The sequence below is a fragment of the Coregonus lavaretus genome (assembly GCF_964263955.1).
Source record: "Coregonus lavaretus genome assembly, chromosome: 17".
In the NCBI taxonomy this organism is placed as follows: domain Eukaryota; kingdom Metazoa; phylum Chordata; class Actinopteri; order Salmoniformes; family Salmonidae; genus Coregonus; species Coregonus lavaretus.
The window spans coordinates 33904663-34048841 of NC_140004.1; the positions used below are offsets into that span (position 1 = coordinate 33904663).

At 42.6% G+C, this 144179-nt stretch overlaps 7 protein-coding genes and 2 pseudogenes across 13 annotated transcripts; 4 read left to right on the forward strand and 5 right to left on the reverse strand.

Moving 5' to 3' along the window:
* The first annotated feature begins 368 nt into the window (after positions 1 to 368).
* LOC311144377 (serine protease HTR4-like) lies at positions 369 to 2629 on the forward strand (annotated as a pseudogene). Its single transcript has 4 exons — positions 369 to 458; positions 1132 to 1295; positions 2227 to 2316; positions 2470 to 2629. The product of its transcript is annotated as a serine protease HTR4-like (transcript).
* Positions 2630 to 6777: 4148 nt separating this feature from the next.
* LOC311144488 (TM2 domain-containing protein 2-like) lies at positions 6778 to 11914 on the reverse strand. Its single transcript, XM_084180514.1, has 4 exons — positions 11004 to 11914; positions 10699 to 10786; positions 10393 to 10508; positions 6778 to 8241 (listed from the first exon to the last, which is right to left on the reverse strand). The coding sequence occupies exons 1-4, from the start codon at positions 11267 to 11269 to the stop codon at positions 8028 to 8030; spliced, it is 684 nt and encodes a 227-aa protein (XP_084036640.1). The 5' UTR covers positions 11270 to 11914; the 3' UTR covers positions 6778 to 8027.
* Positions 11915 to 13425: 1511 nt separating this feature from the next.
* Positions 13426 to 16453, reverse strand: LOC311144505 (T-box transcription factor TBX3-like; the record flags this gene model as incomplete). The annotated part of the gene is made up of 7 exons (XM_084180531.1): positions 13426 to 13731; positions 13893 to 14503; positions 14624 to 14739; positions 14827 to 14903; positions 15379 to 15525; positions 15712 to 15979; positions 16104 to 16453. The coding sequence occupies 7 exons, from the start codon at positions 16451 to 16453 to the stop codon at positions 13426 to 13428; spliced, it is 1875 nt and encodes a 624-aa protein (XP_084036657.1).
* A 29734-nt stretch (positions 16454 to 46187) lies between these two features.
* LOC311144973 (VIP36-like protein) lies at positions 46188 to 51785 on the forward strand. Of its 2 annotated transcripts, XM_084181171.1 has the most exons (9): positions 46193 to 46410; positions 47646 to 47764; positions 48091 to 48208; positions 48419 to 48501; positions 48741 to 48764; positions 49223 to 49384; positions 49480 to 49594; positions 50046 to 50165; positions 50393 to 51785. In XM_084181171.1, the coding sequence occupies exons 1-9, from the start codon at positions 46206 to 46208 to the stop codon at positions 50533 to 50535; spliced, it is 1089 nt and encodes a 362-aa protein (XP_084037297.1). In that variant the 5' UTR covers positions 46193 to 46205; the 3' UTR covers positions 50536 to 51785. The 2 variants fall into 2 exon arrangements, with proteins under 2 accessions (XP_084037298.1, XP_084037297.1); XM_084181172.1 differs by lacking the exon at positions 48741 to 48764 and having other exon boundaries at positions 46188 to 46410.
* Positions 51786 to 54613: 2828 nt separating this feature from the next.
* LOC311144378 (leukocyte surface antigen CD53-like) lies at positions 54614 to 65007 on the forward strand (annotated as a pseudogene). The gene is made up of 9 exons: positions 54614 to 54621; positions 54931 to 55021; positions 55312 to 55500; positions 55612 to 55686; positions 55804 to 55834; positions 59476 to 59550; positions 59710 to 59813; positions 60385 to 60468; positions 65002 to 65007. The product of its transcript is annotated as a leukocyte surface antigen CD53-like (transcript).
* Positions 61471 to 67831, forward strand: LOC311144627 (leukocyte surface antigen CD53-like). Of its 2 annotated transcripts, none has more exons than XM_084180674.1 (8): positions 61471 to 61584; positions 65002 to 65085; positions 65305 to 65493; positions 65838 to 65912; positions 66303 to 66416; positions 66659 to 66748; positions 67016 to 67099; positions 67444 to 67831. In XM_084180674.1, exons 2-8 carry the CDS (start codon positions 65023 to 65025, stop codon positions 67510 to 67512), a joined length of 684 nt encoding a protein of 227 aa, XP_084036800.1. In that variant the 5' UTR covers positions 61471 to 61584; positions 65002 to 65022; the 3' UTR covers positions 67513 to 67831. The 2 variants fall into 2 exon arrangements, with proteins under 2 accessions (XP_084036800.1, XP_084036799.1); XM_084180673.1 differs by lacking the exon at positions 61471 to 61584 and adding an exon at positions 64656 to 64811.
* A 3519-nt stretch (positions 67832 to 71350) lies between these two features.
* Positions 71351 to 96308, reverse strand: LOC311144625 (serine/threonine-protein kinase A-Raf-like). 2 transcript variants are annotated; one of them, XM_084180669.1, is made up of 16 exons: positions 96251 to 96308; positions 95037 to 95248; positions 94545 to 94648; positions 94163 to 94265; positions 93790 to 93944; positions 85770 to 85874; positions 84822 to 84966; positions 84592 to 84622; positions 84353 to 84480; positions 83928 to 84130; positions 83500 to 83676; positions 83162 to 83208; positions 81063 to 81181; positions 75592 to 75723; positions 75181 to 75315; positions 71351 to 74994 (listed from the first exon to the last, which is right to left on the reverse strand). In XM_084180669.1, exons 2-16 carry the CDS (start codon positions 95145 to 95147, stop codon positions 74854 to 74856), a joined length of 1836 nt encoding a protein of 611 aa, XP_084036795.1. In that variant the 5' UTR covers positions 95148 to 95248; positions 96251 to 96308; the 3' UTR covers positions 71351 to 74853. The 2 variants fall into 2 exon arrangements, with proteins under 2 accessions (XP_084036795.1, XP_084036796.1); XM_084180670.1 differs by lacking the exon at positions 85770 to 85874.
* Positions 96309 to 96688: 380 nt separating this feature from the next.
* Positions 96689 to 100033, reverse strand: imp4 (IMP U3 small nucleolar ribonucleoprotein 4). Its single transcript, XM_084180283.1, has 9 exons — positions 99951 to 100033; positions 99476 to 99584; positions 99225 to 99308; positions 98964 to 99073; positions 98577 to 98709; positions 98103 to 98257; positions 97902 to 97996; positions 97711 to 97784; positions 96689 to 97490 (listed from the first exon to the last, which is right to left on the reverse strand). Exons 1-9 carry the CDS (start codon positions 99951 to 99953, stop codon positions 97378 to 97380), a joined length of 876 nt encoding a protein of 291 aa, XP_084036409.1. The 5' UTR covers positions 99954 to 100033; the 3' UTR covers positions 96689 to 97377.
* A 23864-nt stretch (positions 100034 to 123897) lies between these two features.
* LOC311144765 (rab-like protein 6) lies at positions 123898 to 137126 on the reverse strand. Of its 2 annotated transcripts, XM_084180868.1 has the most exons (17): positions 136990 to 137126; positions 135814 to 136326; positions 135567 to 135701; positions 134964 to 135011; positions 134681 to 134710; positions 132273 to 132325; positions 132021 to 132109; positions 131453 to 131593; positions 131123 to 131228; positions 130804 to 130907; positions 130140 to 130543; positions 129185 to 129332; positions 128178 to 128396; positions 127670 to 128000; positions 127081 to 127282; positions 126731 to 126789; positions 123898 to 126386 (listed from the first exon to the last, which is right to left on the reverse strand). In XM_084180868.1, the coding sequence occupies exons 2-17, from the start codon at positions 135941 to 135943 to the stop codon at positions 126183 to 126185; spliced, it is 2403 nt and encodes an 800-aa protein (XP_084036994.1). In that variant the 5' UTR covers positions 135944 to 136326; positions 136990 to 137126; the 3' UTR covers positions 123898 to 126182. The 2 variants fall into 2 exon arrangements, with proteins under 2 accessions (XP_084036994.1, XP_084036995.1); XM_084180869.1 differs by lacking the exon at positions 134681 to 134710.
* Positions 137127 to 144179: the final 7053 nt, after the last annotated feature.

A 144179-nucleotide genomic window follows, 5' to 3' on the forward strand; every position in this document is an offset into this window, starting at 1 on the left:
AAAATAAATAGTGGGGGTACACTGGACTGGTAAAACGTGAGTCTATCACAATTAATACAACATGCCCAAAAAGTTATAGGCTATTACACCATTATTTAACATTACTGCATGTCAGCCGCATGAAACATTTGTGAATTGACTGGAAACCGAGTGGTATACGCTCCAAATTGCTTTGAGGAGAACACTTAAATTTTTTCAAGGCAGAGATGAGTGGCTGAGACGCTCGCGGACCGGTAAGAAATGAAATCTACTTTAACCCCTGGTGGAACATCATATCAACTGGGACAATGTAATCCTGACAAGTTTATTTCTTGGTCTGACAAGAGAAAATCAAAACTATTATTACTAAGCCCTTGCAGAGAAACCACATGATCAAAATCACATCACTTCATTGGTGTGACGTCATAGAGGGTGTCAGAGCAAGCTTCAAACAGGAAGCTTACCCTGTGAAGGACAAGGTAAGATCAGTGACATAGCTTTTTTTCTGTATTGATGTTAAGGTTATAGAACTGTGATAAATAATGTATTGTGCCAAATTGTGATGTAAATGTGCATACTATGTGCTGGTGCATCAACAAAAAAAAGTTGCCAATATTATGTTTACATTTTGTAATCCAGTCATTTTTTTAGGTGTCCTGCTTTACCAACCATAGCTAGCTAAAGTAGGACTGCATGGAGTAACTGAAGTGGGACAATCTTGTAGGCTTTTCCAATAGAGGAAAGAGATCCCGTTTACATTGGGGACCCCCTGTACTTAGGTTAGGCAGGGCTCTGGTTCTTGTAGTACTATATCCTGTTAGTTGTTTTGTTGTAGTAGTGTTATTAGTACTGTTATTAGTACTGTTATTAGTACTGTTTGAGTGAATTCAGAAAACATGGGACACCTTTTGCATTTCCGTCTTCTGTAACCTCTTCAGACATCTGTCCAACATATTAGCCCAACACATGATACATTTTTGAAATCCTCAGATGTTTCCTAGTAACACAAAACTTACATTAATTGTCATTGGTGAACACGCCATCTGTGTTTTGTATCATGACAGCAAGAGATGATGACACACATGGTTGTTGTGTCTTTAGACAGCAACATGATTGGTGTCTTTATCACTCAGGTTGCCATTTTTAAACCAGGAGGTCCCTGTGTCGAGTGGTGCAGAGTTCATCGTGTCAGAGGAGAGCTGGATAGTCACCAACGCCCAAGTCCTCTCCTAAAAGCAGATAATCAAAGTGGAGCTGAAGAGCTGTGTCCAATAAGATGCCTCCATCAAGGATGTGGAATCAAAATTGAGTCGGATGTGAGTCTTCCTCATCCCTAAAATGAGGCTGTTCCAACGGTCATCTCTCTCATCCCACAGATCCTCATGCTAAATTCTGCTTGGTATTTTCCACTGGCCTGCTGGCTTGAAATCAGTGACTAACATCGAAAAGGCAGAGAGTGAATTAATCCTGCAGAGAGTCTAGCAGATATTCTATAGGGGGGAAGTCAGCGAGTGAGGGCCTTTCGCCCGACTAAAATTAGATTCCACTCCTTGACATGATCAATTTGTCGTCAGGTTTTCCTGTAGGGGCTATTGGTTCTGGTCTAATAAATTCAAAGCTTCAGCCTTTTTTAACTTCTAGTATTCACAAATGTTGCTGTAACTAAAACATTTGTCACCGCGATGACAGCCGCTTGTTTAAACAGCTCCTCTGTGTGGCATTATGAGCTCCCAGGCCAAAACACTGTCAACTAAAACCCATTCCAGGCCAAAACATGCAGGGAAGACAACCATTTTGACTCAGCCCATCACTCTGCACACTATACTATGGAAGACTATAAACTTTAGTGTAGACTACAAATGGATTTGTGATGGTAGATGTTAAGCCTTTATAGGGAGTAGCAGAACCCAAAGGTTGCCTGCAAAGTGAGGCTGTGATGGAACAAGGCTTTACACCCTAGAAGGGCTGGCAATGGCAATAAACTGTAAGCGTCAGATTCCAGCAATGAAAATACTTCAACCCATGACAAGAGAAGGTAGGCAGACACCGGATTAGTCTGGTGTGAAGGTTAAAGTGAGAGTGCCTTGTTGGCCTTACTGATGATTCAGTGCTGAAGGGACTGTCTTCTGTTGATAGGGCCAATGTATTAACAGAGCGGTTGAAAAGCCTTTCCCATTGTGTGAATCTTGGTCAGGAAAACATTAATTCTAGAAGTTATATGATCTCTATGTTTATCTTGTTCTGTAGAATACACTGCCAGTGCTTCTGCTGGGCCACTCGTCTGACCTGCGGCCGGGGGAGTTTGTGGTGGCCGTGGGCAGTCCCTTCTCCCTGCAGGTAAAGGGAGAGAACATGCTTAACTCTTATCCTCTTGCGTAAACAAATGAAATAATGATTGGAACCCCAAATAGACCACAACAAACATGAAAAAGGCTAGCACTTGATATAAATTGCAATTGAAGCTTTGTTTAAATGTTCTTCTTCCTGCAGAACACGGTCACCACAGGCAACAGCACAGCCCGTAGGAACGGCCTGGAGCTGGGACTCAAAGACTTACATGGAGTACATCCAGACGGACGCCATCATCAACATAGGTCGTAGTCTGCGACTCAAATGGCGCCCTATTCCATGTATATTGCACTACTTTTGACCAGAGCCCTATGGGCCTTGTTGAAAAGTAGTGCACTATATAGGAAATAGGGTGCCATTTAGGATGTACAGGTGAAACATGGCTGGCAAGCAGCAGTATTTGTAGCATTATATTACTGCATGTGCATCTCTTTACATATCATTACATATTGTACACTCTTAGAAAGAAAGCTGCTATCTAGAACCTAAAAAGGTTATTCGGCTGTCCCCATAGGAGAACGCTTTGAAGAACCCTTTTGGTTCCAGGTAGAAAAAAGGGTGCTCCTAAAAGGGTACTCCTAAGGGGACAGCCGGAGAGCCCTTTTGGAACCTTTTTTTCTAAGAGTGTATGTCTCCATCATCTCTTCTTGTCTCTGTTCTGAATTTAACATTGCAGTGCAATACAATGGCCGTTAACTTTTGTTTACTGCTCTGTTCTTTTACACTTTGGCAACTCAGGGGGACCACTTGTTAGGGGATTTACTGCTTGAGATTGTATTTGAGAGGAATGTTATATGTAATCAGCATATTTGTAATGCTGTCCTCTGACACGATGGTTATCAAGGCTATTATACTAGACTCTGGTCCAGATCTCTGCTACACTCAAGCCAGCAGCCACCCACAGGCAGGTTTCTGATTACTTCCTCTTCCTGGCTACACCCCACATGGCGCAGGTTAGCGTTTTCCATCCTGGAGGCAGCTCTGCAGAGTGGTCACTAGCTGGCACAGCTACAAAGGCATAACATCTGATTGAACCACACTGCTAACCCTAATGACTAACCCTAACCTTAAATTAAGCTTAGAAAGAATTCATGAATTTTTACAATAAAGCCAATTTTGACTTTGCAGCTGTCCTATCTAGCGGAAATCGCTCACAATAAAGGTTAACCTGCCACTATATAGGGAATAGAATGCCATTTGCGATGCACCCCCTCTTACCCCATGCAGAAAGGCCAGCCCGGAGCTCACATCTGTCTCAATGGCTGTGTGCTTTGTTGTTGTTGTTGTTGGTAATAGCATTAAGTAGCCCCCACAGCTATGGAACACAAACCTGCATGCAGCAGCCATCTCAAACTAAGGCTAATAGATTATGTTCCAGTGGTCCAATAATAAGCCAGCCTGGCTAACACTACAAAACTATAGAGAATGGTACTGATTTAACTATGATCTGTAGGATTTGAAGCCACCAACTTCTCTCTCTCTCTCTCTCTCTCTCTCTCTCTCTATTGCTCTCATTCTCTCTCATTCTCTCTCTCGCTCTCATTCTCTCTGTCTCTCTCTGTCTCGAAAATGGCACAGCATGTACAGCTTAGTCTAAAGGTCAATGCTTGTTCCTCCAGGGCATGAGATGAGGAGTCAGAGAATGGTTTTGAGGTTGAGTTTTGTATAATAGAGAGGAGGGTGAGTGCTAGCCTGGGTGCCAGTCTGTTTGTGCTATCATGCCAACTTCTTGATGACAGCAATTCATGGAGTTGGCAAGAGCACAAACAGGTCTGGGACCAGGCTAGGTGTGTGTAGTGTGTTCATTGTTGTCTCCATTGTATGTTCCACATACAGTGCTGGCATGATTAACCATGATGTTATAATCAGCATCAACAGGCAGCACATCCAGACCACAGAGGAGGTGAGTTATCCTGTTCAGTCAGCCAGTCCACTGTCCATGGTGGTGTGGTGAGCTAATGAAGACGTCATCCTAACGGTCGTCCCTGAGAAAATTTACTGAGTGGCTGCAGGACCAGTTCTAGGATGATATTACTGGGTGTTTCTAAGCTAATATCCTGCAATCTTAATTTAACATTGACTCAAGCATTACCATTTCAAAGGGCAACATTAACATTTTGGTGGGCAATGCCCTACCCTGCAACCCTCTAGAGCCAGCCTTGAGTGGCTGTCCCTCTACACTCACTGTATGTTGCTGGTGAATGCAAATAAATGTTTTTCATGCCATACATGCACATACAGTGCATTCTGAAAGTATTCAGACCCCTTCACTTTTTCCACATTGTGTTACGTTACAGCCTTATTCTAAAATGGATTAAATATTTTTTTCCCCTCATCAATCTACACACAATACCCCATAATGACAAAGAGAAAACTGGTTTTTGAAATTTTAGCTAATTTATTAAAAATTAAAAACAGAAATACCTTATTTACATAAGTATTCAGACCCTTTGCTCAAAGTTGAGCTCAGGTGCATCCTGTTTCCATTGATCATCCTTGAGATGTTTCTACAACTTGATTGGAGTTCACCTAATGTAAATTCATTTGATTGGACATGATTTGGAAAGGCACACACCTGTCTATATAAGGTCCCACAGTTGACATTGCATGTCGGAGCAAAAACCAAGTCATGAGGTCGAAGGAATTGTGCGCAGAGCTCCAAAACAGGATTGTGTCGAGGCACAGATCTGGGGAAGGGTACCAAAAAATGTCTGCAGCGTTGAAGGTCCCCAAGAACACAGAGGCCTCCATCATTCTTAAATGGAAGAAGTTTGGAACCACCGAGACTCTTCCTAGAGCTGGAAGCCCGGCCAAACTGAGCAATCGGGGGAGAAGGGCCTTGGTCAGGGAGGTGACCAAGAACTGATGGTCACTCTGACAGAGCTCCAGAGATCCTCTGTGGAGATGGGATAACCTTCCAGAAGGACAACTATCTCTGCAGCAGTCCACCAATCAGGCCTTTATGGTAGAGTGGCAAGACGGAAGTCACTCCTCAGTAAAAGGCACATGACAGCCCACTTAGAGTTTGCCAAAAGGCACCTAAAGACTCTCAGGCCATGAGAAACAAGATTATCTGGTCTGATGAAACCAAGATTCAACTCTTTGGCCTGAATGCCAAGCGTCACGTCTGGAGGAAACCTGGCACCATCCCTATGGTAAAGCATGCTTGTGGCAGCATCATGTTGTGGGGATGTTTTTCAGCGGCAGGGCTGGGAGACTTGTCAGGATCGAGGGAAAGATGAATGGAGCAAAGTATACAGAGATCCTTGATGAAAACCTGCTCCAGAGCGCTCAGGACCTCAGACTGGGGTGAAGGTTCACCTTCCAACAGGACAACAACCCTAAGCACACAGCCAAGACAACACAGGAGTGGCTTTGGGACAAGTCTTAGAATGTCCTTGAGTGGCCCAGCCAGAGCCCAGACTAGAACCCGATCTAACATCTCTGGAGAGACCTGAAAATAGCTGTGCAGCGATGCTCCCCATCAAACCTGACAGAGCTTGAGAGGATCTGCAGAGAAGAATGGGAGAAACTGGTGTGCCAAGCTTGTAGCGTCATACCCAAGAAGACTCAAGGCTGTAATCGCTGCCAAAGGTGCTTCAACAAAGTACTGTGTAAAGGGTCTGAATACTTATGTAAATGTGATATTTCTGTGATATTTTGCTTTGTCATTATGGGGTATTGTGTATACATTGATGAGGGGAAAAAACAATTTATTCCATTTTAGAATAAGGCTGTAAGGTAACAAAATGTGGAAAAGTCAAGGGGTCTGAATACTTTCCGAATGCTCTGTTGTTAGAGCTGATGTACTGCCCTAAAGATACATGTAGTTACATATAATGGGAGTCCCTTAGTTGTGGCTAAGTTGGTAGAGCATGGCGCTTGCAACGCCAGGGATGTGGGTTCAATTCCCATGGGGAACCAGAATGAAGAAGTACTAAAATGTATGCACTCACTACTGTAAATCGCTCTGGATAAGAACATCTGCTAAATGACGTTAAAAAAAAACATCAACTGTGCTGCACCTATTTTTCTGACAACACTATTGAATTCAATGTGTTTAGAGGAGACATTCAGCTCTACAGTTTGTATAGACAGTTCTAGAGGCAAGTATCAATTGTTTTTTATTCATAATATGTACAATAACATAGTTACCTCTGGAAGTGGTGAATATGACATTTGTTGACACTTAAAATAAAATCTTTATAGTGCTTCGCTTTGAAACCTTTGTTTTCTTTTCTTCTGTGTACTGGCATTTTTAATAGTAGCAGTATCTTGTCTCCTCTGTGCTTTGAATGAGTGCAAGTCATCAAGTGTATAGAAAAAAAGCAATCAATCTGAAAAACATTTAAGCATGCACAGAAAAAAGGAACCATCTCAGTTTCCACTTTGCAAGTCAGACGCAACAAATCAGATTCAGCACAGGATTCAAGTAGAAATAGACTTAACCAACCTTGACCAAAACATTTTAATGAACCACAAACACTTGATGTGCAGGGATGGCACACACACAGGGAGACAGTTGGCGTTCCTTCTCACATATGCACCTAGGAAGATGCAAAATTATGTAAAATGACAGGTTGAGAAAAACTGCAAGACACATACCATAAAATTAATCCATAGACTTTTGTCTATATTTACAGAAGGCTGCCATTTCACAAATTGTTCCTATATTGAAAGAACATAGGGAAAATAAAGTCAAACATTTCAATGCATAACAAAATAATAAACAATCACAGAATTGAGGGTACATACAGCATTACTCAGGCTTAATGTATTTTAACCATATTAACCAGTTTAATCAAATTGTTTTCATTTGGGACACTAAATCAGAACTACATTTGGAGTAAGCTATGTGAGCAGTATCTGTAGGTAGTACAGGTACACAAATGTTTTGAGACTCCTCTCATCAGATGGTCAGACATGGTAACGCCTCAGATGTTGTGCAGTTTGTGCACGCATAAATCGCATAATGAAACTTAGAACCTAGATTTAAGCTTTCATACAGACAACATAGCAACCCATTTCCTTTGCTTCAACAGTTCAGTAATTTAACCTTTACACCTAAATCAAACCTACAGCAGCCACATGCCAACCACTCAACCATGCCCCTGGTCCACACCACACATCTTTCACGAATACTCCTCTTGTTATCCCATGATAAGAGACGAAAGACTGATGAAAGACTAAAGCTGGATTTAAATTGCGGAAACAGCAAAAACGCAATTCATTAAGGTGTGAAAAATTGCCATCTGTGGCGTGCGCAAGCATAAAGTGATACCACCTCGGGTGACATGATTCTCTAGGAGAATTGGAGATAAAGGCATCTGACACGTGGTCAGACTACTCTGAACTGTAATTCACATATAAGCGTTGATCCTTAGTCGTCCCGCATGTCTGCAATGTAAACACACCTTAAAGGGATACTTTGGGCTTTTGGCAACAAGTATGAAGGAAGTCAGAGGTAGTTTCTCGAGCCAATGCTAACATGGTAGTAGATAACCATAGACTTACAGTCATTGTGCTAACGCTATTTAGCATTGGCTAGCAAAACTACATCTGACTTCCTTCATACTGGACACAGAGACATAAAAATGGTATCCACGAGTTCATCTGACTCCGGGGAAGTAGATAAAGGGTCTCATTGCCAAAATCCCAAAGTATGCCTTTAAAAGGTCTTCAACCCATGCTCTCTGGTCTCAGTAGAAGGTACACCAGTTGCTGTTGTCACTGGGCATGAGGCCTCCGGTGATGAGGAGGATGAGGTCCACGAACCACCAGATGCCCAGGCCTCCTAGGGTCAGCAGCTTGCCCACGGCTGTGCCTGTGTGCCCCAGGCAGAACCTGTCCACTCCAAAGCAACCCAGGAAGAATGAGTACAGCAGGGTGGTGATGAAATAGTGGCCAGTGTATCTGAAATCACAACAAGGTGTCAATAACCGGAAGTGAAGACCAGGGGAGCCCATTAAAATGATTTTGACTAGATGGAATACAGCTTATGTCAGAATTGACCAAAATTGACTTTTCGTACCAGGTTAGAAAAATTACGCAGCAGGTTAGGATAATTAATGTAGTGGGTTAGGATAATTTGGTTAAGGTTAGGAAATGGGTTAGGGTTAGCTAAAATGCCCCCAAAAAACAACTTTTGATGTCAATTTGACATAAGCGGTATCCCATCTAGCCATGAGCCATTAAAAGTATTGCAACATGTTGTAAAGGTGTTCTATAGGTTTGTAAATACTGCTCTCTAGTGGTGAATCCATGTTAGCTTCCAAAACAATTTCCATTTTCAGGACAGGTAAGTACACTGCTCAAAAAAATAAAGGGAACACTTAAACAACACAATGTAACTCCAAGTCAATCACACTTCTGTGAAATCAAACTGTCCACTTAGGAAGCAACACTGATTGACAATACATTTCACATGCTGTTGTGTAAATGGAATAGACAACAGGTGGAAATTATAGGCAATTAGCAAGACACCCCCAATAAAGAAGTGGTTCTGCAAGTGGTGACCACAGACCACTTCTCAGTTCCTATGCTTCCTGGCTGATGTTTTGGTCACTTTTGAATGCTGGCGGTGCTTTCACTCTAGTGGTAGCATGAGACGGAGTCTACAACCCACACAAGTGGCTCAGGTAATGCAGCTCATCCAGGATGGCACATCAATGCGAGCTGTGGCAAGAAGGTTTGCTGTGTCTGTCAGCGTAGTGTCCAGAGCATGGAGGCGCTACCAGGAGACAGGCCAGTACATCAGGAGACGTGGAGGAGGCCGTAGGAGGGCAACAACCCAGCAGCAGGACCGCTACCTCCGCCATTGTGCAAGGACAAGCAGGAGGAGCACTGCCAGAGCCCTGCAAAATGACCTCCAGCAGGCCACAAATGTGCATGTGTCTGCTCAAACGGTCAGAAACAGACGCCATGAGGGTGGTATGAGGGCCCGACGTCCACAGGTGGGGGTTGTGCTTACAGCCCAACACCGTGCAGGACGTTTGGCATTTGCCAGAGAACACCAAGATTGGCAAATTCGCCACTGGCGCCCTGTGCTCTTCACAGATGAAAGCAGGTTCACACTGAGCACATGTGACAGACGTGACACAGTCTGGAGACGCCGTGGAGAACGTTCTGCTGCCTGCAACATCCTCCAGCATGACCGGTTTGGCGGTGGGTCAGTCATGGTGTGGGGTGGCATTTCTTTGGGGGGCCGCACAGCCCTCCATGTGCTCGCCAGAGGTAGCCTGACTGCCATTAGGTACCGAGATGAGATCCTCAGACCCCTTGTGAGACCATATGCTGGTGTGGTTGGCCCTGGGTTCCTCCTAATGCAAGACAATGCTAGACCTCATGTGGCTGGAGTGTGTCAGCAGTTCCTGCAAGAGGAAGGCATTGATGCTATGGACTGGCCCGCCCGTTCCCCAGACCTGAATCCAATTGAGCACATCTGGGACATCATGTCTCGCTCCATCCACCAACGCCACGTTGCACCACAGACTGTCCAGGAGTTGGCGGATGCTTTAGTCCAGGTCTAGGAGGAGATCCCTCAGGAGACCATCCGCCACCTCATCAGGAGCATGCCCAGGCGTTGTAGGGAGGTCATACAGGCACGTGGAGGCCACACACACTACTGAGCCTCATTTTGACTTGTTTTAAGGACATTACATCAAAGTTGGATCAGCCTGTAGTGTGGTTTTCCACTTTAATTTTGAGGGTGACTCCAAATCCAGACCTCCATGGGTTGATACATTTGATTTCCATTGATCATTTTTGTGTGATTTTGTTGTCAGCACATTCAACTATGTAAAGAAAAAGTATTTAATAAGATTATTTCATTCATTCAGATCTAGGATGTGTTGTTTAAGTGTTCCCTTTATTTTTTTGAGCAGTGTATATAGTATTGACCTCCAAGCAGGTATTTCAAATCTGTTGAACGCTAGTGAAGTCAGGCAGGGAGTCTATCTGTACCGTAAACTGGGAATGACTATTATCATCATGTAACAACAATCAATGACACATGAGCTTGTCAGAAACTGCAGAGTCAAGTACAGTAGCTAGATTCTCCCTTACTTGATGCATGGCTCGTTCCCTCTCAGGAACTCCCTGGGTCCAGCACACTCTATGTCATCCAGTGCCGTGCAGATGACTGGTGTGTGATTCACGTCTTTGTGTACCTGCCCTCCAAACTAAATAAAGGTGTTGATTTAGTTGAATGACATGAGATGACACAATAAAGTCTACACATGAAATACCAAGAATCTGACCTGAATGTTCAACTATGCCAGTTAATATATCTGTTTATGACTAGTCATCATACTATCATCATATAAGGCCACAGAGGGGGGTGGGGGGCCTATCCACTATGGTTTGACATACCTTCCAACAACCATGTCCCATCTCCAGAATGGCAGTGGAGTTCTGTGCATGGTCCACTGGATCTTGACAGTGGATGAACTCCTCGGGTCTTCACATGCACAGAAAAAGGGTAAAATGACGTGTTTATTCTGTGTATTTTATGTAGCACATGTGAAGAACTGTATATGGGCGTTTAGAAAACAGGCAGGGTGAAGTCCCTCTGAAAATGTAAAGCAAGAGGTGACACACATTAACTTTGAGAGGGCAGTCTCTGAAAGCAAATTGATGTGGCACTGTTGTTATTGAAACACAAATAAAATACTTACAGATAACTGCAGAGGACAACCGGTGACGGAGGCCTGTATTCATATAGTTCAGTATAATTCATGCGTTCAACTGGTATTATGTGATACGTCGTCACGTTATCTTGTGGCTGCTCACTGACACTGAATGTAGCTGTTGTTGCCCTCTGTCCGGGTGAGTCTGATGAATTCTGGGAGTGTATTCCTTCCAAACATTGCAAAAGCAACACTGACAGTAGCAGGAGAACTTGCCCGCACATCAGAATGTAGTTAAGTGAAATCCTTGCCATCTTCTCAACTTTGGTTGAACTGCGGCTATGTTATAGCTAGCTAGCGTACTAGATTGTTGGCTACATTGGATTGGAGAAACCGTCCGTTAGAAAGCAATGACTAGCTTGCTGGCTAGCTAACAAGCTAACAGAACTAAGATAATACCTGATTGCAATCTAGCAGTTTCCTGTCGAATATGTTGGCTAATACAGATTCAATGTATTAATGTTTCACATCATACCGATAAATCCGTAGCGTATTTCAAAGATGAGAACAATGAAAGGTCTCGTTGTTTTGTTATTTCATCCAGCTGGGGAGAAACGGGATGTGACCGGAATCCTCTTATTTTTCTACTTTTTTTACGGCAGTGAACTCAGCCACTAACTCAACTCAATGCCAATGCTGCCACCTACTGTGGTGGAGTGAGACATGCATGACCGTGTGTGCTCCAAAATGCTAGTAGCCTACCTTTGTACCTTTAAAATCTTTACTCAAGTAAGACATTTCAAATTAGACAAATAAACATTTTCAAGTGTATATGCCTATATCAGAACAACCTCTACACACTTAAAATGAGGGTTCATCAAGAGTTATTTGGGAAGGGTGGTGGTTCTATGAGGAACCATACTTTGAGCCCTTCAATGGTTATTCGCAGGTCATAAAAGGGTTATTTCCTCATTTAGAGATAATTTAAATGTAGGGACGGTGGCTCATTATAATATTTTGGGGCGTGGTTTGGGCACAGCTCTTTTTGTGGAACCATCAGTGAGAGTGTCATTCCAGTTTATCTAATCCGTTGTGTTACGCTAGTTGACGTTATATGTGACTTTGGCCAGTGTTTTGTGAAAGACTCATTCATGGCTTTGTGTCAATTGAGGATGGTTGACTAAATCAGTAGGACCGAGTTTGGGAAACCCTGCTTTTTAGCGCCATACAGGTTCCATTTAGAACCTTACGAGCATGGTTCTTTATAGAACCTTCAATAAAAGGTTCCATATATCACCAAAAAGGGTTTCGCTACGGTTACAACCCAAATAGCCCTTATTTGGCACTATATAGAACCATTTGTTTAAGAGATAAAGCAAAGATATATCGAACAATATAATTTATAATCTAATGAAGAACAATAACTTAAAATTTACATCTCTTTGTAACAATAATGTATTTATAGGTATTCAAATGAAAGTAGCCTACATGTGATAAACAAAATAAATAATCTTGCAAAGTAGGTATAATTTCCAAGTGTTCAAAACGTACACATCAGGGATGTAGCGAATTAATGTAGAACTTTTTTCGTTTTGAATAATATGAAACTTTTAAAACATAAAATGCATAGACATCCTAGACCATTAAAACCATTAAACAGAATACTTTTATTTCGTTTAACATTATTTTGTGGAGTTCCTAAAACGCATTAAAGTGCAGTTATTCAAATGAACAAACATGCAAAGAGATATAGGCCTATGTCTGTTAAACCAATAATGGGTTGTAATAAGTTATAGGTATACAAGATTCTCCCCAAAAATATTGTGACAATTGTTTTGGATCTACAACTGCCTACAAAAAAAATGTAATGGTTATTTTGACAATATTGTCTTCATAACATTTTTAAACTGAAAATTATATTGGTAATTGACACACCATTTACTTTTCAATGTTTAACAAGTCAGCAAAAACATTCCTCCATAAAAATGTAAATGAATAGAAAACTAATTTCTCAAATTTCTCTAAGACTTCTAAGCCGAAATAAATAATATTTACATTTGAAACTATACACGTTCTTTAGTTAGAAAATAAAGGGGTTCAAAACTGTTTCTATAGGAGTAATTGGCTGAGTGAAAACATTGGGGATTTATAGCAAATAAACTTCAGTGCCATCAACAAACACATTACAGTAACAACACACAAGCGCAACCATATTCCACAGACGTAAACAATGTTATACATTCTGCATTAGAATACTTTTTTTAATGCCTTTTGGTTTGATATCAAACACTTCATTCTTCATTCATTATGCAACAAAGAAAAAATCTCATAATTTTAATCCGTTTGTTAGATTTATGCCCTAGGAAGATAAGTCTCTGTCTAGGAGTCTATACCACTGACCAACTGTTGCATACATTGAAGCTGATCCATGCCATCCTTGCTGGATACGCGTTTTGCCGGTGGCGCACAATTAACCCAGTGGCAAAGAATCACTGTTGACCTCTGACGTAGGCCTACAGTCCAATCTGGCAGCAATCGGACTATTTCCAATACTGTGACAATTCACGTCTCTATCAGTCATAAGATGAAAAGATGTCGGTGGTGTCAAACAGTTGTCTGGTACGCTATTGGGAATGTAGTAGGGTCTGAACCGAGTACGAGGGCGCACTGGGTGGCGATGTACTGGGGTCGATGCTGTGGTGGAGAGAGCAGCCGCTGCTGCCAAATAGGAGTAGGGGTAGGGGAAAATACCACCAATTGGAGAAACTGTGAGGCCCTGCATGGGAAATAAAGAAAGAGTGGTTAGGGCTAGCAAAGTTGACAGTTATTTTCATAATAAGGACTTACATTAGCCTACTTAATTTACGTGCGTCATGGGCACAGATATAAAGGCAGCCTATTGAGTATTGTTGCTGAATTAATAAATGACGGGCATACCTGTGACGCCATAGCATGCTGCTGAAAGTTCACGGGTAATCCTGACGTTCCTGACACTCTTTGTAAAGAAGATGCCGGAATACCAGCCGTGCCCATGGCGCACACTCCGCCAGATGACACAGCTGCCAGCATGTGACCCATGGCTGTCGCTGCTGCTACACTGGAGGAAGTTTCACCCTGCACTTTGACTTGGGCAGCAGGGTGTAGGAGACGGTGTGCGACACCCAAGGGGTTGATGATATATCTTGTTAAATCCGGTGGATAAGAATAGCAGTGAGAAAAACTACTGCATCTTAGGCCTGTGATGTGAGCTCTTTGGTCCGTTTCCACGGTTAGAGGCTGGAAGTGCTCCGTTGCCCTCGGCTCCTCTGCTCTAAAGCCACGCGTCCCACCGCCAGTTATGGCATTTATATGGTCCTGTTTTGGATCCTCTGAGTCTGTTTCGGTCCTGAATGAGTCCGCTAAAGCCCTGTCCGTTTTGCCGTGCGCTGTGGTAACATTTGGCTCAGGTTTCAGTTCCTCCGTGGCGGTTGAGATTTTTCGCAAGTCTTGTCCAACATAATGCCCATCCTTGCTTGCTTGACTGCTTTCGTTGGCACTTTCGCAGACATCTAACATGATTATTAAAATACAATGTTGTTTGTAAAATGAGAACAAGTTGAGGCTAAACAATTCTTATAGTAAGAATTAAGGCTACATTTTTTGCCTATTCATTTCGTTATCATACAAACCGGTTGATTTAGAGTTTCCTGCGCTTTTCAGTGGATCCAAAGAGTCACCCGAGATTTCATTGCCTTCTTCCATTCGCGTCTCATTGAATGTTTGTGTATTAATCCCCAGTTGTTTCCTACTCAAAAAATAACATAGTTCAGTATTGAGTTTCTAAAAGTATTTATTATATTCATTAACGTTTGTCGTTTTTTTTTTGTCTCACCTTTTTTCTCTTCTCCCATTCCCAGTGTCACGGAATCCTTTGGCGAAAGGATTGTTATCAATTTTCAGTTGTGTAATCTGAAAATATAGAAATCACTGTAATGACTGTAATGTTTCTAAACATTAGACCAGTAACTTATCACATTGTAACACTAATAATCAGACTCTCTTAGGCTAATTACAGGGATAGCTCAGGAATATAGGATCCTTTAAAAGTTTCAAACAAAATCTTTCTTGCCAAGAAGTTTGTAAATGTTTTATAAGCAGTTAATTAACGTTGTTCAAATATTGCACATTTAGAACAAAATATTTGAAGACATAAAAATCTACATTTCATTGCTTGCCAAATATTGAGCCTTGGGTAACTAATATGCTATAGAGTAGGCTATTTAGCTATAAGTCAGTAATTCATTTAGGCCACAACATAAACTCTTTACAAATTCTTTATGGGTAATTTATGTCATGCGTATAATTCCCATTTTCCATAGGTCTACCAATACGAAAAATACAATGTTATTCTGAAACTTGCTTTATAAAATTATTAAGGGCCTACCTTATCGTTTTGATACGCAGTTACCGCGATGAATTCTGTCTCAGAAAAGACATAGGTCCTGAACGTGCTATATGGTAGTTGGATGATATCGTTGGCCCTCACAACGTGAAACCTAGGCTGGTATTTGTGCATTGAGTTAAGAATCGTCTGCAATTGGAGACAAAATACATTTTAAAGAATACATTAGGCCTAGTCATCAACTGGAACTTTACGCATTTCAATAAAAAATAGTATATTTCAGTTATATTGTAACTAATGTAACAATACATTAGATGAGTCAAACTACACTGTAAATACTACATTATTAACACAAAACGAATATTTGGAACGTACAAACCCATGCTTGTCCGAGATGTTGTTTGTCAATTTTAGTTTGTGAAAATTGACCACTTTTGACATCCATTGCTCGCCAGAAGCGGGACTGTCTGGGTGTATGTACATCCTCTTTGGCATTTCAGGATCTGCCTTTCCTGCCACCGTCCAATTTGAGTTGTAAAACTTGTATCTGCACTCGTCGGCCGCCACAATATCCATCAGAAAAATATATTTTGCCATTTTGTTCAAGCCAGTACATCTGGCTTTGAATGGTGGAAACATGCGCCTGGAGTAAAAGGAACACACAACGATTTGAAATCATCCTACAGTCCTATAAAATATAAAATATAAAATAAAAATGAAAAACGTTATAGGCTACATGATTATGGATGATATGTCATAATATTTACCTTCCTGATTTTGTTATGACCATTTCAGTGCCGAATTTGTGGAATTGTGTCCAAAGGTCCCTCGCCTCCAAGTTAACTTTTGGATCATCCTCGGTGGCATCCTTGGTCTCCAGCGTTTTAGGAGGCCTGAGTTTGGCAGACTGGGTGGCAGCATGGTGTTCCAGCGAGGATATGCGGAGGATCGTTTCGGCATTGCCCAGATCCAGCATTGGGTGCCTTTGCGCAACAGGCAAGGGAAGAGACCCGTGGGAAGTTAGTGCAATGACAGGGGAAAACGGAGGTTGTCGGGCCAGCATTGCGTCGAGGGTGAAATCCGAAGCTGTGTTTGGTAAAAACGGTTGGAATGCCATACCCCTCTGTACAACTGAATCTCACATTCAAAAGTTCATCCTCTTTATTTCAAAATATAGGACAACCGATATATCTAGTCTGTGACATTTTTCTTAAGTTTATTTCAAGCTGGTATTTCATTGCCATTTAATCGTAATGAAATGTAAAAGTTACTATTATCAGAAGAAAAAAGTAGCCTAGGTCTAGCCCTATAGCCAACTATTTCGATTTTCAGTGTGCCGATTTTATTTGTCACGTGTTTAAATTAAATCCGGAGAAATGTTACCGGTTGATTGCGTTCCATAATTGACCATCTCCATCTTTCATTGAAGAAATTATCTTCTATTCTTATTCAGGAGTTCTATTACCAGGAGAAAAAAAAACTGTGATAGAGGCGATATTCCATCAAAGACCCGCGTGCGCCTGGCTCACGGTCTTCCTTCTGAACTGTGCGAATATGTTGCACTGTCCGAGCCAGAGTTGATTGGCTCTTTAACACTTTGAACCAGTTGTATATTCCATTATGGGTGTGGTTTCACGGGTCAGGTGGAGAGAGGAGTTCACTAAGCAGTATTGTAACATGGGGTGTTGGGTCGATATGCGATTCAGTCTCTGCAACTTCACTGGTGATCAAAAGACAACAACTTTGCAAGAGTCATATAGTCGGATGGAGCGTTCGTGAGCAATCAATGATTTAGTGCGCATAATTGCAGCAAGGAGCTGTTCACGTGCGTGTGGTGCTGAAAACCACATCTCAACAATAATTTGACTGAGTAGGCTTATTGTCTGATCCACATTGCCTTGCTGAGATGAAAAACAACATAGGCTACACCTAAGAAAGTCAGGGAGTCTAGTGGTTAAGAGCGTTGGTTAGGGCGGCAGGTAGCTTAGTGGTTAAGAGCGTTGTGCCAGTAACCGAAAGGTCGCTGGTTCTAATCCCCGAGCCGACTAGGTGAAAAATCTGTCGATGTGCCCTTGAGCAAGGCACTTAACCCTAATTGCTCATGTAAGTCGCTCTGGATAAGATCGTCTCGTAAATGTGTTGGGCCAATAACTCCACGAAACATCTGTCCTTGAGCAAGGCACTTAACCCTAATTTATCCTGTAAGTCGCTTTGGATAAGTGCGTCTGCTAAATGACCCCCCCCCCAAAAAAAATAAAAAATAAAGGTACATGTGGTATGCAAACATAGTAGACAGTAGCATACAGTATGTTTCCCATCACAATCAAGTACAAATGTATCCTAAATCAGTGTGGTTATCCAGATTATCAGCTAAAAGGCTGGAGAATGTCTGATTATTAAAAGTGTATAGGTATTTAGGCAAATTCATTAACTATAAACATGACTTTAGTTTTGAATGATTAGAATCATAAAGATATTTCATTATGAAAGTTTAGGGTATATTTGACAACTATTATCCACTATAGGTTTAATTTTAAAGAATTAATTCCACAGGATTGGCAATTGATCAAAATGCCCCTGGCTACAATTCAAATCCAGTCTCATCATCAAGTAGCCTATGTTTATTTATCTCTCAAATCAGACAGATCATTTTAACAAATATGTCTGGTTCCCAGACAACTCTTATTTCAAAGTCAATCACTCTGTATACCTCGTCCTCTGCTGTCACTATCTGAAGTGTTTCAATAGACCATCTTAAGTCCATATACCATACTCACATTTTTCATTTTATAGACCAAGACCACCTTTACATGCTGCACCATTAAGGACATACCAGTGACCATTCTAAATGATGGCATGCCTATTAAAACACATTCACTTGTGCTTCAGTCTTCCCACACCATTCCTGTGCTCCATGGTTTCCTGGGCCCACACTGTGACAGCCTTGTGACATGAGAACCATACTGCATGGGGACAGTCTGCAGCCAGGGGCCTCTGTCTGCACAGCTAGAAGGTCTGCCAGTGATTGTCCAGGCTGGATTAGTCTCTGGATTTAGTTACATAGCTTTTTATTGCTCAATGGTCCATGGCAGGCTAGGAACGTACTAGTGAAACCCTTCACTGAGTGAGAGTGGCAGGTTCGCGACAAAAAGTATCAGACAGGCGTTAAACCTTCTGTGTCATTGGTTTGTTTTCGCCAAGGCTGGCGATGTCAATTTCCATTCTGTGATTGTTCAGAACCGGATCTGTGTGAATTGATACAAGGCGTCATGCTTATGCTACTACGTTATAGATTGCTTTTATCTTTAAAATTCAATTAAGGCAGCCACTGTATACAGCACAATGCTGTAGAGCTGACCCAGTGAACAAAACCAAGGGATCACTATGACAACCTAACAGATTTATGACCCTTCTGATACCAAGGGGCTTGCTGTGAGTTCAGGAGATACCTCAACATGTGACCTATGATAAAATCCTGAGCTAGGTATGCGTCTAATTCTGGGGTTACACTAGATATGTAGCAGTGGGCGGAACTGATGAAGACCCAATCTTTTTCTGGCAGGAGAGGAAGGGGAACACCCTGCCTGTCCATCAGCCAACTTCAAAGGCCCAGTGAGTAATCTGACACAGGCCGGAGAATGAGAGCAAACAAGACGCATGGCTGTTATTTGTGGGCTTGGCCACAAGCTGCGTGTGAACCCTGTCACAGGGGATAAACCACAGATTTCTATTGGGTCACTGCCCAGCGACATCCTCTCCCTGCAAAACGTCTATATTATGCCCCTGTTAGGACATGAAGGACATAAGGGGTCCAGACTCTGGGACAACACTTACTGAGGGGGGCTTGGGGAAGCACTTGCCCAGCAGTAGATTTTAGCCTTGTTGTTGTCACCCAACGCTACTATCATCAACACAGACTGCACTGGTATCACCCTATAGTGGAAACATTGGGCACATGCTGTACAGTCTCAGGGAGTAAGCAAAACGGAGACACCCCCACCCCTGGGTCAAACCGTGCCAACCAGCTTTTCGTAGTCAGTGCCCAATTAATCTCTCGTGGACAGATCTACGTAAACATAACTGGTACTGTAGAATCTGTCGGGAAGGAATGGGATGCGTGGGATTTACACTTGACTCATTTAGCAGATGCTCTTATCTAGAATGACTTACAGTTGGGATAATGAGCAGCAATAGTTCCTGTGTTTGGGTTTTTCGTCACTGGTTATTTGGACAAATCATGATTTCGCAGGGGACATTCGGCCCGTAACTTGCAAAGAGAGAGGGTGGAGCTCCTCGTTCTGGTTCCACTACTAGTTCTAGCATCTCTTCATCTCTTATTAGGTGACACACCACAGCACACTCAAAGTCTGAACAAATAGTACCACAGACTACACTGGCATTGAAGGTCTGTGGATACATCATTACATTCTGTGCAATGCAAATCAATAATCTTGCCAAATTATTTTATTAACTTATTGTTCAGGTAGGAATACATTTCCTTGGCAAATATTAAAGGTCCAATGCAACCGTTTTTATCAAATAATTTCTGGGTAACAATTAAGTACATTCATGTGATTGTTTTAAATTAAAATGGTAAAAAAATAAACAAAAATAGCTCCTTAGCAAAGAGCAATTTCTCAAGTAAAAATGTTGATAGGACTGTCAGAGAGTTGTCTGAGTGTGGAGGGGAAAACTGAAAACTAGCTGTTATTGGCAGAGAGGTTTGGAAATTTCTTTCTTATTGGTCTATTAACCATTTTACCACCTGGTGATGTCACCATGTAGGCCAAAACTCCACCCCACCAAAACAGGCTGAAATTTCAGGCTGTCTTTTTTAACAGCTCTTACACTAAAAGGTAATTACTTATCATCATTTTCACAATTTCACAGTATTATTCCAACCTCATAGTGTGGAAATATACACTCAGAGGTCAGTTTATTAGGTACGCCACCCGTTCACAAAAATGGCTAAAGACAGTGAGTCACGTGGCCGTGGCTTGCTATATAAAGCAGGCAAACAGGCATCGAGGCATTCAGTTACTGTTCTATTTAACATTAGAATGGGCAAAACGAGTGACCTAAGGAATGACCTAAGCGACTTTGAGCGTGGTATGATCGTTGGTGCCAGGCGCGCCGGATCCAGTATCTCAGAAACGGCCGCCCTCCTGGGCTTTTCATGCACGACAGTGTCTAGGGTTTACCGAGAATGGTGCAACAAACAAAAAACATCCAATCAGTGGCAGTCCTGTGGGTGAAAATGCTTGTTGATGAGAGGTCAAAGGTGAATGGAAAGAATCGTGCAAGCTAACAGGAGGGCCACAAACAGGCAAATAACAGTGCAGTACAACAGTGGTGTGCAGAATGACATCTCAGAACGCACAATTCATCTGTCCTTTTCACGGATGGGCTATTGCAGCAGACGACCACACCGGGTTCCACTCCTATCAGCTAAAAACAAGAAGAAGCGGCTCCAGTTGGCACACGATCACCAACACTGGACAATTGAGGAGTGGATAAACATTGCCTGGTCCGACGAATCCCAGTTCCTGCTGCGTCATGCTTATGGCGAGTCAGGATTTGGCGTAAGCAGCATGAATCCATGGCCCCATCCTGCCTGGTGTCAACGTTACAGGCTGGTGGTGGTGGTGTAATGGTGTGGGGAATATTTTCCTGGCACACGTTAGGTCCCTTAAAAGCAATTGAACAATGTTTCCATGCCCCAAAGAATTCAGGCTGTTCTGGAGTCAAAGGGGGGTCCGACCTGGTACTAGATGGTACTAGTACCTAATAAACTGGCCACTGAGTGTATATAAAACACAGGAAAATCACGTTTTCAACTGCACTGGGCCTTTAACTATTTGTAATTATAAACAACTCTGATCAATGTCTTCTGTAGCACTAATATAGCCATGTCCTCTAGCCTAGCCATGGAATCACAGGTCACAGCCAGGGCCAGGGTTATTGGAAGCTCTCCAAACTCCTGTGGCCATCCTGTCTCCCTAACACCTCTGATGTTTGGACAGTTGAACGTTGATGAATGGTCTAACGGTAGCAGGTCAGTGTGACTGAACATATTTGGACTGGAGGTACGAGGAATGTAGTTGAACAGAGGAGAAGAGGTGCTAAAGGAGTTACGTACCAAATGGCACCCTATTCCCTATGGGCCCTGGTCATAAGTAGTGCATTATGTAGGGAATAGGGTGCCATTTGGGATGACGCCCTGGAGTACATAGGTATCAAACGCACAGCAGCCGAGTGGCGAGGAAGACTGTATGGAGACCAATGTGAAGGGAGTGGTTATATAAAGGTCTGGGGATCAGACCTTTCTTATTTTGTACATTATTTATGGCCTTACGAGTCAGATAATCTCATGGGAAGATTCTGCGTGTAGACCGGGAGAATCTGCCAGGACTTTTCGTCACTGGTTATTTAGATGTATCAGGTTTGGGTCGAAGGCGGTGCTTAAACTGTTTTGCTTCGAGTGCTCTCGGAAAGAGGGTGGGGGGCGGGGGGGGTGCTTTGGCTGAGACTATCTGGCCTGGGACGCACAAATATCATACCCCCCCCAAAAATGCTAATCTCCCCTGTTATTGTAATGGTGAGAGGTTAGCATGTCTTGGGGGTATGATATTTGTGCACTTTTAACTTTCTCACTCATCATTCAGGAATATCCGTAATCATGGTAGCATCCACATTAATGTAGAAGTGTTTAGAAACATATTTTATTCTTATTTACAATAAGAGTGACTCCAAAATGACAAAACATTATTTACTATAAATTTGTATTGGGCACAAATTAATCTGAAACACAACCAAAGCAAACAGCAAATGCATCCAACAAGTTTGTAGAGTCACAAGCTTGATGTAATCATTGCGTGCTAGGAGCATGGGACCGAATACTACATTTTTGACTACTGTAACCGGTGTGAAATGGCTAGCTAGTTAGCGGTGCGCGCTAGTAGCATTTCAATCGGTGACGTCACTCGCTCTGAGACCTTGAAGTAGTTGTTTCCCTTGCTCTGCAAGGGCCGCGGCTTTTGTGGAGCGACGGGTAACGGTGCTTCGAGGGTGACTGTTGTCGATGTGTGCAGAGGGTCCCAGGTTCAAGCCCAGGTAGGGGCGAGGAGAGGGACGGAAGCAAGACTGTACACTACTTTAATACACATACGTGAATCTGTCCCAATACTTTTGTATCACGTTTCAGGAGAAGACCCAGATGCAGACAGTGTCGAAGTAACAAAAGGTATCGAGTCCAAAAGGTACAGAACGGCAGGCAGCCTCAGGGTCAGGGCAGGCAGAGGTCAATAATCCAGGGTGGTGTGACAAGGTACAGAACGGCAGGCAGGCGGTGTTTCCAATCACAAAGACAGGTGAAAACAGATCAGGGTGTGACAGTACCCCACCCCTCTAAGGGTGCCACATGGCGTCCTACCTGGGCGCATACCTGGTTGACCGGGGTGCCAGCGTTGAAACTCAGCGATGAGGCCTGGGTCCAGGATGTCCCTATCGGGGACCCAGCACCCCTCCTCTGGGCCATAACCCTCCCAGTCAACCAGGTACTGGAATCCCCTGCCACGAGGTCGAACCTTCAGGAGACGCCTCACCATGTACGCTGGTTGGCCTTGAATGAGATGGGGGAGAGCCTGCTCTGCCACGGGTCTTTCGCCCTTTGAGTGTTGAGCAAGAGGTCGGCATACCCTCGGCCCCGATGTTTGTCCGCCGCTGTCGTCGTACCTGTAGGAGAGCCCGGTCTGCTTTTCTCAAGACCACCTCCAGGTACCGACGACAAGCGGACCGCCACAAGGGGAAAACCGCTGGTAGGCTTGACGACACAAAACGAACTGGCAACAGACAAACAGAGAACACAGGTATAAATACACTGGGGATAATGGGGAAGATGGGCGACACATGGAGGGGGGTGGAGACAATCACAAAGACAGGTGAAACAGATCAGGGTATGACACTTTTGTTCCCCTAAAATGGGGGGACTATGTACAAAAAGTGCTGTAATTTCTAAACGGTTCACCCGATATGGATGAAAATACCCTCAAATTAAAGATGACAGTCTGTACGTTAACCTCATATTTATTGTATTATTTCAAATCCAAAGTGCTGGAGTACAGAGCCAAAACAACAACAAAATTGTCATTGTCCCAATACTTTTGGAGCTCACTGTATGTAGCTACGGCCCTGAACATACCACTACCACTATTATCTGTTTTCGATAGAATCAACATCAAAAGCTAAAAAGCTATTATCACTAAAACATTATTAAATAAAGTGAAACATGATGTTTCATCAAAGAATTATAAAGGGAACTTTTAGCATCGCTGCCTGTCACCATTCCCTGTGGACGACTGCCACAGAAAGACTGGGGTGGTGTCCCAAATGGTACCCTATTCCCTATGTAGTGCACTACTTTTGACTAGGGCCCATAGGGTTCTGGTCAAAAGTAGTGCACTCTATAGGGAATAGGGTGCCATTTGGGACACAGCCTGGGATGTCAGACTAAAGCATAGGCAGCTGTCACTCAGCATGATTCATGTGACCTCAGGGTGAATGGAGAGAGGAGCAGAGTGGCGGCTACAGGAGCACAGCTCTCTCACACTGATGTCTGCACTATGACTACGCCCCCCAGAGACCACAAGGTCTGGCCCACTTTATGCATCCCAAATCGCACCCTATTCTGACTGTCGATGTTCACTGTTTCTCTAGGATCAATAGGTGACATAAACATCAAGACAAACCTCTATAGGGCATGAGTCCTGCTTCTGGTTATTGATAGGGCTTGACCATTTGGTTATTTGTTCATGTTTATTCGTTTGAGGATGTAGTTTGAAATTCAGAGCTGATATAGGATCCTGCTGGTTCCCCTGATACACTGGGGGAAATAGTTTTATACATGAAATGAATATATCATAGTTCTGAGACTCAATGAGCCTCCTATTAGACTCCTATTAGACAGAACAAAAATATAAACGCAACATGCAACAATGTCAACGATTTTACTGAGTTACAGTCCATATAAGGAAATTATTAATTGAAATTAATAAATTAAGCTATGGATTTCACATGACTGGGCAGGGGCGCAGCCCTGGGTGGGCCTGGGAGGGCATAGGCCCACCCACTGGGAGCCAGGCCCAGCCAATCAGAATGAGTTTTTCTCCACAAAATCGCTTTATTACAGACAGAAATACTCCTTAGTTTCATCAGCTGTCCGGGTGGCTGGTCTCAGACAATCGCGCAGGTGAAGAAGCCGGATGTGGAGGTCCTGGGCTGGCGTGGTTACACGTGGTCTGCGGTTGTGTGGCCGGTTGGAGGCGGCTTATGGTAGAGAAATGAACATAAAATTCTCTGGCAACAGTTCTGGTGGACATTCCTGCAGTCAGCATGCCAATTGCACGCTCCCTCAAAATTTGAGACATGTGTTGTGTGACAAAACTGCACATTTTAGAGTGGACTTTTATTGTCCCCAGTGTCCCCACCTGTGTAATGATCATGCTGTTTAATCAGCTTCTTGATATGTCACACCTGTCAGGTGGATGGATTATCTTGGCAAATGAGAAATGCTCACTAACAGGGATGTAAACAAATTTGTGCGTAATATTTTAGAGAAATTAGTTTTTTGTGTGAGTGGAACATTTCTGGGATCTTTTATTTCACCTCATGAAACATGGGACCACCACTTTACATGTTGCATTTATATTTTTGTTCAGTATAATTAGACTATCCTGACCCATCTTGGGGCATCTGAGTTTCTGTCATACTGTCCTGCCTTCTGAGATGGATAGCTGTCCTCCTGGGATTAGGTATATTGTAAAAGTAACACACACAACAGCACATTAAAAGTACTGTATTGACATTTCTGTGCAGCAAATGGAGCTACTCTTCAAGATTAGCAAAGGACTGCCAGACTCAGTAAACTGTGATTAGAAGTCCTGCAGTTTCAGCACCCTTATAGAATTGAACATCAATCCAGATAATGAATGTAGAGAAAGGTCAATTAAGAAGAATAAAATAAAGAACAGGCTACATTATCCATCTATCTTCCTTTGCACTGTATCCCTTTGGACACGTCTCTCAGGCCTATTGTAACGGATGGCGCTGCCACAGGTCTGTATCTTAGAGATTGAATGGCGGTATCTGCTGTGATAAATGATGCTGGTGACAGAGTGGTGCTTTCACAGCGCACATAAGGCTGAAACATCTGAAGGAAACACTTTCATCTATTTAAGACTCCAACTCTCTCTCAACTTACAGCATTAGCAAAGTTTTTAACATTTTGAAGTACCTTCATCAAATCATAGATAATTCATAAGGGGGAAAACATCAAACTAAGTCGATATGGTGTTGTGTTTAGCTGGAGCTGTTACCATGAAGAGTATGGTGTTGTCCTGTCCTGTCTGGGAGAGTAAAGGAAAGGCTCCTCCATTCACCAGGTTACTCAATTCAGCAAACCCACAGAGAGGTATTGACATGTTGAATGCACCAAGCTGTCTGTTTGAACTACTGGCACCCTATGGGAGGCGCACAGTACTAGATAGAGCCATGACTACATGAGTTACTACAAGTAACTCATGCAAGCAGTAAAATTAGATTTAAAAAACTGATAAAAATACACCTTATGGAACAGCAGGGACTGTGAAGCAACACAAACATAGGCACAGACACATGCATACAAACACACAATAACATACGCACTATACACACATACGTACACATGGATTTTGTGTTGTAGATATGCGGTAGTAGGGTAGGGTAGGGGCCTGAGGGCACACACTTAATATGTTGTGAAATCTGTTGTGAATATATTTTAATGTTTAAAAAAATTTCTAACTGCCTAAATTTGCTGGACCCCAGGAAGAGTAGCTGCTGCCTTGACAGCAGCTAATGGGGGATCCATAATAAATACAAATACACACACACACACACACACACACACACACACATGCAGCACATACACATACAGAGGTTTTCCGGTTGAACAATGTAGTAAGAAGACACACACACACAAACATACAAACGCACGCACGAACACACACACACACACATCCTACACTTCCCTAGAGGAGGTCGCTTGAAGGCAAATTCATCAATACGCAGATGAAGAGACTATTTCACAGGTACAGCTCCCTTTAACTGCAAGCCCTCAATCTGTCAGCCACCTCTCAATAAGCTAATAGTTCTAATGTGTGCAAATTTATTTCTATGGTCCTGCTACCTCCTCCTTCCTCTACCCTTTTTCATTCACTTTCCTCTTCCACTCAGCTTTAAAGGGATTTATAGTCTTGTTGTTATTGATAAGCTGAAATTGATTTTGCCCAATAATTAAACCTTTGGTTTGTGTAAAGTTTGTGGTCCAAGTGTATTTGCTGAATAGTGATTTTCATTCACAAGCCTTGGCGCATACATTTGAGATGTGAAAGGTGGCTATAAAGATATACAGTACAGCCTTTGAGTTCAGTAGACAGGGCTACTCTCAGCACAAGAGGCTCATAATTTGTCTAAAGAACTCAAGCTTAGACCTTAATTAACACTGCTTTGGTGATCAGCCCAAGTGTCTTAAAAGTACTGCACCCTGGCAGCCATTATATCCCGAGTAAATTCTGTTGTGCTATTAAGCAAAAATAAGATGTTGTTGGATAGTGAACTCCCAGTAAATGGAAACCACTTTATATACTTAGGGAATAACAGGGGAACGAGCAGCTGTGGCAAGATGTAAGTGGTGCTGTTGACAACCCCAGATGATTTATCCCAAAACACAGCTGGTAATTTGCTACCTTACTCTTTAGCTCAAAAGGACAACTGTACAATGAGGCTTAGTGTCACGGATTCTGCCGAGGCTGCCCCTCCTCCTTGCTCGGGCAGGCTTCGGCGTTCGTCGTCACCGGAATACTAGCTACTGCCGATCTATGTTCTATGTTTCTATGTTCTACCTGTTGTTGTCTGATTGTCACACACCTGTTTCCCATCATGTAATTACTCCTTCCCTATTTAACCCGATGGCTCCCATTGTGTTTTGTGCGTGTTTATTTTTCGTTTCGTGTGTCGTTTGGTGAGCGGGTTTGTTCCTCCCTGTGTGGAGGTATTTTGTATTGGTTCTGTGTCCTGCACCTGACTTCGATCCACCGCATTAAACTGACACTCGTGACAGAAACACGCACCAGTATGGAGTCAGCAAGTACAGCCAGTCAGTCCGGATCAATGGAGGAACGCGTTCAGCGACAGGAGAGCATGATCCAGGCTCTCGGCACCACTATGGAGAGAGTGGTAAATGCTATGGACCGATGGGAGAGAGGTGGCTTTCCTACACCTCCTCCAACCACCCATACCACTGTCCACCCCTTCGCCACCTGGGTCCAGTGGGATTCGGCTCTCGCTCCCGAGGGCATATGACGGTACACCAGCCGGGTGTCAGGGTTTTCTTCTCCAGGTAGAGCTCTACCTGGCAACCATTCACCCGGCGCCCTCGGGATACGAGAGCCTGTCCGCCCTCATCTCCTGTATGTCGGGGAAGGCGCTCGAGTGGGCCAACGCCGAGTGGGGAGGAATTTACACTACGAGGATTTCACCCGCCGCTTCTGGGCAGTATTCGATCATCCACCGGAGGGGAGAGCGGCGGGCGAGCGTCTGTTCCACCTAAGACAGGAGAGGAGGAGCGCCCAGGATTTTGCGCTGGAGTTCAGGACTCTGGCAGCCAGCGCAGGATGGAATGAGAGGGCCCTGATCGACCACTATCGATGCAGCCTAAGGGAGGACGTTCCTCGGGAACTGGCCTGCAGGGATACCAACCTCAACCTGGACCAACTGGTGGCGATATCCATCAGGCTGGATAACCTGTTGGAAACCCGCAGACGTTCTGATCAGGGCCCGTCCATTCCATCCCCCAGCACCTCCGACCCTACCCCCATGGAGCTCGGAGGTGCTACCCTTAGGAAGACCAGGAGAGGGGCCGTCCCCTGTACCAACTGTGGCCGCAGAGGACACACTGCTGGTCGGTGCTGGGGAGGGTCCCCAGGGAGTCGACGCAGTAGGCAGAGCACTGGTCGACCATCTCAGGTGAGTAAGCACCCGACTCACCCAGAGCTCCCTGTTGGTCAGCTGTGTATTGAGGTTGTTTTCCCAGAGTTTTCTCCTCATTCCCAGCATAAGGCGCTAGTAGATTCAGGCGCAGCTGGGAATTTTATTGATCGTCAGTATTCACTTAGTTTAGGGATTCCCACTGTTCGTGTTGATGTGCCCTTCCCTGTACATGCATTAGATAGTCACTCGTTAGGGTCAGGCCTAATCAGGGAGGTCACCGCACCACTCTTAATGAGGACGCAGGGGGGTCATGAGGAGAGGATTAGTCTCTATCTAATTGATTCTCCTGCGTATCCTGTGGTGTTGGGACTTCCCTGGTTAACCACTCATGACCCCACTATTTCATGGCAACATAGGGCTCTCAAGGGATGGTCCAGTCAGTGCTCTGGGAGGTGTGTAGGGGTTTCCTTAGGGGCTACTACGGTGGAGAGTCCAAACCAGGTCTCCACAATGCACATTCCTTCCGAGTATGCCGATTTGGCTCTCGCCTTCAGTAAAAAGAGGGTGTCTAAATTCCAGGTGGGCGCTGCACTTCCCCAGAGTCATGTGTACCCTCTGTCACAGGAGGAGAAGGCGGCTATGGAAACATATGTCTCCGAATCTCTGAGACAGGGATACATTCGGCCTTCCACTTCACCTGTTTACTCAAGTTTCTTTTTCGTGAAGAAGGATGGTGGGTTACGCCCGTGCATTGATTACCGTGGTCTTAATCAGATCACCGTCAAGTACAGCTATCCATTACCTCTGATAGCTTGTATGACGGAGTCATTGCACGGGGCGTGCTTCTTCACGAAATTTGATCTCAGGAGCGCATACAACCTGGTGCGTATCCGGGAGGGAGATGAGTGGAAGACGGCATTCAGTACTACCTCAGGACACTATGAGTACCTTGTCATGCCATACGGGTTGATGAATGCTCCATCAGTCTTCCAATCCTTTGTCGATGAGATTTTCAGGGATCTGCACGGATAGGGTGTAGTGGTGTATATTGATGACATTCTCATATACTCCGCTACATGGGCGAGCATGTGTCCCTGGTGCGTAAAGTGCTTGGACGACTGTTGAAGCATGACCTGTATGCCAAGGCGGAGAAATGCCTGTTCTTCCAGGAGTCCATCTCCTTCCTAGGGTACCACATGTCCGCGTCTGGGGTGAGGATGGAGAGTGACCGCATTTCGGCCGTGCGTAATTGGTCGACTCCAACCACGGTGAAGGAGGTGCAGTGATTTTTGGTTTGCCAATTACTACCGGAGGTTTATCCGGGGCTTTGGTCAGGTAGCGGCTCCCATTACCTCATTGCTGAAGGGGGGACTGGTGCGTCTGCGGTGGTCAGTTGAGGCAGACAGGGCGTTCAGTCATCTGAAGAACCTGTTTACCTCGGCTCCAGTGCTGGCCCATCCGGATCCCTCCTTGGCTTTCACGGTTGAGGTGGACGCGTCGGAGGCTTGGATAAGTGCTGTACTTTCCCAGCGCTCGGGCACACCACCCAAGCTCCGCCCCTGTGCGTTATTTTCGAAGAAGCTCAGCCCGGCGGAGCGCAACTATGATGTGGGGGACCGGGAGCTGTTGGCTGTGGTCCAAGCACTGAAGGCGTGGAGACATTGGCTTGAGGGGGCTAAACACCCTTTTCTCATTTTGACTGACCACCGCAATCTGGAGTACATCCGGGCGGCGAGGAGATTAAACCCCCGCCAGGCAAGATGGTCCATGTTTCTCGCCCGTTTTGTTTTCACCCTTTCTTACAGGCCAGGTTCCCAGAATGCTAAGGCAGATGCTCTGTCCCGACTGTATGACACGGAGGAGAGTTGCGTGGAGCCCACTCCCATACTTCCGGCGTCGTGTCTGGTGGTGTGGGAGGTGGACGCAGACATCGAGCGGGCGTTGCGTAACGAACCCACTCCTCCCCAGTGTCCAGAGGGTCATGTGTCCGTCCTGCTGGAGGTCTGCGATCATTTGATCTATTGGGCTCACACATCACCCTCCTCTGGTCATCCTGGCATCGGTCGGACAGTGCATTGTCTTAGTGGGAAGTACTGGTGGCCCACCTTAGCTAAGGACGTGAGGGTTTATGTTTCCTCCTGCTCGGTGTGCGCCCAGTGTAAGGCTCCTAGACACCTGCCCAGAGGGAAATTGCAACCCCTACCCATTCCACAACGACCGTGGTCCCACCTATTGGTGGATTTCGTGACTGATCTTCCCCCCTCACAAGGGAACATCACGATCCTGATCGTTGTGGATCGGTTTTCTAAGTCCTGCTGCCTCATACCTCTGCCCGTTCTCCCTACGGCCCTAGAGAATGCTGAGGCCCTATTTACACACCTCTTCCGGCACTATTGGGTACCTGAGGATATAGTGTCTGATCGGGGTTCCCAGTTCACCTCGAGTCTGGAGGGCGTTCATGGAACGTCTGGGAGTCTCGGTCAGCCTTACCTCAGGGTTTCACCCCGAAAGTAACGGGCAGGTGGAGAGAGTCAACCAGGAGGTGGGTAGGTTTCTGAGGTCGTGTTGCCAGGACCGGCGGGGGGAGTGGTCGGCGTTCCTCCCCAGGGCAGAGATAGCCCAAAACTCACTCCGCCACTCCTCCACTAACCTTACTCCATTCCAGTGTGTATTAGGTTATCAGCCGGTTCTGGCACCTTGGCATCAGAGCCAGATCGAGGCACCTGCGGTGGATGAACGGTTTCGGCGCCACCGCAGTGAGGCTCTGGTGTATGCACCGGGGGACCGGGTCTGGCTCTCGACCCGAAACCTGCCCCTTCGCCTGCCCTGCCGGAAGCTGGGTCGGCGTTTTGTTGGGCCATTCAAACTCCTGAGGAGATTGAACGAGGTATGTTATAGGTTACAGCTTCCTCCTGAGTGTCGTATTAACCCCTCGTTCCATGTGTCTCTCCTCAGGCCGGTGGTAGCTGGTCCACTCCAGGAGTCTGAGATACGGGAGGTTCCTCCACCCCCACCGGACATCGAGGGGGCACCGGCGTACTCGGTCTGTTCCATCTTAGATTCGAGGCGTCGGGTGAGAGGCCTGCAGTATCTCGTGGAGTGGGAGGGGTACGGTCCGGAGGAACAGTGCTGGGGACATCCTCGATCCCTCCATGTTGAGGGATTTCCACCGCAGTCATCCGACTCGCCCCTCACCGCGTCCTCCTGGCCGTCCCCGAGGCCGGTGTCGACGCATGGCAGGAGCTGCACGTCGTGGGGGGGGGGGGGTACTGTCACGGATTCTGCCAAGACTGCCCCTCCTCCTTGCTCGGGCAGGCTTCGGCGTTCGTCGTCACCGGAATACTAGCTACTGCCGATCTATGTTCTACCTGTTGTTGTCTGATTGTCACACACCTGTTTCCCATCATGTAATTACTCCTTCCCTATTTAACCCGGTGGCTCCCATTGTGTTTTGTGCGTGTTTGTTTTTCGTTTCGTGTGTCGTTTGATGAGCGGGTTTGTTCCTCCCTGTGTGGAGGTATTTTGTATTGGTTTCTTTACTTATTCAGTAAAGTACGTTTTCATTTAGTTCTGTGTCCTGCGCCTGACTTCGATCCACCGCATTACACTGACACTTAGTCGGTTTATTGATGACCCTCTTCCTTCCTTTGTGGGGGGGAAGTGGATTAAAATGTTATTCGTTAAAGGAGATTCATTTTTTTTATATACAGTACCAGTCAAAGGTTTGGACACACCTACTCATTCAAGGGTTTTTCTTTATTTTTACTATTTTCTACATTGTTGAATGATGTGGCAAATTTCGTCCTCATACTAATCAAAGAACCAAAGTATTTCAGAGTTTTTGTTGAATAATAGTGAAGACATCAAAACTATGAAATAACACATATGGAATCATGTCGTAACCAAAAAAGTGTTAAACAAATCTAAATATATTTGAGTTTCTTCAAAGTAGCCACCCTTTGCCTTGATGACAGCTTTGCACACTCTTGGCATTCTCTCAACCAGCTTCATGAGGTAGTCATCTGGAATGCATTTCAATTAACAGGTGTGCCTTAAGTTAATTTGTGGAATTTCTTTCCTTCCTAATGCATTTGAGCCAATCAGTTGTGTTGTGACAAGGTAGGGGTGGTATACAGAAGATAGCCCTATTTAGTAAAATACCAAGTCCATATTATGGCAAGAACAGCTCAAATAAGCAAAGAGAAACGACAGTCCATCATTACTTTAAGACATGAAGGTCAGTCAATCTGGAACATTTCAAGAACTTTGAACGTTTCTTCAAGTGCAGTCGCAAAAACCATCAAGCGCTACGATGAAACTGGCTCTCATGAGGACCGCCACAGGAAAGGAAGTCCCAGAGTTACCTCTGCTGCAGAGGATAAATCCATTAGAGTTACCAGCCTCAGAAATTGCAGCCCAAATAAATGCTTCACAGAGATCAAGTAACAGACACATCTCAACATCTGTTCAGATGAGCTGCATGAATCAGGCCTTCATGGTTGAATTTCTGCAAAGAAACCACTAATAAAGGACACCAATAAGAAGAGGAGACTTGCTTGGGCCAAGAAACACGAGCAATGGACATTAGACCAGTGGAAATCTGTCCTTTGGTCTGATGAGTCCAAATTTGAGATTTTTGGTTCCAACCACTGTGTCTTTGTGAGACGCGGAGTAGGTAAACAGATTATCTCTGCATGTGTGGTTCCCACCGTGAAGCATGGAGGAGGAGGTGTGATGGTGTGGGGGTGCTTTGCTGGTGACAGTCTGTGATCTATTTAGAATTCAAGGCACACTTAACCAGCATGGCTACCTCAGCATTCTGCAGCGATACGCCATCCCATCTGGTTTGCGCATAGTGGGACTATCACTTATTTTTCAACAGGACAATGACCCAAAACACACCTCCAGGCTGTGTACGGGCTATTTGACCAAGAAGGAGAGTGATGGAGTGCTGCATCAGATGACCTGGCCTCCACAATCACCCAACCTCAACACAATTGAGATGGTTTGGGATGAGTTGGACCGCAGAGTGAAGGAAAAGCAGCCAACAAGTGCTCAGCATATGTGTGAACTCCAACTGTTGGAAAAGCATTCCTCATGAAGCTGGTTGAGAGAATGCCAAGAGTGTGCAGAGTTGTCTTCAAGGCAAAGGGTGGCTACTTTGAAGAATCTCACATATAAAATATATTTTGATTTGTTTAACACTTTTTTGGTTACTACATGATTCCATATGTGTTATTTCATAGTTTTGATGTCTTCACTATTATTCTACAATGTAGAAAATGTAACAAATAAAGAAAAACCCTTGAATGAGTAGGTGTGTCCAAACTTTTGACTGGTACTGTATATATACACATAATACATCCACACACAATCCACAAAGGTTGCCCTCAGCATTTGTCCTCCCAACATCCTCTTGAGGAGATTGGCCACTCGAAAATAGATTGGCCACCCCATCAGGCATTTTGATTATGTCACGTTCGTTGATGAACGGGTCAGACCAAGGCGCAGCATGATATGCATACATGTTTATTTTAACCGAATAACCAACGACAAAACAACAAACGAAACGTGAAGTCCAAGGTACACAAACAACATACCTAACACGGAACAAGATCCCACAACCCACTAGTGCCAATAGGCTACCTAAGTATGGTCCCCAATCAGAGACAACGAGCTACAGCTGCCTCTGATTGGGAACCACACCGGCCAACATAGAAATACACAACATAGAACATACACACCCTGACTCAACATATACGAGTCCCCAGAGTCAGGGCGTGACAGTACCCCCCCCCCCCAAAGGTGGGACTCCGACCGCACAACCTTTACTTAACAGGGTAGGGGCCGGGTGGGCATTCCGCCTCGGAGGCGGATCCGGCTCCGGGCGTGACCACCTATTCTCCGCCTCCCTGTTGCGCCCCTGGTCTGGTCTGGACCTCGGCGCGCTGCTTCCCCTCTCCTTCCTCCCACTATACTCCAAGCCCTGTCTGGACCCTGGTGTGGGAGACCCCGAACCTGGAGAGGGGCTGACGTCTGGGTCTGGACTGGAGCCGCTGACCGGAGCTGGACTGGGCACCGGTGGAGTGGACTGCTCTGGCTCCGGAGTGGAGCCGCTGACCAGATCTGGACTGGACCCCGGTGGAGCGGACTGCTCTGGCGCCGGAGTGGAGCAGCTGACCGGAGCTGGATCAGGCACCGGTGGAGCGGACTGCTCTGGCTCCGGACTGGAGCAGCTTACCGGAGCTGGATCAGGCACTGGTGGAGCGGACTGCTCTGGCTCCGGACTGGAGCTGCTGACTGGTGCCGGACCAGGCACCGGTGGAAAGAGCACAGGCCGTGCCGGACTGGACACACTCACCACTGGTCTGGTGCGAGGAGCAGGCACGGGCCGAACCGGACTAGGAACATGCACCACTGGCTTGGTGCAAGGAGCAGGAACAGGCCGGGCCGGGCTGGTGACGCGCACCACTGGCTTGGTGCGAGGGGCAGGAACAGGCCGGGCCGGGCTGGCGACGCGCACCACTGGCTTGGTGCGAGGGGCAGGAACAGGCCGGGCCGGGCTGGCGACGCGCACCACTGGCTTGGTGCGAGGGACAGGAACAGGCCGGACCGGGCTGGCGACGCGCACCACTGGCTTGGTGCGAGGAACAGGAACAGGCCGGACCGGGCTGGCGACGCGCACCACTGGTTTGGTGCGAGGGACAGGAACAGGCCGGACCGGGCTGGCGACGCGCACCACTGGCTTGGTGCGAGGGGCAGGAACAGGCCGGGCCGGGCTGGCGACACGCACCACTGGCTTGGTGCGAGGAGCAGGAACGGGCCGAACCGGACTGCGAAGGCGGACTGGAGGTCTGGAGTGGAGATCTGGCACAACCCGTCCTGGCTGGCTACCCACTTTCGCACTACACGTGCGGGGAGCTGGCACAGGACGCACTGGGCTGTGCACGCGTACTGGCGATACAGTACGTAGAACCGGCGCAGGATATGCGGGACCGAGGAGGCGTACTGGAGATCAGGAGCGTTGAGCCGGCACACCCCGTCCTGGCTGGATGCCCATCTTCGCACGGCACGTGCGTGGTGCTAGCACAGGACGCACTGGGCTGTGCACGCGTACTGGCGATACAGTACGTAGCTCCGCATAACACGGAGCCTGCCCAGTCACACGCCTCCTCGCGTGAGTACGGGGAGTTGGCTCTGCTCTAACACTAGGCTCCGCCAACCACCCTTTTAGCCCCCTGTAGCCTCGTCATCCACCCCGTGTGCCCCCCCCAATTATTTTTATTGGGGTTGCCTCTCGGGTCTCCGTCGTCGGCACGGTTGGCGCCGTTTCACCTCTCCTGCCTGGGCATCTACAGTGGGGAAAAAAAGTATTTAGGCAGCCACCAATTGTGCAAGTTCTCCCACTTAAAAAGATGAGAGAGGCCTGTAATTTTCATCATAGGTACACGTCAACTATGACAGACAAAATGAGGAAAAAAAATCCTGAAAATCACATTGTAGGATTTTTAATGAATTTATTTGCTAATTATGGTGGAAAATAAGTATTTGGTCAATAACAAAAGTTTCTCAATACTTTGTTATATACCCTTTGTTGGCAATGACACAGGTCAAACGTTTTCTGTAAGTCTTCACAAGGTTTTCACACACTGTTGCTGGTATTTTGGCCCATTCCTCCATGCAGATCTCCTCTAGAGCAGTGATGTTTTGGGGCTGTCGCTGGGCAACACAGACTTTCAACTCCCTCCAAAGATTTTCTATGGGGTTGAGATCAAAAGACTGGCTAGGCCACTCCAGGACCTTGAAATGCTTCTTATGAAGCCACTCCTTTGTTGCCTGGGCGGTGTGTTTGGGATCATTGTCATGCTGAAAGACCCAGCCACGTTTCATCTTCAATGCCCTTGCTGATGGAAGGAGGTTTTCACTCAAAATCTCACGATACATGGCCCCATTCATTCTTTCCTTTACACGGATCAGTCGTCCTGGTCCCTTTGCAGAAAAACAGCCCCAAAGCATGATGTTTCCACCCCCATGCTTCACAGCAGGTATGGTGTTCTTTGGATGCAACTCAGCATTCTTTGTCCTCCAAACACGACGATTTGAGTTTTTACCAAAAAGTTATATTTTGGTTTCATTTGACCATATGACATTCTCCCAATCCTCTTCTGGATCATCCAAATGCACTCTAGCAAACTTCAGACGGGCCTGGACATGTACTGGCTTAAGCAGGGGGACACGTCTGGCACTGCAGGATTTGAGTCCCTGGCGGCGTAGTGTGTTACTGATGGTAGGCTTTGTTACTTTGGTCCCAGCTCTCTGCAGGTCATTCACTAGGTCCCCCCGTGTGATTCTGGGATTTTTGCTCACCGTTCTTGTGATCATTTTGACCCCACGGGGTGAGATCTTGCGTGGAGCCCCAGATTGAGGGAGATTATCAGTGGTCTTGTATGTCTTCCATTTCCTAATAATTGCTCCCACAGTTGATTTCTTCAAACCAAGCTGCGTACCTATTGCAGATTCAGTCTTCCCAGCCTGGTGCAGGTCTACAATTTTGTTTCTGGTGTCCTTTGACAGCTCTTTGGTCTTGGCCATAGTGGAGTTTGGAGTGTGACTGTTTGAGGTTGTGGACAGGTGTCTTCTATACTGATAACAAGTTCAAACAGGTGCCATTAATACAGGTAACGAGTGGAGGACAGAGGAGCCTCTTAAAGAAGAAGTTACAGGTCTGTGAGAGCCAGAAATCTTGCTTGTTTGTAGGTGACCAAATACTTATTTTCCACCATAATTTGCAAATAAATTCATTAAAAATCCTACAATGTGATTTTCTGGATTTTTTTCTCTCAATTTGTCTGTCATAGTTGACGTGTACCTATGATGAAAATTACAGGCCTCTCTCATCTTTTTAAGTGGGAGAACTTGCACAATTGGTGGCTGACTAAATACTTTTTTTCCCCACTGTACCTTCGCCCATGGCCCTTTCTCCGCAAATATCTCCTCCCATGACCACCATTTGCCCACCTGTGACATGGCTATTCGCTCTTCCTGGGCACGCTGCTTGGTCCTCGTTAGGTGGGATCTTCTGTCACGTTCGTTGATGAACGGGTCAGACCAAGGTGCAGCGTGTTATGCATACATGTTTATTTTAACCGAATAACCAATGACAAAACAACAAACGAAACGTGAAGTCCAAGGTACACAAACAATATACCTAACACGGAACAAATTCCCACAACCCACTAGTGCCAATAGGCTGCCTAAGTATGGTCCCCAATCAGAGACAACGAGCTACAGCTGCCTCTGATTGGGAACCACACCGGCCAACATAGAAATACACATAATAGAACACCAACATAGAAATACACAACATAGAACATACACACCCTGACTCAACATATACGAGTCCCCAGAGTCAGGGCGTGACAGATTAGGTGTAGATAAGTAGGCAGAATAGATACGTTTAGTTCTTGTTTCTGACAAATATCATTTTTTGCATTACCTCTGAATGAAAGAGGCCTCTCTCTCCCCCACCTTAGTCCCTCTTCCCTAACATTCTCAGAGTTTCACATTCTCTTGGGATTTCTACATACTTTTGATCCTTCTCTGAAAAAGAACCCTCAAGGTCCTGCTTTTCATCTTTCACACAGTGTCTGTTGAAAGAGGCTCACAATGTAAGCAGGAAGTAAAATAGTAATTATTGAATTGCGGTGGTAAATGCTTCCCCTTGAATTTGGCACCATGTAAAAACACTTTAAAATTACAAAAACATGACAAATAATACATTTTCCATTTTATTTACCTGTTATTTAATAAGAAAACATATGTAAGTCCTTGATTCTGCAAAACATCTATTTGTTTGCATTGTGGACGCTAGACAATTGGTTTTCCCACAGCTGATGTGTAGATGTGTAGTGACTTAGAGATATCTATCTATTATTTTGAATGCTACACAGTGAACAGAAATATGTAATATATTGTATAGATCAATAAAAACAAAGAAGGCTATTAAAATACCTTCTGTATCCCTCAGTTTTGTGTCATTGGTGTTACCGCTTTGAAAATCACTGATTACAAAGATAAACAAGGACCTTGAGAATTCTCTCCAGTGACAAACTGTTATCAGGGAGGGGTCTATATTTTTAACAAAAGTTAGCTAATCACACCCTTTTAGTATGTCATAAATGTGAGGATTCCATTGATAATTTGGTGTGTTTAAATCCAAAGTGTCACTTGCTGTTAGTCAATTGGCACTCCCTTGCTTCTTATTGTGGTCCTGGGACAATGGGAGATGTATTTTGGAGTGTGAGTGCACAGTGGTCTTTAGCTAAATGAAAGTGCTTCAATCCCCTGCCCCACACACAATTACTCAATACAGTGCCCACACAAAATCCCAAGTGCCACATCGGTTTTAAACCAAGGATAACTCAATATTTCTTGTATTGTTATCCTTCAACGGAGAGTTTGACAATGTACGTTTTTTTTGTTGGCCATGATAACGCTGAAATTCAAATGACCTTGGTCTTGCTTTGGTTCCGGAGAGTATCTTGCTAATTCAATGACACAGATGTAGAAGGACATAACACCTTACCCTCTAAAGCTGATGGATATATTCCCATCCATTAACACTTCAGGTTACAAATTATGGAAGGACATCTATATACTGAATACTATGTTCATGGTTCAGATCGTCTGCTTTGTTGAATAGCTAACTGATATGAAGGGCATCTAATTTGAATTGATTTCAGAAATTTTAGGGACCGTATACAACTTTAAACATTTTTATAAAGTGCGTAAATCATAACATGTAACACTGCGTGTATTCTTTTTATGAAAATAAAGAAAAAATCTAATTCCAGCTGTCTCTCGTGGCAGATGAAGGCCTATGGTTGTTTCAATATACCATATTGTATACTAAGTTGTTACCGGTAAACGGCATGCAGACCAATGAGTACACTATGACTGATTTAGTGTTTCCCAATAGTTTATGAGGTCACTGTCGCTGTGAAATATTGACTTATGTGCCTGGATAACACATCCCTAATAGAGGATAGTTAGGAAATTAGCATTTCAATTAAGACGATGTGCTTTCGTTATTGTCAGCACAAACAGCTATAAGGACGAAGAAGCACATAAAAGGCCATCCGACACTATGACTGCGTTCAAAATTGCCCCCTTTTCCCTATATAGTGCAGTACTTTTGACTAAGTAGTGCATTATAGGGACTTGGGCACCATTTGGGATGCATACTATCTGTTGTCGTGGTGACGGGCCTGACGATATTCTCTCAGGCACTTTGATTTGAATAGTGTGAATATTTATGTCCAAAAGGTGTTTGGCTGTTCTTAATGTGTGCAGTCTGCAGGAAGATAAAGAGGACAGTTATTGCCAGGATAAGTGGCTATGGATTATAGGAAACTTGTCCTGCCAGAGAAAGCATTAATGGCTCTTCATTATCTCATCATTCTCAGGTACACAATGGGTGTAAAGAAGAAAAGGCCCAATGAATATGCTCCGGATTAACCCTGTCCTGGTTAACACCTTTGTAAAATAAATACAATCTATATAATCTGAGTAATCCAACACCATTGTAAATACACTTTATCAGATTGTTGTTGTTTTTTTACATAGAAAATATATTTAAAAAGTGAAAACACTGAACTGATACCACAGAATTACATTGTGTTTATTCTAAATAGCTATACATATCATTGGAGGCTGCTGAGGGGAGAACGGCTCATAATAATGTCCGGAATGGAGTAAATGGAATGGCATCAAACACATGGAAACCATGGAAACCACGTGTTTGATGTATTTGATACCATTCCACTGATTCTGCTCCAGTCAATACCACATACCCGTTCACCCCAATTAAGGTGCCACCAACCTCCTGTGATACCTATCATCTATCTGGTAAGTCAAGACTTGCCAAATTCAAATTGTTACGCAAATAAATGCATGATTTTAAGTGAATGAGAGTTCCCCATGTGTATAGAATTCATCCCTTACACTGTAAAATAGAGTGCTTCACAGCTAACGACATGCAATGATGAGACATGGCAGTAATGGTAGAATATGTGAACAACTGGTAAAGATATGGAGGATGGATGGGACAGACAGACAGATGGAACAGATTTTCTAAAATTCTTCAGAACCACATTCAATGATTCTGTGCATTAATTATATGGGCTGGTTGAAGTTAAAAGGAAATGCAATGCACTAAGAATGACCAGACACAGTAACATGAGGTGCTAATGGCATGCATGGACTTCTACTGTTTCCCAGGTCTCCAGGCTGGTCCATCCATCACTGTTGTCACGGGCCAAGAAAGTTTGACTATGCCGAGTCCAACCACTTACATTTAGTCTGTAGGGACAACAAGAAATAGACATTCTGTAGCAAATAAATGTATTGTATGTCATTATAGCCTGTCTACGTACATTCGCAAGCTCGATTTGTTAGGTGGTTGTCTATATATTGGTGATTTTTGCCACTGATGGTATGCTATAGCAGATACAGTGGTGACAGGGGAATCTGAAAAATGTGACAAGATAAGAACTTGATCTTATAAAAGTAATACCTTCCTTTCTCATAGACAGCAACACATGATGATATCCCCCCCAACTCCCTCCATGGCCATGGGAACAGGTGCAACCTGGTTCACACAGACCAATGTATGGAATATGACTAGGACTCAGTTGGACTGAAGCCGCAAGATGTTAAAATATCTCCTAACATTACCAATATGGATTAAGTGGTAGACCAACACAGCAGGAGAAGACAGTAAATAACATGGTCTGGTGCTCTGAATTCCCTCTACACTCACAAAGCTGAGTAAAGGACACACATGATACAGTATATCAGTGGTTTATGACACTCAGACCCATACAGAATGTATTTCTCTGGAATTAGGATAATGGAAAGCACAAATGGTGTTGTGTGGGTGTCGGACAGTGAATGTGGCAGACTGACTGGCTGACTGGGGTGTTTCAGGTTTCAGCTGTAAGCTGGCATTCAGCAGCAGCTTTTCCAATGTAAGCAATATCTTCCCTAGGGACATACAGTGAGGGAAAAAAGTATTTGATCCCCTGCTGATTTTGTACATTTGCCCACTGACAAAGAAATGATCAGTCTATAATTTTAATGGTAGGTTTATTTCAACAGTGAGAGACAGAATAACAAACAAAAAATCCAGAAAAAGACATGAGGGAAATAAGTGAGGGAAATAAGTATTTGACCCCCTCTCAATCAGAAAGATTTCTGGCTCCCAGGTGTCTTTTATACAGGTAACGAGCTGAGATTAGGAGCACACTCTTAAAGGGGGTGCTCCTAATCTCAGTTTTTTTACCTGTATAAAAGACACCTGTCCCCAGAAGCAATCAATCAATCAGATTCCAAACTCTCCACCATGGCCAAGACCAAAGAGCTCTCCAAGGATGTCAGGGACAAGATTGTAGACCTACACAAGGCTGGAATGGGCTACAAGACCATCGCCAAGCAGCTTAGTGAGAAGGTGACAACAGTTGGTGCGATTTTTCGCAAATGGAAGAAACACAAAAGAACTGTCAATCTCCCTCGGCCTGGGGCTCCATGCAAGATCTCATCTCATGGAGTTGCAATGATCATGAGAACGGTGAGGAATCAGCCCAGAACTACACAGGAGGATCTTGTCAATGATCTCAAGGCAGCTGGGACCATAGTCACCAAGAAAACAATTGGTAACACACTACGCCGTGAAGGACTGAAATCCTGCAGCGCCCGCAAGGTCCACCTGCTCAAGAAAGCACATATACAGGCCCGTCTGAAGTTTGCCAATGAACATCTGAATGATTCAGAGGAGAACTGGGTGAAAGTGTTGTGGTCAGATGAGACCAAAATCGAGCTCTTTGGCATCAACTCAACTCGCCGTGTTTGGAGGAGGGGGAATGCTGCCTATGACCCCAAGAACACCATCCCCACAGTCAAACATGGAGGTGGAAACATTATGCTTTGGGAGTGTTTTTCTGCTAAGGGGACAGGACAACTTCACCGCATCAAAAGGACGATGGACGGGGCCATGTACCGTCAAATCTTGGGTGAGAACCTCCTTCCCTCAGCCAGGGCATTGAAAATGGGTCGTGGATGGGTATTCCAGCATGACAATGACCCAAAACACACGGCCAAGGCAACAAAGGAGTGGCTCAAGAAGAGGCACATTAAGGTCCTGGAGTGGCCTAGCCAGTCTCCAGACCTTAATCCCATAGAAAATCTGAGGAGGGAGCTGAAGGTTCGAGTTGCCAAATGTCAGCCTCGAAACCTTAATGACTTGGAGAAGATCTGCAAAGAGGAGTGGGACAAAATCCCTCCTGAGAAGTGTGCACAGCTGGTGGCCAACTACAAGAAACATCTGACCTCTGTGATTGCCAACAAGGGTTTTGCCACCAAGTACTAAGTCATGTTTTGCAGAGGGGTCAAATACTTATTTCCCTCATTAAAATGCAAATCAATTTATAACATTTTTGACATGCGTTTTTCAGGATTTTGTTGTTGTTATTCTGTCTCTCACTGTTCAAATAAACCTACCATTAAAATTATAGACTGATCAGCAGGGGATCAGATACTTTTTTCACTCACTGTATAGGGGAAATAGTGATCATTTAAAGTCACTTGCTGGATCCTTATGATCTGTGGAAGTCTTAACACTTCCATATCAGCGCTCTCATTTCCGTCTCTCCCGACTCCCAGTCTCGATTTGTTTCTCAACTACCAGCCTCTCTCTGGGGAGCAATAACGTCTCCCACAGTAAACTGCATTAGTTTAATTCCTCCTAGGATGTTGCCAAAAAAGACGGTTGGCGCAATTATCTGTCAATAGTCGACATCATTAATCGCAGCCACTATCACCCTTTGTGAGATGAGACGCAGATGAGTAGATGTACTGTACACATGGATCAGAAAGTGCTGACTCATAGGGGTTGACCTGCATTTGGGGTACTTTACCTATACAGTCTTTACTCCTTTCATCATTCCAAATGAATCCAGCACGTCTTTTCAACAATAATGGTCAAATGTAAGTCATTTTGTGATAAAATGCATCTCTATAACTTTACTTTGGTATAGTAACTGTTGCTTTTCGTGAATCAAATGCACTGATACTGCATGTGAGAGGGTGACAGCAAGGAGGTCAGACATCAGAGCTCTGAGGAGCCTGTGATAAACTTCAATGCCACACTCACCAGTTCAAACTCCCTGCTGTGCTAGGCCATGGACATGAGCTGCTGTCTGCAAGTTACAATGTTCGAACCTAATGCCCTGACTGCCATCCCTGAAACAGATAAGCAATGATGCATTCATACAATAGTTCTATGAAATTCCCAGAGATTGGCATAGTTTATAGAGAATCGTAGGCTACTTACATGTAAACAATTAATATAAAGTATTGCCAACTGAGCTATAGTCCTCAATATATTGACTGATGGCCGTACTGTTGGCCTTGCAGTGGGTGGAGGAAGTCAAGCCAGACAGAGTAGTTATTTGCTCTGACTCATGTGCAGTGTTGATGAGTCTGCAGTCCTTTAGCTCATGCAGCAGACAAGGCCTGCTGTATGAGGTACTACAAACCCATGGCAGGGTTAGACAGATGGGTAAACAGACAAGATTTATTTGGGTCCCAGCCCATGTGGGGGTGGAGGGGAACGAGGCAGCTGATGTACTGGCTAAACAAGCACTTAGTAGTGGAGATGTTTCAATGAGCAAGGCAGAGGCAAAAAGCCTGATAATGGCGCCGGAGAAGATGGCTGCCGTTTTACAGCCCTCTAACCAATTGTACTATTATGTGTGTTTTTCCGCGTTATTTGTAATTTATTCTGTACATAATTTTTCTGCCATCGTCTCTTATAACCAAAAAGAGCTTCTGGATATCAGGACAGCGATTACTCACCTCGTATCGGACAAATATTTTTTCTTCAACAAGTCGGACGCGAAGGATATCCTACAGACACCCGACAAGGCCCAAATCCCCGTCATTCGCATGAGAAAGAGACGGAGATATCGTGGACGTAGGTCGGGGTGCCTTGTAAGGATCCGACGGCGAGCGAGTAAACTGCCTCTTCCATCAATCCTATTAGCCAATGTTCAATCATTTGAGAATAAATTGGATGACCTAAGATTACGGTTATCCTACCAACAGGACATTAAAAACTGTAATATCTTATGTTTCACAGAGTCGTGGCTGAACCATATTGCTAATGATAATGGATCAGGAGCTCCTGTTTGACTGTTTAGGCTTGCATTTCTGTCTATATTTAGCCTACTTTTTTTCTTCATTACCCACCCTTCATGAAGTTTGCAAACTTAAATCTGAAGGGCTAAATGGTTGCTTATTTTGTTTTACTTTATTTATTTCTCAATACCTTAAAACCCCCCAAAATATGCTGCCTAAGAGATTTCACAAGTAAGGCTGCCACTCGCCATTATGCTGCAACCCTGTAATGATAGGGGTTGGTGGCTAGGGAAGGAGGGAATGGGGGGAGGGGGTGTTCTGGGTGGGGAACGACCAATGGGTGGGTTTCCCTGTGGGTCCTGCTTTTTGTTTCACATCCATGGGCTGACTAACACTACTGATAAGCAATGGCAACGCTAGCTACTCTCTCTTGGTATTTGAAAGGCCTAAACTGTCCTATTAAATGTTCCAGCTTTCTTGATATCCTAGCAAGAAACCATGTTGATATAGCAACGCTCCAAGAAACACACCTACTCCAAAAAGTCACACATAGAATAAAGAACCATTTGTACAAACTGACTGCTTTTTCATCAGCCCCAAACAAAACTAAAGGTGTAATCATAAAGGAAACTCAAAAGTACCATTTTGGGTAAAGGCGAAGACCAAGAAGGCAGAATCACTTTCCTTAAATGTATCCATAACGCAAAGAAAATTGCCTTTTATTAATGTGTACACTACACATTCATATGGTCCTCCCGAGTGGCGCAGTGGTCTAAGGCATGGCTACCCGGACTATTTGCATTGCCCCCCCACCCCATTTTTTTACGCTGCTGCTACTCTGTTAATTATTTATGCATAGTCACTTTAACTCTACCCACATGTACACTACTTCAACTAGCCGGTGCCCCCGCACATTGACTCTGCACCGGTACCCCCCCTGTATATATAGCCTCCCTACTGTTATTTTATTTTACTTCTGCTCTTTTTTTCTCAACACTTTTTTTTGTTTTATTTTACTTTTTTATTTAAAAAAGAAATGCACTGTTGGTTAAGGGCTGTAAGTAATTAGCATTTCACTGTCATGTCTGCACCTGTTGTATTCGGTGCATGTGGCCAATACAATTTGATTTGATTTGATTTGATATATACAGTGGTGGTGCCGAGATGGCAGGAGCAGTGGAATAGAGATAATAAGGGAAGGCATTTATTCCAAGTACAGAGGAAAGTCGGGGAGGACGGCAGGAAGGGACAGAAGAGAGGAGGCTATTTTTACAAGACTAAGAGTGGGACACAGCCGGTTGAATAAGACTTTAAATGTGATAGGACAGCATCCAACAGGTAAGTGTGATTATTGCCAGGAAACAGAGACAGTGGAGCATGTACTGATACAGTGTGGGCAGTATGAGAGGGAAAGAGAGAGGCTGAGATCCCGTATGAGGGAGAAGGGGATACAGGAAATTAGTTTAAAGAGCATACTGAGTAAAACGTGATTAGATACAGTCTAAAATATTTTTTGTTATCTTTTTTAAGAGAAACTGGGCTGGCAGGTAGGATTTAGCTTCTCCATGTCTCTGGCCCACACTCCAGTAGGTGGCGGTAATGCACCATAACGTTGGATGCCAACCACCGATATACACCACCGAAGAAGAAGAATGGCCGCCAACATGAGCAAATCTAATCGGTTTCGGTTGAGCAGTTTTCAGATATTTGATTTACTGTTTAATCAGCGAAACATTAATGAATTAATATGTCTATTTACCGTTGTCCTTCTTTTAACGTGTACGTGTCTGGCAGACGATGGCTACGAGATGGATGACTTTTTAAAAAGGGAGTACTCGCTTACCAAACCATACCAAGGTAGCGTTGGGCTATCCGGCAGAATGATTTTATCTTTTGATTTCCAGACAATGTTCACAAATATTGACATTTGTCTTCTACAAAAACAGTATTGAGTTATTCAGCAAGTACTTACTGTATAGTTAGCATTAGCAATTGTCTTTAACGTTACGAGATGGGGATTGGCAGCATAGTGTTAACTCACCTCGCTAACAAGTGTCACCCGCTTAATAGGATTGCATTTTAGTATTGCGCAATGATTCCCAATGCGGGAAGGTGGTAGATTAGTGACAGTAAAATAATACGGTGTAGTTATGTAAATGTTGTTGAAATGTATGGAGAATTGTGTTATCCAAGGTGGATCACCACAATAAACAACCATTTACTACTGACATTATGCGTAGCAAACTAGGTACTTTACAAATGTAGCTTTTGCATTGGTCTCTCTAAAATGGACAAAGATCGGTTGAAGAAGTGCAACATTTACCTGGAACTAACTCTGCAGATGGCACTACTGGGTGATTTGAAAAGTCATAGTCAGTCGATCAATAATATAATAATACTTTTAGCAAAATGTTTATCATTAATTTACAATCTGTAGAAACTATGAGAATAGAAAGGTTCAGAACCTTTGTAAAACATCATGGCAAATATAAATCAAAAATGGATGGTGTTGGGGGATCGATGGGCGGGGTTGAGTGGAGCTGAAGGGTGGGATTAAAAACAAAATAACTAATGTAAAATATGCTGTATCAGTAAAATGTATATGGGTTCGAAACTTTTGTGGAAACACAGTAAAAAATATATGGCAATGTAGAAATCAAGCTGGATGGGCTTCGGAGATGGATGGGAGGGGTTGATGGTAGCTGAAGGATGGGATTAAAACAAACAAAAGATAACTGTTGTAAAGTGTATTGTGTCAGTAAAATGTATATAGTATTTAGAAGGCTAAGTGTTGTTATCCATTAGTTTAATCCAATTATGGGAGGGATGGTAGGGTTAGGGGAAAATAATAAAGGAAAATATATTTTAAAAATATACATACATGGGTGATTGGAAATCATGCAGACAATTACATTAATGGAATCTACAATCTATCTGCACTATTAAAGCTGATCTACCCCCTAAAAAATATATAGTGATTTGTTCTCAAAGGTGAGCTAAATTATTCTCACATTGCTGTGATACAATGGTGAGACCACTGGACAAAGACGCCTATATCAAGTTATGCATAGTGATTAATTGTGTTTGTGTAGGGTTGGGCTCCTCCAGTTCCTCCCATTGGGACCTGATGGGCAACGCCATAATCACCACTGAGCATGTGCGACTGACCCCTGACTTGCAGAGCAGACAAGGAGCAGTGTGGAGCCGCGTTGTGAGTTAAGCTCTCTCCATCCCCAAGTAGATACCAGCACCCACCAGCACACTACTGCTTATCCTTGAACAACCCGAGACAACTACATCTCTGCATTGTTAAGAACACTGACATCATAGTTTGTAGTCTGTCACAAAATATGGCAATCACTTCACCTCATTTGTAGTAACACTAGCATAAATTAGGCCTATACTTTCTGACTACATGTACTACTCTATATAGGACATAGCATTATGACAGAGAGCCCTCAGGTAACATGCTGTGCCACAACCTGCTTTTCCTCATTCACTGTACTGTCTGTCTGCCTGTATGGTCTCCTACTGCAGCCCTGTTACCTGAGGGACTGGGAGCTGCAGGTGCACTTTAAGATCCATGGCCAGGGGAAGAAGAACCTAAATGGAGATGGAATGGCTCTGTGGTACACCAAAGAACGCATGCAGACGGGTACTGAGCTTGCACTGTCTATCACACAAACCAGGGTTTCCCAAAAGGTACCCTGTCCCCTATATAGACACTACTTAGGGCTCTGGTCAAAAGTAGTGCCCTATATTGGTAATATAGGGTGCCATTTGGGATGCACATCAAGGTACAAAGATTGAAGAAAGTCAGCATGGCCTCCCTAAAGTGTTGACTGCTGGGGTTTAACACCTGCAGGTCCTGTGTTTGGAAACATGAACCTCTTCACCGGCCTTGGAGTGTTTGTGGACACCTACCCCAATGAAAATAATAACCATGAGGTACTCCACTCCCCTCCCCCTCTGCCCAATCCCCCTACTCAGATCAAATAGCCTACACTAACTCGCTCACTCGCTCACTCACTCACTCACTCACTCACTCAGGTAGACAGCCCCAACACTTATTTCACATGGGAGTCTGTCTATTCCCAAACAGTGATTGTGTGTAATTGGTTTGGGTGTACAGTCTTGTGTGTTTATGCTGCATCCTGTGTTTCCTTGCTTCCCTCTTGGACACACAGAAGAAGTACAACCCTTCAACTCAGGTAGCTACAGTAACCTATCAGCCAAGCCCAGTCATTTTCCCCTGAATTGAAAGTTGCATGTTTTGTTTATTTCTAACATCATCACACCACCATCTGTCCCATCCATGTCGGCCAACCCACATCAGTCACGTGTTTCTGACTTGTTTGATGGGTGACATGTCTCATCTCTCATCCATTTTGTGCAATATGTGGTATGTCAAAATACAGACTAGTGTCAGAAGTTGTTCCTGTTTGCCTGAGAATATAACTCTGGCAGTGCTTCATGCATTTAGTCAGTGGTTGTGTCCGAAATGGCACCCTATTCCCTATATAGTGCACTACTTTTGACCAGAGCCCTATTTGGGCCCTGGTCAAAAGTAGTGAACTACATAGGGAATAGGGTGCCTTTTTAGATGCAACAAGTGTCACTGAATGACAAACGTCTGGCATATCACAACTACTTCTGTTTGTCTCTGCAGAGGGTGTTTCCATATGTGTCAGGTATGGTGGGGAACGGGACTCTGGCTTATGAGCATGATCGTGATGGCCAGTCTACAGAGCTTGGCGGGTGCACGGCCCTAGTGCGCAACATCCCCCATGACACCTTCCTCCTCATCAGATACACCAAAAACAGACTGACGGTGAGAGAAACACACAGCACCACATTTAATAAAGTAAAAGGTGGCTGTTAGCATTCACTAACATATTGACCTATGTTTGACCTCATGTCCTACAGATACAGATTGATGTTGATGGTAAACAGCAGTGGCGGGACTGTCTGGACCTACCAGGGGTGCGGCTGCCTCAGGGCTACTTCTTTGGAGCCTCCTCTGTTACTGGAGACCTGTCAGGTACTGGTCTGGTCCTCTGTCTGAACATCTCAGAACATCACTGTCTCTGTTACTGGAGACCTGTCAGGTACTGGTCTGGTCCTCTGTCTGAACATCTCAGAACATCACTGTCTCTGTTACTGGAGACCTGTCAGGTACTGGTCTGGTCCTCTGTCTGAACATCTCAGAACAATACTTACTTTGTGGTTCACTATCTGCATTATTCTCAACCATTTTTGGAATACGATAAGTTCATAGTCAGATCTATGTCAATTCTGAATGGAGAATGGTGGAGAGCCCGTGGTGTAGCGGTAATGCTAAAGACCTGGGTTCGATCCCCGCCTCCACCCTTCCTACTGTGCTCCCTCTCTTTTTCAAGTTGTCTGAATAAAGTGTGAAATGTAAAAAAAAATATTAGAAACAATTCTGAATGTTGAGTTGTATTCATTTCTCCCTTCCTGTCATTTCCAAGACAACCATGATCTCATCTCTATGAAGCTTTACCAGCTGACCGTGGAGCGTCCTCAGGAGGAAGAGGAGGAGGAAGAGCTCACTGTCCCCAGTGTTGATAACTTTGAGCAATTGAACAAAGGTAAGATTAAACAATGGCAAGGTTTTCACGTCTTGCATGCATCATTTGATAGTTTTTGCAGAAATAGTTTTTCAGAAAAGGTGTGATAATTGTTTTTGGCCGTCTATTTCAATTTATGTATTTGATTTGAATGTCTTAATTTCCAGTTTCAATGGAACTGTAGCATGAGAGTTATTTTTCTCTGAATCTGCAGATAGAGCTTCATGGTTGTGTTTCTTTCATTACAGTGGAGGTGCAGGAGGAGGGGATGAATGGAGTCCAGCTCTTCTTCACAATAGTCTTCTCCATCATCGGTATCTTTGTACTGGGGGTGGTGGCGGTGGTCATGTACGGGCGCTGGAAGGAGAACAGCCGCAAACGTTTCTACTGACGGGAGAGGGAGAGAGGGATAGTCTATGGTTGCATCCCAAATGGCACCCTATTCCCTATATAGTGCACTACTTTTGACTAGGGCCTATAGAGCTCTAGTCAAAAGTAATGCACTCCATAAGCAATAGAGTGGCATTTGGGATGCAGACTGAGAGAGGGGGATAGTCTGAAGGAGCACAAGAGCCTGTGAAGGAGCACATATAGATTTTTAAACAACATACAACCAACATAGCTTTACTACATAACAATCCCCTTACTTCAATAATACCTCAACTGAGAGAAATGAACCAGTCTCAGACCATCTCAGCCAAAATAAATCAAATGTGACCCTTCTTTTCATTTTTAATACTGTGAGATTCATCTTTGTTGACCTTTGTTTCACCTCCATGTTGAACATAAACCCTGAAGCTAGCTAACATAGGGAAGGAGACCATGACCTGTGAATCGCTGACACTGTCATCAGCACACTGCACTCACCTATGTGTGATGTGCATGATGGCTGTGAGAATAGTGCCCTGTGGTTGGTATTGCACTATAGCCTTGCTGTCATGTTCTGCCGTTGAGACTACAGAATTGTTTGCACTGACATGAAACGTCCACGAGGAGGCTTATATTGAGCTGCCATAAAAACTGAGTAATGAGAGATATAATTGTTCTGAATTCAAGTGCCTAGCTAGGGCCAGTTTAAGATCAGGGCCCATATCCACAAAGCATCCGAGTAGGAGTGGACTTCTAGGTAGTAATGAATAAGATTTATATGAACAGGGGAGGCTGATCCTAGATCAATGCAGTCGCTTTTTGAATACAGGCCAAGGTATCACAATGTACACTCACCTTGACAATTCTGTATTGCTGTGCTGTAACTACCATCGATATATCGTACTGTACAGGTCATTGCATGCTACTCCCTTTTGTTACACACTCAGTTTTCTCTGAGACTACCCTCCTTTGTAGGTTTTAAGTAGTTAACAAACCGTTGTCCACCAGCCATCGTGTCAAGCACACAACTATCTCAAGCACTTAATCAAAACAGATCATCTCACCTGTGGCGAATATATTTATTGTAATGAATTAAGTGTTTGTGTTAACCCGATTGAAGTCACTGTTTGTCTACACCAACAAATGTCAACCTTTATTTGACCTTTATGATTTATCAAATGTCTGTTGATGACCTGTGACAGATTGTTTGTTGTTTTCTATGTTGACATCATGTTTTTACGCTGTAATGAAAAACTGCACACTGACCATCCACATTGAGCCTCAAATGTGAATTGAGTTACCTGAAGTGGTTGTGTAGGAATGGTGGTTCTGTGGGGTTTGGCTGAACTGTAACCCCTAAATAAGTAGCCTTAGTTTGTAATCAAAGTTACAAAGCTACATTACCAATCTTCTCCAGCCACTTATTTCCTGGTGCCTTACCTGGGTTCGCAGGCTGTTGGTGGCACCTTCATTGGCGAGGACGGGCTCGTGGTAATGGCTGGAGTGGAATGGTATCAAACACATGGTTTCCAGATACCATTTCATTCGCTCCTCACCAGCCAGTATTATGAGCCGTCCTCCCCTCAGCAGCCTCCACTGTGGTTGTATTCTATTCATTAGTGTAACCCCCCCCCCCGCCCCGCCCGTCATAAGCCATGAAAGAAAATGTTTAGAATTAATTTGTTACAATTAAACAATCAAGGCCTTTAAACACTTGTTGAACAATAATTTAAAAAATGAAATGCATTTTATGGTGTCTGCCGGAGTTGACAGAAATCCAGTTAGATGCATTTTATGAATTTCAAAAACATTTGGTTGTTCCTTTACATGGTGTGATAGCTGATAATTTGGTGTATCAAAATATACAATCACTGGCCAGTTTATTAGGTATATCCATCTAGTACCGGGTCAGACTCCCCTTTCCCTCCAGAACAGCCAGAATTATTCGGCGCATTCTGCAAGGTGTCGGAAACGTTCCACAGGGATGTTGGTCCATGCTGAAGCGATGTCATCACGCGGTTGCTGCAGATTGGACGACGCTACATTCATGCTGCGAACAGCCCATTCCATATCATCCCAAAGATGCTCTATTGGGTTGAGTTCTGGGGACTGTGCAGGCCACTCAAGTAAACTGAGCTCGCTGTCATGTTCTAGGCAATGTTTTACGACTCCTCAAGTGTCCGGTGTTGGTGATCGCGTGCCCACTGGAGCTTCTTGTTTTTAGCTGATAGGAGTGGAACCCGGTGTAGTCGTCTGCTGCAATAGCCCATCCGTGACAAGGATCGACGAGTTGTGCGTTCCGAGAAGGGCGGTTGTGTCTGAGATACTGGATCCGGGGCTCCTGGCACGACGATCATACCGTGCTCAAAGGCACTTAGGTTACTTGTTTTACCCATTCTAATGTTCAATCGAACAGTAACTGAATGCCTCGATGTCTGTCTGCCTGCTTTATATAGCAAGCTACGGCCACCTGACTCACTGTCTGTAGGAGCGATCCATTTTTTGTGAATGTGGTGGTGTACCTAATAAACTGGCAGGTGGGTTTATATTTTGTTGAGATTGTCTGTCTTTCAAGAGTCCCTGAGCTCTAAAACTGCAACATTTTATCTCGGCCTCATGGCAAAATGTGTAAAATACCATGTTAGCTATAATACTGATTGCTCGGACCTTGCGGAACTGCACTACGCCACTGAGTAAAACATTTTGCAACGGAAACTGTTTAGAGTGTTTGGGCAAACTGTTAACATTGCAAAAAGTTTTGCTACGGTGTGCATTAATGAATACGATCCAGGATATGTCAGTCTCTAGAAGGTTAAAAGTCGTATGTGAGCGCTGTGTTTCTGTTAGTTCATAATGAACCTTCAGCGCTGTGTTTCTGTTAGTTCATAATGAAGCCTGAATGGATGGGGCCCGATGTGCTGCTGTTTTTTTAACCAAAATGTTAACTTAAATGTTGATGTCGATAGTTAATTATGTTTGGGGCTGTATGGTATGACTGTAATTTATTGTCATAAGTAATCTTGAAGCGACCCAATCAAATTTGACTATTTAAATAATTATTTTGGTGTAATGAAAAGGTGAATTCGGTGGAATTAAACTGTGAGAGTTTAGAAATCTACCACTAAAATATTATCTTGTTTGTGTACATGAAGAGAATGTGCACTGTAATGCTCCTGTCAAATATTTTTGAATAAACGTTTCTATCTAAAACATTTATAATCTTGCTCATTTGGTAACATATTTTGCCATGTCTTTTTACCTCTCTTAAGCCTTGTTCACACTGCAGGCCTTAATGCTCAAATCAGTTTTATTTTTCAAATCTGTTTTGGAATACTGACTGTCCAAACAGCAAGTTACCATTGACCAAATCGAATTTGTGTGTGTTCGGACAGAAGTCATTTGCTGACATGGCTACAATAGTTGTCATAGTAACGACGGGTGTGTGCGCAGTGGTGTAGGCTGATTGGTGGTGGTACATGTGCTTCCTGACACTCAGAAGTTATCTAGCAAGCTAAGGTAACAACAATGCCTGCAATGGACGTTTCACAGTTGCTTTGAATGTTCAAAATCATAGTGTAAGAACACTTTTAAAGCCTCAAAGGATAAGATGATACAACTTTCAAAACGTGTCCTTTTTGTCTTGCCGCAGCAGTCAACTAGCTAGCTTGGTAGCTGTTTAGCTTTCTAGCACATTCACTAATTTGTTTGTAAACAATTAACAAGCTAGTTAGCTGCCACATGGCCTTGTCGAAACTGTCAACAGAGTAGCTAGCAAGCAACAAGAGACGGCAAATTACAGTCTAAAAACCACTTGAGGGCAAATCAATCAGATTTGAATATTCAGACAAAAGTTGCATGGCCAGGAATCAGATTTGTATCTGACTTCAAACCACCTACGAAGGTAGTTTGAAATGTGGCTTGAAATATCCTATTCCATTTTCCATTATAGATTGTTGCTAAGATGTTTAAAAGTTATATCATTTAAAATCAGCACAACCATTTAAATTTGACTTAAATAAAACATCTGATTATATAAAGTGTATCTAGACTTTAAAAGAAAACTGCAACAGACTCTGACAATTAGTGCCATATTGGCAGTCATGGCTCTGTAATGGTAAATCTTCTAATAAATTGGATTCAGTTTACATTCTGTATGAAATAGAAAGTATGCTTGGGACAATACTTTGCATAAAAGTAGGGCTAAAACATGTTTGGATGGGTCATGCACAATGCTGGGTTGTCATACCTAACAGTGCTGTCTTGTCAACACTTCAACCATTAGACCAAAGGAGTAGTCATGGTTACTTGAATCAGCTGCTTTCCTACTCTAAAGCTGGATTAGACATTAAGTATCCTGTTATCAATCAAATGAAAGTTAAGCATTAACAGTGATATTGAATTGTGTGTTTTTCTTCAGGTTCATGGGATATAACCATAAAGGAAATTGGAATCGTTCCTGTGTGAACTGCTTGAAAGGTGTTGTCACCTTCCTCAACTTCATCTGCTGGGTAGGTTATTTTGATTCACCACTTCTTACAGTCTGATTATTATGAAGTCTTTATCATCTCTAAAACGTCAAATCACTGGTGACATCATAAACCTGTCATATCAAATGCATCCTGTAGAGGGGATAAAAGCATAAATACCACTTTCTATTCAGATACTTTCTTAATTCTAAGTCATCAAAATTTCAAATTCAAAATTTTCTCAAACGTCTACATTTTAATATCAACAGTTTGAGAGATCTACAAGATCATGTATTCCCCTTTTTGACTCTGATGTAAGCCTTATGTTCCAGTTGTGTCGTGCCTTCATGGTGGGTTTTGGAGAGTTCCAGATGATGCACTCTAGATTTGTCTCCCTCATCACATTCTTATGCCCCATCAACCCTGCCAACACCCTGGTAGTCATGGAAACCATCGTGACCTGTGTGTGTTACCTGGGAATCATGGGGCCCCTGAAGGAAAACCGTTGGATGCTCATCACTGTGAGTCTGCACAGATATACCATGCACAAAATGTATGTGTTCCAAATGGCACTCTATAGACCCTGGTCAAAAGTAGTGCACTATAAAGGTGCCGATGGTCTGTGAGGGACATTTTTCCTCCTACTGTTTAGCTTGATGCTGGTGGAGCTGGCCATGGCATGTATGCTTATGGTGTTTGAGAGGGAGGTAAGAGACATCTAAAGGCTTCTCTGCTGTTCTTATGACCTAATTTGATAATGTAAAATGTGAGGTGTAATGGTGCTAGTAGAAGTCATATAAACTTGTGACCTGTTTGCCATACAGATTGACACTTTCTTTGAGAAAGACCTGATGTGTAACCTGGAGACACAAGAAATTGAAGCAAATTTTATTTGTCACATGTGCCGAATACAACAGGTGTAGACCTTACCGTGAAATGCTTACTTACAAGCCCTTAACCAACAATGCCATTTAAAGAAAAATAAGAGTTAAGAAAATATTTACGAAATAAAAAAGAATAACACAATAAAATAACAATAACGAGGCTATACAGTGAGGGAAAAAAGTATTTGATCCCCTGCTGATTTTGTACATTTGCCCACTGACAAAGAAATGATCAGTCTATAATTTTAATGGTAGGTTTATTTCAACAGTGAGAGACAGAATAACAATCAAAAAATCCAGAAAAACGCATGTCAAAAATGTTATACATTTATTTGCATTTTAATGAGGGAAATAAGTATTTGACCCCCTCTCAATCAGAAAGATTTCTGGCTCCCAGGTGTCTTTTATACAGGTAACGAGCTGAGATTAGGAGCACACTCTTAAAGGGAGTGCTCCTAATCTCAGTTTGTTACCTGTATAAAAGACACCTGTCCACAGAAGCAATCAATCAATCAGATTCCAAACTCTCCACCATGGCCAAGACCAAAGAGCTCTCCAAGGATGTCAGGGACAAGATTGTAGACCTACACAAGGCTGAAATGTGCTACAAGACCATCGCCAAGCAGCTTGGTGAGAAGGTGACAACAGTTGGTGCGATTATTCGCAAATGGAAGAAACACAAAACACCTGTCAATCTCCCTTGGCCTGGGGCTCCATGCAAGATCTCAACTCGTGGAGTTGCAATGATCATGAGAACGGTGAGGAATCAGCCCAGAACTACACGGGAGGATCTTGTCAATGATCTCAAGGTAGCTGGGACCATAGTCACCAAGAAAACAATTGGTAACACACTACGCCGTGAAGGGCTGAAATCCTGCAGCGCCCGCAAGGTCCCCCTGCTCAAGAAAGCACATATAAAGGCCCGTCTGAAGTTTGCCAATGAACATCTGAATGATTCAGAGGAGAACTGGGTGAAAGTGTTGTGGTCAGATGAGACCAAAATCGAGCTCTTTGGCATCAACTCATCTCGCCGTGTTTGGAGGAGGAGGAATGCTGCCTATGACCCCAAGAACACCATCCCCACCGTCAAACATGGAGGTGGAAACATTATGCTTTGGGGGTGTTTTTCTGCTAAGGGGACAGGACAACTTCACCGCATCAAAAGGACGATGGACGGGGCCATGTACCGTCAAATCTTGGGTGAGAACCTCCTTCCCTCAGCCAGGGCATTGAAAATGGGTCGTGGATGGGTATTCCAGCATGACAATGACCCAAAACACACGGCCAAGGCAACAAAGGAGTGGCTCAAGAAGAAGCACATTAAGGTCCTGGAGTGGCCTAGCCAGTCTCCAGACCTTAATCCCATAGAAAATCTGTGGAGGGAGCTGAAGGTTCGAGTTGCCAAACGTCAGCCTTGAAACCTTAATTACTTGGAGAAGATCTGCAAAGAGGAGTGGGACAAAATCCTTCCTGAAATGTGTGCAAACCTGGTGTCCAACTACAAGAAACGTCTGACCTCTGTGATTGCCAACAAGGGTTTTGCCACCATGTACTAAGTCATGTTTTGCAGAGGGGTCAAATACTTATTTCCCTCAAATCAATTTATAACATTTTTGACATGCATTTTTCTGGATTTTTGTGTTGTTATTCTGTTTCTCACTGTTCAAATAAACCTACCATTAAAATTATAGACTGATCATGTCTTTGTCAGTGGGCAAACGTACAAAATCAGCAGGGGATCAAATACTTTTTTCCCTCACTGTACAGGGGGTACTGGTACCGAGTCAAGGTGCTGGGGTACAGGCTAGTCGAGGTAATATGTACAGTACCAGTCAAAAGTTTGGACACACCTACTCATTCAAGGGTTTTTCTTTATTTGTACTATTTTCTACATTGTAGAATAATAGTGAAGACATCAAAACTATGAAATAACACATGGAATCATGTAGTAACCAAAAAATTGTTAAACAAATCAAAATATATTTTAGATTTTAGATTCTTCAAAATAGCCACCCCTTTGCCTTGATGACAGCTTTGCACACTCTTGGCATTCTCTCAACCAGCTTCACCTGGAATGCTTTTCAATAGTCATGAAGGAGTTCCCACATATTCTGAGAACTTGTTGGCTGCTTTTCCTTCACTCTGCTGTCCAACTCATCCCAAACCATCTCAATTGGGTTGAGGTCGGGTGATTGTGGAGGCCAGGTCATCTGATGCAGCACTCCATCACTCTCCTTCTTGGTCAAATAGCCCTTATACAGCCTGGAGGTGTGTTGAGTCATTGTCCTGTTGAAAAACAAATTATATTCCCACTATGCGCAAACAAGATGAGATGGCGTATCGCTGCAGAATGCTGTGGTAGCCATACTGGTTAAGTGTGCCTTGAATTCTAAGTAAATCACAGACAGTGTCACCAGCAAAGCACCATTACACCTCCTCCTCCATGCTTCACGGTGGGAACCACACATGCGGAGATCATCCGTTCACCTACTCTGCGTCTCACAAAGACACGGATGTTGGAACCAAAAATCCCCAATTTGGACTCATCAGACCAAAGGACAGATTTCCACCTGTCTAATGTCCATTGCTCGTGTTTCTTGGCTGAAGCAAGTCTCTAATTCTTATTGGTGTCCTTTAGTAGTGGTTTCTTTGCAGCAATTCGACCATGGCCTGATTCATGCAGTCTCCTCTGAACAGTTGATGTTGAGATGTGTCTGTTACTTGATCTCTGTGAAGCATTTATTTGGACTGCAATTTCTGAGGCTGGTAACTCTAATGAATTTATCCTCTGCAGAAGAGGTATCTCTGGGTCTTCCTTTCCTGTGGCGTTCCTCGAGAGCCAGTTTCATCATAACGCTTGATGGTTTTTACGACTGCACTTGAAGAAACTTTCAAAGTTCTTGAAATGTTCCGGATTGACTGACCTTCATGTCTTAAATTAATGATGGACTGTCGTTTCTCTTTGCTTATTTGAGCTGTTCTTGCCATAATATGGACTTGGTCTTTTACCAAATAGGGCTATCTTCTGTATACCACCCCTACCTTGTCACAACGCAACTGATTGGCTCCAGGTGACTACCTCATGAAGCTGGTTGAGAGAATGCCAAGAGTGTGCAAAGCTGACATCAAGGCAAAGGGTGTCTACTTTGAAGAATCTCAAATATAAAATCTATTTAGATTTGTTTAACACTTTTTTGGTTACTACATGATTCCATATGTGTTATTTCATAGTTTTGATGTCTTCACTATTATTCTACAATGTAGAAAATAGTCAAAATAAAGAAAAACCCTGGAAGGAGTAGGTGTGTCCAAACCTTTGACTGGTACTGTACATGTAGGTATGGGTAAGGTGACTATGTATAGATATTAAACAGCGAGTAGCAGCAGCGTGAAAAAAGGGGGTGGTTTAATGCAAAATAGTCTGGGTAGCCATTTGATTAACTGTTCAACAGTCTTATGGCTTGGGGGTAGAAGCTGTTAAGGAACCTTTTGGACCTAGACTTGGCGTTCCGGTATTGCTTGCCGTGCGGTAGCAGAGAGAACAGTCTATGACTAGGGTGGCTGGAGTCTTTGACAATTTTTAGGGCCTTCCTCTGACACCACCTGGTATAGAGGTCCTGGATGTTTCTACATCAAAGGGGAAGCTAACCATTAAAGAGGACTTTGATTGTGTCCAGCGTATTTTGAGTAATTCAGTAGGTGTAATGGTACATTCATACATATCGCTCTGTTGAAATAACACAGGCTGTACCTAGACCTCAATAACATTCCAGTACATTTCTCCATTCTGCTTCACCAGTGTTGTTATAGGATGGTAACCCAGTGGCTGTGCTGTGTTCAGTTTAGGTGCTGTGGGGGTCCATGGTGTGGCAGACTGGGAGGGCAATGTGCCCCTGTCCTGCTGTACCAGAGACTCCTGTAACATTATCCTCCAACCTAACTGGCAGGAGGTGGGCTTGTACTTTTTCTCTGCTTGTGTCCCAAATGGTACCCTATTAATTATTTAGTGCACTACTTTTGACCAGAGCCCTATTGGCCCTGGGCAAAAGTAGTTTACTATAGGGAATATGGTGCCATTTGGGATGCGACCTCTGTCTTAAAGATGCACTATGCAGAAATTGCTCCAGCATTTCCTGTTTGCTTGCTAAAATTCCAATACAGTAGTTTGCCTAATTTCAGTTTATGTGACAAAACAAGCAGTCATTGTATATAGAATCATTGTACCATCTAAACCGCTGTGAAATATATTTTCCATAACCAAAGATATTGTATATTCAGCTGTTTGAAGCTGGTGTACAAAATCTAAAGTAAAAGATGTAAAAACGAAACTTCAGAACGGGAGGCATAGAAATAGCACACATAGAACAGATCTACCGCCTCTTAGACTTGCTTTCAACAGGAACGAAAGAACTATAACACACAATTCTATGTGAATTTGGTGGGGTTGCCCAAAATGTTACATACTGTAGTTTAAAATATTTATAGCTTCATTTTGAACAATATAACCTCTGTCTCTTTCAGGGCTGTCATATGAAGCTCAGGAACTGGTTTGCGAGGAACTTTCTCAGCACTAGAGCAGGTGTCGTCTCCCTGTGTATTCTACATGTACAGTACACTTTCTACGCTTTTACTCATTTGGTTCAATCTGTGTGTCCCAAATGGCACCATATTCCTTATATAGTGCACTACTTTTGACTAGAGCCCAATGGACCCTGGTCAAAAGTAGTGCACTATATATAGAGAATAGGGTGCCAATGTGATTCTCACCATCGTCTTCATTCTACTGAACCTGTTTCCTCTTCCTTAGTTTATAAGACTGTCTGTGGTCTTAGTTAAAACGTGCTGACTATGCATCCAAAACGTTTCTGTTCTTGTTTGCAGTTGATTTGCCTGTGTTTCACAGTCCCCAGCTTCTGACACTTCAGTCGTAATGGATATGGTTACAAGTAAAAGAAGAACCCATGACTTTCAACTGGCTTATTACGCAAAACAGGATCTCATTCACTTGAGACAAAATGTCAGAAGGATATGATTTTCTATCACAGGTGTTTAGTGTTTGTTTGTTTGTAAATAGAACACAAAGCAATAGGGTACCTTTTTTGAGAGAAGTGATGTTATCAGTACTTAGCATAATGACCAAGCATCTAACAAGAACAGTTGCCATTGAGACTGAGTAATGTGTATGTTATAGGGATTGCTTAAAACGTACAGAAAAAAATGTAGGTAAACAATAAACTTGATGCTTGACTGCTCCTACCTGTGTATTAAACATTTGATTACCTCTTAAGATGTGCATAGCACATTTTCACTCTTACAGAGTAGGCCACATGATTGAAACAACAAGGAGTCAGCTTATACTTCATTCAATATTTCGGATCATTGGTTATTTATGGTTGAAAACATAGGGGACAAATTCCCCTCCACTGGTAGAAAAGGGCTACCACATCTTTTCTACATTGAGGTGATGAGTCACAGAATTAGTCCTTTTGTGTTTCCTTTTGCTATTTTAAAATGCACGGCACAAGTTCTCAGTATATATTTGTCCTAGTGTGCCCTAGAATAAGGAAGTAGAATGAACTGACAAACCCCTTGCCTTCAAAGTCTACTGAGGATGGAAAGTACCAGCACGGTAAAGTCAAAGGTGCAGTACATCCTCTAAACAACGGATTGTAGAGGGTCTTGGATTTAATTTACACTTGTATCACTATTTCAGCTGACAAGGTAAGCACAAGGTTGACATTTTTGTAATTCACTAAGGCTTAATCGATACCATTCTCACAGGAATTTAATGGTGTCTCAATGTCATCATCGTTAATTAAAAGTTATATTTTATTTGTTATAAAACAGAGAGGACATTTGATTGTATTTTGATTGTTATGAGTGACTTACTACATGTGTCTATTGCTCTAATAGACATAGCTAACCAAGGGATAAGAGAAGTTGGTCATGTGTTTATAAAGAGAGAGTAACTATATCTTATTAAACCTTGTCTTAGAACAATCTAAAATGTAATGTTGGCAGTGTTATTGAAAACATCTATTTGAAGACATTTTATAAATGTGGGATAACAAGAAAGGTAGGGCAGTTTGTGGTTTCTTAGGCTCCTAGATGTTGTTTGGCAGTAATTGAAATTGACTTGAATATCAAGGAGGAAATGAAGTAAATGTCAATATGTTTATTAATTACAGATATCATGGTGTCAGAGGAGTTACATTTCAATATGTTTATTAATTACAGACACAGAATGGTTTCAGAGGATAAGGGTGATATTGGGTTGGACACATACAGTACCAGTGAAAAGTTTGGAAACACCTACTCATTCAAGGGTCTTTCTTTATTTGGACTATTTTTTACATTGTAGAATAATAGTGAAGACATCAAAACTATGAAATAACACATATGGAGGAATCATGTAGTAACCAAAAAAGTGTTAAACAAATCAAAATGTATTTTATATTTGAGATTCTTCAAATAGCCACCATTTGCCTTGATGACAGCTTTGCACACACTTGGCATTCTCTCAACCAGCTTCACCTGGAATGCTTTTCCAATAGTCTTGAAGGAGTTCCCACATATGCTGAGCACTTGTTGGCTGCTTTTCCTTCACTCTGCTGTCCGACTCATCCCAAACCATCTCAATTGGGTTGAAGTCGGGGGATTGTGGAGGCCAGGTCATCTGATGCAGCACTCCATCACTCTCCTTCTTGGTCAAATAGCCCTTACACAGCCTGGAGGTGTGTTGGGTCATTGTCCTGTTGAAAAACAAATGATAGTCCCACTAAGCCCAAACCAGATGTGATGGCGCATCGCTGCAGAATGCTGTGGTAGCCATGCTGGTTCAGTGTGCCTTGCATTCTAAATAAATCACAGACAGTGTCACCAGCAAAGCACCCCCACACCATAACACCTCCTCCTCCATGCTTTTCGGTGTGGAGATCATCCGTTCACCCACACCGCGTCTCACAAAGACACAGCGGTTTTAACCAAAAATCTCCAATTTGGACTCCAGACCAAAGGACAAATTTCCACCCGTCTAATGTCCATTGCTCGTGTTTCTTGGCCCAAGCAGGTCTCTTCTTCTTATTGGTGTCCTTTAGTAGTGGTTTCTTTGCAGCAATTCGACCATGAAGCCTGATTCACACAGTCCCCTCTGAACAGTTGATGCTGAGATGTGTCTGTTACTTGAACTCTGTGAAGCATTTATTTGGGCTGCAATTTCTGAGGCTGGTAACACTAATGAACTTATCCTCTACAGCAGAGGTAACTCTGGGTCTTCCATTCCTGTGGCGGTTCTCATGAGAGCCAGTTTCATCATAGCGCTTGATGGTTTTTGCGACTGCACTTGAAGAAACGTTCAACGTTCTTGACATTTCCCGGACTGACTGACCTTCATGTCTTAAAGTAATGATGGACTGTCGTTTCTCTTTGCTTATTTGAGCTGTTTTTGCCATAATATGGACTTGTTCTTTTACCAAATAGGGCTATCTTCTGTATACCCCCCTACCTTGTCACAACACAACTGATTGGCTCAAACACATTAAGATGGAAATAAATTCCACAAATTAACTTTTAAGAAGGTACACCTGTTAATTGAAATGCATTCCTGGAGGTGACTACCTCATGAAGCTGGTTGAGAGAATGCCAAGAGTGTGCAAAGCTGTCATCAAGGCAAAGGGTGGCTATTTGAAGAATCTCAAATATAAAAGATAGTTTGATTTGTTTAACACTTTTTTGGTTACTACATTATTCCATATGTGTTATTTCATAGTTTTGATGTCTTCATTAATATTCTACAATGTAGAAAATAGTAAAAATAAAGAAAAACCCTTGAATGAGTAGGTGTGTCCAAGCTTTTGACTGGTAGTGTATTGCTGAACAAAAATATCAACGCAACATGTAAAGTGTTGGTCCCATGTTTCATGAGATGAAATAAAAGATCCCAGAAATTTTCCATATGCACAAAAAGCTTATTTCTCTCAAATGTTGTGCACAAATTTGCTTATATTCCTGTTAGTGAGCACTTCTCCTTTGCCAAGATAATCCATCCACCTGAAAGGTGTGGCATATCAAGAAGCTGATTAAACAGCATGATCATTACACAGGTGTACCTTGTGCTGGGGACAATAAAAGGCCACTTTAAAATGTGCCGTTTTTTCACACAACACAATGCAACAGATGTCTTAAGTTTTGAGGGCATGTGCAACTGGCATGCTGACTGCAGGAATGTCCACCAGAGCTGTTGCCAGAGGATTGAATGTTAATTTCTCTACCATAAGCCACCTCCAACGTCATTTTAGAGAATTTGGCAGTATGTCCAACTGGCCTCACAACCGCAGACCACGTGTAACTATGCCAGCCCAGGACCTCCTGCGGGATCATCTGAGACCAGCTACCCAGACAACTGATGAAACTGAGGAGTATTTCTGTCTGTAATAAAGCCCTTTTGTGGGGAAAAACTTATTCTGATTGGCTGGGCCTGGCTCCCCAGTGGGTGGGCCTATGCCCTCCCAGGCCCACCCATGACTGTGCCCCTTCCAAGTCAAGTGAAATCCATAGATTAGGGCCTAATGAATTTATTTCAATTGACTGATTTCCTTATATGAACTGTAACTCATTAAAACGTTGAAATTGTTGCACGTTGTGTTTATATTTTTGTTCAGTATATTAACCTGGAGGAGGTGTACAATTCCACCCACATTCATCCCGCAGTAGAACGAAATACTGTTATGATGTTGGTATACTTCCACAGATATTTCCTCAAAGACTAAGGCAATATCAAAACTGTATTGGTCTAAACATCAGGTTAAAAACTATGATGAAAACCAGCCTGGTCCTCTGGGTAAATTTAAAGGAAGTATTATACACAGGAAACCAGATTCAGCAGGCTCATTTCCTCATACTGTGACTGTGTGACGCTTGATGGCCTCCCTACTCAGTCTCAGACAACGGTACCATGCTCCTTCTCATTTCTTTAGAATAACGAAATACAAATCTGACTCAGAGGTGTTCTCACTGTTTTCAAACAATCTTTGCTGTGCATTTGGTATTGTATATTGCTGTTTTCACTGTGTTAAAGACACGCTTATCATTGATGTGTTGGCACATTGTGTGTTTATCTGTCTCTTGTTTTTTTTGCAGGTCTGAACGCACTTCTGGGAAATGGCTCAAAATTGCCTCAAGTGTTTGAAATACACCATGTGTGTGGTTAACCTCTTGGTCTTTGTACGTATCCCAAACATCCATCTGTTACCTTCTACTCTTACTTCCCTCAATGAGATAAAAACCCATGTTCAATATTTCAGTGTCCATTTATCACAATGTATGGTGTCCATTTTAGGACAACCTCCTCCTGATAAGATTGTGCTAATATGGACACCATTATGATGTTATATGACTCCATATGTATGTTGAATCAATGCTGTTGTGTTTGGTTGTTGTCAGATGTGTGGAACGGTAGGGTTTGGTTTTGGAGTGTTCCTGATGATGAACTCTAAGGTGTCGTCTCTCATCCCGTCCCTGTCCTCCCTGAACCTTGCCAACATGTTCTTCATCACCGGCATCATCATGACCTGTGTGTCCTTCCTGGGGTTCCTGGGGGCCATGAAAGAGAACCGCTGCCTCCTCATCACTGTAGGGCTCACATGGAACACATATTTTACATTATTTCATATTTTTCAGAGACATTGGTCTCATCCCACTGGGCACAGACGTCAATTCAACGTCTAGTTTTGATTTACATTTGGTTGAGTTGTCTAACGTGAATTCAACGTGAAATCATCCAACAATTTCACCCTGTCATTGGATTTAGGTTAAAAGTCGGGTGAAAAAATGATGACATTCCCTTACGTTGATGACTTGTTGCAAATCCATTCAGTTTTCCACATTGATTCAACGTCATCACATTGAATTTTTGGGTTGAAATTATGTGGAAACAACATTGATTCAACAAACACTTGTACTTTCTTGGTTTTCAGTTTTTCATCCTTCTGTTCATTCTGATGTTGGTGGAGTTGACTACAGCCGTTCTACTGCTGTTATATGAGAGCAAGGTAAGATATAGCAGATGGGCCGTGGGATGTCGGGAGGAGGTTTGAGTGGGGTGACAGAAAATGAAGTGAAGAAGAGAACTTTAATACATGACTAATTTACATGAGGAAAATCAGGGACTGAGAGAGGGCCATGGTTGTGAGGCAAGGCTCAGTCCCGTGCGGCTCAGTTGGTAGATCATGGCACTTGTAACGCCAGGGTTGTGGGTTCGATTCCCACGGGGGACCAGTACGAATGAAAATGTATGCACTCACTAATGTAAGTTCCTCTGGATAAGAGCGTCTGCTAAATGACTGAAATATAAATGTCAAAATGTCAAAACATTATAGAAGATAATCGGGTAGCGTTTTATGAGATGTTCAGACTGCCAAGTAATTTGTGTGTGTGCTTAGATTGACAGCTTCCTAAAGAGGGATCTCACAGACAGTCTGGAGAAGTCCCGGGAATCAGCTAAAGGTGGGAATTCAACGATGACCATGGACGACTGGGACATCATACAGACCATGGTAAGTGTGTGTGTGAAATATATGTAAGAAACATCTAAACTGTGTCCCAAATGGTACCCTATTTCCTATATAGTGCCTTACTTTTGACCAGGTCCTATAGGGAGACACAGACTTCAAAATTAAACATGTAGACTCTCTTTAGCCCTCCCAGGCATGTGAACAAAAGTGAGTGGAAATGTGATGTAATTTCATGTGTTGATAACATTGCTTTTGTCATGTTTAATTCTATTACATACATGTAGTTCCAGTGCTGTGGGGTCCAAAACTCAAGTGACTGGAAGGATAAAGTGCCTGCGTCCTGCTGCTCCAAGACCAAATGTGACAATCAGACGGTATACTGGAAAGAGATATGGCACCAGGCTTGGGGTCAATTCAGGAAGTACACTGAAATTCCAATTCCAATTCCCTTCAATGCTTTTCAATGAGGAACATTTTGAATTGGAATTAGAATTTGTTTTACTTTCTGAACTGACTGGAATTGAAATGGAATGGTATCACATAAAAAATATCCTTTCATGTGGGTAACAAGTGAACTGAACTATAAAACTATATAAAAAACATAGCTGTCACTCAGCAATGTTTTCGCTTCTTCATCTCAGGGTTGTTACATTAAACTGAAGGCCTGGTTTGAGAATAACTTCCTAGCAACTGGGGTTGCTGTGATTGTGCTCTGCATCGTTGAGGTATGATCATCTTCCCATACTTGTTAATACAGGGTGTCAGTGACAGGTTTATCAATCAGCATTCACATGACAAACATGACTTATTCCTGACCAGTAGAGTCTGTCAACTCTATGTATCAATCATCTTGCATAGCTTCTAAGAAATATGTATTGTGTCCCAAATGGCACCCTATTTCCTATATAATGCAGTGGGCACTAATTTCGACCAGAAAAGCCTGTGCACTATGTATGGCCATTTGGGAGGCTGTTGCATGAGTTTTTAAACATGTATTAGATGGAAATGAAAACTCCACCAGAACACCATGTAGGCTAACGCATCCATTTTGTTTCTTCTTTGTTGGTAGGTCCTGGGCATGTGTTTTTCCGTGACTCTGTCCTGCCACATAAGCCAGTCTGGACTCAGCTACAAATGATGAAAACAATGTTTAGTTTTTTGTTTGTTTTCTGTAATATAATCCCCTCTCGGCAGACACTTTTAACATTTTAGTCATTTAGCAGACACTCTTATCCAGAGTGACTTACAGGAGGAATCTGCTCAAGGCCACATCGACAGAGTTTTCAACTAGTCAGTTTGGGGGTTCAAACCAGTTAACTTTTTGTCTTAACAGCTAGGCTATCTACCTGCACTTTTGAATGCTATGTAATACTATTGATACTGTGACTGTACTGACACATTTTGTAAACAACCCAAATAATTCAATAAACATTGAGCTGTTCTTTAATTTTAACCCCACAATGAACCTGACTAAAAGTACTTTTCGATCTTTGTAACTACGCAGTGAATGACTGTGTAGTTACTTATGTTTTTCATGACAGCTGCTTCTCAACATCACATGGTTTCCTGTCACTAACTTTCAACCTGCATGGTGAGTGTTCATTTAACAACTTATTTTAGCTCAGCTGATGTAGCTGCTGGTTTCACTTCACTAATATAACAACGAGGGCGATGAAGTCGGAAATCGAGCATTTGTTAAAAGTCCGATCTGTGTGAAAACGCTACCACATTGTTTGGGCTGGGTCGTTTGTGTTTGTAACCAGGAAATGAAGGATGCTTTTTGTTTTGCATCTCCACTCAGGCCCCATTCTATGTAGATTTGCCGTTTTTCACACCACCTTAATATACTGAACAAAAATATGAACACAACATGCAACAATTTCTAAGTTTTTACCGAGTTACAGTTCATATAAGGAAATAAGTCAATTGAAATAAATTCATTAGACCCTAATCTATGGATTTCACATGACTGGGCAGGGGTGTAGCCATGGGTGGGCATAGGCCCACCCACTTGGCAGCCAGGCCCACCCACTGGGGAGCCAGGCCCAGCCAATCAGAATGATTTATTCTGACAACAGCCCTGGTGGACATTCCTGCAGTCAGCATGCCAATTGCACACTCCCTCAAAACTTGAGACATCTGTGGCATTGTGTTGTGTGACAAAACTGCACATTTTAAAGTGGCCTTTTATTATTCCCAGAACAAGGTGCACCTGTGTAATGATCATGCTGTTTAATCAGCTTCTTGATATGCCACACCTGTCAAGTGGATGGATTATCTTGGCAAAGGACAAATGCTCACTAACAGGGACGTAAACAAATGTGTGCACAAAATCTGAGATAAATAAGCTTTCTGTGCGTATGGAAAATTTCTGGGATCTTTTATTTCAGCTCATGACACATGGGACCAACACTTTACATGTTGCGTTTATATTTTTCTCAATCCTGGGGTGGGATATATTTCACTTCAGGTGAGATAGAACCATAAGCAACATCTTGCAGGTACATTTGCAAATAAACTTAAAGGTAGCCTATGCATTAAAGGTCCAATGCAGCCATTTCTATCTGAATACAAATTATTTCTGGGTAACAATGAGGTACCTTACTGTGATTTTTTTTTCAATTCTTATTGTCAAAAAGAAACAAAAGCTTCTTAGCAAATAGCAATTTTGCTAGAACTGTGGGAGTGGAAAAAACAGAAAACTAACTGTTATTGGCAGAGGTTTGGAACTCTTTCTTATTGGTTTATTAACTAAATGTAATTAGTTAATAGACCTGTCAAAAGGCAGGCATAAAACTCCATCCCACCAACAGGCTGGAATTTCAGGCAGTCTTTTCAAACACTAAAAGGGCATTATCATCATTTTCACAATTTCACAGTATTATTCCAACCCCAGCGTGGAAATAACCTAAACATGTGCATTCGGAAAGTATTCAGACCCCTTGACTTTCTCCACATTTGTCAATCTACACACAATACCCCGTAATGGAAAATCAAAAACAGGTTTAGACATTTTAGCAAATGTATTAAAAATAAAAAAACATTTACATAAGTATTCAGACCCTTTACTCAGTACTTTGTTGAAGCACCTTTGGCAGCGATTACCACCTAGAGTCTTCTTGGGTATGACGCTACTAGCTTGGCACACCTGTATTTGGGGAGTTTCTCCCATTCTTCTCCGCAGATCCGCTCAAGCTCTGTCAAGTTGGATGGTGAGCGGGCTCTGGCTGGGCCACTCAAGGACATTCAGAGACTTGTCCCGAAGCCACTCCTGCATTGTCTTGGCTGTGTGCTTAGGGTCGTTGTCCTGTTGGAAGGTGAACCTTCACCCCAGTCTGAGGTCCTGAGTGCTCTGGAGCAGGTTTTCATCAACGATCTCTCTGTACTTTGCTCCATTCATCTTTCCTTCGATCCTGACTAGTCTCCCAGTCCTTGCTGTTGAAAAACATCCCCACAGCATGATGCTGCCACCACAATGCTTCACTGTAGGGATGGTGCCAGGTTTCCTCCAGACGTGACGCTTGGCATTCAGGCTAAAGAGTTCAATCTTGGTTTCATCAGAACAGAGACTCTTGTTTCTCATGGTCTGAGAGCCCTTTAGGTGCCTTTTGGCAAACTCCAAGCGGGCTGACATGTGCCTTTTACAGAGGAGTGGCTTCCGTCTGGCCAGTCTACCATTAAAGCCTGATTGGTGGAGTGCTGCAGAGATGGTTGTCCTTCTGGAAGGTTCTCCCATCTCCACAGAGGAACTCTGGAGCTCTGTCAGAGTGACCATCAGGTTCTTGGTCACCTCCCTGAACAAGACCCTTCTCCCCCGATTGCTCAGTTTGGCCGGGCGGCCAGCTCTAGGAAGAGTCTTGGTGGTTCCAAACTTCTTCCATTTAAGAATGATGGAGGCCACTGTGTGGACCTTCAATGCTGAAGAAATGTTTTGGTACAATTCACCAGATCTGTGCCTCGAAACAATCCTGTCGAGGAGCTCTCCTTCGACCTCATGGCCTGGTTTATGCTCTGACATGCACTGTCAACTGTGGGACCTTATATAGACAGGTGTGTGCCTTTCCAAATCATGTCCAATTAACTGAATTTACCACAGGTGGACTCCAATCAAATTGTAGAAACATCTCAAGGATGATCAATGGAAACAGGATGCACCTGAGCTCAATTTCGAGTATCATAGCAAAGGGTCTGAATACTTTTTATTTGTAATACATTTGCAAAAATGTCTAAAAACCAGTTTTTGCTTTGCCATTATGGGCTATCGTGCGTAGATTGATGAGGGATTTTTTTTTTAAGTGCTGAAGCGCGTAAAAATCGTCTGTCCTCGGTTGCAACACTCACTACCGAGTTACAAACTGCCTCTGTAAGCAATTGTAAAGTTTGGTGGAGGAGGAATAATGGTCTGGGGCTGTTTTTCATGGTTCGGGCTAGGCCCCTTAGTTCCAGTGAAGGGAAATCTTAATGCTACAGCATACACAAATATTCTACACAATTCTATGCTTCCAACTTTGTGGCAACAGTTGGGGAAGGCCCTTTCCTGTTTCAGCATGACAATGCCCCCGTGCACAAAGCGAGGTCCATACAGAAATGGTTTGTCGAGATCGGTCAGGAAGAACTTGACTGGCCTGCACAGAGCCCTGACCTCAACCCCATCGAACACCTTTGGGATGAAATGGAACGCCAACTGCGATCCAGGCCTAATCGCCCAACATCAGTGCCCAACTTCATTAATGCTCTTGTGGCTGAATGGCAGCATGTCCCCGCAGCAATGTTCCAACATCTAGTGGAAAGCCTTCCCAGAAGAGTGGAGGCTGTTACAGCAGCAAAGGGGGACCAACTCCATATTAATGCCTATAATTTTGGAAAATGATGTTTGACAAGCAGGTGTCCACATACTTTTGAGCATGTAGTGTATATCATCGTTTTGACTGCACTGGGCCTTTAAGTAAAGGATAAAAACAGACATTTAAGTATTCCGTAAGTATTCCACAGTTTTATTTAAAGAATAAAATCCTGCATCAATATTTTAAGACAAAAAAAACAACTAAGATTTCCTTTACATTTTAAAATAATTGTTCTTTTTTTAAACCATCACAAAAAATAGAAACAAGTACAATTTTGTAATTTAAAAAATTTACTGTACACAGCAGAATATACCATTTATTGCAAACTGAACACCCCTGATACCTCAGAAACTATACACACATTTATTTCAATTCACCTAGAGATATGCAAAACTACTCAGACAGATCATTAATTATATTTTCTGCTCAAATATTACAGTCCGGTTTGTTTGCCCCTGTAATTACCCTGTGTCTGAAGCACAGTAAGGGGTATCTTCAATGTGACGTCATGCCTTTAGTACAGTCCATTTCAGGGGAGGTCAATTTTTTTATTTAGTTTGTACAAAATTCCAGTAAATGTGGCACTTTTGTCCTCCTTTCTGCAAACATACAACAGAAGAAACTAATGACGAGGTCATTCAAAACAGAGCTTGCCACAAGAGTCCCTCTGAGTGACAAACTTATTTACTATCAATTCAGCAGAAACCGACCGACTTACATTAATGGTAAAGCATTGCCACCAAACGTAAGATGCTAGACTATTCCTGCATTATGGACATCTCTAAACACACTGGATACTTTAAGAAATAAACTAGCCTATAAAAGGGATTTCATTTGGAAAGATATGTCTCATTCAGCCTTTGGGCTATTCAATTACTTATGACCTACAAATCATAAGACAAACTAATGTTTGATGTGCAATGCCTTAAAATATGTTCCATGGTTCTTCTTTCTTTTGCTGCATATCGCAATAATAACAGTACATGCCATTTCAATGACACATTCCATGTTTCCTGGTCTAACCAGAGGAGGGTAGGGTTGCAAAATTCTGATAACTTTCCAAAAGTACCAGAGTTTTCCAGAAATCCTAGTTGGAGGATTCCGGATTACCTGCTCAACCGGGATTTCTGGAAAACCTGGGAATGACATTATGTAGCCCAGTGGCCCAAGTCTCAAGAGGAGACTGTATCTGCAGTATAGTGGGTGTATACAACATTTTTCCACCCCAGTAAATTACTCACTGCGGCCACAGGTGAAGTAACAGAAGCAAAAGAAAATTGTTGTAATCAAAAGCCAAATAAATACACCTGCATGACACAGCGTATCAGAAATCTGAAGATCAATTAGAATAGTTTGAGACAGTACCATGACTAGAAAGGACATTCCGTTAGGTTAGAGAGAACCCAAACCATCCATGATTTAAATGCTGTAAAGAGTGATCTCTTATTACTCAGTAAACATTTAATCCACCAAAAGGTCCATGACAGCAGATAAATCACACTGCTATATGTAATGACAATATCAATAAATAAGATGAGAAATGTAGTCTTTTCCAACCCTTTTCTACCAAAATCCCCAAGCCAAACCTATTGATACAACCCAATCATAACCACCAACATCATAACAGAATAGGGTGCCCAGCCCCTCTAAAACATCTAGGTTAAAAACCTGGATATCATCTGCTTTTTATAAAAGCTGTCAGTTATGTTTGTTCAGTAACCATCCACCCATGATAGAATCTGCATACATAACACCAAAAACAACAGACCCCTTATGGGTTAAGATCACAGTTACGGTTAGTTCAAATATATATATATTTTTTAAGTTACCATTGATAATTCAAATCTGCCTCTTTTTGTAACCAGTATGCAGCCAGATAACTGAAAATAACTGCCATCAGTCAAATAACTGCCGTCCCCACCCCATTGCACCATGGAGCCATCTTCTTAGCAATCAATGCACTTTCACTGAAAGAAGCTGGAAACCAATAGGCTAATCACTGCTAATATGGATCAAGTAAGCAACCATCTTTCACTAGGTACAACGCTCAATTGAAGTAGCAGCCCGCAATCAACAGCAATAGGAAGGAGGGACAGGATAAATTATTGATTTAACGCAACTATTTCCTAAAGTGTTTAAGCTACTCAACAATATGGCTTGTATTTGTTTTTAACTGTTCCAAACATTTGGACCTTTTCAAGTTAATAGTCACCACAAAAAAGTCATATTGAAAGCAGGATTCAGACATCAAACTAGAGATCACGATTGATAATGACTAGCCCATTTGAAACTAAACCAAAACATCCACGGAAGAGATTAGACTACTTTTCACTTCAACCACAGCCATTAGCATAGTGTTACAATGACCAAAAAGCAACTGTACAAGTAAGGCAGCTTGTTTTAACCAGATTAGTCAAAGCAAGCACAAGTGCTGCCCCATGGTGCAATGGAGAGTCAAGCAGACTGTAAGCATGTAAAGCATTGAGAATACTCATTACTCATCTGTTAAGACTACAGGTTTCATGGCCATACAGAAGCTCTCTGGGCTGAACTAACCTACATGTATTCAATGGAAACAATGCACAGGTTTGAACATGTCTGGGTCGTATTCACTAGGCACCAAACGGAAGAAAACAGACTGAAAGATGGAGGGACAACCTAACCTTGTCCAATAATAAACACTTGTTTTTGATTTCCGATGGCAAAGCACTATGCTATGGTGTGCACTATGAACACGACCCGCTGTGCATTTCAAAATGGCGCTGTACCCATATGACACCGCAGTTAACGGCTTCCAAACTGCTGTTCTTAGAAAGTGGCATATCAATCCATGTTGTATAGCAGCAATACAACTTATTCATGTCCATATTCTAACAATGCATGACAACACTGATTTACCAAAACCGTTATGGGACCAGAAGGACCAATCATTTAAAATATGGTCATAAAACCCAAGTGAAAGTCACTTCTCTGCATTCTGTTGTTTTGCAAGCATATCTCTTTCATCGCTTGCACTTAATCTCAGAACGCTGACTTCATTATGATACAACTAAAAAGAGTCTGGTGTCCCTTCCCCCAAAAGCAGCCTTGAGAAATCCATAGCCATGCATGTACAGTTACAGTATAGGAATGTAGGGGGTCTGACATGGCTAGGCCAGCGTGTGTTCTGCAGTTCCAATTTGTGTAGGACTGTGAGCAGGGGGAAGGGAGGGGAGCTGTGTGTTCTGAAGTGGAGTAGGGAGAGTCTGAGGGCTCAGGGGGTTGTGATCTGGAGTGTCTGCGTGACGAGGGGTTATATGTGGTGGTGGTGTCTGTGGGAGGAGGGGTTATTGGTGGTGGTGTCTGTGGGAGGAGCCCCAACCAGTGCCAGAGGAAGGGGAACGCTGGGTTCTGTCCCAAATGGCAGTCTTATAGTGTCCCATAGGGATCAGGTCAAAAGTAGTGCACTATGTAGGGAATAGGGTGCCATTTGGTACGAAGCCTCTGGGGTGTTGGGATGGGAAGCTGTCAGTGCAATCTCTTTCTGTCATGGGAATAATGCAGCCAACATTTGCGTCAGTGGTGGTCTCTTTCCTTCTCTCTCTCAGACAGAGGGACAGACAGCTCCTGTGACTGGGGGCCTGGAAGGGCAGGGCTCAAAGGGGCATCAGCCGAGTGGTGTGGAACAGGAGTGGGTTCAGTTCCTCTGCATGCACAGCCCGGTGGAGGGAGGGCTCCGAGGCACTCCGCTCGATTTTTGGTAACAGGTCCTGGACCTGCTCAATGCCTAACATGATCTGAGGAGAAACAAAATAAACATTGTAGAATTGGAAAGGTACTCACACTCAAACCATAACCAGGAAGAACCAAGGAGGTGGAGATGGATAAAACAAAACAATAAAAGAACAGTAAGTAAAGAGAAGAATAAGTAAAAAAGCCTGTTGTTGACTTTGACCAAATGCTTTGGCAGTGCTGCTTCTCACCTGTGGAAAGAGGGGCCTCTCGTCACGTTTGAACTTCAGGCAGTCAATGATGAGCCTCTTCATGGACTTGGGTGAGCTACTGGACAGCAAACTGAGGTCTGGAGACAAGTAGCCGCGTCCAACCATAAAGAGTATCTGAGAGGAAATACAGGTTGGTAAATGTATGTCTCTGGTTGGGAATAGAATATACAACAGTATCAGTTCTTATGTACGAGACGTTTGAATTTGAATGATCTTAAATAGCATACATGTTAGCTGCACCCTTCAGATCTGTACTAAGAGGTAAACCGTTCCTATCGTCCTCTCGGTAGTCTCATTTTATATTTATGGTGTTTTGTAAACTTGTAATAATTTCATTGTAATTATTTGTTCTCGTAAATCAGGTTGCTGCTGCCATGATCATCGTCTCACCTGGTCTCTGTTGTTGATCTGGGAATAAGGCAGAGTCCCTGACATCAGCTCAAACAGGACCACCCCGTAGCCATACACGTCTGACTGAAACGTATAAGGGTTGGTGTCCTGCATCCGGATCACCTCAGGAGCCTAAAACCAGAAACGCACACATATCATTGGACAGCTGACTCAAGCACAAACATTTCATTTCATCTGCAGGTTCCATGAAGATGCATTTAAAACTAAGACCTTTTCCATTTGCCTGGCTACCCAAACCCCTTACTCCGGCCAAACGCTACACTCACGGACGTTAGTTTCTTCTCTGCAATGAGTCTGGATCGGAGTGCATCCCTGACCCTTCACTGAATGCAAACACATTCGGAGCCATCTGATTGGTCCAGGAACCGATGGGTTGGGCCAGAGCCGGAACACACGTGGGTAAAGCGGCAGTTAGAAAATGTGTCATTGGCTTTGATACTCTGATTGATGATTGGTTTGAGACGATCCCAACATTCTCCTGTAGCCTAACGGGTGTATTGTAGTGGCATAGTGGCTAGGCTATAGATGGCTGAAGCATGGGGTTGCCCATCTGTATTTGTTTAGTCTACCACAATGGGATAATCATTAGCTAGATCACAAACTAAGTGTTGAAAATGTTGGCTTCGATACCAATACCAGCTATAATGATACTCAATACCACAACGTTACCACTGTGAAAAAATGCCTTAGTCAAACATACAGCACTGTTACAGTTTAAAACGTTATCAATGCTCCATTTGGAGAGCTAGGTCACTGGGTGTGCAGACTTTTGATCCAGTACTGCTCAAAAAACACCTGTGTCATCTTAACAAGGTTCTGTTGTTGCCTGTTGAGCAGTTGATTTGTAGAATTTGGTGTGTTAGAGTAGGGTTGGAAGTAAAGTCTACACACCCAGTAGCTCTCCTGGAGGTATTACGCTATAACATTAGCCTACAACCAAAAAGTCTAATAAAATAATTATCCCATTCAGTGAATCAGGTTAAAATGGCTATACTTAGAAGCAAGGTAGCTAAGCGGGAGGGCTCTAGCCCGACCTTTTCCAGTGCCAAGGTAAGACATTAAAGAAGTCATTTCATCTAACATGTTCAGGGAATGCATGATGGATATTTTGGATGTGCAACATGTCAAAATAGGATCCAGAATAATCATATCTTTTTTTAGATGAATTTGCCTGCATGTTTTTTCTGCATATTGGCCTAGGATATATGCTACATAATTTCCCACCTCAGGAAGTGGAAACTCACAACACATTGCTAACTCTTATTATGATATTGTTGCTGGATAGCCATGCAATTGATCTAACAGTACATTTAATGTCCTACAAAAACATTCCATTGGTAGGCCTATATTCGGGGCTCCCGAGTGGCGCAGCGGTCTAAGGCACTGCATCTCAGTGCTTGAGGCGTCACTACAGACCACCTGGTTTGATTCCAGGCTGTATCACAACCGGCCGTGATTGGGAGTCCCATAGGGCGGTGCACAATTGGCCCAGCGTCGTCCGGGTTTGGCCGGTGTAGGCCGTCATTGTAAATAAGAATTTGTTCTTAACTGACTTGCCTAGTTAAATAATGGTAAAATAAAAAAATAGGCTACTCGATGTATTCACTGCAAATAACGCGCTCTGTTCCGTTGGTGCATAGCCTCAATTACACTGAACAAAAATATAAATGCAACGATTTTCCTGAGTTACACTTCATATAAGGAAATCATCCAATTGAAATAAATTAATTAGGCCATAATATATGGATGTCACATGACTGGGCAGGGGCGCAGCCATGCAAATCAGAACAAGTTATTGCCCACAAAAGGGCTTTATTACAGACAGAAATACTCCTCAGTTTCATCAGCTGTCCGGGTGGCTGGTCTCAGACGATCCCGCAGGTGATGAAGCCGGATGTGGACGTCCTGGGCTGGCGTGGTTACACGTGGTCTGTGGTTGTGAGGCCGGTTGGACATACTGCCAAATTCTCTAAAACGACGTTGGAGGCAGCTTACGGTAGAGAAATGAACATTCAACTCTCTGGCAACTGCTCTGGTGGACATTCCTGCAGTCAACATGCCAATTGCACGCTCCTTCAAAACTTGAGACATCTGTGGCATTGTGTTGTGTGACAAAACTGCACATTTCAGAGTGGCCTTTTATTGTCCCCAGCACAAGGTACACCTGTGTAATGATCATGCTATTTAATCAGATTCTTGATATGCCACATCTGTCAGGTGGATGGATTAACTTAGCAAAGGAGAAACGCTCACTAACAGGGATGTAAACAAAGTTGTGCACACAATTTCAGAGAAATAAGCGTTTTATGCCTACGGAATATTTCTGGCCTCTTATTTCAGCTCATGAAACATGGGACTAACTCTTTACATGTTGCGTTGATATTTTTGTTCAGTATACATACTCCGTTTGTAAAGTGGTGTTATTTCCTCTATATTGACAGTTGAGAAATACAGAAGGTATTCACACCCCTTGAATTTTTTCACATTTTGATGCGTTACAGCCTGAAATTAAAATTGACCAATTTTGTCACTGGCCTACACACAATACCCCATAATGTCAAAGTGGAAAATGTTTAATAAAAAATGAAAAGCTGAAATGTCTTTGTTATGGCAAGCCTAAATAAGTTCAGGAGGAAAAATTGCTTAAGTTACATGGACTCACTATGTCCAATAATAGTTTAACATGATTTTTTTTATGACTACCTCATCTCTGTACCCCACACATTTCAAACACAGATTCAACCACAAAGACCAGGGAGGTTTTCCAAAGAAGGGCACCTATTGGTAGATGGGTACAAATAAAAAAAGCAGACATTGAATATCCCTTTGAGCATGGTGAAGTTATTAATTACACTTTAGATGGTGTATCAATACACCCAGTCACTACAAAGATACAGGCGTCCTTCCTAACTCAGTTGCCGGAGAGGAAGGAAACCGCTCAGGAATTTCACCATTAGGCCAATGGTAGCTTTAAAATAGTTAGAGTTTAATGGCTGTGATAGGAGAAAATTTAGGATGTATCAACAACATTGTAGTTACTCCACAACATTAAGACTGTTTTCCTCAGGAAATTCAGTTCACTTCATGTTTTGTTTCCTTGCCACGATACCTCTGAGTATCGCGACAACCCTTATTGTTATACTAACATAAGGCTGAGACTTTCCTCTTAACAGTAGTTTTAAAAACAGTCTTTCCCACAATTACATTTTTAAAATGTTGCTCAACTGTCAGCACATTATCAGAAAGCATCTCTCCCTTCACTCCATGTGCAAAGGGGGGAGGGAGAGGCAGCGAAACAGGGATAGGGCAGTGACTTTCATTGCAGGAAGCAGGTTAATCTGGGTTCATACACGACACTGGGAGGCTGCTCTTTGATCCCATGTATCATCTCCTGTCGTTACCCCCCCCCCCAAAGTATAATACCTGTTAGGCAACTGTATAAAACACATGTGGTCAACCATCAGTCTGGAGAGCAACTGGTTGTGAAGGCTTTTGATCAAGCCCTGCTCAAACACATCAGAGCCACTTTATCAAGGTCCAGTTGAGCAGCTAATTTTTTAAAATGTGTTTGTTAGAGGGGGACTGGAATAAAAGCCTGCACACCCATTAGCTCTCATGGAGGATGGTTGACCACCCTTGATGTATAACATTGCAACATTACAACCAAATAAATGTTATTCCTTTTGAAATAATTAGCTCATTCAATATATCAAAGATCAAAATGGCTATGCTAGGATACAAATATTTCTATTCAGCTGAAGCAAGTCCACACATTTTCTTCAGGAAATGTACCTTTTTGAGATTAGTCAATTTTAGCTACCTTAGAAGTGTTTACCTTGCAGGCTGACTAGCATCTATTGAGTTGCAATGTCCCATACATTGGATTACCAAATCAACTGGAAGTATCAACAAAACAAGTTTTGAAGCTACATAATCGAAAAGAAAGGCTACGTCAAATATTTTTTCCTAAAATTACTCTTCGCGATTCACAAATTATTTTGATTTGATTCAGCATGATTGAACCGAATCTCAACTAATATAATGGTGAAGTGCATCGTTTGTTTTGTAAACAGTACTTGTTTAAATTAATCAAATTAATCGTAAAAAAAAATTAATCAACTTTGTATAGCCTTGTTCGCAAGTGTCGGTGGAAAGTTTTTGGGGACATGACGAAAACATTAATACATGCTAATAATAGCTAAACAGTTACCTAGATGGTACAAGATATGTTTTTAATTGGTTACCTAGTTATTAGTCTATTCTCTATCATATTGTATAGTCCTACCTGCTGCTGCAATGTCTGGCTGTCTCTCTCTCCTTAAGCAACGGCCCACTCGTCTTGCACAGATGCAGGTGATGCAAACAAACGCGCTGAAGTGTCATTCCGATCCTGGCTGATATGTTGATTTTCATTTGATTGATAAAATCTTTCAACTGTGCATGAATAAATTACATTAACAGAAATTATGGAATTTATTTCCATGACTTTTAAAAACTTTTAGGATTGTATAATTTTCCTAAACTTTTCCAGGCCTGGAAAACAAAATTTTAAAATGTCACGACTTTTCCATGATTTTCATGACCGCACGAACCCTGGTTATGCACATCACTGTTGACCAAAAATTGGTTTTAGAACCAACAAATCTGCAGGAACGATGTGTAGCCTAATCACCTAAATTACAGACATAAGCAAAATTGCTTCCGTAAGAGGAGGGCAATGTCGGTGTCGGTAATTTTTGGTTTATCGTCCCGGCTCTAGTTAGTGTTGTCTTAAATTGTATAAGACTACCTTTCTCTCTCCTCTGCAACAGTCCGACTCGCACACGCACAAGACGAGCACATGCAGATAGCGATGTAACATCTTGAAAGTGTGCCTCAAGTATTATTTGATGTTATATATATATATATATATATAAAAAATTTACCGTGGTGGCAACAATTACGCAGCTGCACAATATAACAGAAACCGTGTAGTCATCTCCGTCGCATTTTTTAAGACCTTTGAAAACTGAATTGAAGACATTGTAAGACTTATTAAGGCCTTTAAATCAGATAAATGAATTTAAGATGTAAATACTTTAAGGACCCGCGGACACCCTGTTTTAGGAAATGTACCCGTTCTAGTTGAAGATGTGTTACAACTGTGGTCTTCATACTGAAAGAGTATAATCACACATGAGAAATACAACCCCTCTAAACTCTCTAGGAAAACTCAAGACATTACAAATCACATGGCTAAATGTAGTTTGACAGTTGATGTTAAATGATGCTACCCCCCACTACCAGCCAGTGATATCTAGGTCGTATTTCCTTGACACCTAACGGAAGAAAACGGACCGAAACGGGAAGGGACTACCTGAACTTGTTCAATGAGACACTTGTTTTTGTTGCATTATGGTATGCTACGGTGTGCTGTAAATCAATACAACCCAGGAGTGCAAGGAACTTACCATCCACAGAATGGAACCGCTAGGCTGTTCTACCTGCTCGGAGCCACTCCATCGAGACTTCACTGTGGCCAGCCCAAAGTCCCCGATTTTCACAGTCCAGCCCTCATGGAGGAAGATGTCTGACAACAGAGCTCAGGAACACGGCAACAGGTAGGTTGGTAGGTATATACATTTGGAAAAGCAAATCACACTGGTGATGTTAACACGACCTTCAAAACTACTAAATAGACTTGAAATTGATAGCATTCTACAAAGGTGATCTAGATTTAGACACAAGCATTGGCCTCAAGTGATACTGGTGGTGGGTAAAATATCTTTCTCTGAAGAGCTGACAAATATTTGATCAATTTTATGATTAATTTTGACAAATACGAAAAATTGATACATTTGTTCTAATTAATCTCCATGAATGTTTGATTTGCTAGAAAGCCTTCACAACACATTTTACTTCACCTTTAAAAAGAGGAAGAAGACAAGATGCTCTGGCACAGTTTGAAGCTTAACAGGCTCACACCAGGCAATATAAGCACTAAAATCATGATGCAAAGATTTCACAACTGAACACGGTGAAAAATATTCATGTTAGTGGTGAACACAGCACTGAACTCACAGACAAAACACACAAATAAATAGGGTGTTCAAAAATGCTTCTGTGGTCATTCATCATTGGCTTCTAACTAGGCTTCTGGCCAACCACATAGGCCTACACTAGAGAAAGTGTTACGCACACCATAGATCCAAACTCAGGGCCCGTATTCATAAAGAGTCTTCGAGTAGGACTGCTGATCTAAGATCAGGTCCTCCCTATCCATATAATCTATACTGAACAAAAATATAAACGCAACATGCAACAATTTAAAAGATTTTACTGAGTTACAGTTCACTTAAGGAAATCAGTCAATTGAAATAAATTCATTATGCCCTAATCTATGGATTTCACATGACTGGGAATACAGATATGCATCTGTTGGTCACAGATTCCTTAAAAAAAAAAAAAGTAGGGGCGTGGATCACAAAACCAGTCAGTATCTGGTGTGACCACTATTTGCCTCATGCAGCGCGACACATCTCCTTCGTATAGAGTTGATCAGGCTGTTGATTGTGGCCTGTGGAATGTTGTCCCACTGCTCTTCAATGGCTGTTCAAAGTTGCTGGATATTGGCGGGAACTGGAACAAGTTGGCGTACACGTCGATCCAGAGCATCCCAAACATGCTCACTGAGTGACATGTCTGGTGAGTATGCAGGCCATGGAAGAACTGGGACATTTTCAGCTTCCAGAAATTGTGTACAGATCTTTGCGACATGGTGCTGTGCATTATCATGCTGAAACATAAAGTGATGGCGGCGGATGAATGGCACGACAATGGGCCTCAGGATCTCGTCACGGTATCTCTGTGCATTCAAATTGCCATCGATAAAATGAAATTGTGTTCGTAAACCTAACCCCACCGCCACCATGGGGCAAACTGCTCGCCCACACAACGCCATACACGTGGTCTGCAGTTGTGAGGCCGGTTGGACGTACTGCCAAATTCTCTAAAACGATTTTGGAGGTGGCTTGTGGTAGAGAAATTAAAATTCAATTATCTGGCAACAGCTCTGGTGGACATTCCTGCAGTCAGCTTGCCAATTGCACGCTCCGTCAAAATATGAGACATCTGTGGTATTGTGTGACAAAACTGCACATTTTAGAGTGGCCTTTTATTGTCCCCAAAACAAGGTGCACCTGTGTAACAATCATGCTGTTTAATCAGCTTCTTGATAAGCCACACCTATCAGGTGGATGTATTATCTTGGCAAATGAGAAATGCTCACTCACAGGGATGTAAAACAGTATGAAAAAAATAATATATGCACTCTAACTAAGTCGCTCTGGATAAGAGCGCCTGCTAAATGACTAAAATGTAAAATGTAAACAAATTTGTGCACAAAATGTGAGATAAATAAGCTTTTTGTGCATATGGAACATTTCTGGGCTCTTTTATTTCAGCTCATGAAACATGGGACCAACACGTTACATGTTACGTTTGATCATTGTTCAGTGTAAATTCATCTTATTCTACTTCAGAGGTAAAAGCCCAGCTCAAGAAAGGATACTGTTTGATTTCAGGTCTCGATGAATTATATTCTTGGCATGAAGATAACTGAAAAAACACAAAAAAGGCATATGTTACTTCTAAATGTATACATAAAGTAAATATAAAAGCAGATAAGCTAAAAAAGAACATACTGCATGTTAATATTTTTCAATTGTGACTGTAAAAAGCACCATGTGTTGTGATAAAGACAGTTGAACAAAGCTCATGAGGCATTTATAAGTTATATTCTTCAAGAATCAATAGCTATATATCATGAATAAAAATAAAATAAATAAATGGATGTACAAATCCTAAGATTGCCACTTTAATAACTGCCCTGAAAGTGAAATTGCTTACTCCATGCCCTGTGCTGTCTGCCTGGCCACGTCGATGCGGCGCATGGTTTCAAACTTGGTCTCGGAAACGTGCAGATGGCGGTACAGGCTGCTGCCCTCACACCACTGTGTGATGATGGCAAAGTTAGGCTTAGTCATGAAGCCCATGAACAGCAGAATGTTGACGTGGCGTGTCTTTCTGCGGGGGGGGGGCACACCAACATCAGTCACAACACACACTGCATAACTATCAATATCTCACCCAAAACGGCATGTTCCACAGTTCTACCAACAACATTCATGGTAACTCATGGTATGACAGTTTTAGTAAAAACATCTATGTAAATTGCAATACAGCACCATAATAGAGTAATGTATGGTATATCAAGACCCCCCCCCCAAAAAAAAAACATGAATTCATTTGTCAATGTAAGAATGTACAGTACTCACCTTAGGACTTGCATTTCATTTTTAAAAGCCTGCAGCTGCTCAGGTGTTGGCTCTGTCACTTTGAGGATCTTGATGGCCACATCTCCGTGCCACTTTCCCTTGAAGACCGTCCCGAAGGAGCCTGCACCTATCCTTTTCTGGACGGTGACTTCTCGAGAGTGGACCTCCCAGTAGTAACTTGAGTCTCTATAACCGCCACGGTGCTGAAACACACTTTTACTTAACACCATTTTCAACAACATCCCCATCCCTAATTAACAACGAGCACCAAGGGTTCAGTCTCGGACACTAAAAAAGAAAAGGTCATGAAGGCATCTCCCCAAAAGACTGCAACAACTGCGATGCCATAACCTTTTTTCACCCAGATGAGATTCTCATTCCATAGAAGGGTTTTAGTAGCGCCGGTATATCTAAACGCTACTTACCACTTTCTTTTTGTCGTCAGATGAGGAGGGCTTGCGCTCCTTGTGCTCTGAGGGGGATTTGGGGGGTCTCCTGCCAGGGGAGCCCAGGGAGGGCGGGCTGGTGGAGGGTTTGGATGAGGGTTCAGGACCTGTATATAATATAACAGTATTCAAATGAGCGGGTTTTGAGACAAATGAGCAAGTAGAAAATAATCTCAAAGACATGAGTAAGGATAAAGAAATGGGATTTGAAATCTCACCCATTGTATTATTTTGTATTTTTAACGCCTCCTAAAAAGAGAGAGAAACACATCGGATAACCACTCACGTCTAATATTAATGAAACATTCACAGACTCACATTGATGTCCACTGTGTGTGTGATGTACGCTATTGTAGGGGTTGAGAAATAAGCAGAAGACACATTTCCATTGTAAAATGGATTAATGAATTTATTTGTAAACCCTGTATTGTAGGAGTGACTGTCTCACCTCTATGATGCTGACGCCGGCAGGGCCCACTGTGCTGACCATGTGGACGTTGGGGGTGGAGGTGGACCGATGCCTCTGTAGGGACGGTCCATCTACAACTGGCGGGGGGAACAGGAAGGCTGAGGTCGGTGACAGAAGTCCATGCCTACAAGACACATAGGGGAACAACAGAACAGGTTCGGTTAATTTCTGAAGAGTTACTGTTATCCATTTGAGGGGGCACCAATACCATATGGTTTCTGTGTCTGCATCCCAAATGGCACACTATTCCCTTTATAGTGCACTACTTCTGACCAGAGCCCTATGGGATAAGTAGTGCACTATATAAGGCATGGCCCACAGATCAATTTCCTAAGACAAAAAAATAAAAAAAATAAACCTCAGTCGGTCGGTGTCAACTTACTGAGTTAACCCATGTCAGCTACTTTTCTTTTTAGATTGGTAAATTAGTCTTGCCAGCAATCATGGTCAAATTACAGACCGGGGGGCCCCCATTCATTTTGTTAGGTCACTCTCACTCAGATATCATATTCAAAACTGCAAACATTTCTCTCCACCCTATGGCAAAATTAGTAGGAATGCATGAAATGTGTTATAAAATTCCAAAATCTTCTCTCCGCCCCATGAAAAAAATTGTAGAATTGCAGGACATTAACTCAAAAAAATATATTATCGCCGCTGTCAAGAGGGGGGCCGCAAAACATGTTTTGCTCGTAAGGTGGGGGGAAACCCCCCAAAACAAAATGTAACTTAGGGTCCCCAAAAGGCTAGGGCTGGCTCTGACTGCATGTGTGGGTATGGATGTGGGTACGCAGACCCACGAGCCACCACGGCCTCTCATGTGTTCAGATTTTTTGTTGCACCCACCCCCATCAAAGTTGCCCATCCCTGATATAGGGAATAGGGTGTCCTTTGGGACGCATGTGACTATGGTTGAGATCCACTTACCCAGAAGAATCTGGGGTTAAGGCTATGTCGCTCTGGGATATGGAGTTGTCTGGCAACAGTATGGATATCTGAGGGTACTCATCTGTGCAGGGATTAGGTGTGAACCTGGAAACAAGGTACAGTACACACACAGAGGGTAAGCAGAGGGTAAAGAGAGCTGTTCCAGTCACACAATGCTAACAGTAAAACAAATATGACGTGATATGGGTGACCTTGTGAAAAGCACAACAAAATGCATGGAGAACATTGTGGGAATTTTTGTGTGAGCAACTTTTTATTTTGTTTGGTCTCTTTGGGGGGGGGGGGTTGAACTACAGAAATTAAGCCGTGGCAATATATTCATTTTGATAAGATATTCTGCCGGTTAAATCCTTAAGACAAAAATCTGTCTGTTTTTTTGGCATGGGCCATCTCTATCACCGCATCCGCCCTTATGTCGCACTTCCACATCTGCGGTGGAAAGTGGCAGAGCTACAGAGCTGTTTGTCAGACCAAGAGAACACAAAATCTGTCTTCTCACGAAAACGTCTGTAGCGTCCGAATGGTTTGGCCTAACTATGGAAAGATGAAACTCTCGAACATGACGGTGTTCTCCGTTTCGCTCTACGACCCCCACTAATGTCATGTGACTCGTCTAAGTATGGAGGTAGTTTTGTGCCAACAAACATATGGGGTTAAATATGTGTCCACTTTTATTATTTCTTGAGCTTTCTTATATCTCCTAGATATAGGACAGACACTTCAAAACATTATTCCTGATGATTTATTTTTTGAGTGTCTTTTTTGCAATTTATGAATGTGTTACTCAATTCATTTCTATGAGCTATAGTAGTAAAGGCCAAATTCAATATTTGATCCCACATTTTTTTGGGGGGGGGATACCTTAAGGCGTCCTAAAATTCTAAATTAAATAGTTAAATGATATGCCCATCTTAAAACAATTCCATATGTTTGCTTAGTAGATTGGGACCAACACTTTAAATGTTGCATTTACATTTTTGTTCAGTATAAATTAAGTTCCATCTTGATTTTGGAAAGAGTAATAGCTACCTGGTCTGAAAAGAGTTTGTTGAGAACGCTCTAACACCGTTAACATTTCCAAATCTGGTATCTTCTTTGTGATTTATTCAACCCAGATGCAAATGCAGTTGCATTATTTTTTATAAAACCTTTGGTGGCATCCAATAGAATCCGGGGGTAAATCGACTGAATTTTTATTGATCATTATGAATTCATTTAGTTCAATTTCAAATTGATCACAGAAATTCTGAAATTTCAAGTTGGCAGTGGTAAGCACGGTGGTCAGACAAGCTCATTTGTATAATTTCTATTTTCTTAATTCAAGAAAATAGACGTGTAGATAATTGTATGAAATCGATTCGTGAGAATGGTTTATGCCTGTTTGAGTAGAAAGTGTGCTCTTTTGCTTTAGGATTATGTGCTTGCCAGGCATCAATGAGGTTGTAATTAGAGAGTATATGCTGGAATGCCTTGGTTGCGTGTGGATTGTAGTTGGTCTTATTAGATTTGTCCCACATGTCCAAAATAGCATTAATGTCGGTCCCAATAACCATATGGAATTCGGTTAATTCTAACAATACGCTGTTCAGAGAATCCTAAAAATTTAGGACCATATGAATTTGTAGTGTACACATTAATAAAAGACAATTTTCTTTGCGTTATGGATACATTTAAGGAAAGTGATTCTGCCTTCTTGGTCTTCGCCTTTACCCAAAATGGTACTTTTGAGTTTCCTATGTATCATTATGATTACACCTTTAGTTTTGTTTGGGACTGATGAAACAGCAGTCAGTTTGTACAAATGGTTCTTTATTCTGTGTGTGTCTTTTTGGAGTAGGTGTGTTTCTTGGAGTGTTGCTATATCAACATGGTTTCTTGCTAGGATATCAAGAAAGCTGGAACATTTAATAGGACAGTTTAGGCCTTTCAAATACCAAGAGAGAGTAGCTAGCGTTGCCATTGCTTATCAGTAGTGTTAGTAAGCCCATGGATGTGAAACAAAAAGCAGGACCCACAGGGAAACCCACCCATTGGTCGTTTCCCACCCAGAACACCCCCTCCCCCCACGTCCCTCCTTCCCTAGCCACCAACCCCTATCATTACACGGTTGCAGCATAATGGCGAGTGGCAGCCTTACTTGTGAAATCTCTTAAGCAGCATATTTTGGGGTATTTTAAGGTATTGAGAAATAAATAAAGTAAAACAAAATAAGCAACCATTTAGCCCTTCAGATTTAAGTTTGCAAACTTCATGAAGGGTGGGTAATGAAGAAAAAAAAGTAGGCTAAATATAGACAGAAATGCAAGCCTAAACAGTAAAACAGGAGCTCCTGATCCATTATCATTAGCAATATGGTCTAAATTACCCCTAAACATAATATACTCTCAATTTGTATTAAACATGTATGTGCTCTATACTATGTATAATTTAAAAAAGGGTATGCGCAAGAAATGTAGTCTATAATCTAGATCTCTTCACAATAATTGATCATGGCCTGTAGCCAAAGTCCTCCCTGGGAGATAAATTCAGCAGCATAAACAGAGGGGGACAGCCATAAAAAAGGAACTGTGTGGTAACCCATATGGGACTGGCCATATATCCTAAACAGTTTAGCCCATAGGGATGCAATGTGCTGTAGCCCAACAAGGAAGCAACCCTTAAATTCTTATCACAATGTACTGGATAGTCACCACACTATTGACTCATACAATCTAGAACAGTAGCCCCGTTCCATCTCCATGTCCTCGACAGGGCTCTAAAGTACGACCCTTTAGGTTGCATATGGTCCTAGATTTTTGCTGTGCGACCTGACATTTTATTTTGGGAGCACCAGTGCGACCAGGAAAAAATATACACTACCAGTCAAAAGTTTGGACATACCTACTCATTCAAGGGTTCTTTATTTTTACATTGTAGAATAATAGTGAAGACATCAAAACTATGAAATAACACATATGGAATCATGTAGTAACCAAAACAGTGTTAAACAAATCAAACTATATTTTATATTTGAGATTCTTCAAATAGCCACCCTTTGCCTTGATGACAGCTTTGCACACTCTTGGCATTCTCTCGACCAGCTTCATGAGATAGTCACCTGGAATGCATTTCAATGAACAGGTGTGCCTTCTTAAAAGTTAATTAGTGGAATTTCTTTCCTTCTTAATGCGTTTGAGCCAATAAGTTGTGTTGTGACAAAGTAGGTGTGGTATACAGAAGATAGCCCTATTTGGTAAAATACCAAGTCCATATTAAGGCAAGAATAGCTCAAATAAGCACAGAGAAACAACAGTCCATCATTACTTTAAATCAAATCAAAACAAATTTTATTGGCCACATGCGCCGAATACAATAGATGCAGACATTACAGTGAAATGCTTACTTACAGCCCTTAACCAACAGTGCATTTATTTTTAATAAAAAAGTAAAATAAACAACAAAAAAAGTGTTGAGAAAAAAAGAGCAGAAGTAAAATAAAAGAACAGTAGGGAGGCTATATATACAGGGGGGTACCGGTGCAGAGTCAATGTGCGGGGGCACCGGCTAGTTGAGGTAGTTGAAGTAATATGTACATGTGGGTAGAGTTAAAGTGACTATGTATAAATAATTAACAGAGTAGCAGCAGCGTAAAAAGATGGGGTGGGGGGTGGGGGTGGGGGGGCAGTGCAAATAGTCCGGGTAGCCATGATTAGCTGTTCAGGAGTCTTATGGCTTGGGGGTAGAAGCTGTTGAGAAGTCTTTTGGACCTAGACTTGGCACTCCGGTACCGCTTGCCGTGAGGTAGCAGAGAGAACAGTCTATGACTAGGGTGGCTGGAGTCTTTGACAATTTTGAGGGCCTTCCTCTGACACCGCCTGGTATAGAGGTCCTGGATGGCAGGAAGCTTGGCCCCAGTGATGTACTGGGCCGTACGCACTACCCTCTGTAGTGCCTTGCGGTCGGAGGCCAAGCAGTTGCCATACCAGGCGGTGATGCAACCAGTCAGGATGCTCTCGATGGTGCAGCTGTAAAAAAAATTGAGGATCTGAGGACCCATGCCAAATCTTTTCAGTCTCCTGAGGGGGAATAGGCTTTGTCGTGCCCTCTTCACGACTGTCTTGGTGTGTTTGGACCATGATAGTTTGTTGGTGATGTGGACACCAAGGAACTTGAAGCTCTCAACCTGTTCCACTAAAGCCCCGTCGATGAGAATGGGGGCGTGCTCAGTCCTCTTTTTTTTCCTGTAGTCCACAATCATCTCCTTTGTCTTGGTCACGTTGAGGGAGAGGTTGTTATCCTGGCACCACACGGCCAGGTCTCTGACCTCCTCCCTATAGGCTGTCTCATCGTTGTCAGAGATCAGGCCTACCACTGTTGTGTCATCGGCAAACTTAATGATGGTGTTGGAGTCGTGCATGGCCATGCAGTCATGGGTGAACAGGAAGTACAGGAGGGGACTGAGTACGCACCCCTGAGGGGCCCCCGTGTTGAGGATCAGTGTGGCAGATGTGTTGTTACCTACCCTTACCACCTGGGGGCGGCCCGTCAGGAAGTCCAGGATCCAGTTGCAGAGGGAGGTGTTTAGCCCCAGGATCCTTAGCTTAGTGATGAGCTTTGAGGGCACTATGGTGTTGAATGCTGAGCTGTAGTCAATGAATTGCATTCTGACGTAGGTGTTCCTCTTGTCCAGGTGGGAAAGGGCAGTGTGGAGTGCAATAGAGATTGCATCATCTGTGGATCTGTTGGGGCGGTATGCAAATTGGAGTGGGTCTAGGGTTTCTGGGATAATGGTGTTGATGTGAGCCATGACCAGCCTTTCAAAGAACTTCATGGCTACAGACGTCAGTGCTATGGGTCGGTAGTCATTTAATCTTAGAGTCCTTGGGCACGGGGACTATGGTGGTCTGCTTGAAACATGTTGGTATTACAGACTCAGTCAGGGACATGTTGAAAATGTCAGTGAAGACACTTGCGAGTTGGTCAGCACATGCTCGGAGTACATGTCCTGGTAATCCGTCTGGCCCTGCGGCCTTGTGAATGTTGACCTGCTTAAAAGTCTTACTCACATCAGCTACGGAGAGCGTGATCACATAGTCATCCGGAACAGCTTGTGCTCTCATGCATGCTTCAGTGTTGCTTGCCTCGAAGCGAGCATAGAAGTGGTTTAGCTCGTCTGGAAGTATTGTGTCACTGGGCAGCTCGCGGCTGTGCTTCCCTTTGTAGTCTGTAATCGTTTTCAAGCCATGCCACATCCGACGAGCGTCAGAGCCGGTGTAGTAGGATTCAATCTTGACTCTTTGCCTGTTTGATGGTTCATCGGAGGGCATAGCAGGATTTCTTATAAGCGTCCGGGTTATAGTCCCGCTCCTTCAAAGCGGCAGCTCTACCCTTTAGCTCAGTGCGGATGTTTCCTGTAGTCCATGGCTTCTGGTTGGGGTATGTACGTACGGTCACTGTGGGGACGACATCATCGATGCACTTATTGATGAAGCCAGTGACTGATGTGGTGTACTCCTCAATGCTATCTGAAGAATCCTGGAACATGTTCCAGTCTGTGCTAGCAAAACAGTCCTGTAGCTTAACATCTGCGTCATCTGACCACTTTTTTATTAACCGAGTCACTGGTGCTTCCTGCTTTAGTTTTTGCTTATAAGCAGGAATCAGGAGGAAAGAGTTATGGTCAGATTTCCCAAATGGAGGGCGAGGGAGAGCTTTGTATGCGTCTCTGTGTGTGGAGTAAAGGTGGTCTAGAGTTTTTTTTCCTCTGGTTGCACATTTAACATGCTGGTAGAAATTAGGTAGAACGGATTTAAGTTTCCCTGCATTAAAGTCCCCGGCCACTAGGAGCGCTGCCTCTGGATGAGCGTTTTCCTGTTCACTTATGGCCTTATACAGCTTTAAGACATACGGAAAATGTCAAGATCTTTGAAAGTTTCTTCAAGTGCAGTCGCAAAAACCATCAAGCGCTATGATAAATCTGGCTCTCATGAAGACCACCACAGGAATGGAAGACCCAGAGTTACCTCTGCTGCAGAGGATAAGTTCATTAGAGTTACCAGCCACAGAAATTGCAGCCCAAATAAATGCTTCAGAGTTCAAGTCACAGACACATCTCAACATCAACTGTTCAGAGTGGACTGTGTGAATCAGGCCTTCATGGTCGAATTTCTGCAAAGAAACCACTACTAAAGGACACCAATAAGAAGAAGAGACCTGCTTGGGCCAAGAAACACGAGCAATGGACATTAGACGGGTGGAAATTTGTCCTTTGGGCTGGAGTCCAAATTGGGGATTTTTGGTTCCAACCGCCGTGTCTTTGTGAGACGCAGTGTTGGTGAACGGATGACCTCTACATGTGTAGTTCCCACCATAAAGCATGGAGGGGGTGTTATGGTGTGGGGGTGCTTTGCTGGTGACACTGTCTGTGATTCATTTAGAGTTCAAGGGACACTTAACCAGCATGGCTACCACAGCATTCTGCAGCGATACGTCATCCCATCTGGTTTGGGCTTAGTGGGACTATCATTTGTTTTTCAACAGGACAATGACCCAACACACCTTCAGGCTGCGTAAGGGCTATTTTACCAAGAAGGAGAGTGATGGAGTGCTGCATCAGATGACCTGGCCTCCACAATCCCCCAACCTCAACCCAATTGAGATGGTTTGGGATGAGTCGGACGGCAGAGTGAAAGAAAAGCAGCCAACAAATGCTAAGCATATGTGGGAACTCCTTCAAGACTGTTGGAAAAGCATTCCAGGTGAAGCTGGTTGAGAGAAGGCCAAGAGTGTGTAAAGCTGTCATCAAGGCAAAGGGTGGCTATTTGAAGAATCTCAAATATAAAATATATTTTGATTTATTTAACACTTTTTTGGTTACTACATGATTCCATATGTGTTTTTTCATAGTTTTGATGTCTTCACTATTATCCTACAATGTAGAAAATACAGTGTCCAAACTTTTGACTGGTACTGTATATATTTTAAAAATGTGCCCAGATAATTGTTGTAATGATAGGTTTCACTGTGCAGATGTTTCTCAGTTCCCTAGAGAAAAAAGCGAGGGCAGATTAATTCATTCAATCCAAAGCCTACATGTAAAGAATATTTCTTGCAACTTTCTGAAGACATAACGGCATGGGAATGCCTGTGTCTACCAGTTAGTAATGCCGAAACAGTCATTTCTAAAGGCTTTCCCATAAAACTTTCCAAATAAAATGTTAACTGGCAGAATGATATGATATCATGGTGATTTGTATCACTCGGGTGGTCTTTTATTTGGCAAACTCTATTCCGCATGCAGTACAGAAACACCACCAGCCAAACACCAGTCTCTTGAGGTGCGTAATTGAAATTAGAGGGCAACTATACCTGCCAAATATTTTATTGTGGTCTGCTGATGTGGAATTATAACACCCAAATGTTGTTTTTCTATTAAAAGTGAAAACCTGAAAATAAAACTGGGGGAAATCCAAAACCTGGAAAAACGTTTGTTTTTCGTGTTATTATGCCAAATAAATGTATTGACTGGTAAGAATTCTGAGTGGCTGGCAGATTTTTTTCATCTACCTGCCACAGTGGCTGGTGGACCAAAAAGTTGGTTTATGAACAGGGCCTAAAAACTTTGTCACAAGTCATTCCAAAACCACTTACGGGCATTTGTTTACACCTTGTTCAGTCAGGTTACCTCATTAGCTAGCTAACAATCTGGTTACTTTACCAGTACATCTAAACATTTGGGGGCACAGAAAGAAAGGAAAAGGGATAGCTTTAGAAGACCAATGATCATAGCAATGAATGAATGACAGATCTCTTGCATGTCGTCACTCACAAACTTGACGTGCTTAAAGAGACAGGGTAAAATTGTCTATGTAATGCATCTCAATAAGTAGTGCTTTTACACAATGTAGAACGCTAATATTCCAAAAAATATATTCTGGTGCTCCTAGATTTTATGTTGTGCTATCAAACCGTGCTACCAATGAAAAATGCTAATTTGGAGCCCTGTCCTCGACAGACTCACCGTTTTGTCATTGTGTCCATGTCCACACACACAGTGGGGACTTTGCTGCTGCAGTGCTGGTGAAACTTGTAGCCGCATGTCTGACATCTGAAGCCGTTGAACAGAAACTTGTGGCAGAAGTCACAATAGGCCAACTTGAAGAAGGTTTTCCGTACCTGCAATAAAAATAATATGTGAAAGTGTATTTTTCTGACATTTCAATTGAAGAGAAAGTGAGGTGACAGTTGTGACAAAGTAGTGGAAAGTCTGCTATTCTAACCCACACAGTCAGAGGCACATATGTGCAGAAGTTGGTGTTAACCACTACTGGAAAAATAAGTGTTGCCTTACAATACACAAATGCAGAGGTAAAACACTTACAAGAGCTACTTACAAAGTTATGCATGGCGAGAGGGACATCATCCAACACCTCTACCAGCAGCTCTTCTCCTACCAGCGGGGTGATGTCAGTGTTCCAATCAGTTAGTCTTTTGCGACTGTGGGGGGGTGGCAGATAAAAAAAATTAAATTAAATTGAAGAAAAACTCATCTGAATCAGAAAACTGTATTGCCATGAAAGAAATGTTGCTAGAAATGTATCTTGGGGTTGTAAATAGAGGGTTAAGACACATCAACAATGCACCACTTATAGATGATTTCATTAACAGACACTGCTAGAACCTTTTACTTATTGAACTGTACTCACACCTTGCCAGATCAGACAAGAAATATGCTTAAAAAACAAGACATTAAAATGGGCTACGGCAGACACTTACCCCTCTAGGAGTCGAAACACTGCGCAACAGTCCTGGCTCAGGCCCCTCACTTTAAGGGCTTTATCCAAACTGTCATAAACTGTCTGCCCGGGGCGAACATTTACCTGCAGACAGAAACAGTAGATGTTTGAACAAAAGGGAGTTTTATGTAGTTTAGCAATTACAAGTAGGGTGTGCAAGTGGCTTGTTGTGTCAGAGAAAGAGTACTACTTTCACATAATAAAATACAGCACCAACTCAGTTTACAGTTATGAAATTGTGTGAGTCACATATTCACAGTGAATTATTAGGATCTCTATGGTAAATCATGTGTTCTCATGTTTGAGAAACATGATAAGAAATAGATTGGAACAGGGCCTTAGGCACCATCTGGGACAACACCAACTGTCTGCTAGGAGTTAGTCATTGATGCAGTAGTGAATCATTAGTGTTGAAAATAATTTAATTTTACTTGTAATATAAAGGCCAAAAAAATTATTCTGAAAGTCTTACCACAGTCCTCTGTTTATTGGGGAGGTAGACGCGGATGGTGCCCCCACCTCGGGGCACGTCCTCTGGACTGGTCTCTCCAGAGGAGGAGCAAGAGGAGGAGTTGGAGGACATGATGACAGGCAGGAAGAGCAGGGGAGGTAGCACTGAGATGCTTCAACTGCAGGAGAACTTCATGCACTGGGGATCCGGGGGAGTGAGCCCTTACCTGGAACCTGAGACAGACAGTGCTACGAATTAGCTACGATCCGATCCATCTGAATCCAATCAACCGAGTGAGACAAACGTGCCCATAATTATGATCACAGATTGACAGAGTATGTTGCAACTAGCAAGGTTGATACCACACTGATGTGTATACTAGGTAAAGAACTGGTAAATAAACAGAAGAGGCCTAATTTTTACATCTCCAAAAATGTTGCTGCTCACAGTGAAAACATTGGCTAAAAGGGTTGCTTGTACCACACAGCTGAGTTGGTGTAGATTGTCAATGGCTCGAGCAAATGTTATTTCTCATGGAAGATTACTACTTTGACACTTCAACTAGTTAAACCTACTAACCAGTCAGCTAACTTTATAGGCAACTTTACATAGCCTAGGCATAGCTCGTTAACGTTAACTACAGCATGTCTCGCTGCAGTTTGACTCTTGACCTAGACATTTCATGTGCACGCGAAATTGCATGATTGCATGAAGTGCCGTAGGAGCCTTGTTGTTGGCTTTGTATATAACGTTAGCTACAAATGTTATAGCTAAAATCGTTGGCAAGGTAATTACGTAGCTATCCTAGCTTAGCATAGAGTAATGGGATTTGACTGCTTAGCAATTTGACATTTAGAAATTTTGGAAGCAATGTTTCTCTCAGTATAGCTACCACTGAAGATTACAATTCATTTATAATATTTTGATGAAATGACAATACCGCGTCGATGAGGCTGTTATAAATAGTTTCTTAATTCCTGTCAGGTGTTTTTTCATTTTCGAGTGAGTGCTTTCATGAGGCGGAAAGGGATTAGCTAGCTAGCTAGCTATGACCCAGCTAGCGCGTTAGTTGCTTCTTTTGCTGTCCGATACTATCAAGTAACGAAAAGCTTGTTTCACTCTAATTTACGTAATAACATAAGCAACTACTTAATTAATGGGCAACTCAATACCATTGCAAAACGACTCATTCATAAACAACTAACTGCAAATTTGGTTTTGGAATAAAGTCTTACCTGAAGGAGCCATCTTGAATTCTCTCAATCAGAAGTAGAATCTCTGGGAAAGCGGAACACCTCCGTGATGCGCGCTCCCTATAGGTCAGTTCTCACATTTACACTCGTTCATTGGATAACATAATAGATACATAAAGGGGGGTGTTACAAGTAAACATAATTTTTTAAAAGTTACATTGTAAAAACGTATGTCACAGTAAGCAACAGACAAATGACGTGATATGATTCAGTTGACCTATTACATATCCGGGGGGAACATTGTTACATCTGAATCTATCACATTAAAAACTATTAATTTTAAATAGCAAAATAGCTGAATGCAATAAATGGAGGTTGGGCCTCATTCTGTGATAAAGAAAATGTACAGTATGCATGATCCTGATTTTTTGCAGTAAAGTGGGAAGGTGGTTTGTATCATATGAGCAAGTAAAAACAAGATTAAAACCTGGGACTGCTTTTATTTTCACATGTTGATCATCTCTGGGCAAGTCACTAGCTCAGATACAGTACATATGGGTCTTTCTATAAACTCAGATACCAGTGAGCATTTCTTGTGGTTATTATTGTCAATGATTTTGTTGACAGAACCCATTGTATTAAATTATATAAACTATTACAAAATATAGAAATGCTGTTGTTTATCTTTTTTATTATTCTGGAAGGTTTTGCATGGCTATACATTTTAGAGAAGTTGACTAAAGCTCAAACAGACCTGGCTACTAGGCATTACAGTGTTCATGTTTCATTTCATTGTGCCTATCTACTCTTATTCCTGTAACTATACATGTGAAGCTGCAAGAAAATCATATTTAAATGTATATCAAACCATTTAGAAATGTTTACCCAGATGTCACACATTGGCCCCTTTATTTATAGAAATACCCATATGTAGTACAAAACCATTGAAGTAAAAATATATATTCAGTCCAGTCAAAATCTAGTTTGTATTATACACAACTTATCTGGTAAAGTCTGTTTCCATGAAATTATCCAAGGTCTGACACCATATTAACATGAAATACATATCTGAGGAATGGTGTGTAAAACTTAAAACACAGCATTATGCAACTATGTGGTTAGGCTGCTTTTGCCATGAGCGGTCCATGAGAGGGGCACATGGGTTGAGGCTACTCCACGCTGAGAAACTTCCTCTTTTTGGCAGTGTGTGTGTAGGAGTGGTGGCGCCATTCAACGTCCGCTGTAGCCTCATTCTCCAGGGTACCAAGCTTGATCATGTACACTACAGACAGAAAACCAGTTGTTAAAACACTAGTTTATAATAGAACAATTATATATAATTATGTGTGTACATCATCAATACACACAAGAGAAAGATACACAAATGGTATAAGGGGTGCAGTGCAGGAAAGGGTAAAACTGCAATTAATACAAAATTCCACCTTGTAAAAAAAACTCATTTGATGTTGCTAATGATGAGAAATTGAAAATATTGTACTTACATTTCATTTCAAATCTGGGTCCAACTTCTGACAACTCAACGTTCTTGTGGTCCGTTTTCTTGAAAGTGTGATGTCTGCAATGAAAATAGGTCCTTACTTTAAGTGAATAAGTCTGACTGACTAGAAAATTCATCAGAAAAACATAAGGTACATGTTCCCAAATAGCTCATCCAAAGCATCCCTCTACTCACCTGAAAGATATAAAATCCTCCTGGTTGGAAAATGTGATAACTCGTCTACTGTCCTCTTTAGGCACTGGGAACAAATACTTGAGGATATTGGAAACCTGATTGAGAGAGATTTACTTACAGTCAGTGTCAAACATTTGCATGCACTACTCAAATAATAAGTCTAAACATTTATTGAAAATTGTTAAGTGTCAAGTCTCTCACCCTCTGGCCAAGTCGTGAGGAGAAGTTGTGAAAGATGAGGTGGGGGTAGGCCTCAGACATGGTTCCAATGTCTGGCACATCATGTCTCATTACCACATTGTAAAGGGTGAAGTACGCAGTTGGTCCAAAAGGTAGGTGGCACACCACCAGCCCATCTATTAATACCACAAGCAATATAAAAGTAGTTATTTTAAGGTTACCTCAATGCAGTGTTTTTATACTTGGAAAGAGGCATTCTAGTCAACCCAGATCCATTTGTGCGCTCTTGCCTATTCTATTGCTGTCCTTGTCAAGCCAAACATGGCATGACAAGGAGTGACAAGGAAATAGCACAATATAGCTCAAACAGACTGGCTAATTTCAACCTCTGTTTGCATTAAACAAACACCTAATATTATTAAACCTAGAGAAATAATAGTGCAGGGCTATGATACTTAATTGAGAGGATTTGGTGTTGGTTATGGATGGGCTTACCTGGCTGTCCTCTGGTCTCATGAACAATGATCAGGTCTGTAACATTGTTGGCTTTACAGGCTTGTACAAGAGCTTTGATCTCATGACCTCCCCTGTTCATACGCTGAGCGCCTGGGAAGATCAGTTTCACCTCCTGTCAACAGCAAAAGTTACACATCAGCCACAATTGTGGACAAGTCATATAGATTACTGTAAACATACTTTGTGCTAGAGATTGAACAAGAATGGCTCTCTCAATTCATCTTTCTATGATTGCTTGCATCCTATCTCCTTGCCTCCTATTTTCTCCAAAGCCTTTTCAGAAGGAGGCGAGCAGAGGATGGAAGAAATCAAGGAAAGACTAATTGACAAAGAGCCAATATCTTGAGACATATAATGGGGACAGACTTTGACAAACATCTTGAGTCGAGAGCTGGGGTCTCTTGACGTTGTGACCATGACCTTTGGATCCTCCACTCCAGCCCATTTATACTCATCATCCATGTGAGAGCTGACACCTGCACACACGGAGAAGCTCTCAGTCAGTCATTGGTTTGCTCATTGTCATGAGCAACATCATATTAACAGTGAATGTTGATGTGCAGAACCTGATGTGTGGAAAAAACAGAATTAGATGGGAGAATGTAATTATATTTCTATGGAACAAACCTTCCGCTCCCTCATCGTCATACTCCAGCAATTTCTGTAACTGAACAGCTTCTCTGCGAACCTCAGTTGGGATGAGACGATTGTCTGTGAAAAAAATTAAATAAATAACCAGTCAAAGACTTGGAACTAGCTAACGTTACCAAAATTGTCATTTGTTCTCAAAGCCATGCCCGTTGACCTCCTAAAATGTATCAAAACAGTTCAGATTGTTCACCATCCACCCAATCTAATGAATTACATGCAGTCCTCACCATCAAGAGCAGATTTCAGCTTCTGTTTCTTCTCCTCAATCGTCCGCACTCGGTCCTCCTGGGCCTTCCTATACAGGTACTCCCGTCTCAGTCTCGTCTCTCGACGAAGCTACAATCAGACACAAACACACCATGAACAGTTGAACGCTGGCTATATCATTCATTCGACAGAGTCATGGATCAAAGTAAAAATCACAACGCATAAATGTAACTCATGTAACATAAATAAAAAAAAAACTGAAATACACAACAGTCCAAAATGTCAATTCGGCTGTTTTTGGCTACCAAAATAGCTAGCTAGCTAACGCTAAGAAGCTAGCCAGCTAGCTAGCATGGTAACCTGGATCAGCAACGTTTAAACAGCCAGTCCGACATCCGAATATTTGTTTAATCTCTACACTGGAGTCGGAAATAATCTGATGTTTTAGGCAAATATTATATTATTAAAATCTAAATAAATGTTAATTGAATTTACCATTTTGTTGCTTTGCTAGCACTCACTCACACACATGGGACGCTGCGAGGAAGACACCAACACTCTTTTTCATTGGATAAGGCTACAGCCAATGGCAGTGAGCAAAACTGTCTCGCTAGATTACAAGTACGCACCATCGAAAAATAAAAGTCCCAAGTACAAGCCATAAAACACATTGATTGAACCATACCTTGGAAATTCATTAGCATTTAACGTTTGCATATTTGAGTCATTAGATCTTTTTTATTTTCACAGATATCAGGAAAGCTTCCATACACATTTCTAAATGTGTACTAGGCTATCCTATATTTGCCTATTAAACATTCACAATTTAATGACATGATTTAATGTGATTAAATCAACCCAACTATGCAAAAACAAGAAGAAAACAAGTGCTCTCTCTATTAGGCTAGATATATTTGGTTGGCCATTTCCTGACATGCCCCTCTCAGACACTGACATGCACTGACAAAACCACCTTCTGCTCGGTTTTACCTCATATTTTCAACATTCAACATTCAATAACAAAAATGCTTCTACTGACTACAGTGTTGTTCTGGCTTGCAGGTAAGGTCCAAATATGCATTTGAAAAGTGCTTTTGACTTTGTGTATTTGTTTTGCACATTTACTGTTTTTGATCTGACCTAGGATGGATTTCAATAACCAAAGCTAAATGAAGGCATAGCAACAAATACAGAGTGATTATTGCTTTGACTGAACTGATATTCATTAGCGGAATGAGTCAAGTCAAAACATACTGTACATATTTGTTTAAGTGTTTGTTACAATGTTACAACACACTGTTAGCTGTTTTCAAAATAGAAAAGTGAAAATTACAGATACATTTTCAGCTTAATTTACAAATCACTCAAATAACAATTCAATCTACTTTATGAAACAGTTTGGGATGTGTAACAAGTTTCATTCTACTGCTATTGACACATGCTACAGTTGGTTGTGATATTTGAGACGGGAAATTCAAAAAAACTTTTCTTGAACTGATGTCTTGATAGGCCTATGCCTATAAGTACAATTTGTAATATCCAAAACTTTCAACATCATATCACATAAGTATTGCCAGGAATTGTCTAATATGAGTCTAAGATTTCTAATATTAATCTATCATTATATTCCACAGGTACTTGTGACAGTGTGCAGAGACTGACATGTCCTTATGATCTAAAGGACGAGGGGCTCCCCAGGGTGTGGTGTAAGCAGATCTCCACACAGTGCTGTACAGGCTTCAGTTTCAGCAGGCAGAGACAGTCTCTGGATGCAGGCAGGCTGGAGGTGACCCAGGGTGCTGACACCTTCACTGTGGATTCCCTGGGCCTGGCCCAGGGAGAGGGAATGTATTGGTGCGGAGTACTTCTACAGCAGTAAGTGTGATACTTGTCCTTGAATGTGCACAGCCATTGCAAGATAAACACTTGATGTGTCTGTTAGAGTAACAATGAGTGAAGAAGAGAGAACCCTGGAATGTAGCCTAAAGTACCTACACTGATAGGCCTATTATTTGCTATCCAACGTCTTACAACTACATCACAAGGCCTTATTTACTTGGATTATATGTGCTCTGCTGTTATGGTCCTCTCTATGTATAGACAGCTTCTGTTTTATATATATTTTTAAACAATACAAAACATACAAATGACAGCATACAAACACACACAAACATCAATGGCATCACACCTGCCCAAACCCACCTGCTCACACCCCCATCTCTCTCCGCCACATGGCCTAAAACTGCTCCATTTTATTTATTTCTGTAGCCCACACACTTTCAAAATTTAGATAATAAAGCATTTGATCTTTCCATTGTGTTAACGATGGAGGACTGGTTGATTTCATGGTTTTTAATCATAATAAAGTAACATAATAGTAACATAAAAGTAACATTATAAAAATAATCCCCATCAAAATCTGTCAGTTTAAGATAGAGGTATAATTTTTTGTGCATGGGCTGCGTCTCAATCCACCGCATCCGCGTATGTGGGCCTTCCGCATCTGCGGTGGAATGTGGGCAAGCTGCAGCGTTGTTTGTGAGACCATGCGACATCCCGAAAATCGGTCTTCTCACGCCTATATATAAGGCTGCTACAAGCTCCACTCTGTTGATCTACGGTCGTGCACGTGGGTGGAGTGTTTTTTTGGGGGGCAGCGGATTCCACCCAGAGACGAAGTCCGCCTTGTGTAGTGTATATCCACTAGGGGGCTTGGGGAGCCAGAGTAGCTTACCAAGCAAGAGGGGCAGAGGCACTCTTTTTGACTCTAGCTAAAGACGACATGCCTGTTTACAAATACTAGCTAGCTAGCTACATGTCAGTCTGGTGTTATATGCTTTACGACACTACTTTTTAGCTACAGAAGCAGAAATGTCTCTTTTTGAATTGCAATTACTGCAAAATGGGCAGAAATCAACAGAGATTTTGGGGACCTTTGGAATTATCAGTTTTGTGCAGGAGCTGTCGACGGAAAACATATTCGGATCGGAGCTCCGGTAAACTCGGGCATCAAGTACTACAACTTTAAGGGCTTTTTTGCAATGGTCCTGATGGCAGTCTGCGATGCAAGGTACCATGATCGACGTGGGTGCATATGGTCAGCAGGGAGATGCGGGAATCTTCTCACGAAGCAATTTCGGCTCCCGACTCATTGCAGGCCATCTGCCGCTACCATTTACATTTAAGTCATTTAGCAGACACTCTTATCCAGAGCGACTTACAAATTGGTGCATTCAACTTAGGATAGCCAGTGGGACAACCACCCTTTTTTTATGGGGGGGGGGGGGTTTAAGGATTACTCTTATACTATTCCAGGTATTCCTTAAAGAGGTAGGATTTCAAGTGTCTCCGGAAGGTGGTCAGTGACTCCGCTGTCCTGGCGTCGTGGGGGAGCTTGTTCCACCATTGGGGTGCCAGAGCAGCGAGTAGCTTTGACTGGGCTGAGTGGGAACTGTGCTTCCGTAGAGGTAGGGGGGCTAGCAGGCCAGAGGTGGATGAACATAGTGCCCTCGTTTGGGTGTAGGGTCTGATCAGAGCCTGAAGGTAAGGAGGTGCCGTTCCCCTCACAGCTCCATAGGAAAGCACCATGGTTTTGTAGTAGATGCGAGCTTAAACTGGAAGCCAGTGGAGTGTGCGGAGGAGCGGGGTGACATGAGAGAACTTGTGAAGGTTGAACACCAGACGGGCTGCAGCGTTCTGGATAAGTTGTAGGGGTTTAATGGCACAGGCAGGGAGACCAGCCAACAGTGAGTTGCAGTAATCCAGATGGGAGATGACAAGTGCCTGGATTAGGACCTGTGCCGCTTTCTGTGTAAGGTAGGTTCGTACTCTGCGAATGTTGTAGAGCATGAACCAGCAGGATCGGGTCACCGCGTTGATGTTAGCGGAGAATGACAGGGTGTTGTCCAGGGTCACGCCAAGGTTCCTTGCACTCTGGGAGGAGGACACAATGGAGTTGTCAACCGTGATGGCGAGATCATGGAGCGGGCAGTCCTTCCCCGGGAGGAAGAGCAGCTCTGTCTTGCCGAGGTTCAGCTTGAGGTGGTGATCCGACATCCACACTGATATGTCCGCCAGACATGCAGAGATGCGATTCGCCACCTGGTTATCAGAAGGGGAAAGGAGAAAATTAATTGTGTGTCATCTGCGTAGCAATGATAGGAGACACCATGTGAGGATATGACAGAGCCAAGTGACTTGGTGTATAGAGAGAATAGGAGAGGGCCTAGAACTGAGCCCTGGGGGACACCAGTGGTGAGAGCACGTGGTGCGGAGACAGATTCTCGCCACACCACCTGGTAGGAGCGACCTGTCAGGTAGGATGCAATCCAAGAGTGAGCAGCGCCGGAGATGCCCAACTCGGAGAGGGTGGAGAGGAGGATCTGATGGTTCACAGTAAGGCAGCAGATAGGTCTAGAATGATAAGAGCAGAGGAGAGAGAGTTAGCTTTAGCAGTGCGGAGAGCCTCCGTGACACAGAGAAGAGCAGTCTCAGTTGAATGACCAGTCTTGAAACCTGACTGGTTTGGATCAAGAAGGTCATTCTGAGAGAGATAGCAGGAGAGTTGGCTAGAGACAGCACGCTCAAGAGTTTTGGAGAGAAAAGAAAGAAGGGATACTGGTCTGTAGTTGTTGATATCGGAGGGATCGAGTGTAGTTTTTTTGAGGAGGGGTGCAACTCTTGCTCTCTTGAAGACGGAAGGGACATAGCCAGCGGTCAAGGATGAGTTGATGAGTGAGGTGAGATAAGGGAGAAGGTCTCCGGAAATGGTCTGGAGAAGAGAGGAGGGGATAGGGTCAAGCGGGCAGGTTGTTGGGTGGCCGGCCGTCACAAGTCGCAAGATTTCATCTGGAGAGAGAGGGGAGAAAGAAGTCAAAGCATAGGGTAGGGCAGTGTGAGCAGGACCAGCGGTGTCATTTGACTTAATAAATGAGGATCGGATGTCGTCAACCTTCTTTTCAAAATGGTTGACGAAGTCATCCACAGAGAGGGAGGAGGGAGGGGGAGGAGGAGGAGGATTCAGCAGGGAGGAGAAGGTGGCAAAGAGCTTCCTAGGGTTAGAGGCATAGGCTTGAAATTCAGAGTGGTAAAAAGTGGCTTTAGCAGCAGAAACAGAAGAAGAAAGTGTAGAGAGGAGGGAGTGAAAAGATGACAGGTCCGCAGGGAGTCTAGTTTTCCTCCATTTCCGCTCGGCTGCCCGGAGCCCTGTTCTGTGAGCTCGCAATGAGTCGTCAAGCCACGGAGCAGGAGGGGAGGACCGAGCCGGCCGGGAGGATAGGGGACATAGAGAGTCAAAAGATGCAGAAAGGGAGGAGAGGAGGGTTGAGGAGGCAGAATCAGGAGATTGGAGGGAGAAGGATTTAGCAGAGGGAAGAGATGATACGATGGAAGAGGAGAGAGTAGCGGGAGAGAGAAAGCGAAGGTTGCGACGGCACATTACCATCTGAGTAGGGGCAGAGTGAGTAGTGTTGGAGGAGAGCGAGAGAGAAAAGGATACAAAGTAGTGGTCGGAGACTTGGAGGGGAGATGCAGTGAGATTAGTAGAAGAACAGCATCTAGTAAAGATGAGGTCAAGCGTATTGCCTGCCTTGTGAGTAGGGGGGGACGGTGAGAGGGTGAGGTCAAAAGAGGAAAGTGGAAAGAAGGAGGCAGAGAGAAATGAGTCAAAGGCAGACGTAGGGAGGTTAAAGTCACCCAGAATTGTGAGGGGTGAGCCATCCTCAGGAAAGGAACTTATCAAGCTCATTGATGAACTCTCCAAGGGAACCTGGAGGGCGATAAATGATAAGGATGTTAAGCTTGAATGGGCTAGTTTCTGTGACAGCATGGAATTCAAATGAGGAGATAGACCAATGCCAGAGTGCTTTCTGGGGACCCAAACACCAAGCCCATATGTCTTCGTGGGATGCGAGACATTCCCTCTGAGGGTAAACCTCATGCTACCATATCCAGGTAAGATACGCTAAATACATGTGACTATATACATATGTGAAAATTATACCAATATAGACGTTGTAATTAATGCATAAAAGTGATCAAGCATCTTAGTAAGAGAATAGGGGCCTATGTCCAAAGCATGCTGCACAGTTGTTACCTTCATGTTCCTGTTCAATACTAATGGAAACGCTTATTTTATTCAAAGGGTCTTCTGGGATCTACAGCTACTGCCACTAAAGAGCCAGAAGAATTTCAAAGAACTGCTTTGGGATCCTTGCTGCAAGATGGAGGATCCTAGGAAGAGCCCTTGAGGTTGCACCAGAGAAAGCTGAGACCATTGTGAAGGCCTGTGTGGCCCTCCACAATTACCTTTGCACCACAGATACAAGACATTGACAAAACAGTCATCAACACGGTACATCCACCCCACGTTTGTTGACTACTCCACAACCACTGGGGACCTGCGTCCAGGAGAGTGAAGAAGAAACATGTAAATGTTAGAGTGTGGTTTGGAAAACGTGCGCACATATGTTCTCTTATTCTGGTTGATGTCTGTCATGTTGTGAGCTACACACTTGGTTTTGCTGTTTGGATTTTGCTGTTTTTCTTATTCACACTTTACATATCCATTAAAGATGACAATAATGACAGTCACTTCATCCTTGTTTTAGTTTTTCATATTCTTTGGAGGCTAGACCCTCAAGACATTCATCCTTGTTATGTGTAGTGGCCTTTCAGTGGAGACCTTCCTTCTATGGTACATGGGTGAGAATGAGTTGTCAGCTGTAGACCATAAGTACAGAACCCCAAGACATTAACCTCATCTACAAAGCAGTACAAGTTTACTGAGTGACTGATAAAAAAAACAGTAATATAACCAGACAAATACATTTGCAGACCTTTTAGATATTTATTTACTATCGCAACAGGATAATAGAGATACAGTGGGGAAAAAAAGTATTTAGTCAGCCACCAATTGTGCAAGTTCTCCCACTTAAAAAGATGAGAGAGGCCTGTAATTTTCATCATAGGTACACGTCAACTATGACAGACAAATTGAGAAAACAAATTCCAGAAAATCACATTGTAGGATTTTTTATGAATTTATTTGCAAATTATGGTGGAAAATAAGTATTTGGTCACCTACAAACAAGCAAGATTTCTGGCTCTCACAGACCTGTAACTTCTTCTTTAAGAGGCTCCTCTGTCCTCCACTCGTTACCTGTATTAATGGCACCTGTTTGAACTTGTTATCAGTATAAAAGACACCTGTCCACAACCTCAAACAGTCACACTCCAAACTCCACTATGGCCAAGACCAAAGAGCTGTCAAAGGACACCAGAAACTAAATTGTAGACCTGCACCAGGCTGGGAAGACTGAATCTGCAATAGGTAAGCAGCTTGGTTTGAAGAAATCAACTGTGGGAGCAAGTATTAGGAAATGGAAGACATACAAGACCACTGATAATCTCCCTCGATCTGGGGCTCCACGCAATATCTCACCCTGTGGGGTCAAAATGATCACAAGAATGATGAGCAAAAATCCCAGAACCACATGGGGGGACCTAGTGAATGACCTGCAGAGAGCTGGGACCAAAGTAACAAAGCCTACCATCAGTAACACACTACGCCGCCAGGGACTCAAATCCTGCAGTGCCAGACGTGTCCCCCTGCTTAAGCCAGTACATGTCCAGGCCAGTCTGAAGTTTGCTAGATTGCATTTGGATGATCCAGAAGAGGATTGGGAGAATGTCATATGGTCAGATGAAACCAAAATATAACTTTTTGGTAAAAACTCAACTCGTCGTGTTTGGAGGACAAAGAATGCTGAGTTGCATCCAAAGAACACCATACCTACTGTGAAGCATGGGGGTGGAAACATCATGCTTTGGGCTGTTTTTCTGCAAAGGGACCAGGACGACTGATCCGTGTAAAGGAAAGAATGAATGGGGCCATGTATCGTGAGATTTTGAGTGAAAACCTCCTTCCATCAGCAAGGGCATTAAAGATGAAACGTGGCTGGGTCTTTCAGCATGACAATAATCCCAAACACACCGCCCGGGCAACGAAGGAGTGGCTTCGTAAGAAGCATTTCAAGGTCCTGGAGTGGCCTAGCCAGTCTCCAGATCTCAACCCCATAGAAAATCTTTGGAGGGAGTTGAAAGTCCGTGTTGCCCAGCAACAGCCCCAAAACATCACTGCTCTAGAGGAGATCTGCATGGAGGAATGGGCCAAAATACCAGCAACAGTGTGTGAAAACCTTGTGAAGACTTACAGAAAACGTTTGACCTGTGTCATTGTCAACAAAGGGTATATAACAAAGTATTGAGAAACTTTTGTTATTGACCAAATACTTATTTTCCACCATAATTTGCAAATAAAATCATAAGAAATCCTACAATGTGATTTTCTGGAATTTGTTTTCTCAATTTGTCTGTCATAGTTGACGTGTACCTATGATGAAAATTACAGGCCTCTCTCATCTTTTTAAGTGGGAGAACTTGCACAATTGGTGGCTGACTAAATACTTTTTTCCCCCACTGTATGTAAAACACAGGTGAAAAGTGTGGTGAAAGGGGAAACAGGAGAAAAAACACAAAGTAAACAACAGTAACGTGAATGAGGAAGTAAGTCAATACAGCGGACACACTGTACTGATTGATGGTCCTGTGAAAGTACATCGTCATGTCCCTGACAAACGGGAGACATTGATCAGCCAGAATAGACACTATCCATGGTATCATGATGTCATAGATGGCCTTTGCTGGACACTGCTGCCATTTCTGTAACTCCTGCTGCTGTTTCTTTAAGTCATCCATCTGCTGCATAATGTCAGTGTCCAAAGGATCCTCAGCTGTCTTCCTTATCTGGCCATTGGAGCTGGGCCAGGGAGATGGGGCGGAGGTTGATGAGTTGCAGGGTAGAGAGCAAGGGTGTGCCTGGACGGTACGTTGGGTGTTGTTGAGAAAGGCCTGGACGTTGGGGAAAGGGTCCGGGAGGTGATGAATCAAGGGGTGATAAACCACCTGTAGATGGGCCCTCAGGGCTCTGCTCTGACCAAAACACCACCCCCTCCAAAACCTACAAGAAAAAGCCATACCTCAGACTGCCCATCTTAATCTTTTCTTTTTATTGGCCAGTCTGAGATTGGCTTTTTCTTTGCTACTCTGCCTAGAAGGTCAGCATCCCGGAGTCGCCTTCATTTCTCAGAACACGAATAGACTGACGAGTTTCAGAAGAAAGTTATTTGTTTCTGGCCATTTTGAGCCTGTAATCGAACCCACAATTGCTGATTCTCCAGATACTCAACTAGTCTCAAGAAGGCCAGGTTTATTGCTTCTTTAATCAGCACAACAGTTTTCAGCTGTGCTAACATAATTGCAAAAGGGTTTTCTAATGATCAATTAGCCTTTTAAAATGATAAACTTGGATTGGCAAACACAACGTGCCATTGGAACACAGGACTGATGGTTGCTGATAATGGGCCTCTGTACGCCTATGTACAGTCGTGGTCAAAAGTTTTGAGAATGACACAAATACTAATTTTCACAAAGTCTGCTGCCTCAGTTTTGATGATGGCAGTTTGCATATACTCCAGAATGTCATGAAGAGTGATCAGATAAATTGCAATTAATTGCAAAGTCCCTCTTTGCCATGAAAATGAACTTAATCACAAAAAAAACATTTCCACTGCATTTCAGCCCTGCCACAAAAGGACCAGCTGACGTCATGTCAGTGATTCTCTCGTTAACACGGGTGAGAGTGTTGACGAGGACAAGGCTGGATATCACTCTGTCATGCTGATTGAGTTAGAATAACAGACTGGAAGCTTTAAAAGGAGGGTGGTGCTTGAAATCATTGTTCTTCCTCTGTTAACCATGGTTACCTGCAAGGAAACATGTGCCGTCATCATTGCTTTGCACAAAAAGGTCTTCACAGGCAAGGATATTGCTGCTAGTAAGATTGCACCTAAATCAACCATTTATCGGATCATCAAGAACTTCAAGGAGAGAGGTTAAATTGTTGTGAAGAAGGCGTCAGGGCGCCCAAGAAAGTCCAGCAAGCCCCAGGACCGTCTCCTAAAGTTGATTCAGCTGCGGGATCGGGGCACCACCAGTGCAGAGCTTGCTCAGGAATGGCAGCAGGCAGGTGTGAGTGCATCTGCACCCACAGTGAGGCGAAGACTTTTGGAGGATGGCCTGGTGTCAAGAAGGGCAGCAAAGAAGCCAGTTCTCTCCAGGAAAAACATCAGGGACAGACTGATATTCTGCAAAAGGTACAGGGATTGGACTGCTGAGGACTGGGGTAAAGTCATTTTCTCTGATGAATCCCCTTTCCGATTGTTTGGGGCATCCGGAAAACACCTTGTCCGGAGAAGACAAGGTGAGCGCTACCATCAGTCCTGTGTCATGCCAACAGTAAAGCATCCTGAGACCATTCATGTGTGGGGTTGCTTCTCAGCCAAGGGAGTGGGCTCACTGACAATGTTGCCTAAGAACACAGCCATGAATAAAAAATGGTACCAACACATCCTCCAAGAGAAACTTCCCCCAGCCATCCAAGAACAGTTTGGTGATGACCAATGCCTTTTCCAGCATGATGGAGCACCTTGCCATAAGGCAAAAGTGATAAATAAGTGGCTTGGAACAAAACATCGACATTTTGGGTCCATGGCCAGGAAACTCCCCAGACCTTAATCCCATTGAGAACTTGTGGTCGATCCTCAAGAGGCAAACAAAACCCCACAAATTCTGACAAACTCCAAGCATTGATTATGCAAGAATGGTCTGCCATCAGTCAGGATGTGGCCCAGAAGTTAATTGACAGCATGCCAGGGCGGATTGCAGAGGTCTTGAAAAAGAAGGGTCAACACTGCAAATATTGACTATGCATAAACTTAATGTAATTGTCAATAAAAGCCTTTGACACTTATGGAATGCTTGTAATTATACTTCAGTATACCATAGTAACATCTGACAAAAATCTCATAACACTGAAGCAGCGAACTTTGTGAAGACCAATACTTGTGTCATTCTCAAAACTTTTGACCACGACTGTACAGAATTTGTGGGTTTTTGTTTGTCCACCCGCCTCTTGAGGATCGACCACAAGTTCTCAATGGGATGCTTTACTGTTGTCATGACACAGGACTGATGGTAGCGCTCACCTTGTCTTCTCCGGACAAGGTGTTTTCTGGATGCCCCAAACAATCGGAAAGGGGATTCATCAGAGAAAATGACTTTACCCCAGTCCTCCGCAGTCCAATCCCTGTACCTTTTGCAAAATATCAGTCTGGCCCTGATGTTTTTCCTGGAGAGAAGTGGCTTCTTTGCTGCCCTTCTTGACACCAGGCCATCCTCCAAAAGTCTTCGCCTCACTGTGCGTGCAGATGCACTCACACCTGCCTGCTGCCATTCCTGAGCAAACTCTGCACTGGTGGTGCCCCGATCCCGCAGCTGAATCAACTTTAGGAGACGGTCCTGGCGCTTGCTGGACTTTCTTGGGCACCCTGACGCCTTCTTCACAACAATTAAACCTCTCTCCTTGAAGTTCTTGATGATCCGATAAATGGTTGATTTAGGTGCAATCTTACTAGCAGCAATATCCTTGCCTGTGAAGCCCTTTTTGTGTAAAGCAATGATGACAGCACGTGTTTCCTTATAGGTAACCATGGTTAACAGAGGAAGAACAATGATTTCAAGCACCACCCTCCTTTTAAAGCTTCCAGTCTGTTATTCTAACTCAATCAGCATGACAGAGTGATCTCCAGCCTTGTCCTCGTCAACACTCTCACCTGTGTTAACGAGAGAATCACTGACATGATGGCAGCTGGTCCTTTTGTGGCAGGGCTGAAATGTTTTTTTGGGATTAAGTTAATTTTCATGGCAAAGAGGGACCTTGCAATTAATTGCTATTCATCTGATCACTCTTCATGACATTCTGGAGTATATGCAAAATGCCATCATCAAAACTGAGGCAGCAGACTTAGTGACATTTTTTATTTGTGTCATACTCAAAACCTTTGACCACGACTGTAGATATTCCATTAAAAATCAGCCATTTCCAGCTACAATAGCCATTTACAACATTAACAATGTCTACACTGTATTTCTGATCAATTTGATGTTATTTTAATGGACAAAAAATTTGCTTTTCTTTCGAAAACAAGGACATTTCTAAGTGACCCCAACATTTTGAAATGTAGTGTATATACAGTTGAAGTCGGAAGTTTACATACACTTAGGTTGGAGTCATTAAAACTAGTTTTTCAACCACTCCACAAATGTCTTGTTAACAAACGATAGTTTTGGCAAGTCGGGTAGGACATCTACTTTGTGCATGACACAAGTAATTTTTCCAACAATTGTTTACAGACAGATTATTTCACTTATAATTCACTTTATCACAATTCCAGTGGGTCTGAAGTTTACATACACTAGGTTGACTATGCCTTTAAACAGCTTGGAAAATTCCAGAAAACGGTGTCATGGCTTTAGTCGCTTCTGATAGGCTAATTGACATCATTTGAGTCAATTGAAGGTGTACCTGTGGATGTATTTCAAGGCCTACCTTCAAACTCAGTGCCTCTTTGCTTGACATCATGGGAAAATCAAAAGAAATCAGGCAATAAATGTATGACCTCCACAAGTCTGGTTCATCCTTGGGAGCAATTTCCAAACACCTGAAGGTATCACGTTCATCTGTACAAACAATAGTATGCAAGTATAAACACCATGGGACCACGCAGCCGTCATACCGCTCAGGAAGGAGATACATTCTGTCACCTAGAGATGAACGTACTTTGGTGCGAAAAGTGCAAATCAATCCCAGAACAACAGCAAAGGACCTTGTGAAGATGCCAGACTACGGTTTGCAACTGCACATGGGGTCAAAGATTGTACTTTTTGGAGAAATGTCCTCTGGTCTGATTAAACAAAAATAGAACTGTTTGGCCATAATGACCATCGTTATGTTTGGAGGAAAAAGGGGGTGCTTGCAAGCCGAAGAACACTATCCCAACCGTGAAGCACAGGGGTGGCAGCATCATGCTGTGGGGGTGCTTTGCTGCAGGAGGGACTGGTGCACTTCACAAAATAGATGGCATCATGAGGAAGGAAAATTATGTGGATATATTGAAGCAACATCTCAAGACATCAGTCAGGAAGTTAAAGCTTGGTTACAATTGGGTCTTCCAAATAGACAATGACCCCAAGCATACTTCCAAAGTTGTGGCAAAATGGCTTAAGGACAACAAAGTCAAGGTATTGGAGTGGCCATCACAAAGCCCTGACCTCAATCCTATAGAAAATGTGTGGGCAGAACTGAAAAAGCGTGTGCGAGCAAGGAGGCCTACAAACCTGACTCAGTTACACCATCTCTGTCAGGAGGAATGGGCCAAAATTCACCCAACCTATTGAGGGAAGCTTGTGGAAGGCTACCCGAAACGGTTGACCCAAGTTAAACAATTAAAAGGCAATGCTACCAAATACTAATTGAGTGTATGTAAACTTCTGACCCACTGGGAATGTGATGAAAGGAATAAAAGCTTAAGTAAATCATCCTCTCTACTATTATTCTGACATTTCACATTCTTAAAATATAGTGGTGATCCTACATGACCTAAGACAGGGAATTTTTACAATGATTAAATGTCAGGAATTGTGAAAAACTGAGTTTAAATGTATTTGGCTAAGGTGTATGTAAACTTCCGACTTCAACTGTAGACGTTGGAACATAGCTATTGGGACTTGCTTCCATTCAGCAACAAGCATTAGTGAGGTCGGGCACTGATGTTGGGCGATTAGGCCTGGCTCGCAGTCGGTGTTCCAATTCATCCCAAAGATGTTCGATTGGGTTGAGGTCAGGACTCTGTGCAGGCCAGTCAAGTTCTTCCACACCGATCTCTACAAACCATTTCTGTATGTACCTCGGTTTTGTGCACATTTTACATTTACATTTTAGTCATTTAGCAGACGCTCTTATCCAGAGCGACTTACAGTTAGTGAATACATATATATATATATATATATATATTATTATTATTCTTTTTCATACTGGTCCCCCATGGGAATTGAACCCACAACCCTGGCGTTGCAAACGCCATGCTCTATCAACTGAGCTACATCCCTGCCGGCCATTCCCTCCCCTACCCTGGACAACGCTAGGCCAATTGTGCGCTGCCCATGAGTCTCCCGGTCGCGGCCGGCTGCACGGGGGCATTGTCATGCTGAAACAGGAAAGGGCCTTCCCCAAACTGTTGCCACAAAGTTGTAAGCACAGAATCTTAAGATTTCCCTAACACTGGAAATAAGGGGCCTAGCCCGAACCATGAAAAACAGCCCCAGAGCATTATTCCTCCTCCACAAAACTTTACAGTTGGCACTATGCATTCGGGCAGGTAGCGTTCTCCTGGCATCCGCCAAACCCAGATTCGTCCATCAGGCTGCCAAATGTGATTCATAATTCCAGAGAATGGGTTTCCACTGCTCCTGAGTCCAATGGCGGCGAGCTTTACACTTCTCCAGCCGACGCTTGGCATTGCGCATGGTGTTCTTAGGCTTGTGTACGGCTGCTCGGCCATGGAAACCCCTTTCATGAAGCTCCCAACAAACAGTTATTGTACTGAAGTTGCTTCCAGAGGCAATTTGGAACTCGGTAGTGAGTGTTGCAACTGAGGACAGACAATTTTTACGCGCTACACGCTTCAGCACCAGGCTGTCCCTTTCTGTGCAATGTTCTGTGAGCTTGTGTGGCCTACCACTTCGAGTTGTTGCTCCTATATGTTGCCACTTCACAATAACAGCACTTACAGTTGCCTGGGGCAGCTCTAGCAGTGAAGAAATGTGAGGAACTGACTTGTTGGAAAGGTGGCATCCTATGACTGTGCCAAGTTGAAAGTCACTGAGCTCTTCAGTAAGGCCATTCTACTGCCAATGTTTGTCTATAGAGATTGCATGGCTGTGCGATTTTAAACACCTGTCAGCAACGGGTGTGGCTGAAATATCCGAATCCATAATTTGAAGAGGTGTCCACATACTTGTGTATATATAGTGTATCGTCCAACCCACTGTAGAATTTGTGAATTTTGTCTCTTGTATAATACATTATATAAATGAGTTTTTACTCGATTTAGGGTACATTTTCGTTAACTGTAATTTCGTTAGTTATGTTCCAACATTCCCTCCATCTTGTGCCAATATCAGTTATTTTTAAGTCTTTGTCCCAATAGTTTATATATATTTTTCTAATATATCGTCGGTTGGATAGGCTCTGTGCAAGGTTTTGAATGTTACCTATCATATTAATATCCTTTTCTGACTCAAATAGGATTCCCTCAAGATTAAGCTGATGTCCAAAAGATTTCAAATCGAAATTTCGGGATATTAAACTTTTAAGTTGCATGTATTTGAAAATATCTACATTGGTCAGTTCAAAATTGCCTTTTAATTCTGCCATGGAAATACATGTATTTCCTATTACCAAGTCATTTACGGGTTTCTATGCCTTCAGTTTTCCATGTGGGCTAATTTATTGGTGATTTCTGAAACGCTATCCAAGGATTGTTCCATAGGGTTCTGTTTTTAGGGAGTGATATTGGTTCTTGTAGAATACGTTTTATTTTCTTCCATATTGTTATAGTGTTCTTAACTATGAAGTTGTTAATGTTCTTAGCTTTATCCTTTGAAAATAGACATGTGAAAAGATTATTCTGGAGATGACCGTGCGCATCTGCAATATGTCCCCATTGTTCCTTTTTAATGCATTTAACTATATGTCGCAAATAAAAGCCTTGGGTGGCGAGTTAATACAATTCCAAGTCTGGAAGGTTAAATCCACCCTCAGATTTAGGAAGATGTAAAACATTTGTTTTTATTCTGAGTTTTATTTGCCCATATAAATTCTGCTTTTTTAAAATAATGTATTCGGTGGGGTAATTGGTATTACCGAGTGTAAATATAAAAACTTTGAGAGCTTTTGACTTCATTTGTGTCTCCTCTACTCGCCACAGCCTCAAGTTCCTACGTTTGGAATATTCTTCGCTGGATTCTGATTCTTCTGCTCCCTGTGGCGATCATCTTTTCTTACTGTTACTTATACAGTAAGTCCTTCCAACCTCCAAGCATGCAATGAGCAACAATGCATCCATAAACTACTTCACTTTCATTGACAAATACTAGTCCATAACACTTTTAGTAACTAACTTCTCCACGCTTTCTCTTCAACTAGCAGGAAAACACCAACACAAGGTAAACAGAACAGTAATGGCAATTGCCAAACAGAACAGCAATGGCCATGCAGTTACTGCATAATAACAGCTCTAATATACACCTTGTATTTCTTTCTCCAGGAGGACCTGTACATGAACATCGCTTTGACCTCATATCTGGCTCAAAATGATCCGCAGAATGAAGACTCTGCAGAACAGACAACTGAGCTATAATGATGATGGACAATATGCCAAAAGGGTTTTCAATTCTACAAAACAAGACATGCATTACTGCTTTTTACAGTTATGTAGTGTATTGAGATTATGATGGTGTTAAATGTTTTTTTAAGTGGAACTGAAAGAATGTTGATTTTAGTATCAAGAGGGAATGTTTTAGTGTAACGCCACATACAACAGACAGGAAGTGTGTTGTAAACAGGGGAGACTGGTGATTGGCCAGAAGAGGGAGCCACCCATCTTTTTGTATTGTTTATAAATAGGGGCTAGACTACAGAAAGGGCAGAGCAGCCATTAGAATTGGAGGACACTGCTCTCCAGACCTCGCGAGTCTGTAAACTTATGCTGTAAGCTTGTGATCTGAATAAACTTATGATCAAGGATTCAGTATGAGCGGACTCCTTTGTTTATCAGCAATAATTGCCACCACTCACTCGATACGACAAATGGCGCCCAACGTGGGGCTGGTCTGCATCTCTCCTCTGCTGCATTTGTAGCCGCCAAGCTAACTCAAGCTAACTCGGTCTGGAGTCATGACCAGACAAGGGTGAGTGTTCCTCACAGCTAAGTTGTTAGTTTTGATACTGCTTGTGTACACTGGAGGAATGTACCATTACGACCGTGCCTCGGGTGGCGTTATTGCTGTTGACTAGGAGTCTGAAAAATATTCTAAATTTGGTTGATGGGTAAACGGTAAATAATAGGAAGTCTAGAACAATGGATTGGTAGTGAATAAAGGCAGATATACGTATACATATTTAGGCCATTGTGAATCTGTTAAAGACCTCGAAACAAGGCGACTCGCAGGAGTGGGCTACAAATCCGGGCGAAGTATTAGACTTCGTCAGGTTGGTTCTGGGAACCATGAATTGAACGATTGTATTTATGTTATGCTCCTCTTATAGCCGACGGGAGATATGTTGGGGGTAACCTCTCGATATGATATTCATCATTCAAGGCAGCATAAAGTTAGGCGGAGATATGGATAATGATGGATAATGATTTGGGCACAATGCAGGATATTTATTTGCGTGGTAGGCCGCAGTTAGCTAAAGGCTAAGGCTAATTCTAAATGCTTGATTGTGTGTCAGGCCACGTGGTACATAGCGGCTAAGGCTAATTCTAATGCTAAATGCTAATTGTGTTGCGTGCTACATGCTAACGGATATCCTTAGAGACCCCATTGCGATGGATTAAAGTCTCTTAAACTTGTCTCTGTGTGTGTAAGTCAGGTTATATGTTTTGTGAGCGCTGTTAAATGTTGTTTGACTATGAGGGGGAAACGGGAGTTACAGCTGGACTGTTAACCGTCTGGTTGGGGGGAGAGATCTAAAATCTCCCTTCCACGGTGAAAAAGTGTTTTTGAAAGCATTTGCGCATGCGTTTAATTTTGCGACACTACACTACAGAAAGGGGGAGTTTATGGCACGAGATTAGGACACGTTTTGGTTTACGGTACTAAACTACAACACGTTTTTGCTAATGGGTCATATTTCTGTTGGGGGCTGCAGGGGGAGACAGAGAAACACACAGACAAAGAGATATTTGGACACGAGTATTCTAGTTGTTACATCGGCGGATGGTTAAAGATGAAACTTGTTTTGTGACCTATTGAATTTATAAATTAGATGTATGGTAACGGATTATAATAAATTGAATTAAATAATTAAAAGACGATTAAAATTAAATAAAATGTTTTTGAGCGATCGATAATTATTCCTGAGTTAATTCTTAGAGCGAATGTAGAACGAACGAATATTGAATGGTTGAAATAACTCAGTGATTGCATTAACTACTAAAATCTGTTTCTGTGTCTTTGTTCCCTTGTCATATGAGAGACAGGAGAGAGAGAGAGAGGAGATACAGGAAGTGCTGACGTGACATCACGTGACGCGGCAGAGGATCGGATCAGATATCAGGCTAGTTCACAAAATCATCCCTTACAAAATATGTGATGTTATGACAATTTTACATAGGCTTGGCAAATGATTCATTAAAAATTGCATTTTGGAGGCTCTGTGCATCACTGGGGTTTGATTGGAGTTGTGTTGGGAATCAAGGACTGACATTATTCTGTAAATTTAAGATCATTAGGGGTTATAGAGCAAGGGGTTACAGGCTTTGTTTTTGGGGATTGCTTTGAAGTTGACTAACTTACATTTGCATTTGATGGTTGTGGTAAGATAGCCAACACTAATTGATAAATTGGTGACATAGGATATAGGAATAAAAATTGGTTTTAATTATTCATGATTTTTGGAGTTGTTAGGTTTATATTAATAATTAGAGGGGGGAAGCCATAGGCTATACAGTCTAAAATAAAATAATTCACGATAAAGGAATATAAAAGGATTGTTACAATGGGGAGAAAAACGACATCAAGGCTATAAAAGTCAGTACACCGATTGATATAGTGGAACATAGTAATCCTTTAACTAAAGTATTGTTAGGTTATCCGGCAAATGAAACAAAAGTTGCCCTTCATTCTCAAACAAAAACTGATAAAAGATTCCAGCGATAAGATAAACAAAGCTATAGAGATAAGACTAAGGGAAGGAGAGCTTAGGGATGTTTATCCTCAGCTTCCAGGGATCATCCAGGAGGGTGATTGTTGCATCAGAGATAGAGATGAAGAACGAATAATAGATAGAGGACAAGCAGAAACGACGATGAAGATGAATCAAAACTCCAGAAGGAAGAAAATGAGATGTCTGGAAGAAAAGAGGGAGGTTAAGGAGGATGGAACTTAAAGAAGATGAGGATGATGAAGATGAGTGATTGAGAAGAGGTCATGGGTGGATATGACTCTGTGATCAGAAGGAAGTTGGCAAGAGAGGAAAGAAGAAGGATACTAGAGATTTGATCTCTGATGGAAGTTGAAGGAAGAAGGATACAAGAGATTAGAGTTCAGATGAAGACAGCGATAAAGAGGGGACTAAAGGTGCTGTGTATTCAAAAGGAGTTTGTCCTACAAGGACTGGCACAGAAGAAATAGAAGGAGATATAGACCGATGCTTATCATGCCTGGATAAAACAAATAGTTTAGAAGAAGTAACACAGCTGAAGATACAGAAGAGGAGAAACTGCTGAGAAAAGGATCCCAAGAATTGGAGAAGAAGAAGGAGAAGAGAAGCTTTGGTTATGAAGAATCAGAGTGAACCAAATCAACAATCACTGTTACAGCTTCAACTGAACAATATCAAATGCAATTGTACCAGCCAAGGGGGGTACCAAATGTTCCATATCCACAGCCAGTTTCTGGACAGACACAGAATTGGAGAGGAAGAGGACGAGAAGGCTTAGAAGGAGGAGGAAGATTTCAGCTACACTTCCAGCAACTTTCAGAAGACTGTTATAATTATGGACAGGTTGGTTACTTTACCTGTGAGTGCAACAAGTCAGGAGGAAAAACAGAGAACATTTTTAAGGAAGATACAGGGGCAATTCAAGATCACCTGTTCTCCAGGTGAACCCTAAAGATTCTAGAGTGCCTAGAAGATCCGGAAGGGGGGTGTCAGCTGATAGCACCGATTAGAGAAGAAGAGAAAATAGCTAACAATTGAAGTAAAACCAGAGGACTATGAGAAGTGATAGTGAATAGTGTAAAAACTTATCTGTGTTCAGCCTAAAGAGGTTAAACATCTCACTATGTAAAATTAACTAATTAGGATAGGGATTTGAGGTAGTAAAACAGTTAATTACTCTTAAGATACTAATATTAGAGCATATACCTATTGCAGTGTTGGGAAGAGATGCATTGTTTAAATTGAATTGTACAACAAGATGTACACTAAACGGCTGTCTGGTAGAGGATTTTAAAAAGTAGGGTTTTTGGGAATCGTATTTGCTTAAAAAGATAATATCATAGGAAGGATGATAATCTATTAGACTGCCTATTAGACAATCTGTCTGGAAAATAAAGTTAAAAGGGGTGACTGTTATTCTGGGTTACATTCTTACACCAAGGGATTTCAGGCTAGGCTAAAAGGTGTTTAGTCGTTTGCCAAGTCTGTGTGTAAAAAAAAGTCAAAAGCAGGTGGGGACTTTCCCAATCACATATTCTAAAAATTTGGTGGTAAAGGGATTTTGTGAATAAATCAGTGGAAAAGGTTTTTAAAGGTTAGGAGGAAAAGATTAGATTAAAATAAGTTAGGAGAACTAGGTTGAAGGAACTCTAAGACAGTAAGCTAAGTTTCAAAGTTAGTAGTAAGAGAGAGAGAACAGTGGTGAAGGACATGTTAAAGTTTAGTGGGAAGATATGGTAGGAGTTTAGATCTGTTAGGAGCAGATGCATTGAGAAAGTATGTGTTGCTGAATGATAAGAGAAGATTGAGGGTGATTGAGTATCTATAGTTACAGTTCCCAGCAGGGAGATCAAGGTAATTATAGGTGTATTTTTTATAATCAAAAGTTTGAAAGTCAGGGATTAGAGATAGGACTGAGAGTTGGGAAAAAGTGACACTAGTGGTGATAGATGGAAGTACAAGCAAAGACAACTTTTCTTTGGGGAAACAAGGACATTAACACTTCAGTCTATTATAACAACAGTGGGAAGCAATTTAACTCTTTCAACATTGATAGTTATTAAAGCCATAAATATATAGCATTTGATTATAAGGGAACCAATATCTCCAGCACCCATTTTAGGGGAACGCTGTTTTTTAGGGTTAGGATGGGGACGTTCCTCCCACATGGAGAGATAATTATGGAGAAGAAGTATTGTTATCAGGACCAAGAGTAGAAGCTGTGGCACCTAATCAAAGGAGGTATAGTTTGGAAGAGGGTTAGGAGTGACTGTTCACTTATGTTGCGTAATGTTACAGAGAAAGGTCAGGGAGAATATATGTGTACTTATCTAGTGCAAGCATTAAAATTTGTTCCGGTTAAGAATTATTGGTTAAAAGGCTATGTAATTCATAAAGTAACGCTTATAATGGAAGAGTTGAGGTCTGTTGTAGCCTCCACAGTCATTGAGGGAGTTCAGGAGGAGTAGATTACAGTAGTCACTCCAACAGTAAATACTGCACATAGGATATTGGTAACTTTGCCACTAGAAATAATTAAGGTTAATACATACTTTAATGGTAACTTTGGAAGGGATTAATGATACGATGGCAATAGCAAATGTAGGAAGTATGACACCGACAACAACTTTTCTGAAATTAAAGGGGGTAGCAAGACGAATAGGGTTAAAATAGGAGAACAGATAGTAGTAGAGAGAATATAGATTCATCATGGAGGTACAGGATGAGGTCTTTGATTTTAATGACAGACAGGGAGAGGTATCTGATCAGTACCGCTCGTTAGGGAAGAGAGAAACTAAATGGAGTGGTTTGATTCTTCTGTTGTGAAAGTTAAAGATAAATGGGCAGGTAGGAATCCAGCGGTTAGCTCATTCTGTAAGATCAGTGAGGAATCTTGAGGGTCCATGTCTGTTGAGAATTCCAGCACCAAACATTTTAGAGACGGTCGTTCGACCTCTATCAAGTATGTGTCAATCTTATGCTTTGTCATGACTGTGGTATCAGCAACAGTCAGTAACAGATAAAATAATGTCATTGTCAAAACATTTGTTTAAGCCTAGGGTTAGGTGTTATTGGGTTAAGTGAATTAACTTGTGTGAATTTGTTGGATGGTAAAGAAAATCAGGTAACAGCGTAACTGAAGCATTTGAGGTGTAACCATTGAGGGCTAAAAGTTGTTTTTGTTCTAATAAAACATATGAGGTAAGGGGTATGTTTATGGGAATATCAGATTGTGATGTTATATGATAACTTTGGGTATGCATGACCTTAAGGGTAGTAATGAGAAATATGTTACTTTTTATGTACCAGCTAGTAGGAACAGCAGGACTTTGATGGTTAAAAGATTAGCTTTTGCCTGACAATGTGACTATGGGGAATTTTAGAGATATTTAGAGGGTTTGTGGTGATAAAGCATATATATTCTTACATTATGGATGGACAGGATGTTGTTACATGTCAACGTTGAAGCTTCCATATGAGGTTTCTACCATTATAAGAGGGGTAGCACCGGACACAGAAATCTGAAGCTAGGTTTGAAAATAGGGTGAAAAGAGACATGGCTACATGTCATAGTCTTCAAGCCTATCATTGAAGTATAAATCTAAGGGAGAAGGGGGGACTTTTTCCATGGTATGGTGTAACATTTGGGAAGATCATATTGATAATATTAGGTATACTTTGAGTCCAGATAGTTCCGATAATGTCACGAGTGTTATATATGCATTGAAGAATATAAGGGATGCATTTGGGAGATCTGAGGGAGCAGAAGTCAGCGAAGACTTGGTTGCAAAATCAGGTAGGCCAGTAGGGGCAGTGATGGGTTACATTTAATGGCAGCTTTGATAACACTGGGTGATGTTTGTAATTTGTTACTGACCTTTGAGAAAGCTATGATATTGAGCTAGGTTGGAGAGTGATGCCTGGAGACAACACTCAGATGCCGGTGTTGACTGTTCCTGATCTGGATAAAGATGGACAAGTGGAACTGAATGGATAAATATCATTTTTGATTATTTGATCATTTTTAAATTTTTTCAATATTGGTGTGATTTTTAGTATGATTTTATGAATCAAGGGGGGAATGGGTTTATGTGATTCATACATCATTTATATATCATTTTTATATTCTTAGTTGATATTGATGTTTAATTTGAAAGTGTTTGTTTTGCAAAAGATACTGTTTGGTCGTTTCTTTTTCTTCCAGAAGCATTTGGGGGAACATGGGAAGGGACAATATGACTGGAGGAGATGAAACAAGGAGGGTGTGGCCGATTCCATCATCAACAATCCATTGGAAGAGGAGACTATGGGGAGATGAAGTGTAGTGGACTACATTCCAGTGTCTGCAATGAAATATAGACATGTGTAATACATAATTGTGTCATATTCTTAGGGATTAATTTTTGTAGAAGGATATTTGATGTTATTGAATACATGTGAGGATCTTAGATGTTTTTGTTTATTTCGTGAATGTTTAGGGACAGGGAATTTAGGCAGGGAGAGGTTCACTGTAGGGTCCAATGGGTTGACCAGCCTTACAATGGATGTTTTTGGATAGGATTTTGTTTGCAGGGGCTTACATGTGTATTTAGTTGCATCATAGTTTCAAATGCATTTACATGGTTTATGAGTTTATCTGGAGTACCGAAGGTGGTTGCCTGGGGCAGAGGGACCGTGAGAGAATTTTACTGTCTTGATTGAGGGATGGAAGGTTGCCGGACAGTTTTTCGCTCTTACACTCCATAGAGATTTGTTCATATTTCATAGGAATGTATTCACACTTCATAAACAGTTATTTCATAGAAAGGTATTTACACTCTAGAGAAGAATGTTTTTGGTTTAATGTTAAAGATACTCAATAAGATAAATTGTTACTAGTCATAATCCTATTCTGTTTGTTTTCGATACTTTTAGTTTGTCTCGAAAGGGGGGAATGTAGTGTATTGAGATTATGATGGTGTTAAATGTTTTTTTAAGTGGAACTGAAAGAATGTTGATTTTAGTATCAAGAGGGAATGTTTTAGTGTAACGCCACATACAACAGACAGGAAGTGTGTTGTAAACAGGGGAGACTGGTGATTGGCCAGAAGAGGGAGCCACCCATCTTTTTGTATTGTTTATAAATAGGGGCTAGACTACAGAAAGGGCAGAGCAGCCATTAGAATTGGAGGACACTGCTCTCCAGACCTCGCGAGTCTGTAAACTTATGCTGTAAGTTTGTGATCTGAATAAACTTATGATCAAGGATTCAGTATGAGCGGACTCCTTTGTTTATCAGCAATAATTGCCACCACTCACTCGATACGACAGTTACAAACTTTTAAGTTATTCGAATCTAAAGCAATTTGATAATTGGTTTTTATTTTAATATACACCTAGCCTATACTGTACTTCACTTTCATCTGAATAACTAAATGTCAAGAAAAGTTACTCTGCTCCCTGGTGGTTACAAGAGCTAAGTGCTGATTATATTTGTTTTGTTGTTGTTTGCAATAGCGTTCATTATTTTCAAAGCAGTAAAAATAAAACGCCATCTATGAAGAAATAAGTTTGCATTTATTAGACAAACCAAACACAGGTTCACATCCAGTGAGAATATGGAAACATTTCATGGGATGAAAATAAATATATCAATGTTCCTTTCTATACATGATTTTGTTATTGCACAACTTAAGTCTCATGCCTCAATTGGAACTGTGCTTTTAGCATTTTGCTATGAACAACCCAATGACAACTATAAACAAGGAAGCAGATCACACAGTATTTAAGATCAATGCATAGTTTCAGATTCTGAAACATAAATTTGACATTTCAATTTGATATCAGACCAGTAAAATTTTAATCTAAACTGACAAGAATGTAACACATCTAAAAGTATGTTGTCAGTTAAAAAACATACCTTGTAACATTGTGGAAATAAAATGTATATCATTCCTGAATAACACTTGCATTTATTTCCTTGTCTGATATGCATATGAATGCATGCTGCTCTTAATGAAATTGATGGGTGTCTGTCATCATTACAGAATAGCATGGTAGTCTTTGCAATGTAAACAGATTGGAATTACTCATTACTTTTTGTGATGCAACTAGTCAACCTGTTGTAGTATACTAACACATGGGAAATCTCTACAAATTTGGAGCAGGCAATAGAAACCTTGTATTTCAGTCAAACCAGATGACAAACAACCACACCATACATATGAATCAATCCCATTTGTATTTCCTCATAAGAAAAAATTGGTAAAGGTAAATAACTTTGATGAGACTAGTATTAATGAAGCACTACTGTTGTTGACATGTTTCAGGCCATAAAAAGCTGCATTCAATGTTAGTAGGCTGCCTTTGAAATATCTCCAAGAAAAACAGCCATTGCAAAAAAAGTATTTTTCAAATGAACATCTGAAGCAAAGGTAATGGAACTTCAAAACGAGACAGACAACAGTTATGCTTAGTTAAAATTAGAATAGGAGTCTTGAAATGCAGAAAATGTATGTAGTAGCAATTAATTGTTTGTGTTACCTTATTATTTGTGTAAGCAGCTTATTACTTTTGCAATTATTCATAAATTGTTAAGAGTGTCTTGACAATATAAAACATGATTCCAATCCAATGTCCAAGCAGCAGCTCTGTATAAAAGCAAACATTTCCATATATTGTCTGTTGGGCTGCCGAGGTTGTGGTACTGGCTCTAATTCAAAGTACATAGTATAGGATACGTTGTGGAGTGAAATACAGTTACAGTTCACCTATCGAAGGCACCAGACATCTGTCTGATGCTACTTCCTGTCAGTTTGGATGCAGTTCGTTTGACTTACAGTAAGAGCACTTAACACATGGTTAGTGTTTGTATGTAACTTCCTTTTAAGGCATCTAATGAAAACACACTGGAAATGTGTACTGATGCCCTAGAGAAAGTGACACAAAGGCTGCGTCTGAAATGGCACCCTATTCCCTATATAGTCCATTACTTTTGATCATAGCCCTATGGGTACCACCCTATATAGGGAATAGGGTGCAGGGTGTCATTTGGGATGTAGAGAAAATAAAACTATGGTCAATGTAGCTGTAAAATGGTGCATTGGGGGACCTGTTCCATTGTGGGGGGTTGGAGGGAGTGTATTATCAAATAGACAGAGATAGCACTTCTTTAGATTAAAGCAGCACAACTTCCAACAACCATTACATCACTGAGTCAGAGAAACAAAACCAGTGGATCGAAGTAAGAGGGAAATCTTCAATATGTGAAATATGACCATCTACCTTGAATATCTCCACTATGTAATATCTACACTGTCAATCAGTCATCACTTAACAGGAGCATGCTCTCAAGCAATTCTTATAGAAAATAGAGGACATTCAGACAAAAACAAGTTAGCCCTGCCTAGCCTTTTGGAGTGGTTCACTTTAGGTTGGCATCTTTTAAAAGTAAAAAGAAAAAACAGTAAGCAAATAAAAATGTTAGGTTAAATGTTCCCAAAAAAAAAAAAAAGGTCAGATCTTTCCTTAGTGGCTCCCCTGCAGTGATCATAACGTTTGTGTTACACCACAGTGGGTGTAAGTCTCCTTCCGGTTTCTCAACTCATCCAAAAGGTCAAGAGTGTGATCAGTAGCGCTCATGGGAAATAAAATCAATGCAACATACAGCCACCGTAGAGTCTAGGTTTTTGCCTGGGAATGGGTGAGCATGACAATGGTTATGGCTTGCGGATGCTGCTTGTGCACAAATTAATCTGGTTCTAGGAACCAAAAGGTTTCAAACGACAAATTGGGTTCTGCAGCTCTTCAGAGTCAAGTTCCAAAAAAGGAGGACTTGGGTTCTAGAGTTCTTCATAGTCTCTGCCCTCTCGATTTGCTGACCCCTCCCCTCCAGCCAAGAAATCCTCCAAGTCATCCACATCCCCGGTTTTCTTGGTCCGAGATTTCTTCTTTTTCTTCTCTTGGTCATCTCCTGTTCCTGTCTCATCCTTCTCCTTTTTCTTGTCCTTTTTATGCTTCTTCTTGCTGCTGCTCTTCTCCTCCTCCTAAGAAAAAAGGCAGAATCATTTCACAGAATGTCAGATATTTTATTTGTAATTTATGTAAGTCTACTATGCGGTATACCAGGGGCAGGCAACCCTGTTCCTGGAGTGCCGCAGGTACTGCAGGATTTTGTTCCAACTAGGCACCACACCTGACCAACTGAGCTAATTGATCAGTTCAGTGATTGCCTAAATTCAACACACCTGGTCTTCCAGGTCGGTTACATCAAAAACATGAAGTGGCTACGGAGCTCCAGGACCAGTGTTGCCTACCCATGCTGTATACAGTAAACAGTCGCCACTTCACTTGACAAGATAGCCATCTGAAAAGACATCCACACTCTTACCTCTTTGCTTTTCTTCTTCTTTTTCTTCTTTTCTTTTGAAGAGTGTTTGCTTTCCTTCTCTGAAAAGCAATTCATATAATTTGAGCAATAAATGCAATGCAATTTTGTTTTATAATGTGATACGATTTGGTACTGTTCTCGGTCATGTGCTATGGTACTATTCTATGGTACTGGGTCATATTCACTAGATACCAAACTGAAGAAAATGGACTGAAACAGGGAAGGACTACCTAAACTCTTGTCCAATAAGACAGTTTTGTTTTCTTTTTCCGTTGCAAAACGTTTTAATACAATATGCACTAATGAATACGACCCTGTTCTCTGTAGATTTGTAGTAGTGGACTTGCTACCTAGGTCCTCGCTGCTGTCCTTGGCTCTGGGGGCCTCCTCCGTGAAGCCCAAGCCAAACAGGTCTGTCTCATTCTTGCTCTTAAAGGAGGACTTCAGGACCAGCGTGGGCTTCAGAGGCTCAGGGATCAGCACGGCTGGAAGGATGTCATCATCTGACAGCTCCAGATCAGACAGTACTTCATCCCTGACTGGGAAAACCTCCTGTGGACGGATGCAGAAGGAAAGAATGAAATCCCACAAGTCCAAACTATCACATATACCAATATACATTTTAGTCATTTAGCAGACGCTCTTATCCAGAGCGACTTACAGTTAGTGAGTGTATACATTTTTCATACTGGCCCCCCGTGGGAATCAAACCCACAACCCTGGCGTTGCAAGCGCCATGCTCTACCAACTGAGCTACATTTTAACCATGTATCCTAATATAAACTACCAATCAGATAATTTCTTGAAAATGTATTGATTATTTCACAATGCAACACTGCATATTTTACCAGGAAAATAATTTCTATAGGTTGACAACTACTCAATCTAACCATGAATTGTAGCCTACAACCCTAAATAACATAATTTAGCCATAGCTACCTTAGTTATCTTCTGAATAACCACCTCCTCCTCAGACTCAAAGTCAGGATCATCCATGATGAAGGAAAGCATCTGTTCAGCAACAGGGGCCTCTGGGTCAGAGTCTGAACCCTCCACCCCAGGGCTTCCCCCCTTCTTCGCTCTGGGTGGGCCTGGCTGGGGGCCTGGCTGCTCCAGGGCTACTGCAGGTGTAGGGGTCGGGGTGAGGGGGGTGAGGGAGATTGGCTCTGCCTCCAAGAGGACAGTGTTCTCCAAGAGCTGGGAAGCAGGAGTCAAAGGCTCCGGAGCTTGAGGCTCCATGGCATGGGGCATTATGGACTCAGTGCCTGGTCTAAAATGGAAAACAAAAATACCACTTACAAAGCACTGATTATTACTATAGATGACACTACATTAACAAATATGAACGATGAGAAGGGCCTAAAACAGAGAATAAAAAAAGTGACTTAAAAACGTACGTTTACTCTTTATGAAACTACATTAACATGGACATTTATTTGCCGCTTACCTTTTCAGCTCTGATTCACTGTCAAGGTCGAGGTGGTCATCATGAGTGACAGCGGGTGCTGGTGGTGGTGGGGGCTGTGCTTCCTCCTCATCGCTGGACATGGTGAAGTCTTTAGTGGTGAGAAGGCCCAGGGTGCTGGGCTGGGGCAGCTCTTTGTCATCTGGGTCCAGTTCATCCTGATAACCTGCCACCATAGGGTTCCCTCTGTCCTCTCCATCACTGGGGACACACAAGGGAACAACAGAGAGCATCTAAAGGTTTTGTTCTTCTCCTTTTTAAATATATGTATTCCAGTGTTCTCTCATCTCTACCGAAAACATTGTTGGTGATTCTTAAATCCTCTCTTTCACATTCTATTTCAATGAAAGCGTTGAGTAAATAGAGCCATCTGAAAACTCTCACCACAGATGGCTTCCCCCAGATGGTACTGTGTGCTGTGAACTTTAGAGTATACATTTTTTTTCCAGCAGGGAAGGAAATAACTAGTGGCAATACAGACAGGCTCTACGTCCCAAATGGCACCCTATTCCCTATATAGTGCACACATTTTTACCAGAGCCCTTTGCGAATAGGGTGCCAATTGAGACACAGCCAGGGACATAGAAATAAGAATAAATAAAATGGGTGTCCCCATTCAAGTCAATGATGGCATAATGGGTGGACTGGCGGCCATCGCAAGTGTACCCATAGGAGCAAAGCAGGAAGTAAAAGCAGGAAGTGTACCCATCAAGCTGTGCTATGATTTGTTGAATAAACTTACATGACATTACAAAAAATATATTCCATTGCATGAGCCACATGAGTTAGCATCATTTGAATGAACACTTACATTACCATGGAAATTATTACATCACAATAACAGGAAGCAATTGCGAGTGTACCTATCAGTTTACCAGTCAAATTGCCAGGGTTAGAGGTTCCAAGCCCGATCTATTCATTCTTATTTCTATGGCCAGGGATACGTTCTCATCTGTCAAAGTAAGAATCCACACTCTGCTACTGCTTACCTGTCACTGTCCAGTGCAGGTGCTGGCTGGGGTACCTTGACTTTACAGGGGAGGCTGTCCTCCAGGAAGCTTTTATCCAGACCCTCGTCTGGCACAAAGTCATCCACACTCTGAACGTTAGCAGGACACACAGGGGCAGGCTCTGGCTCTGCAGACAGAGATCACAATAGCATTTGATGTGCAAATGGAATCCTATTCCCTATATAGTCCACTACTTTTGACCTGCAAAATATAGGGAATAGGGTGCCATTAGGGATGCATCCTTTTATTATTTAACGCCACAGACTTACACTGATATTGTATAGTAATAACTCATCCCAGAATCCATGTTTTTACCAACAATACATGAAAACAACCCAGCACAATTTAGGGGAGAACCTGGAGCGCAAACAGAGTGCTTAAAACCTGCTAAACTATATTGGGCTAAAAGGTTCAATGAGTTACCTCCCTCAATACAAAGTGTTGTTCTGTAAAACTGCCAAAAAGAGTCTGGTGGTTACCACATGGAAGGTTCTAGCATGCCGTTTTCCTTCATTCAGTTTTTAAAAAATCCTGTCCCTCAGATGAGATTCCAGTTCCAAGCAGTGCAATGGTCCTTACAAATACTTCACAGAAATCCAATCATTCACGAAGATTTCCTGTGACTACTTCCTGGTCTAATACACACAGGTTTAACATGCATAACCTAGTCCTTTCCCGGGCTTTTAGGATACAATATTAGACAAAACACACTGACGACAAACGATTAAAAGCAGTGGTTGGCCGTCCTATCGCCATTTAACAGAACATTGGTCGTTATTTTCTGTTAATTTCCAGATGATTCTACATGTTGAATTCCCACACTATACAGGTGATCGCTAACATTCCGCGGCCACTCACTGCTTCTGTCCGTTCGTCTGTGAAGTGTGTCTTTGTTATGGAAATAGTTGAACACTGACACATCGACCAGACTTACCTGGCATGGCTGCAGGTGCTTCTGGGGCAGGGGCGGAGCCAAAGAGACGTGAGATGAGGCCACGTTTCTGAGGAGGCAGGGCTTGGGCAGGGGTCGGGGGAGATGGTGACGGTCCAGTATGATCAGGACTCTGAGCCTGCGTCAGAGTGGGGGACTGAGGCTCAGCGGTGGGGGAAACCATCCCGGCTGGCAGGGCAGGAGGCGGAGGAGAAGGCGAGGGAGACTGCAGGCTGGGGACCTGGCCAGGGATGGGTGGCTGCTGAGGGGTCCCAGGGCTAGAGCTGCCAGTGGAGGCCCCACTTGGAGGGACGATGGGGGATTGGGAGCCCGAGGAAGGGCTCTGACCATTGGCTGGACAAGGTGAACCATAGCCTTTATTGCGGGTCTCCATGTTCTCCAAGAAACTGCAAAACAATGGGTGCCGTGTTGTTAGTATTGGTAAAATCGGTGCTGCATCAATAAAGAAAGAAACATCTCAAAACTCTGCTATAAGTGTTAAAGATGAACACAAATACACTGCTATCAACACAAATACACTGCTATAAACACAAATACACCGATATACTGTGTGAAAATCAGTGTACATGCCAAAAACTGATACACAGAGTGATAATATCACTGAACATGCCAAACAAACTGATACAGAGTGAAAATATCACATTACATTTCATAGTTTTGATCCTCAGTCTCCTGTTGCACGCAGAGCTCCTCCAGAGTGGCGTCCATGTCTAACTGGTTGGTCTCGAGCTGCCGTAAGAGAGTCTCCCTCTGTAGAGATCAACAGAGAGGGCATGGAATGACTGACTATGAACCAGAGCACTAATACTCCTTTCACAAGCACTCTCAGAAACCCTTTCATAGGGAGTGGGTAGTACTTAGTCTGTGCCTGCGGTATTTCTGATCTGATTTCATGACTCAAGATGGTTATGACCATAGCAAAGGTATATATTTCACAATACAATGTAGTCAAAGCTAGAACTAACCTGAAGTTGCAGGAAAGGGATGTTGAAAAATCGGTGTAAATATTTCAAGCCAAATCCATTCTTCATAGAGGCTTCAGCGTAGTGAATATAGGAGGAACCCATGGGTCTGCAAGAAACCATCAGTCAAGTATACAGACACATTGATCAGCTTATGACTACTAGTAATTGTTGCAAAATGTAAGCAACATTCCCCAATTTCTCCAGAAATCTTGGTTGGGGGATTCACAATTTTGTTTATATTTCCCTCCTGATTTCAGGAAAACTAGGACATTATGGCCAGAAAATGTTTGCAACCCTAACAAAACTAAAACAGGGAGTTCAGTTAACTACCTATTCAGATTAGCGATAACCAGGCGGATGTCATCAGGTAGGATGACACGGTGGTCACCCATGTCCCTGTGGTTACCTAGGACACACACTGGAACATGAGTGGGTACTTTGGGTAGCTCTCTCAGGATGTAGTTGAATGTCCTGCAACGACATAAAAAAAGAATAAAACAAACGTATAGCTATTGTTTCTCCATATGTGAGGAATTACAAATATGTATGTCTCCCCATACTTGGCCAAGTTCAAAGTGAATACAATGGCAATCTGTTTCACATTGTTCTGACTTTGAAGCTAAGCAGAGTCAGATGCCAGCCAGCCACTGTGGGCTAAGTGGTTTATGGCCACACACAGGCTTACTGAGACCTAATGTTTCATTAGAGTTCATTGATTTATTAATTGAACCATGGTTATGTCCCAAATGTCACCCTATGGCCTATGTAGTGCACTACTTTTCACCAGGGCCCTATGGTCTCCTAAATTGTACTTGAATATCTGCCATTTTTAAAATGTAATGTAAACCTTGTAACTAATGTATTGGACTGTTCTATAACACACAACACAGACTCTGACCATTGCTTGGTGATGTCAAACATTATGATCACACCGTTGCAGTTCTTGTAAACATCGAGGAACTCTGCATCCAAGGCCACCTCGTCAGACTGCAACAAATCAAACGTTATTATTTAGATAATTGAACATTAAATGAGTCTTATGACAATGTGACCTTTGTTTACCGCTTACTAGCTACTATACAAAAAAGCTCCCCAGTGGGACTTGTTAGATGAGCCAAATAAAGGGCAAAATATCTATTGTGATAATCACCTCTTGGGGTTCATTCTCCACTTTCAAAGTGTCCCCTCGCTTTTTACCTCGGCCTGTGGGAAAGCAGAATGTCAAGAAGCTGCAATTCAGAACATAAAACTAGACATTACATTGAACTATTGCCGTCAAGCGTAACAATGTGAGAAAGCAATGTCATAGAAATAAAATCCCTCGAACGGGCATCCTCATCCAAATCAATGAGTCTGTAATAAGGTCTGAGGGACTATTCCGGTTCTAGTGATTCTATTTCTATGAGCCATATACAGTGGGGAGAACAAGTATTTGATACATTTTGCCGATTTTGCAGGTTTTCCTACTTACAAAGCATGTAGAGGTCTGTCATTTTTATCATAGGTACACTTCAACTGTGAGAGACGGAATCTAAAACAAAAATCCAGAAAATCACATTGTATGATTTTTAAGTAATTAATTTGCATTTTATTGCATGACATAAGTATTTGATACATCAGAAAAGCAGAACTTAATATTTGGTACAGAAACCTTTGTTTGCAATTACAGAGATCATACGTTTCCTGTAGGTCTTGACCAGGTTTGCACACACTGCAGCAGGGATTTTGGCCCACTGCTCCATACAGACCTTCTCCAGATCCTTCAGGTTTCGGGGCTGTCGCTGGGCAATACGGACTTTCAGCTCCCTCCAAAGATGTTCTATTGGGTTCAGGTATGGAGACTGGCTTGGCCACTCCAGGACCTTGGGATGCTTCTTACGGAGCCACTCCTTAGTTGCCCTGGCTGTGTGTTTCGGGTCGTTGTCATGCTGGAAGACCCAGCCACGACCCATCTTCAATGCTCTTACTGAGGGAAGGAGGTTGTTGGCCAAGATCTCGCGATACATGGCCCCATCCATCCTCCCCTCAATACGGTGCAGTCGTCCTGTCCCCTTTGCAGAAAAGCATCCCCAAAGAATGATGTTTCCACCTCCATGCTTCACGGTTGGGATGGTGTTCTTGGGGTTGTACTCATCCTTCTTCTTCCTCCAAACACAGCGAGTGGAGTTTAGACCAAAAAGCTCTATTTTTGTATCATCAGACCACATGACCTTCTCCCATTCCTCCTCTGGATCATCCAGATGGTCATTGGCAAACTTCAGACGGGCCTGGACATGCGCTGGCTTGAGCAGGGGGACCTTGCGTGCGCTGCAGGATTTTAATCCATGACGGCGTAGTGTGTTACTAATGGTTTTCTTTGAGACTGTGGTCCAAGCTCTCTTCAGGTCATTGACCAGGTCCTGCCGTGTAGTTCTGGGCTGATCCCTCACCTTCCTCATGATCAGTGATGCCCCACGAGGTGAGATCTTGCATGGAGCCCCAGACCGAGGGTGATTGACCGTCATCTTGAACTTCTTCCATTTTCGAATAATTGAGAGGTTAAGAGGTTGGAGTCTGTTTGATTGAGTGTGTGGACAGGTGTCTTTTATACAGGTAACGAGTTCAAACAGGTGCAGTTAATACAGGTAATGAGTGGAGAACAGGAGGTCTTCTTAAAGAAAAACTAACAGGTCTGTGAGAGCCAGAATTCTTACTGGTTGGTAGGTGATCAAATACTTATGTCATGCAATAAAATGCAAATTAATTACTTAAAAATCATACAATGTGATTTTCTGGATTTTTGTTTTAGATTCCGTCTCGCACAGTTGAAGTGTACCTATGATAAAAATTACAGACCTCTACATGCTTTGTAAGTAGGAAAACCTGCAAAATCGGCAGTGAATAAAATACTTGTTCTCCCCAATACAGTATGATTACACATGGCATTTATTTTAAAACACAAAAACGTGAATCCCTTTACTTCTAACTTTACCGTTAGCTAAGTGCAACAAATACAGTATTGACAGAAGCAGAAAAGCTCTTTTTATGTTCTTATTGGCAAACACGTACTCAATTATCTTCTTTTAAAAAGAGATAGTCAAACCTTTCTTGACTGTAGCTCCAGGTTATAGCACACAAAGTAGTCAAACAGTCATTTTCTAGAAAGCAATCAGCAATCTTTTTATTTCAGCCACACTGCAAACTAAGCAACGACCAACCTTCACTGTGTTTGCATTCAGATAAAACAGAAGCACAAGAGCAACTAGCCTACAAGCAACTAACTTCTAGGAACTACAGATGTAGGATCTTAATTTGAGCCAGTTTGCTACAGCAGGAAAATAATCCTGCAGCAACAGGAAATGTGAATTTTACGTGGATAAAAATTAATGGAAATTTTTGTAGGGGTTGATAGATTTTTCGTAAGGGAAAATCAAGTTTGACATTTCAAAGTGGAAATTACAAACTTCAGAAGCATTTTTAAACCTTAAACACACAATACGTTTTTGCATTGCAGGAAAGTTCTCCTGCAACAGGGTGATCAAATTAAGATCCTACATCAGTGCACACAGTGACTCTCACCTACACCCTCAGGGAGAGGGTATTTTTGGCCTGAGGCAAGTGAAAAAAAGAGGAGCAAGAAAAACAACATTAATATTCTGAGGAGAAAAAAAAATCCACAGAACCAAGACTTAGGCATGTATAAACATTTCTGAACAAAAAAATTGTAACTGTACGGATGGGCAATGGGATAATACAAAATACACGGACACTTCTAATACAGCAGTAGAAACTGTAGATATCAACTGAATGACTCATGTAGGTCACATACATTCACCCAGCCCAACAAAGTCATCACACTCACCTTTATCCACCACATCCCACACCTCCACCTTGACCACGTCATCAGTGGCTGAGAGATACAGAGAAACAGTCATCTCAATAAGAATCACAACTGACAAAGCCTCACATACTAAAGCTCAAACTACTAGTATGTGTCCCAAGGCTCTGTGCGCACATATGATAGCTGGGAAAGGCAAGCTGGACAAAGTTGTTTCTGTACTACAGGACAAATTGCATCATTACCCATGGGCCTCTTTATTAATCACACGGTCTGAGGAGGGAAACTGTTTGAGGGAATAGGCCTACTGTGGTCTGGGTGTACACTAGAGAGTTTGTGTTTTCACTATCCCACAAAACACTTGTAGGCAAAGCTATTGATCTAGCTAACTATGCAATACTATTTCTCAAACCTAGTAGGCTTACCTGGATATTATTTACCTTTATATGTGCCATGTTCAACTGAAGTGAATTACAGTTGCAGAAGCAGGAAAAGTACATCATAAGTATACATTGACAATGTGTTGGCAGAATTTGAGATAGGTTTTAGCCTGGAGTAAGTAAAAAACATAGGACTAAAACATTGATCAAAGTGTGCAAGTAAAGTGTAGGAGCCCAGTTCTCTTACTTTTGTAGTTCCAATGGATGCTGGTTGCCTGGATCTCTTGAGTGGGGATGTAGTCATCTGTGAATTTCTTTCCTTGCAGTCGATGCCATAGAGCGCTCTTTCCAGTATTTCTGTCTCCACGGATAACTATTTTCACTTGGGAGAAATAACAAAACAAAGTATGACTAGCCTACGTCTTAATACATGTACAGTAACCTATATTATATCATATATATTGCTATCAGCATAAAACATATGCATAACTTACTGTTGTACTGTACTCCTTTGGCAAAACGTCTCTGTAAACTATGGTTCATGGACTGCATACCAGCAGGGATGCTCTTGTCCCTCGGCTGGCCTGATTCAGAACCAACTAGCTTCTTCAGAGCGGAAAACATCTTGACAGAAAGCTGACTTTACTAACCCTCAGTCAGAAATGTGTGAAATACAGTAATGTTTGACTGAACCCCCAAAATGGTGGAGCAGTTGCTAGACTACTGATGCAAATGTAAATGTTATATTGAGTGATGATCTGATCAACACAAGTAGGCCTAAGCTATGAATCCTGAATGTCAAGGTAGTACTGTATTACTGTGGTACACAGAAGTAGCACTACACCCCATCAGGAAGATGTATTGCCAGGTAGCTAGGTTTGCATATTTCCAGTCTGTTAGGAAAAAATGTTTCTACTAAGAGGATTCCCGATATTCTCTCAAGGGCAGACAATAACGTTAGCTTGATCAGTCGTTTCTTATCTCATGTTGTCTTGGGTTACCATCACCTGCAAAAAAGAAACCACAGAAAAAAAATTGAACAACTTATGTATTAATGTATAATTTCCTCCAGTAGGCTACTTATCTAGCTAGTTAACGTGAACTAGCTTATTATTGGTGAGAACCGTGAAAACTGATTCTTGACAATTCAGATTTTTCTACTGAGCAATAGGCTAACTTAGCTAACTACTAGTACATAAACACCAGTATGTTTCTCAAAGATTGTCAGTACTGTATGTTAATAACAGCGTAGCTAACAATTTTCCGTGGGCATCATCAGCTGATACGATGTTGTAACTGTTAGCTAGCTAGCCGGCTAGCAGGCAGACAGTCTGGGATAGCTAACAAATGCGCTAGCAAGTGATGCTGATCTACAGTAGCTAGCTATCAGATATGGCCTCCCTGTTCAGATTACTCTGTTCAGATTACTCTGTTCGTTAATTCATCGACGTTTTGCAATTGCACCTGATAAGGTCACAATCTCACCGGTACATTTGCTTCCATTACTATACTATGTAGGTAGATGTCTCGCTGGCTAGTTTATGTTGACGTTATTGACGATGTGGCTGGCTAGCTAACGTTAGTTATCATCAAGAAAAGGTAACGTTAACCAATGTTACTGCTAGCTAGCAAGGTAAATTGACAGTGCTGATGTCCTAACAAATACCCACCGGCAATCAAAGGATTCTTCAATGTAACGTTCGTTAGCAAATTATACATTGTTATTCCAAAATCCAGCTCTTGATGCATGTGAAAGATGCTAACAACGTTACACATTCATTAGCACTCATTAATCAAAACAATTTCGTTTTCTAACAAAAAATTGAGTTTTCTATTGGATAAATGCAGGTAGGTCCCGCCCCATTCCGTTCTGTTTGCTTCCGTTTAAGAAACATTTTACAACAGAATCGGCCAATGGTTGCTCAGTGGGTTGTACACGAGAGGAAGAGGAAGAGAGGTCCAACTCGGCAGAAAATCTCTCTTCCTCCAACAGGTGGCGTTTTTTTCGCCCACCAAGCAAGGAGTTTTTGTATGGAGGTCAATGAGAGAGTGTTGAATTTGGTCAACAAAAAAATGAATGGCTTATTTGCTACGTGAGGTTTATTTGATTGAATAGACGTTTCGTAATGCTTAAGTTGGTACGAGTCTACTGATATATACTGAACAAAATATAAACGCAACATGTAAAGTGTTGGTTCCATGTTTCATGAGCTGAAATAAATGAGGGCAGAAATGTTTCATATGCACAAAAAGCTTATTTCTCTCACATTTTGGGCACAAATTTGTTTACATCCCTGTTAGTGAGCATTTCTCCTTTGCCAAGATAATCCATCCACCTGACAGGTGTGGCATATCAAGAAGCTAATTAAACAGCATTATTTTACACAGGTGCACCTTGTGCTGGGGACAGTAAAAGGCCACTCTAAAATGTGCAGTTGTCATCACACAACACAATGCCACAGATGTCTCAAGTTTTGAGGGAGAGTGCAATTGGCATGCTGACTGCAGGAACGTCCACCAGAGCTGTTGCCAGAGAATTGAATGTTAATTTCTCTATCATAGCCTCCAATGTTGATTTAGAGAATTTGTCAGTACGTCCAACCGGCCTCACAACCGCAGACCATGTGTATGATGTCGTGTGGGTGAGTGGTTTGCTGATGTCAACATTGTGAACAGAGTGCCCCATGGTGGCGGTGGGGTTATGGTATGGGCAGGCATAAGCTACGGACAACTAACACAATTGCATTTTATCAATGGTAATTTGAATGCACAGAGATATATGTTTCAGCATGGTAATCCATGTCGCAAGGATCTGTACACAATTCCTGGAAGCTGAACATTTCTCACCAGACATGTCACCCATTGAGCATGTTTGGGATGCTCTGGATCGACGTGTACGACAGCTTGCTCCAGTTCCCACCAATATCCAGCAACTTCGGACACAGCCATTGAAGAGGAGTGGGACAACATTCCACAGGCCACAATCAACAGCCTGATCAACTCTATGTGAAGGAAATGTGTCACGCTGCATGAGACAAATGGTGGTCACCCCAGATACTGACTGGTTTTCTGATCCACGCACCTACTTTTTTTTAAAGGTATCTGTGACCAACAGATGCATATCTATATTCCCAATCATGTGAAATCCATAGATTAGGGCCTAATGAATTTATTTCAATTGACTGATTTTACAGTGGGGGAAAAAAGTATTTAGTCAGCCACCAATTGTGCAAGTTCTCCCACTTAAAAAGATGAGAGAGGCCTGTAATTTTCATCATAGGTACACGTCAACTATGACAGACAAAATGAGAAGAAAAAAAATCCTGAAAATCACATTGTAGGATTTTTAATGAATTTATTTGCAAATTATGGTGGAAAATAAGTATTTGGTCAATAACAAAAGTTTCTCAATACTTTGTTATATACCCTTTGTTGGCAATGACACAGGTCAAACGTTTTCTGTAAGTCTTCACAAGGTTTTCACACACTGTTGCTGGTATTTTGGCCCATTCCTCCATGCAGATCTCCTCTAGAGCAGTGATGTTTTGGGGCTGTCGCTGGGCAACACGGACTTTCAACTCCCTCCAAAGATTTTCTATGGGGTTGAGATCTGGAGACTGGCTAGGCCACTCCAGGACCTTGAAATGCTTCTTACGAAGCCACTCCTTCGTTGCCCGGGCGGTGTGTTTGGGATCATTGTCATGCTGAAAGACCCAGCCACGTTTCATCTTCAATGCCCTTGCTGATGGAAGGAGGTTTTCACTCAAAATCTCACGATACATGGCCCCATTCATTCTTTCCTTTACACGGATCAGTCGTCCTGGTCCCTTTGCAGAAAAATAGCCCCAAAGCATGATGTTTCCACCCCCATGCTTCACAGTAGGTATGGTGTTCTTTGGATGCAACTCAGCATTCTTTGTCCTCCAAACACGACGAGTTGAGTTTTTACCAAAAAGTTATATTTTGGTTTCATCTGACCATATGACATTCTCCCAATCCTCTTCTGGATCATCCAAATGCACTCTAGCAAACTTCAGACGGGCCTGGACATGTACTGGCTTAAGCAGGGGGACACGTCTGGCACTGCAGGATTTGAGTCCCTGGCGGCGTAGTGTGTTACTGATGGTAGGCTTTGTTACTTTGGTCCCAGCTCTCTGCAGGTCATTCACTAGGTCCCCCCGTGTGGTTCTGGGATTTTTGCTCACCGTTCTTGTGATCATTTTGACCCCACGGGGTGAGATCTTGCGTGGAGCCCCAGATCGAGGGAGATTATCAGTGGTCTTGTATGTCTTCCATTTCCTAATAATTGCTCCCACAGTTGATTTCTTCAAACCAAGCTGCTTTCCTATTGCAGATTCAGTCTTCCCAGCCTGGTGAAGGTCTACAATTTTGTTTCTGGTGTCCTTTGACAGCTCTTTGGTCTTGGCCATAGTGGAGTTTGGAGTGTGACTGTTTGAGGTTGTGGACAGGTGTCTTTTATACTGATAACAAGTTCAAAAAGGTGCCATTAATACAGGTAACGAGTGGAGGACAGAGGAGCCTCTTAAAGAAGAAGTTACAGGTCTGTGAGAGCCAGAAATCTTGCTTGTTTGTAGGTGACCAAATACTTATTTTCCACCATAATTTGCAAATAAATTCATAAAAAATCCTACAATGTGATTTTCTGGATTTTTTTTCCTCAATTTGTCTGTCATAGTTGACGTGTACCTATGATGAAAATTACAAGCCTCTCTCATCTTTTTAAGTGGAGAACTTGCACAATTGGTGGCTGAATAAATACTTTTTTCCCCCACTGTATATATAAACTGTAACTCAGTAAAATCTTTGAAATTGTTGCATGTTGCGTTTATATTTTTGTTCAGTATGACATCCCACAACTTTGAGAAAAAACTATTTGTATCGGAGTTGTCTCGAGATGGCTATGCATATTCATGGCATGAAAGCTAGTAGTATAGCGTATCTCTCCATTGAATACAGGTTGACATCAACAACCCTCTTTGAATATTTAAAAAAGGATTACAATAATGAGATGTATCCACCAACTCAAAGAAAGGACTTCATGGACAACTCCCATTGTTAGGGCGGAGAGACATGCATCTTGTCAGTATATCCATATCTTTGGTTGTACCCAATGATTTACAATATTGGTTGTACCACTGGTACTTGCTCCCTCAAGCTAGCTTGACATGTTTTTGTCTCTCCCTAGAGCAGGGATCATCAACTAGATTTAGCCACGGGCCGATTTTTTCCTTGAGCAGATGGTCGGGGGGCTGAAACATAATTACAAATAATTTGTAGACTGTAAATTGACCACAAGAGTCCCAAACAGATATAATTTGACTAAAACATAATCATTTCAAACCTTGCTTACGTTTGTAAACGATCACGTGTCTCTTTGTTATGCGTGGGAATAGTTGGGAACAGATTTCCAAAATTAAAATCAATTGGAGATAATTTCCTGGTGTTTTTACAGTATATTATGTCCAACAATGAAAATTCAACCAATGTATTTAAAACCAGGGGAACCCTGCCCTAGCGGTTGATGTGAGTGAATACTGTACAAGTGGCTAGTACCAGTGAGGAAGAGGCGAGGCGAGGCGAATCGAGGGGGTTTACTCCACCCAAAATCTGTTAACGCGAAATAAGACCAATAAGTGAAGAGTTTTTGTATGGGGGGCAATGAGAGTGTCGAATTTAGTCAAGATAAAAGTTAATTGCTATTTTGATTGGTAAGTCTTATTTGATCTAATAGAAGTTTCATAATGGTTAGGTTGTTACTAGTGTGTTAAGTGTAATTCCGGCAATTTTGAGAAAAACGATTTATATTTGAGTTTTGCCTGTTGTTCAGAAGCGTTTCTGCCCTCTCAATGCGTAGAATGTTCACACCTGATCTTGCCTCCTCCCACCTGCCTTTCGCTTTGTGGACATGTATTTCCATTGTTAGAGCGATCAGTCATCTTGTCAATATATTAGATAATCTTTGCTTGTACACTTTTGATGCATTCCTTGCACATGCACTTGTGACCACTGTGCTATATATTGGGCCTCTGGCATGAAAAGCAAAAACCTTACACATCGTGCCAATAGGATTAATTGTAACGTGGCTCATATAGCGAGGATCACTACACTGCCCCCTCCGAACGGGAAGGCACGTCCCCGCGCTTCAACTGACCTAAGCCCCCTCACACGTCCGGGCCATGCGTTCCGATGGCCTCACACCCGCCATCTGACACTAATCTAGCCCCGACCGGGACTCAAACCCGGGTCCAGCAACTTTAAAGCCAACACATTAACACAGCTTTTGACATTATCGATTATAGTCTGCTGCTAGAAAAACTTGTGTTATGGCGTTACACTCCCTGCTATATTGTGGATAAAGAGTTGCCTGTCTAACAGAACACAGAGGGTGTTCTTTAATGAAAGCCTCTCCAACAATTGGTAGAGCACGGCACTTGTAACGCCAGGGTAGTGGGTTCGATCCCCGGGACCACCCATACGTAAAAATGTATGCACACATGACTGTAAGTCGCTTTGGATAAAAGCGTCTGATAAATGGCATATTATTATATTATATTATTATTATAATCCAGGTAGAATCAGGAATTCCCCAGGGCAGCTTTCTAAAAGCATTGTATTTGGGACAAATCCTTCACTAAACCCTAAACATCATCTAAATCTTATAATGAATAATGTTGAAATTGAGCAAGTTGAGGAGACTAAACTGCTTGGAGTAACCCTGGATTGTAAACTGTCATGGTCAAAACATGTTGATGCAACAGTAGCTAAAAGGGGAGAAGTCTGTCCATAATAAAGCGCTGCTCTGCCTTCTTAACAACACTATCAACAAGTTAGGTCCTACAGGCCCTAGGTTTGTTGCACCTGGACTACTGTCCAGTCATGTGGTCAGGTGCCACAAAGAGGGACTTAGGAAAATTACAATTGGCTCAGAACAGGGCAGCACGGCTGGCCCTTAAATGTACATGGAGAGCTAACATTAATAATATGCATGTCAATCTCTCATGGCTCAAAGTAGAAAGATTGACTTCATCACTACTTGTTTTTGTAAGAAGTATTGACATGCTGAATGCACGAGCTGTCTGTTTAAACTACTACCACACAGCTCGGACACCCATGCATACCCTACAAGAAATGCCACCAGAGGTCTCTTCACAATCCCAAAGTCCAGAACAGACTATGGGAGGCGCACAGCACTACATGGAACTCTATTCCACATCAGGTAACTGATGCAAGCAGTAGAATCAGTTTTTAAAAAACAGATAAAAATACACCTTATGGAACAGCAGGAACTGTGAAGAGACACACAGGCACAGAAACACGCTTACATATACACATGATAAGACACACACTCTCCACACACATACACATGGATTTTGTATTTCAGATACAGTGCATACGGAAAGTATTCAGACCCCTTCACTTTTTCCACATTTTGTTACGTTACAGCCTTATTCTAAAATGGATTAAATATGTAAAAAAATCATCATCAATCTACACACAATACCCCATAATGACAAAGCAAAAACAGGTTTTTAGATTATTTACTCAAGTAGTATTATACTGGTGTCACGATCGTTCATGAACGAGAAGGACCAAGGCGCAGCATGATATGCATTCATATTTATTAACGACTAAACAACAAACGAAACGTTTTAGTCATTTAGCAGACGCTCTTATCCAGAGCGACTTATAGTTAGTGAGTGCATTCATTATTTTTTTTATATATATTTTTCACACTGGCCCCCCGTGGGAATCGAACCCACAACCCTGGCATTGCAAACGCCATGCTCTACCAACTGAGCTACATCCCTGCCGGCCATTCCCTCCCCTACCCTGGACGACGCTGGGCCAATTGTGCGCCGTCGCATGGGTCTCCCGGTCATGGCCGGCTACGACAGAGCCTGGATTCGAACCAGGATCTCTAGTGGCACAGCTAGCACTGCGATGCAGTGCCTTAGACCACTGCGCCACTCGGGAGACGTATGAACAAACACAACAATTAACAAACAACACGGAATATACACGGAATATACACATCCTGACTCAACAAATATACGTCCCTTGAGTCAGGGCGTGACAGTACCCCCCCCCAAAGGTGCGGACTCCGACCGCGCCACATAAACCTAACAGGGTAGGGGCCGGGTGGGCATTCCGCCTCGGAGGCGGATCCGGCTCCGGGTGTGACCACCACTTACTCTCCACCTCCCCGTTGCGCCCCTGGTCTGGTCTGGACCTTGGCGCGCTGCTTCCTCTCTCCTTCCTCCCACGAAGTACCACGCCCTGTCTGGACCCTGGTGTGGGAGACCCCGAACCTGGAGAGGGGCTGACGTCTGGGTCTGGACTGGAACCGCTGACTGGAGCTGGACCCGACGACGGTGGATCGAACTGCTCTGGCTCCGGGGTGGAGCCGCTGACCGGAACTTGATCAGGCACCGGTAAGGTGGACTGCTCTGGCTCCGGAGTGGAGCCGCTGACCGGAGCTGGACTGGACCCCGGTGGAGCGGATTGCTCTGGTTCCGGAGTGGAACAGGCACGGGCCGTGCCGGACTGGACACACGCACCACTGGCTTGGTGCGGGGAGCAGGAACGGGCCGGACTGGGCTGACGACGCGCACCACTGGCTTGGTGCGGGGAGCAGGAACGGGCCGTACCGGACTTGCGACGCGCACCACTGACCTGGTGCGGGGAGCAGGAACGGGCCGTACCGCACTGGCGACGCGCACCACTGGCCTGGTGCGGGGAGCAGGAACGGGCCGGACTGGGCTGACGACGCGCACCACTGGCTTGGTGCGGGGAGCAGGAACGGGCCGGACTGGGCTGACGACGCGCACCACTGGCTTGG

Coding starts and splice junctions, on each gene's coding strand:
- LOC311144625 (XM_084180669.1), bottom strand. CDS start 95,147: ATGTCCTCCAACTCCTCCTCTTGCTCCTCCTCTGGAGAGACCAGTCCA. Junction 94,266..94,544: donor GTGTTTCGACTCCTAGAGGG/GTAAGTGTCTGC, acceptor ACCCCCCCACAG/TCGCAAAAGACTAACTGATT. Junction 81,182..83,161: donor TCGAGACCTGAAATCAAACA/GTATCCTTTCTT, acceptor CTCTGTTGTCAG/ACATCTTCCTCCATGAGGGC.
- imp4 (XM_084180283.1), bottom strand. Junction 99,309..99,475: donor GCTGAAATCTGCTCTTGATG/GTGAGGACTGCA, acceptor TTTTTTTCACAG/ACAATCGTCTCATCCCAACT. Junction 97,491..97,710: donor ACCCAGATTTGAAATGAAAT/GTAAGTACAATA, acceptor TTCTGTCTGTAG/TGTACATGATCAAGCTTGGT.
- LOC311144627 (XM_084180674.1), top strand. CDS start 65,023: ATGGCTCAAAATTGCCTCAAGTGTTTGAAATACACCATGTGTGTGGTT. Junction 66,417..66,658: donor GGGACATCATACAGACCATG/GTAAGTGTGTGT, acceptor ACATACATGTAG/TTCCAGTGCTGTGGGGTCCA. Junction 67,100..67,443: donor TTGTGCTCTGCATCGTTGAG/GTATGATCATCT, acceptor CTTTGTTGGTAG/GTCCTGGGCATGTGTTTTTC.
- LOC311144488 (XM_084180514.1), bottom strand. CDS start 11,269: ATGGCAAGGATTTCACTTAACTACATTCTGATGTGCGGGCAAGTTCTC. Junction 10,787..11,003: donor GTTGTCCTCTGCAGTTATCT/GTAAGTATTTTA, acceptor GTGCATGTGAAG/ACCCGAGGAGTTCATCCACT. Junction 10,509..10,698: donor TGGGACATGGTTGTTGGAAG/GTATGTCAAACC, acceptor ACCTTTATTTAG/TTTGGAGGGCAGGTACACAA.
- LOC311144765 (XM_084180868.1), bottom strand. CDS start 135,943: ATGTTTTCCGCTCTGAAGAAGCTAGTTGGTTCTGAATCAGGCCAGCCG. Junction 135,702..135,813: donor CAAAGGAGTACAGTACAACA/GTAAGTTATGCA, acceptor ATTTCTCCCAAG/TGAAAATAGTTATCCGTGGA. Junction 135,012..135,566: donor CATCCATTGGAACTACAAAA/GTAAGAGAACTG, acceptor TGTATCTCTCAG/CCACTGATGACGTGGTCAAG.
- LOC311144973 (XM_084181171.1), top strand. CDS start 46,206: ATGGCCGCCAACATGAGCAAATCTAATCGGTTTCGGTTGAGCAGTTTT. Junction 47,765..48,090: donor GAGCAGTGTGGAGCCGCGTT/GTGAGTTAAGCT, acceptor CTCCTACTGCAG/CCCTGTTACCTGAGGGACTG. Junction 49,385..49,479: donor ACACCAAAAACAGACTGACG/GTGAGAGAAACA, acceptor CATGTCCTACAG/ATACAGATTGATGTTGATGG.